The 121,896-nt window shown below is 42.3% G+C and overlaps 1 protein-coding gene across 1 annotated transcript; it reads right to left on the reverse strand.

The window, feature by feature from the left end:
- Positions 1 to 48,485: 48,485 nt before the first annotated feature.
- Positions 48,486 to 120,755, reverse strand: FXYD3 (FXYD domain containing ion transport regulator 3). Its single transcript, XM_033963405.1, has 8 exons — positions 120,607 to 120,755; positions 88,213 to 88,273; positions 82,517 to 82,549; positions 76,241 to 76,264; positions 72,736 to 72,810; positions 61,919 to 61,955; positions 55,643 to 55,692; positions 48,486 to 48,687 (listed from the first exon to the last, which is right to left on the reverse strand). The coding sequence occupies exons 2-8, from the start codon at positions 88,250 to 88,252 to the stop codon at positions 48,668 to 48,670; spliced, it is 279 nt and encodes a 92-aa protein (XP_033819296.1). The 5' UTR covers positions 88,253 to 88,273; positions 120,607 to 120,755; the 3' UTR covers positions 48,486 to 48,667.
- Between the last annotated feature and the right edge of the window lie 1,141 nt (positions 120,756 to 121,896).

Raw genomic sequence — 121,896 nt, forward strand, 5'->3', positions numbered from 1 at the left:
TTTAATGATATGTATCTGTGTTGCAACACACTTTGGATATTTCTTGTTGAAAGAAGAAATAATTCTAAAGGTTAGAATTTTGCCATTAAAAAAGTGCTTGCTTATAAAATCAGATCTACAAACTCAGCAGATAAAGAACATGTAAAAGTTGTCCCAATGAGAATAGCTTAAAAGCTATCTCATAATGCCTGGACAGTTATACTCTGTAATGCCTCACTTCACCACAGGAGGGAAGCACATGTTTTGATTCTGTATTTTACTTACTGGAGAAACTCTGCAAAAACAAGTTTAAAAAAACTCAGTACACACTATTTATCAAAATAATAACTAATGAATTTAAGTAGTTAATTAATTTAAACATACACAATAGAAAAGTTGTTATTGATAGGTACAAACTTTGTAAAGTTTTTGGTGCAGAAATACCCAGGAGTGTAGTAATAATGTACTGTATAATAACTTGGCTTCTGGTGATTTTTATTTTTATTTTTTTGCAATTCAATGGAGTTCAAAAGGAGTTTGGAAATGCAGGCAGTACAGACTTCTTGCAGCTGCCACTATTTACAATAACCCAGCAGTGTTCACAGTTGTTGCTACAAATTTATTTATTGAAGAATATTTCTATTTTGCCCAACCACAAAGGTTGTAGATGGATTGCAGGAATCACTCAAAACACAGATAAGTTAAAAAGCAGTATATGGGGAACACTCAAATGAGATGCCATAAAATATCAGATCAATTTATCAGCAAGATGTAAAATGAGTTACAAAAGGAGCCTTATGAAAAGAAAGCACACAGTTACTTACTGTAACAGGTGTTATCTGGGGACAGCAGGCAGATATTCTCACATATGTGGGTGATGTCATCCACAGAGCCCAGTAAAGACAGTGCAAAAGTGTACTTACTGTCACTTTAAGCTTTAGAAGCTTTAAGACTGCCTGCACTGCGAATGCATGAGTGCCTTCCGCCTAACGCTGGCTCGTGAGGTCATCAGTTCTTTGCCAAGTGAAGAAGCCAACCAGAGGAGGTGGGTGGGATGTGAGAATATCTGCAGGTTGTGTCCAGATAATACCTATTATGGTAAGTAACTGTGCTTTATCCCAGGATAAGCAGACAGCATATTCTCACATGTGGGACTCCCAAGCTTATGAAATGGGATAGAGAGAGTGTTGGAATCTAAATAAAACACCAATAGGTAGGTCTCCGCTCAAAAGGTATTCAAGCAGGTGGAGCAAGGAAAGAAAAAGAAAAGAGAAATAATGAAAGGCATAAAACCCATCCTCTGAAAGAGGAAAGGGTAAGAAGGTAAGAACAGCAGCTTGTAAGGAGGCTCTAAAAAAGGAGACCTCAGAACGGCAGGCAAGTCCGAATATACACAAGGAAGACACCAGAAGGACTCAAGTAGAAAGGGAAATTGAAAAAATGGCACATATAGTAGTGCCAGATGAAAAATTCCCAGAAAGCCATTTGTTTCTCCTTACAAAGACAGGAAATGAGAGGGAAAATCAAAAACTGGAAAAAGAAAAGAAAGGATGGTTCCCGTTGAATAGACTAATGGATTGCTTGGCTATTTAGCATCGAGTTTTACCGATCCTACAACCAACAGGTCTGCCTGTTTTTTTCTGACAGGTCTGCCTGTTGTTGGTTTTTTTCCTTTTTTGTTCCCATGGCACAAATATTGTGCGTGTATTACACATGCAAAATATCTTCCCCCTAAAAAAAATACACCCCAACGCTGCCAATGGCCCTCCCCCATGACCCCAAACAATTTCACACACCCCCATGAGCCACCGTCCCCTCCAAAACCCCTCCAAAATGGCAGGAAGGATGCCCACTCCCTCCTGCCATGAAGGCTCCCACCTGCTTGCCTGCTCCCCTGAAAAAAAATGGCAGGAGGGATGCCCATTCCCCTCCTGCCACAAAGGCTCCCTCCTGCCCACCTGAAAAAAATGGCAGGGGGGATTCCCACTCCCTCCTGCCATGAAGGGTCCCGCCCACTCCACCAAAAAAAATGGCAGGAGGGATGCCCACTCCCCTCCTGCCATGAAGACTCCCGCCCACCTACCTGAAAAAACAGCAGGAGGGATGCCACTCCCTACTGCCACTGCAGTGCCCCCTCACCGCCCCAGTGCCCGTACATTTCTGTTAGGAGCAGAAGGTACTGAAAACACCTCCTGCTCCTCCTCTGGTCGCTATGCTACTGGGTTTTAGGCCTCCCCGGTGCATCATGAGATGCACAGGGAGGGACCTAAGGCCATGACTGGCTCAGATGCCTCGGGCTCCTCCCTTGGGAGGAGCCTGAGGTATCCAAGCTAATCAGGGCCTTCCTTAGAAAGGAGCCTAAGGAAGTCCCTGATTGGTCAAAACAAGTAATGGGTGGTGGGCTGGGCAGACCGGCAGGGGGGTGGAGAGGTGTCCAACAGGAGGGACTGGGCATCCTTCCTGCTGGTAAAGATCACATGGGTTTGGGGGATGTTAGGCAGGAGAGACTGGGCATCTCTCCTGCTACGATGTGTCAGACGGGGTTGCAGCGGGTGGCAGCAGGAGAGATTGAGCATCTCTCCTGCCGCGATCAGCTCAGCAACCCAATCTGGAACTTATACCTGTTTTGACTTCGTCTAAGTTAAAACATATAAGTTCCATCTGGCAACCTGTCAAACTTTTTGATTATGGCTGCCAGACAACTAAATCTAGGTTGGCCCATCTTCCTCCCACCTCCCAACCTATCCACGCCTCCAAAAACGCCCCCATTTGCTTTGGACACACAGAGGTAGTGAAAAGACCTAAGCTGGTTTTAGACACCAGTTTTGATTATCGGTACTTGGATGACCTGTCTTTTTGATCATCCAAGTACTGACTTAGGCTGGTTTTTGGACTTTTAAAAAATATTATTATGAACCCCATAGAGTACAGAGCTCAGACATCAGAGTGCGAATGAAGAGAAATAGGACCTTTTTCCATTCAAAGAACTGATAGGAAAATTGCAATGAAGAGAGCAACCAAGAATGTGGATGCAATCAGAAGAGGAGTAAAGCCAGAAAGAAATGTAATCCAATGGAAGCAAAGTCTGGAGTGACCGTATGGCTGTGAAAATTGTTATGAAGATAATCAGACAGAAAAGGCTTAACTTTTGGGATGAGAAAATGATGTACAGTGGATGCCAGAAGTGACCTGGAACCTGAACCTTGGAGGATGGATCTCCATACCAGAACTGTATGTCTGAGTGAAGTGTTAGACATGGAAAGAGGCACAAGAAACCCTATGTGACTTGTGCATGGTTACAGGGGAAGCTGAGGGTCCGATCTTACAACCTAAGGTGCCGAGGTTGGAGTCCCCAGTAGTGCACTATACTGTCATTACATGCTCATATGTTAGAGATGCTTTGCAAATGGTTGTGTAGAAGCAAGAGAGGAAGTCAAGGCAACCAAAGAATGGAGGTTGCTCTGAAGAATTAGAAAAGTTAGAAAAACCAGGCATACCTAAAGGAAATTTAAATGCTACTATGAGTGGGGTTCAAACCCATGTGAGCACATTTCCATAAATCAAATGCTTAATCCACTTCACCATCCTAATGGCTGTGGTGAAGGGAAAATGTGGGTATACCCAAATGTAAAAGATAGAAATAGTGGTGGTGGAACATGAAGTCTATTAGTGCAGCCGAAAAAAAGGGAACATGAAAAGGAAGTATGTTGTGTGTTTGAAGAATAGAAAACAGTACCACAAAAATTAAAAATCCAACATAACAGTCGTCGGAGATTTGAAAAAGAAGTGCATAAGAATAACTATTTGGGCAGTGAAATGTTAAGTGACTTACCCAGAGTCACATGGATCTGCACCGGGAATTGAATTCAGAACCTCAGGGGGCTGAGGCAGCTGTTCTAAGCACTAGACCTCTCTTCCACTGATTGTATGGCATTTTGTACGCATGAAACATAGAAACATGATGGCAGATAAAATTTGGCCCATCTAGTCTGCCCAGACGCAGTAACCATTATCTCTTTCTCTCTGAGAGATCCCATGTGCCTATTCCAGGCCCTTTTGAATTCATATACAATCTCTGTCTCCACCACCTCTTCTGGGAGACTGTTCCATGCATCTATTTATTTATTTAATTCGATTTCTATCCCGTCCTCCCAGTAGCTCAGAGCGCGTTACAAGCAAACATTCACAGTGGAATACATTTGAACAGTACAAAGACTAAACAGCAACTTAAGTACAGGTCAGGAACGGTGAGGAGGATGCAGAAAGAAGGGGGTCATATAAGGGGGTCAAGGGATAATTGCAGTTGGAATTTCAGTTGAAGAGGAGGGTCTATACCGCTTTCCGGAAGGTCATCTATCACCCTTTCTGTAAAAAAGTATTTCCTTAGATTACTCTTACTATCACCTTTTAACTTCATCCTATGCCTTCTCATTGCAGAGTTTCCTTTCAAATGAAAGAGACTCGACTCATGCGCATTTACATTATGTAGGTATTTAAACGTCTCTATCATATCTCCCCTCTCCCGCCTTTCCTCCAAAGTATACAGATTGAGATCTTTAAATCTGTCCCCATACGCCTTATCACAAAGACCACACACAATTTAGTAGCCTTCCTCTGGGCCGCTGCCATTCTTTTTATATCTTTTTGAAAGTGTGGCCTCCAGAATTGTACACAATATTCTAAATGAGGTCTCACCAGAGTCTTATACACGGACATCAATACCTCCTTTTTCCTACCTGCCATACCTCTTCCTATGTACCCTAGCATCCTTCTAGCTTTCGCCGTCACCTTTTCAACCTGTTTGGCACCTTAAGATCATCACATGCAGTCACATCCAAGTCCTGCTCTTCTGTCATACACAAAAGCTCTCCCCTCCCCCCAAACCAGTGGTCTCAAACGCAAACCCTTTGCAGGGCCACATTTTGGATTTGTAAGTACTTGGAGGGCTGCAGAAAAAATAATTAATGTCTTATTAAAGAAATGACAATTTTGCATGAGGTAAAACTCTTTATAGTTTATAAATCTTCCCCCTCCTCCCCTAAAGGCCTGCATGTTCCTCCCTTCTTTGCAGCATCCTCCAGCTTCCCCTCTGGTCTCCCGGTCTTAGTTTCATCTAATTAACGCAGCCTGCTGAGAGGATCGTCGGTGCTGTAGCATTCCTTGCAGGAGGTTCCCTCTGCCAAGGTCCCGCCCCTCCTCTGATGTCAGGGGCAGGATCGCGGCAGAGGGAACATGCTGCTGAGGACGACGGCAGGCTGCAAGGATCGCTACAACATTGGAAATCCTCTCTACAGGCTGCGGTAATTATCTGAAGTTAAGAGCAGGAGGATATACCTGCCAGCTTCAGACTAAACTCTGCTCCTCTCCAAACAATCCTTTGAGCCACGTAAAAACCATGAACAAACCAAAAAAAAGCAAAACAATAAAGAAATAAAGGGAGCAGATCATGATTCTCTGAAGAAGGAAGAACTGAAGGAGGTAGTAGAGACCGTGGAGGAACGTGAAAGGGAGAAAACCCGCAAAAGAGGCAGTGGGACCGCTGGACGACCAGGGAAGGAAAGGGTACATCAAGGAAGACAAACAAATCGCAGACAGGCTAAATTCATTCTTTGCGTCTGTCTTTACAAAGGAAGATACTGCAACAATTCCAGAAGCAGTGAAAGTGTTCAAAGGAGTAACAGAGGACAGCCTTACCACAGTAGAAGTGGACTTGGACCAGATCTACCGCCAGATCGACAAACTCAAAAGCAGGATCAAGAGGAGTACCGGGCAACTATAGACCTGTGAGTCTCACGTCGGTCCCTGGGAAGATGGTTGAGGCGCTGATCAAGGATAGCATAACCCGGCACCTAGACACACACGACCTGATGAAAGCCAGCCAACATGGATTCAGGAAAGGGAAGTCATGTTTGATGAACCTACTTCAATTTTTTGAGACAGTGAACAGACAAATTGATAATGGAGAACCGGTGGATATTATATACTTGGATTTTCAGAAGGCGTTCATCAAAGTTCCACATGTAAGACTCCTCAGTAAACTGCAGGGCCATGGAATAGAAGGAGATATACTAAGATGGATAGGCAAATGGCAGGAAAACAGAAGGCAGAGAGTGGACATAAATGGGAAGTTCTTGGACTGGGAAAATGTGACTAGCGGTGTGCCCCAGGGCTCGGTACTTGGGCCCATCTTATTTAATATTTTCATGAATGACCTAGAGGATGGAACATCCATGACACAAAGCTATGCCGGACCATCAAATCGCCGAAGGACAGTGAGAAACTCCAGAGTGACATGAGCTGATTGGAGAATTGGGCAGATAAATGGCAGATGAAGTTTAATGTGGAAAAATGCAAAGTGATGCACTTGGGCAGAAAAAATAAGGAACACAAGTATAGTATGTCAGGTGCAACTCTGGGTAAAACTGAACAGGAAAAGGACCTGGGAGTATTAATCGATAGGACATTGAAGCCGTCGCCACAATGCTCGGCGGCAGCGAAGAACACGAATAGAATGCTAGGCATGATAAAGAAGGGAATCACGAGTAGATCGGAGAAAGTTTTAATGCTGCTTTATAGAGTGATGGTCAGACCGCACTTGGAATACTATGTCCATACCTAAAGAAGGATATAAAACTGGTCTCCATACCTAAAGAAGGATATAAAACTGCTAGAGAGGGTGCAGAGACGAGCAACAAAGCTGGTGAAAGGTATGGAGAACCTGGATTACGAGGAAAGACTTACGAGACTGGGGTTGTTCTCCCTTGAGAAAAGGAGACTGTGAGGGGATATGATCGAGACTTTCAAAATACTGAAAGGAATCGACAAAATAGAGCAGGAAAAAACATTATTTACAATGTCCAATGTGGCACAGACAAGAGGACATGGGCTGAAGCTAAGGGGGGACAAGTTCAGGACAAATATCAGGAAGTTCTGCTTCACGCAACAAGTGGTGGACACCTGGAATGCTCTCCCAGAAGAGGTAATTGCGGAATCCACCGTTCTAGGATTTAAGGGTAAGTTAGATGTACATCTCCTTATGAGTGGCATGAAGTGACATGGGTAAGGGTAAGCTAGATGCATTTCTCTTTACGAGAAGCTTAGAGCGATATGGGGACTAAAACTATGCCAGGGTACACCTGGCGGGGCCACCGCATGTGCGGATCGCCGGACTTGATGGACCTAGGGTCTGTTCCGGAGATGGCACTTCTTATGTTCTTATGAAAGACTGTGATTGACATCTTCTACAATATGCTCACAAGCACAAATGAATAACCCTATGGTTCAGCATACCATCCCTATTGCACTGAAATATTCACTTAGCCAGTTAGGTTAGAGTTGGCCAAAATCCCTAAGACATTCAGTGCCAGTTGCCAGAACTGGTCTGGCACTAATTATCTGGGTCAGGCATCAGGCAGATAGCATACTGCCTAGTGCCAACTGAATATTGGAATGTGGCATAGTGGTTAGAGCTACAGCCTCAGCCCCCTGAGGTTGTGGGTTCAAACCCCATTCTGTTTTTTGTGACCGTGGGCAAGCCACTTAAGCCTCCACTGCCCTAGGTATATTAGATAGACTGTGAGCTCACCAGGACAGACAGGTAAAATGATTCAGTACCTGATTTGTAACCCATTCTGAGCTACTTTGGAAGGACAAGCTAAAACATCAAATTTAAAAAAATGTGTTCGCAAACCTTCCATTTCTACTGGTCAGCAAAGTAGACAAAAAAATTCACAATGGAAAATTTTTGGCAATGTTTGGCTCCATACTGCTGCTGGTAGGTAAGTCAGCTGAAGGTACAACTTTACCAGTAGACATGTACCATGAGGTACTTCCAAGATTTGCAATACGAGCCTTTACAGTGAAGTGAAGCTGAAGATATGACCATTCAAAAAATAAGGCTTTATGCATTTATGCAAATTTTCACTGTTTTTCAGATTCAAATATCTCTAATGTGTAATTTTTTTGTTTTTGTTGTTTTTTTTTAAATATCATTTGAAAGTGCATGTTTTTTGCTACAGAAGCTATCCTGTTTCATCTTGGACCCAACCTTTCTTTGGTGAGAATTAAAGTTTCAAAGATAAGCATTAGTTGTATATGCGCACGAATGTTTAATATTGAAAAGAATGAAACGCTAAGCACTAACTGTATCAATTTGAATGAAGAATATTCTCATATAACAGCCAGCTTCAGTAAGATGTTATCTCACTGATTTACCATACTCCATTCTATGTTGGCTTCACTATTTTAAGGTCCTCAGCGGGCCACCACACACTCAAACCATCTCATTGTGTGGGGCTTTATGCTCCCATTCGTCATTGGACCCATCTATATTTCATGTGTGCATGTATCGCAAATATTAATTTTTAAAAAAATTTTTTGTATGAATACATATATGCTAAAAGTACTTAGCTTGTGGATTCGACGCTAATCGGGAGGGTAGAAACATCAATCACCCAACATGTTTCGCCCATACAACTCAAGGGCTTTATCAAGGCTCCCTCTCCCTAAACAGAATAAAAAACACCTAAGTGTCACTATTATCATAAAGCATATATTACTATAATTTAAACTTTTTACAGACAGTAACCCTTACCGTTCATAGTTTTCTCCCACCATCGCGTCTAAAACGAAATGGCGGTCACGCTCTTAATCAGCTGATTTATACGTGACCCAGGCGCCAACGTCCCAGATGATCAGGGACGTCAGAGTCTGATGTCAAAACTTGCAGTAACCAGAATTGACACGTATTCTTTGTTTGTACTTTCCTTATTTAGCGGAAGATAATAACTAAGAACCCCCAGAGCCCGCCTCATATTAGAGAAGCCCACTCCAGCTCATTGTTAAATCCATATGGAGCTACCGTGTTAAGGCGATAAATCCAGCGTTGTTCAATTAAGTTTAGTCTTCCCTCCCAATCCCCTTCTAATTCCCTTTCAGATACATAGTCAATAACCCTCCATTTTATATGTTGAATCCCATGGCCCTTATCCAGCCAATGCTGAACTATGGGGGCTTGTACTGCCCCAGTATTGATGCGGGATTTATGCTCATTCAGGCGTACGTTAATGGCCCTCTTAGTACGGCCCACATACACGAGATTACATGGGCACACTATTATATACACCACCCTCGTTGTCTTACAGGTCGTGTCAGCCCTAGCTCTCACCACGTAACCTGATTGGGGATCAATCCATTGAGGCCCTTCCAACGTGAGGTCACACCATTGACAGTGGTGACATTTAGTGTGTCCAGTACCAGTCTCACTATCATATTGACTATCCGGTTTTTTAAGGGCCTGACCAATAGTTTTGCCTCTACGGTATGAAAAAAGGGGGAGCTCTGAAAAACCCTCATGAAGGTTTAATATATGCTTTAGATGGTAGGGGTGAAAACTATCAAAGTGGAGAAGGGTGTTACGAGCCACCGGCTTCCTATATAGAGTTGTTTCAATTGTCATTTGATCCCTGCTTATCAATATGTCCAAAAACTCAATCTTATCTATACTATAACGGGGGACAAACTGCAAATTGGGATTCTTAGTGTTAATCCACCCAAAAAATTCCTGCAGACCCTCCTCAGTGCCCTCCCAATGGGTACTGAGGGTCCAATGACGAATGGGTCCAATGACGAATGGGAGCATAAAGCCCCACACAATGAGATGGTTTGAGTGTGTGGTGTCCTTAAAATAGTGAAACCAACATAGAATGGAGTATGGTAAATCAGTGAGATAACATCTTACTGAAGCTGGCTGTAATATTGAAAAGAGGCATGTTTATCACAAACTATGTTGTATGCAAATGAACAAGGTACATGTTTCACAGTTAAGTTCAGATTGTTACTGTTTTATGATCCCCTTCCCTGTATCCATGCATTTTCATATACCCACTGCCACTGGTCGTGAAGATCATGACAAGTGTATCATACACTGAGACCACACATTTACCAGTTATTGATCCATTGTCTGAAAGACATTCCCAATAGTCAGATAATATCATATAAATGTCTAAACATTATTAAATGTTGCTTGACTCCAAAAAAACGTTGCCACCAATACTTCAAAAGACCCAAAAACAAGGCGACAGTCTTAAGGGTTCTGAGAGTGAAAACTGCCTATAAAAACACCTGAGCTAAACAATAATAATAACAGAATAACCAATAATAATAATAAATATTAATGAAGTGGGCAACCTCAATGTGGAGGGTCAGCGAAGGGAGAACTTCTCCAGTGCTTCACACTAGAAAGCAAAGGCAACCAAGCCCCTGCCTGCACACCATCATCTGTTCCTGGCATCGGGGCATTGGACTTTTGTTCCCTGTGCCTTTTCAGCAAATATTATGAAGACCTTCTGAAGATAAGTTGGCTGTTTTATTTCTTTTTGTTGAGAGGAGTTGGCTGGGGAGTTCTCAGAGTGATTTCTGCTATTTATTTACACCTGTGTATTATTAGGTTTTCACTATGGTTTAACACAAGCTACCCTATATGTTCCCTCCTTAAAAATCATTGGTACTCGCCGTGACCTGATCTTTTCAGTTACTGCCCCAAATATTTGGAACTCACTCCCTCTATATTTACGGCTCGAGCAAGACTTAAAAAAATTTAAGAATAGTTTAAAGTGTCTTCTTTTTAAAGAAGCCTTTAACTAAAAGTTTAATTTTCCGGTTAATTCCGAATTTCATCTTCCTTTATTAAATTCAGATTATATTCCTCTTCTCTTTATATTTTCCAATCCTCAAATTTCTTTTCTTCACACCTTCCCTATGTACTAACCCAACCTGCTTATTTTTTTTTTTTTTTTTTAATTGTATTTTTTCTTTCTTCCCCCTTTCCTATTGTTTCATGTGGATTGTTTACCCCAGTTTGTTTTTCTTTTATTTCTTTTTTTATTTTAAAGTAGTTAATTTTAATTACAATGTATTTGTGATTTTAGAAATCCAATTTTATTTCTTTGTAAAACGCTTTGTATTCTGAAAAGCGTTTAATCAAATAATATAATAAACTTGAAACTTGAACACTGATTTTGATTTATGCACACATGAGGCAACCGATGATGGTGTGCAGGCAGGGGCTTTGCTGACTTTGCTTTCTAGTATGAAGCGCTGGAGAAGTTCTCCCTTCGCTGACCCTCCACACTGAGGTTGCCCACTTCACTAATATTTATTATTATTGGTTATTCTGTTATTATTATTGTTTAGCTCATGTGTTTTTATAGGCAGTTTTCACTCTCAGAACCCTTAAGACTGTTTATTGCCTTGTTTTAAGCTTTATTAAAGACAAAAAAAGAAAAGTACAAAAACCACACTTATTTAAAGTGCACATACATAGTGACAAAAATCAGGAAATCAAATAAATTCAACTTTTAACTCAGTTTCTTGCATATGCTTTTGAAAGTCTGGTCAATGTTTGCCAAAATTGCTTGTGGATAAGTCTACTGTCTGCCTGATGAAGTGGTCATAGGTGCATTAAGGCCTGCATTAATGTGCTGTTCAGGGATCCAGCATATGTCTCTGACGAGAGGCCAGTGAAATGACCATGCAGGACCTTATGGATGCAAAAAATTAATCAGGATGTTGCATTCTTCCATTGAAATTTCACATACATGACCAATCCACCAAGAATTGTTATATATGCAAGCTAAGTACTGTCCAGGTTGAAAGCTGGATGCTTGAAAGGTAGGGACATGTTTAGGATCAGGATCAGACTCTAATACATTGGCAATGAATGAGCTGGTATCATTTGAAATTTTGCTAATGCAGAGTCTAGAAGTGTCTATGGGCTTAAATTTGTGATTTTCTCTTGTTCCAGCCATTGTGTGGCCCATACTAGACCTTTGCTCCTGAGCAGGTCTTATTGCTTCAATATCTAACTTAGCAATGAAGAAAAATGTAATTCCTGAGAAAGATTTATCGCAGAATTCAAATAGATACCTTGGTGTCAAAATTTGGTTATTGAGATGGCGTTGTAAGCTGACATGGGCAGCTAAACGCATGGCTGTTCCCCCAATCCCATCACATGGAGATTTGCCATGGCTGGTGCCAAAGAAGTTCCACTCAGCAGTAATTTGAAAGTCAGTATCATGGCTGCAGAGATTAAAGAAATTCTTGAAGCTTTTATATTGCGCACCAGAACCATCACTAAAGTAGTGAATATGGCTTAAGACAGGCAAAACTTCCTTTAGATGCAGACTAAGCAAAATGCATGAACAGCAATAGTATCGTGACGCAAGTAGTCACTGATCATGCATATGCATAGGCTTTGGATATCAGGATTGCAGAAGTAGACAACGAAGGGGTGTAATGTTGCGTGGCTATTTTCCCAGTGAAACACCTATACTGCATCCTGAATGATGAAGGAATCATTTTCAGCGAAATCCATCAAAACAATAGCATGTCCCTCCTTTATATTTGCTTTCAGTTCCTTCAGATAAGCACTTTGGTACTTGGAAATAAAATGGTGGCTGGCCAAATTAGAAATTTTTCCAATTAATTTGGAAGTGAAGTCCTCTATGGATAACTGTAGAGTTTCCAGTGTATCCCGATCAGTGTGAATCCACTGCTTAAATTCAATGATATCATCTGGATCATGTTCATCAAAGAACTCGGTAAAATATTCCTCCAGAGGGATCTGCTCAGGACATATTTCACACTGCTGCAATATGCAGTTTTTTGAGTTCATATCACAGACAGTTTTATTCAGAAGCACCTTGTAGTCATTTGGAACTGCAATTGCTGAAAGCATAAGTTTCACATTCTGGTGGATTGTGCAGACACAGACTGAATGAGTCCCTGATGAACTGACTGAGACACACCACTTTCGCCGAAACTCACTAAACTTTGAGAACCCAATTTCAGGCCCATGCTGACTGTGATAGGTGGTGTACAGTTTCTTCAGAGTGCATAATAGCAGTCTTTTCTGCTTTTGCACTTTTTCACCACTGATCCGAACAGACATAATCTTTTTTACCTGGGCATATTCTAGAGATTTCATCGTCTTCAAAAAAATCAAAGACTTTCTATGTAATCTGCTGAGCAAGCACTTTTCCTCTCTTAGTTGCTGGAACAGCAAAAATGACACCCTGCTATTTCAGCTTCCTGGCCTTTTTAACCATTCTTGTTGAAACGCCAAATTCCAAAGCAGTTTTCTCAATAGTCCAGCTGTGTGGAGCAAGAGTGAGAATTTATATTTTCTCCCTATTACTAGATAGTTCCAACTTCAGCTTCAGTTCAGGCAATAGAACACTTTTTAGATTGGCCACTTTCTGGTTCTGCTTTGATATCAGCTGGAGTTAAGTCACTAATAACTGCAATTTGGTCTGCAGAGAGTTTGCGTTTAGCCTAACTTAAGGAATTTTGCTTGCTAATCCATTGAATCTTTAGAGGAGAGATTCCGAGTGGTGAAAAGCTGGCATTGAAATTTTCAGATGCATTGGTAGTCATCACTGTCAGAATCAGACTTAGGGCTACTTAGATCTTGCAGTTTGACATGCAAGTCTTGCCTGTATCTTGGGCAAAGCTTTTGGCCTGGTTTAAACTCGTGCTTTGTGATAGTTTTTAAATGATCAGCTGCAAGAAGATCAATTGGGTGTAGACCTTTGATATTGCTGTGATTCTGTTTTACATTACATTACATTGATGTCTTCTATCCCGCCAATACCTTTCAGTTCTAGGCGATTTACAATAAGAAATTAGCCTGGGCATTCCCAGGGAGATTACAAGGTTGATAGCTATAGTATGTGTTGGGATATGGGAATGGTCGATACGGTTTGGTTAGATCATTTGATAAATTTCTTGAATAGTATAGTTTTCACTTCTTTCCTGAATGTTTTGTAGTTGGGCGTCGTGGTCATCAGATTTGAGAGATGGTGATCTATTTTTACTGCTCTGGTGGCTAGTAGACCGTCATATAATTTTTTGCTTTTCTATCTCCAGAAGGTAGATGGTTTCTGGCACTCAACTATTATAGATTCCAATACTGCAGGGCTCTAACTTATTAGTCTCCATAAGATAAGAGTCACCTAAAAATACAGAATAAAAGTAAGGTGAAAAATATCAGTGTGAGAACACAATGAAAACAGAGCAAAGCAAGTTGTACGTCAGCAAGTGCAGAGTAAGTTTCCAAAATCCACACAGGCATAGCCTAGTTAACTAGGGAAATAACCAGATGCTGTACAGAAAGAATAGATGGAAAGCAACACGCCAAAGGCAAGCTTTGTTAAATAATGAAGTCATATGGAAGTGACGTCATCGAGAAGCATGGCCGCTTAATTTTTGAGCTCCAGAGGGGCTCGACATTGCCAGTTTAATCAAATATCTCTACAGTTCAGTGAGAGTATTGTCGCGGGTGAATTACATTCATGAATGTATGGGGAGCAGGAAAAAGCTGGCGAAATTTCAGTATCCGGGAGCGGTGAGTGTAAAAACGAGGTTGCACGCTCTCGAGTCCCCGACAGCTCCTATTAAGATGGCGCAGCAGCTTGGGCCCAAGCAAGCGGGATCTCAGATGGCCGGTGCTGAATCGGGAGACAAGCAACTGGAAGGGAACCTGGAACGGTGGTTCCGGGAACTTAAGGAGGAAATGGTGGGGCTACGCTCGGATGGTAGGGTGGCCCTGGCTGAGATACGTTCGGAGGTGAGCGAGCTTGGCACTCGGGTGTCGGCGACTGAGGGCCGTTTGAATCAAGTGGAATCCACCATACAAGAACATTCCACGGATCTGCATGTGGCGGTGTCCCAGCTAGAAGAACTGCGGAGTCAAGTGGAAGATTTAGAAAACCGATCGCGGCGCCATAATCTGCGCTTTAAGGGCTTTCCGGATACGGAGCAGTATAAAGATGCACGAACAGTGATAAAGGACTTTTGTACCGCCCTGCTCCTGGAAGAGGACCGGGAGGACAGGAGTCTTATTGTTTTGCAACGAGCTCATCAGAGTCTAGGTCCAGCCCGGGGCACGGGCAACAGAGACATCATAGCTTGCTTTGGGGACATTCCGCTCAAAGAACGGATCCTTCAAGCAGCCTGGCGTCATCCTAATTTTACCTGGCAAGGAGTAGCAATGGGGGTATATCAAGACCTGGCCACCGTGACCCTCCAAAAAACGCCGTGCTTTCAAAGAAGTGACTCAACTCATGCGGGCTGAGGGATATCGTTATTGCTGGCTTTTTCCGTTTGGATTGTTACTCACAGTGAATGGGAAACATCGCAGAGTGGATTCTTTGTCGGATGCCTGGCTTGCCCTGAAGGACTTGGGATGCCGATTGCCAGTGGACTGTCGCGAACCGTGCTCGACAGGGGCGGTTGATGAATCTGGTACCAGGGACTTAGGAGTCTTATCTGAGACTCCTCAGCCATCAACATCTGGCACCTGAACTGCTCTACTTTCCTTGGCATTTAATTTTCCTGTTCTGATTATTTACTACAGTTGGTTCATTTGGAGTTCACATTTGTTGTTTTCACCAGCTTCCTACATATGTGTGTGTTAATCATTGACTAGCTTGGTTAGTTATGAGGTGACTGGGGCAGGTGGCAACCTGCTAATACTTTGACTTCCTTATGAGGGTTTGTTGAACTTTAACTATTTACTTTTTATAGTTTTAGTACTAGGAATGCATGACTATTTGTTGAATGGAGAGTGCTGATGGATGGTTGGGGAAGAGGGATGAGTGGTTTGTATGATTGGGGATAAAAAGCCACCTTTTAGGGTGAGTCTTATCGTTTTGATTTACATTTCCTGTGTTGGCTGCTTCTACATTGGGCAGTCCTCGACCATCCAATTTAGGCGACTGAATTGCTCTCATTTCATTTGTATTGATTTTCTTTGTTATTCCTACCTAAAGCTGAAGGTTCATTTAGAATTCCAGTTTATAGTTTTAACAAGCATCCCACCTGATCTTTTTGATGGGAGTTAGTCATTGGCTAGCCTGTTTAGTACTGAGATGTTTTAATTAGATGGAAACCTGCAAATCATTTTATTTCAGTATGAGGGTTGTTTGAACTTTAAATATTCATTATTATAGTTCTAGTACTGGGATAGTATGCATGTTTGTTGAATGGAGAGTTATGCTGGGAGGGTGGGGGAGTGAGATGAATGGATTGTGTGACTGTAGAGACCATGACAGCAATCAAGATGAGCCTCTTTGATATGACGTACATTTCTCATAATGGCTGATTCCAAATTGGGCAGATCGGCTAATCGGAGGGGGATGGGGGTGGGAGGGGATTGGCTAGAAGGAGGGAGCTAGCTGGGCAGAGAGTAGGGGATGGGGAACCGGAGATTCTCATTGGATCCTGGAATGTCAATGGGCTAAATAGTCCCGGTAAGAGGAGCATGGTGTTTCGAGATTTAAAACGTATGAAATGGGATATTTGTTTGCTACAAGAGACACATTTGAGACCCCGTGATACTGGTCTTCTTCAAAGACCCCAATTTGAATTTATTTGGACACATCAAGGAGAGGGTGCTAATAAAAGGGCGGGAGGGCTGGCCATTCTGATGAGAAAGGGCTTAGGTCTTCAGGTGGATCACATATACAACACATATAACATCTTCCAGCATGAAGATAAAATTGAGGTCCAAAGACTCTCCACATGGTAGAGGCCGCCAACTCTCAGAGAAGTGCATAGACCCCACTCAGGCACGCACAAGTCCTATAGAAAAGCTGTCAGAAAGTAAAGTAAAGGAAGAAGAAGAAAAAAAGGAAAAAGCCAGAGGAGAAGAAATCTAGGAGCCAGGCACTAAGTCATCCCCAGTGACCAAAGCTCCCTGCCCTCCATCACTGTTAAAGGCACCGATAGCTGCACACAAGCGAGTCAAACAGAGACCTGCTTAGTTGGCTCTTCTGTGTGTCTCCCTCAGGGTGCCGGCAACAAACCAGTTTCTCCTGCAGCTGCAGGTGGCAAAGCCTGCTCAAAAGCTTCTAACTCTTTCAGTTTGTCAAAGGATAGTTGCTTCCCTTGATAGTGCAAGCGCACTCGAGCAGGATACTGAAGGACTGCAAGGAGGCCCCGCTGGTACAGCGCTGAACAAAACGGAGCCATCGCTCTCCGCTTAGCCGCCACCACTGAGGAAAAGTCCTGAACAGGAGCACCGGGCAGTTTTCATAAGTGAGCCACTTACCCTCCCAATTCGGGCGTAGAACCCGCTCCTTCTCCACAAAGTTGAGGAGCCTCATAATCACTGGGCAGGGTGTTCTCCCTCCCATCGCTGCCCAATTCAGTTCACTCGCTCCAGACTCAACTTTGGCAGGTCCTCACCCATCTGGAGGGATGTGGGTAACCAGGTTTCCAGCCATGCTCACAGGTCACCCTCTTTTACCGTGTCCAGTATGCCCACTGCTCTTAAATTGTTCCATCGAGATCGGTTTTCGTGGTCTTCCACCCTCTCCTGAAGTTGTTGAGCTGTACGTTCGAGTGCCTGCATGTGGGTAGAGAGCGAGTCCGCGGTGGCCTCATGCTGCACCATGCGTTCCTCTATTTGGAGCACGCAACATGATATGATAGAAACATTCAAATACATCATGGGTCACATCCAAGTGGAGGAGGAATTCTTTTCTCTAAAAGGTCCCACGGCGACAAGAGGGCATCCACTAAAACTTAAGGGAGGAAGATTTCATGGTGACACCAGGAAATACTTCTTCACTGAACGGGTGATTGACCGATGGAATGATCTTCCATGCCAGGTGGTCGAGGCCAGTAGTGTGCTCGACTTCAAGAGTCGATGGGACAAACAGGTGGGAGTACTACAGAGTTATGCTCAAACGATAGATACTCCAGGGAAGAAGGGTTCTTGAGTAGGCAGACTAGTTGGGGGGAGGGTTCTTGAGTGGGCAGACTTGTTGGGCCGTCGGTATTTTTTCATCTTACCCACAACTATGAACTCACTCTCTCTCTGGTACAGGATAGTTAAGGAATTGGTGGAAATGGCTGGCATCTCACATGTGGCTCGCCAATGGGAGGGAGAGCTGGGGGGCACTTTAGATACTGGGCAGCTTCAGGAAATTTTTCAGATGGTATGGGTTTTTTCAAAGCGACTGAATTGAGAGAAACTCATTTTAAACTCCTGCAAAAGGCATTCTTAACTAGGGATCGGGACTGCGACATAGGCTTGTGGGAGACCTCGCAGTGTCTCTGGTGTAAAATCGCAGCGGGAACCTTTGTGCATACCTTTTTAGAATGTCGCAAGTTGACCCTATGGACTGCTGTGATTAACATCATTGAGAAACAGTTGAACCGCTCTGTCTCCTGGGATTATTTGACACTTTTGCTGGGGGATCAATGCTTATTGCTTGATAATCATGTTCCTGATCACAAATTTATTGCTATTGCCTTTTTATTGGTGGTCAAAGTAATTTTGAAATCTTGTCTGGAAGCGGAGAGCCTGCCTGTTGACACTTGGCTCTCCCTGATGAAGCAGACAGCCAGAAGTGAAATCTTGGTGGAAAAAGGGAAGAGACAGACACCCGAAAGGCAGCGGTATATTTGGTTGTGGCAGTAGTGCTTTTCCCTGTGAGGGCTTCAGGGTGAAAGAGTTGAGGCTCGGGGTTTTTTCCTCCTTTCTGGACTCTCGCTGACCAGCTCCCCGCATCTTACCAGTACTCTTAGGGTTAACAAGGGGGGGGGGGGAGTGACTGTGGTGTGCTTTGAGAATGTATGTTACTTACTTCTACAGTTCCACCTCAATGGAAGACTGCCTTTATCACCCCCATTCTTAAAAACTACAAAATTAGTATTGATGATTTATCCAACTACTGTCCGATAGCTAATATACCATTTATAGCAAAATTAACAGAAAAATGGATCTTCAACCAACTCTCTGACTTTATTGAGAACACAAACGCTTTACACCCAAATCAAACCGGTTTCAGAAAATTCCATAACACTGAATATTCATTACTTGGCTTGACATCAAACATACAGTATTTCCTGGATCATCATAAATCTGTAATACTATTTTCTTTAGACTTTTCAGCGGCATTTGATACCATAGATCACGAATTGCTCATTAATAGGCTTGAGGAAAAAGGAATTACTGAGAAAGTTTTAGCATGGTTTAAATCGTATCTTTCAAACCGTACCTCTTCCGTTAGATTTAACAATGAAGTTTCCGCCCCTCACACTTCCACATTTGGTATTCCTCAAGGATCAATTTTGTCTCCCTTACTCTTTAATATTTTTCTCTCACCATTATTAGAAATCAGCCAATCCATAGGCTTTATCCCATTTTCGTACGCTGATGATATCCAATTAATTCATCCTCTTGATCCGGAAAATACCACGGAAATTTCTTCTATTAATCACAAACTAGAACAAATACAAGACTGGCTTACTTCAAATAAACTAGCTTTAAATATTAACAAGACTAAAACTATGCTATTTAATTGGAAAAAAGACATACCATTATCAAAACCGTTTGTTCTTAATAATATTACTCTTAACCTAGTATCCACTGTTAAAATCCTCGGGGTTCTTTTAGATGATAATCTGACTTATCATGAACACATCTCCCATATTGTTAAAAATTGTTTCTTTAAACTACGTCAGATTAGATCAATCACCAAATTTCTAAGTTTACCTTCATTAAAGATCCTAATTCATTCTTTTGTTATATCGAAAATTGACTATTGTAACGCCTTATTTATTAACATCACTCAGAAAGAAAAAAGGAGATTACAGACCATTCAAAATACAGCTATAAAACTAATATATAATGCAAAAAAATATGATCATGTCTCCCCATTACTTAAAGACGCTCATTGGTTACCAATAAGTCATAGGACTTTATTCAAAACAATGCTTCTCATCTCTAAGACTTTATTATCCAACGAACCTCAATTTATCTCAAAATCATTAATCCCTTATATAACCCAACGCTCATTACGATCATCTGAACAAAACCTGCTAACGGTACCGTCTCTGAAAATCATAGGTACACAAAGAGCCGACATGTTTACAGTAATGGGACCACAATGGTGGAATGCACTTCCCCAATATATTAGAACTGAACAGGACACTACAACTTTTAAAAAATTACTAAAAACTTATTTATTTAAAGACGCTTTTAACTCCTGATTGATCAAAGAATACCTTTTAACATTGTCTTAAACCTTACTGTTTTATTCCTTTAAAAAAAAAAAAAAAAAACTTACTTAAAGATCATCTTTAATCTCAAAGTGTTTAATTGCCTTAGAGATAGCCTTATCTTGTGCTTTGTTAAAGTTAAACCTAGCCTTTTGTTTTTCCCTTTTCTCTAACCCAACATTGTAACTTTATTCTATTCCTTACCCCTCATGTATGTTTTGGATGAAATTTATAGTGTAAAATGTCAATATTTGTTATATTTTAGTTTCTTGAATATTTTTACTCTGATTATGTACATCGCTTAGAAATGTTTTAATAGGCGATTCATCAAATATTTAATAAAACTTGAAAACTATGTTGGGGTTTTTTCTACTTCTGTTTTTCTTTTTCGAATAAGGGATTTTGTAGAGGGTTTTTTTTTTTTGCTTGATTGTATTATGTCTACTGTAAAACTGGCCCAGGTGGTTGGCCATGACACGCCGGGCACCTTCTGTTGGGAGCTACTTTGTAGATGGATTGATTGCCTTTTCTTATGTATGTGTCCTATTGCTCTGCTCTGGGTTGATGTCACAGTGTTGTTCTTGGTTGTGTTATGGTTATATTGCTTGCCTTAATAAAGATATTATTAAACATGTTTACGCAAGCAAGCGATGATTTTCTTTAAACCATAAATTCTCATCGAAGAAAGATTGGGTCCAAGATGAAACAGGATAGCTTCTGTAGCAAAAAACATGCTCTTTCAAATGATTTGTTTTTTTAAAACTACAAACTAGACAGTGCAAGGCCAGCCGAAAGGAGACTGTAGGAGCTGTGCCTAGTCCTGAGCACATGGTAGCAGAGTTCTGAGCACATGGCAGAACAGTGAGCGGAGAGTGTGCTAGCAGGAAGAAGCAGAGAGAGGAGCAGAGAAGGCGGTGCTAGCAGGGGAAGAGGCGAGAGCTAACTCCGCCCACCCCTGACATCACCAGACAAACTCCCCCCATAAAAGGGGACGAGCCAACAGCAGAGAGTTCACAGTGCAAGGCCAGCCGAAGGGAGACTGTAGGAGCTGTGCCTAGTCCTGAGCACATGGTAGCAGAGTTCTGAGCACATGGCAGAACAGTGAGCGGAGAGTGTGCTAGCAGGAAGAAGCAGAGAGAGGAGCAGAGAAGGCGGTGCTAGCAGGGGAAGAGGCGAGAGCTCACTCCGCCCACCCCTGACATCACCAGCCAAACTCCCCCCATAAAAGGGGACGAGCCAACGGCGCGCAGCCATTCGGCACGCGGCAAAGGCGCTCGCCTTAGCGAGAGCGCCTTTGCGAAGGGCCTCAAGAAGGGCATCAAGAAAGGGCTATCAACTATAGCCGGACTCCCAACTTATAAGACTAGCTAACTAATCAATTGTCTTCAGTCTTTCTTTAGCATTCTACCAAGTCTTTAACTATCAATCTACAACTTTCTACCAAGTCTTTAACTCTCAATCTTACAACTTTCTATCTCACCAACAAGCTACTAAATCTTTCTCACTAAACAGGCACACTAACAAACAGACGTTTTTAACTGACAATTAACTAACTGTTAACTAACTGCTACTACTAACTAACTAACTAACTACTCCATCCCTCAGACCAAGAACTAACTAACTACCTCTATCCCTCCCTCAACACTTACTGACCAACACCTAACAGCCCCCACCCTAACAAACATCCTAAAAAAAAAAAAAAAAAAATTTTAAATTAAGAAATAATAACAATAAACCTTTGTAATGGCAGGTAGGACTAGAAGCAGCAAGACTTCAATCAAAACAGGCAGTTCAGTCAACGAGAGCACCCAGGGGATGGCTATGGTCCGAGTACAGATGGAAGGAGAACCAGGATGGAGGGCAGAGGTCTCTGTACAGACCGAGGCCATCCCCTCAAAGATGTCTACAGTCTCAACGCAGACAGAAGTAATGGTTCAACTGGACGAAAGCCTTTTGATGGAGCTAAAGAGCCTGAGAGAGGAGGTTCAGCGCTTAAGGAGCATCCGAGACGACGAGACCTTCATCGATGGAGTCATCCAGGAGCTGTCTCAGATTGCTGAACAGGAACCTGACAAGACCACCCTGGGAACACCCATAGCATCCAAAACGGCCACCTTGAGACAAACTACCGGAATGCAGGAAGTGGTTGGAGACGCTGACTCCTGGCAGTTGGTGACTTCCTCCACAAGAAAATGCAGAGGACCTAACTCTGTCTCTTTTTCCCCCATACAGGACAGCTCAACATCGACACCTCATATCGCCCTGAGGAACAGATATCAGCATAAATTCATAAAGCCATATTTTGGGGATGGTCATATCTTCAGCTTCACTTGACTGTAAAAGCTCATATTGCAAATCTTGGAAGCACCTCATGGTACATGTCTGCTGGTAAAGTTGTACCCTCAGCTGACTTACCTACCAGCAGCAGTATGGAGCCACACTTTGCTAAAAATTTTCGTTCATGAATTTTTTTTTGCCTATTTCGCTAACCTGTAGAAATGGAAACATGATCGCAAAAGATTTCAAACTTGGCACAGAAACTTGCCCCAGGGTGTTGTACCAAACTGCAAAATTTCAGACTCCTAGGTAGTTTCCTTCTGCCACAGTGCTTAAGCAAAGTTGGCGTTTTAGGTCACATGAAGCTTAGGAGTGGATCAATTGCTTTTGTTCAACCACCCCTCCTAGCTCCTGACCAAATTGAGATAGATCCAAAAAATTTTGCAGCGTTTTATTTGAGAGCCTAGACAACACCCCTGTAAAATTTGGTTGGATTTCAAGGGGGTCGAGCGTGGGCAGTTTTCAGTATTGGCATACTTGACATGGAATGACCCTTTAGTCTAAAAATGATAAGGAAGATTTTTTTTTTGTTAAGAATGTTTATTTATTCTAATTCTCTGTAAAAAGTCTTATTGTATCCCTCCTTGAGTTACAATAATGGTTAAACTGGTTAAAAATTTGAAAATTAAATTAAACATACATTAGACAAGCTTAACACAAGGAACACAATTATGACATGAAAAATATGCAAAACACCTCATTATTATGTAAGTTGAATAGTGCACCTTGCAGTGAACACTGCAAGTTTCAGTATTCCACGGAAAATAACACCCTATATGCATGCATTACTTTAACTAATACATAGCCCAGTGTTCTCAGATGTCATCTTAAAGGGTCAGCACACACACAAAAAAAGATGCTGCTCCCCTTCCCCATTTTCCCTAAAGAGATCTGAACATCATCCCCAGCTCCTACAGACACAGCCAACCCCTTTCCCCAATCATCCAGAGTTCTGGGCAAGAGCAATCTCCTGTTACTCTTGTTCTTGGCGGTGCTAGGATCAAAATAGCACCAGCAACCACCATCACATACAAATTAAAGATAGCATCTTTTCTAACCTGTAAGACAAACAAAGAGCAGAAAAAGTTGCATCTCCTGTAATACCTTCATCTGTATCTGAAACAGAAAAGTAAATAGGTCTGCATAGTCCTAGAACTCAACCATTTCCTAATAGATAATTTTAAATAAATGTAGTCCTGTGAAACATGACTATTTGAGTGGGTACACTATGGTATGCTTTTGTTGTAAGTGTTTGATTAAAGTTGATTATGTACTTTTAGATTCTAGATATTAACATTAATTAATTAATTAATTATTTTAGTAAATACTCCTCCTGAAGAAGCCATCCCGGTGAAACTCCGGACTACGTTGGGGAGTAGAGAAAATTACCATTTGCACAAGTAGCAGATTGCACATTTTCGAAACAGCAAGTCTGCAGAGCCACAATTTTTGACCATCCATGCCAAACAAGATAAGTGCAATAATATAGTAGTTTAATATAAGAAATAATGCATAAGCACATGCATGATTGTCTTATGTTCTGAGATCAAATACAGTGTGGAATAAGGGACCTTAAGGTGCGATAATGGTCCCAGATTGTTCTCGCTGTGTCTCTCATGCAGGAGATGAGACACTGAGCACTTATTCACTTATTTAAATATTTATTTATTTAATATTAAAATAAGAGATTATAATTAAGTAAAATTTACAATGTTGTATGCATGAATTGAAGAAGCTGGTAACCCATTTGAATTTATGCTTTTGCTGTGTTCATGTTTTTATGCCTTACTCCATGTTCTTTGTTGTAAGTCACTCTGTGCTCTTTAGAATGTAAAACAATTAGGGCTGGATTCTGAAAACTTACCGTGCCCTTAACGATAGTCACTAAACCAGTTCCAGCCGGTTTAGCATGCCAGTATTTTACTAGCCAACTAACAGAACAGCTCACCGTGGTCTTTTCCAAGCTTCCTAGTAAACTCCAACTCTCCCATGCAAATGTAGTACAATGAGGTCATTAATATTAAAATGGTAGTAAAATGGACTTATTAATATTTAAATGAGCACTCCAGGCAATTCTCTATCATTGCAGGGTGATTCTGCTACCTCATTATGCTACATTTGCGGGCAAAATTTTCTGGCAGGGTCTGAACTGTTGTAGCCTTACTTTCCGGTCAGTGCCTGAGCACTGATTGGCTCAGGCACTGACAGGAAAATAATGCTTGACAGCTCAGACCCACGCCCACAAATTTAAAAAAAAGACCCCTGATCCTTCCCACCGATTCCCCCAGGGTCATTTGATGTTGCCTGTTCTGTCACCAGCATCCCCTGCCCCGATACCCCTTGCACCTTTAAATTGAAGGAGGGCTGGAGGGATGTCCACTCTCTCCTGCTGCTGGGGTCCTCTGCCCTCCCTGATAACCTCCCCAATAGCCCGCACCTTTAAGATGAAAGCTGGTACGAGGGATGCCTACTCACTCCTGCTGCTGGGGTCCCCTGTCTTCCCGATAACCCCCCTGACAGCCCCCAATGCCCCATATCTTTAAGACGAAGGCTGGCAGGAGGGATTCCTACTTCCTCTGGCCAGTAGGTCCGCCTCTTCAAAATGGCCTAGAGCCTGCTTTAAAACAGGCCAGACACTTTACAAATTAACACAAAACTCTGCAAAAAGACACTCAAAACCTACATAGAAAGCGCATAGAAAGTTACTTACCTGTAACAGGACAGCAGGCAGATATTCTCACATGTGAGTCACGTCATCCACGGAACCTGGCACGGACAGTGTTACAGTGTACTATCACTTTAAAAAAATATTCAAACGCTCAAGACTACCCATACTGTGCATTCGCCGGAGCCTTCCCACCTGACATCATAACAACATAAGAATAGCCTTACTGGGTCAGACCAATGGTCCATCAAGCCTAGTAGCCCGTTCTCATGGTGGCCAATACAGGTCACTAGTACCTGGTTAAAACTCAAGGAGTAGCAATAATAATAACTTTATTTTTATATACCGCCATACCACAAAGCGGTTTACAAGGAAGAGATTGTATACAAACAACGACATTATAGAGAACTTTTGAAATTACATTGGCATGTTAAGTTTAGTCAGGTTTATCTGGAAGTGTTTTGGAAGTACATCAGGTTGAAGTGGGGTCAGAGAAATTTGTCAAAGAGATAAATTTTTATTGACTTCCTAAACATTTGGTATGAAAATGTGTTTGAGATGAAGTTGGTTAAACATGCTACCAATACAGGGCAAGCAGTGACTTCCCCCGTGTCTTTCTTAATAACAGACTATAGACTTTTCCTCCAGGAACTTGTCCAAACCTTTCTTAAAACCAGCTATCTGCTCTTACCACATTCTCTGGCAATGCGTTCCAGAGCTTAACTATTCTCTGAGTGAAAAAAAATTTCCTCCTATTGGTTTTAAAAGTATTTCCCTGTAACTTCATTGAGGGTCTCCTAGTCTATGTAATTTTTGATGGAGTGAAAAATCGATCCACCTGTACCCATTCTACTTCTCTTAGGATTTTGTAGACTTCAACCATATCTCCCCTCAGCCGTCTCTTTTCCAAGCTGAAGAGTCCTAACTGTTTTAGTCTTTCCTCATACGAGAGGAGTTCCATCCCCTTTACTATCTTGGTCACTCTTCTTTGAACCTTTTCTAACGCTACTATATCTTTCTTGAGATAAGGAGACCAGAACTGAACGCAATTCTCCAGATGAGGTCACACCATGGAGCGATACAGGGGCATTATAACATTCTTAGTCTTGTTAACCATCCCTTTTATTAATAATTGCCAGCATCCTATTTGCTTTTTTGGCCACCACCGCACATTGGGCGGACGTTTTCATCATATTGTCTACAATGATACCCAGATCCTTTTCTTGGGCGCTAACCCCCAAGGTGGACCCTAGCATCCGATAACTGTGATTTGTTATTCTTCCCAATGTGCATCACTTTACATTTGTCCACATTAAATTTCATCTGCTATTTGGATGCCCAGTCTTCCAATTTCCTAAGGTCCGCCTGCAATTTTTCACAATCTGTATGCATTTCAACAACTTTGAACAGTTCAGTGTCATCTGCAAATTTAATCACCTCAGTCGTCATTCCAATTTCTACAGATCATTTATAAATAAGTTAAATAATACCAGTCCAAGTACAGACCCCTGCGGAATTCCACTGTTTACTCTCCTCCATTGAGAAAAATTACCATTTAACCCTACACTCTGTTTTCTATCCTATAACCCAGTGGTTCCCAACCCTGTCCTGGAGGAACACCAGGCCAATTGGGTTTTCAGGCTAGCCCTAATGAATATGCATGAAGCAAATTTGCATGCCTATCACTTCCATCATATGCAAATCTCTCTCATGCATATTCATTAGGGCTAGCCTGAAAACCCGATTGGCCTGGTGTTCCTCCAGGACAGGGTTGGGAATCACTGCAAACCAATTCCTAATCCACAACTGAACTTTGTCACCTAACCCATGACACTTTAATTTTCTCAGCAGCCTCTCATGAAGAACTTTATCAAAAGCTTTCTGAAAATCAAGCTACACTATGTTAAATGGCTCACCTTTATCCACATGTTTATTCACACCTGCAAAGAAGTCAAGAAAATTTGTGAGGCAAGATCTCCCTTGGCTGAACCCATGCTGACTCTGTCTTATTAAATCATGTTTGTCTACGTGTTCCACTATTTTATTTTTTATAATTGTTTCTACCATTTTGCCCAACACCGAAGTGAGGCTTACCGGTCTGTATTTTCCCAGATCTCCCCTGAAGACCTTTTTAAAAATCGGCGTAACATTAGCCACCCTCCAATCTTCAGGTACTACAGACGATTATAGCAACAGGTTACAGATCATTAACAGCAGGTCAGCTTGTGGGACCTTCAGTTCAATAAAAAAAACCCGCGGGCATTGTAAGATACAATTTTTAAGTCTGTCCCCGCCATCCCCACAACACAAAAACAAAGAAATATAGAAGACCAAACCCCCCAATACCACCCACCCACCCAAACCCCATCTCCTACCATCCCCCTCCCCCCCAGGCCAATTAGTGGGAATCCAGTCATATCCCACCCACCAAGAAGGAAGGAATCGTCTCCTAGCACTCATAGCCCCTTCTCAAGATGTCATCATGATTTCCATCCCTATTGCAAGGGAGGTACAGACCAACAATCCCAAAAACAAAACACTACCACACTCTCCCAGCGCACCCACATGGTGTATATTGTCACAAACCCGAATCCAATGCCGGCCTTGTGCCAGTTAAACCCCGGAGAAAACATCCCCTGAAACTGGTCCGGGCTAATCATTGTGTCCCTGATAGGCAGGAACAGGACCAGGAAGCACAGGCTGTGTTCAGACCTGCTGCAGAATACAGCCTGGTGAAAACTGGCAGGGCCCCTTTAAATCCTCCATTTTGTGAGGATTTTGTGGCTAAACAGGGGAGTTCAGCCCTGAAGGAAGTTCAGCCCCTGAGTAGGGCTGGGCGTGGTACAGCAGCTTTGCACCATTTGGAGAGCTGGCTGACCAGGAGAAAGGGAGACAGAGGAGAAGCTCTCAGGTGGAAGGAGCCTCCAAGTCCCCCAGAGCCAAAGGACATTGAAATGCTGGACTCAGGAACAACCCTGGTAAATCCAGAATGTGAAAGCTATAGATTGCAGTACTTTACCAGAGGTGGGACTATTTGAGGAAATGGATATCAATTAGTTTGAAATTGCTTTTTGAGTTAAGTTTTGAATGTTTCCATTTCTGCTGGGCATAAGGATTTTCCTTGAGCCTGCTAGCTAAAGGAATGTATGCTAGCAAAGTGTTTGCTTATATGAGAAGTTTTTTTTTGTTTTGTTTGCCAAGATGGCTGCTGTGAAAAGAACTTCAGCAAGTTCTTTTCATAAGGTGTGAATATCCTGGAAGCTGGGACAGGATTTACCCAGTGGGTTTGCGGGTTACTTTGCTATTGGTAACAAGGAGCCCCTTTGACAAATCTGCCAGCCTTGCTGCCACTACTTTTGAAAGGGCAGCGCTGCACAGTGCAGTGTGACAGTTTATTTGTCAATTAACAAGTAAGACGCTGGGAGAGTCAAGGACTGTCAGAGACTCTGTTATACCTGGGACATTGATAAAAGAACTTTGGGAAAGTTATCCAGAACAGGCTGGTAATTATAATATATTTTGTTTTCATGATTATGACCAGGATCTTTTGAGTACATTTTCTTTTTATGCATTTTTGCTTGGACCTGTTCAGTTGAACAATAAATTTAATTTCTTTATTTCATTACTTACCTGTGTGAGGCCATTCTGTTTTATGCACATAGGATAAGTTTATTCACAACAGGGACTTCCTCCCTCTTGGGGAAGCACGCTGGGGAGAATATTTTAAGCGTGGGCCGGTTACCGCAAGCCTCGAGGGCCGGCCACGCTACAATATCCAATATATCCCCTAACAGGCAAGAACACCCCCTTTCCTCAAATATCCACACTAGCCCCATCTGCATCCCCTACTACTCATCCGTGCACACAGACACTCATCCAGTCTCCAGCTCTCTGCCCCACACTCCGCCATTCCCACCCAATTCAACTCACTCACATCACACATACAGAGAGTCCTCCACCAACACACCTCTCCCCAAATGCATAACTAATATTTCCAATACAACACACAAAAACTCAATGGAGGAGAACAGTGGAGTGGGTCTGTACTGGGACCGCTGCTATTTAACTTATTTATAAATGATCTGAATATTAGAACGACGAGTGAGGTGATTAAATTTGCAGATGACACTAAACTGTTCAAAGTTGTTAAAACGCAGGTGGATTGTGAAAAATTGCAGGTAGACCTTAGGAAACTGGAAGACTGGGCAGATGAAATTTAATGTAAAATAAGTCAAAGTGATGCACATTGAGAAGAATAACCCAAATCACAGTTACCGGCTACTAGGGTCCACCATGGGGGTTAGCGCATAAGTAAAGGATCTGGGTGTCATCGTAGACAATACGATGAAACCTTCTGCCCAATGCATGGCAGCGGCCAAAAAGCAAACAGGATGCTACAAATGATTGAAAAAGGTATGGTTAACAAGACTAATGTTATAATGCCCCTGTATCGCTCCATGGTGCAACCTCAACTGGAGTATTGCATTCAATTCTGGTCTCCTTATCTCAAGAAAGATATAGCGGCACTAGAAAAAGTTCAAACAAAATGACCAAGATGATAAAGGGGATGGAACTCCTCTCGTATGAGGAAAGATTAAAAAGGTTAGGGCTCTTCAGCTTGGAAAAGAGACAGCTGAGGGGAGATATGATTGAAGTTTACAAAATCCTGAGTGGAGTAGAATGGGTACAAATGGATCAATTTTTCACTCCGTCAAAAATTACAAAGACTAGGGGACACTCGATGAAGTTACAGGGAAATACTTTTAAAACCAATGGGAGGAAATTTTTTTTTCACTCAGAGAATAGTTATCTCTGGAACGTGTTACCAGAGGATGTGGTAAGACCGGATAGCGTAGCTGGTTTTAAGAAAGGTTTGGACAAGTTCCTGGAGAAAAAGTCCATAGTCTGTTATTGAGAAAGACATGGGGGAAGCCACTACTTGCCATGGATCGGTAGCATGGAATATTGCTACTCCTTGGGTTTTGGTCAGGTACTGGTGGCCTGGATTGGCCACCGTGAGAATGGGCTACTGGGCTTGATGGACCACTGGTCTGACCCAGTAAGGCTATTCTTACGTTTTTAACTCAATAACGCCCAAAAAGAAGTGTAAACGCCTGAAGAACTGGGACAAATACTTCTTTATTTCAAATGAAAGACTCAACACTGCCAGTGTTTTGGCTCTTGGCCTGCCTCAGGGGCAGTGGCATACCTAGCATATGTGACACCCAAGGCCCATCATTTTTTTACCTCCCCTCCCCCATCTGTATGAAAAACATGATTTTTAGTAACAATCCACACATCGCACAAGAGTGTACCTAGGACAAGGCAGTAAAACATCAATACACCCATTGTAAAACTAAACAAGCCAGACTAGTACAGATCAATTCTGCACAGTCAATCCTAACAGAAAATCATGTCTTTCGAACACAGAAAACACCTTTGCCTAGTATGGAATATGTAATCACAAACTAACTTCTCCCCCTTTAACAAAACTGTGGTGCAGTTTTTTGTCACAGTGGTAACAGCTCAGACGCTCATAGAATTCTGAGCATTGGAGCTGTTACCACCATGGCCGGCATTAAAAATCACTCTATGGTTTTGTAAAAGGGGGGATAAAATATAAATATGTAGACAAAGGTTAAACTGAACCACCAAAAAGCTAGACTCTGCATACAATGTAACACCACAGAAACAGTAACACTTGTCCCCTATAGCAAAAAAATAAATAAATAGAACTTTTTTCTACCTTTGTCTGCTCTGGTTTCTACTTTCCTCATCTTCTTGTCACTCTCTTCCTTTCATCCACTGGCTGCTCCTTCTATATGGCATCTTCTCTCCTTCTATGCCACTTCCAGAAACTGTATGCCTCCCCCTTTCACCTCTCCCTTCACCCCCATTGGTCTGGCATCCCTCTTCTTCCCTTCCCTCCTCCAATGGTCTGGAATCCCTCTCCTCTCCTTCCCTCTCCCACACCCCCATGGTCTTGCATTTCATTCTCTCCTCTCCCTTCCCCCAACATCTATCAGCATCTGCCCCCTTTCTTTCCCTCCAACCCAATTCCATCCAATATCCTTCCCCCTTATGTCTCTTTCCCCTTTCCCTGCACACCAATTCCATCAGCATCTGCCCCCTTTCTCTCCCTCCACCACCCTTCCATACCACCCTGCCCCCTTTCTCTCCTTCCACCATCCTTCCATGCTCCTTTCTTTCTCCCTCCAAACCAATGCTATGCAAGGTCCCGTGATGACTACGTCTCCCGGCTCTGCTGGAAATAAGTGACATCGGAGGGGGGTAGGTCATCGTAGGACCTTGCAGCAACTCTCAGCAACTGCTGGTCCACCCCCTTTCCAGCAGACGTAGTCATCGCAGGACCTTCCTGCACCTCAGCGCAATGCTAGTCTACCCCCTTCTGATGTCGTTTGTTTTGGAGCAGAGCCGCCAGATGCCGTTATTTCGGGACCTTGCTGCATCGAAACAAGTATGTCGGAGAGGATGGACCAGCAGCTGTGCTGAGGTGCAGGTCCCATTGGAGTAGGTCCACACCCCCACCCCACGCTTGGCATGCCACTGCTCAGGGTTTTTTTTAATTATCATGCAATTTTCTTTTATAGAATTGCTCAACCCAATTTCTGATTAAACTGCTTTTAGAAACCCGTGGTGTCAAATATTTCCCGCTGTCTCTATTCATTATTTCTCTAAAGCAATAGAATAGAGATGGCGGGAAATATTTGCTGCCGCGGGTTGCTGAAAGCAGTTTAATCAGAAATTGAGATGAGCAATTCTATAAAAGAAAATTGCACGATAATTTAAAAGATTCCTGAGGCAGACCAAGTGCCAAAACACTGGCAATGTCGAGTCTTTCATTTGAAATAAATATTTGTCCCAGTTCTGCAGGCGTTTACACTTCTTTTTGGATGTAACTATCATTTCTAATATCACATCTCAACAAGTCACTACTATTAGCCCCCCCACTATAGCAGGTGGGTAACATCTAGGTCCAATTCAGGAAGGTCCAGCGGCCTGGCTCGCTGCAGAAGGACCAGCCAGCATGCGGGCTCCTCATTCCACCCTCTGCCACCGAAAGCCCACCAGGCGCTGCTGAACTGTCCGTGTCGGGACGTTGTCCTCTCCTTCCGCTGGGAGCTCAATCCCCTCCTTCTCCAATAACTCCCAGGCCTCTCGGATCGATGACACTCGGGTGTGCACCCAATTAAATGTCACCAATAGGCCAAAGGGGAATGTCCACCTGTAGCACACATTAGATTGGGTCAGAGCCTGGGTCATCGGCTTGAAAATGTGACATTTCTGCAAGGTGGTAGCAGCCAAATCAGGAGAATGTTCCAAGCGATGATCCTCCCTGGTGACAGTACCAAGCTCTGGAGCCCAATGCAGCAAGCGCTCCTTCAGCGGAAAACTTTGGCAGCAGATCACCAAGTCTGGTGGCTGCTCATTGGATCAAGGCCCCAAGGCCCTATGAGCCCTCTCAATCCCTGCTTCCAAACGATCTTCCTGCAGCAGCCAACGAACCAATTCACTACCACCTGGGCATCACGGTAGACCGCAGTATCAGGAACACCTCCCCACCCCCCTCCGGCACTCTGAGATTGTTATTTATTGTACACCACTCAGAAGTCTGATTGAGCGGTATAAAAAATTTTTAATAAACTTGAAACTTACAGTGGGTGTGGTTCTCTATGTCTTCCACCTTGTCGAGCAGGCCTTGGAGCTCCTCTCACACAGCTTCCAAACCCCACTGCGCCCCCACCACAGGCTCCTCATCCGAATCCAATCGAGTCTCTACTGTATCAATCCGGGTCCCCAGCTCAGCCAAGTCAGACTTAAGATCCTGAATGGCCTCTTTCACTTGCTGCCTAACCGCCGCAATATCAGATTTCACCTCCGCCAGCCATTCTTTCGTGTCTGCCTTGGTTACTACACCCCCACCAGACATGCTGTCGGGGTTCATAGACAATGGCGCGAAAGACAAAAGCGCGCGCCGACAATTGAGCGCAGCACGCGCCGCTCTAAATTACAGTTTTTAGAGGCTCCGATGGGGGGTTTTGTTGGGGAACACCCCCAGTTTACTTAATAGACATTGCGGCGGCGTTATGGGGGGTTTGGGGGGGTTGTAACCCTCCACATTTTACTGTAAACTGAACTTTTTCCCTAAAAACAGGGAAAAAGTGAAGTTTTCAGTAAAATGTGGGGAGTTACAACCCCCCACACCCCCCACAATGCGGCGCGATGTCTTAAGTAAAGTGGTGGGTTCCCCCCCACACCCCCCCCCCGTCGGAGCGCTAAAAACAGTAATTTAGAGCGGCGCGGCGGCGCGCACTGCGCTCAATTGTCTGGGCGGCCTTTGTCCCGGCGCGCTTTTGACCCGACACCTGCTGTCGGGGTCCGGGCTCTCCGAGCAAGACATACTCATCTGGGTCCTCCGCTGCTCATTGTCTGCCAGCCCCGTACCGTGTGGCGCACGGCCTGAGTTCTTATCTCTGGCGCACAAGACAGCGCCATCCCCAACCCCTCTCTTTTTGATGGACACCATCCATTTGCCGATTGTATTGCCAGTACAGGAGCAAGTAGGGAGCTTCAACAACACACCTAAAACACTCAGTTTCATGGGATATCAGCGGGCAACGATCGGACTACCGTGTCTAAGCTCCCATCTTAGACCGGTGATGTCCTTCAATACATTATTTTGATTTTTTGGGGGGGGCACAATTCCCTGGTGTGTATACAGTGTGCATAATACCATCTGTAACAGAAGTACTGCAAGAGGCAACTGGTATACAATGAAGGGGTTCTTCTTTTCTGTGAACATCTACTGTCCCTTATTTTTAAGAGTGGTTCTCATACAGGGGGCAAACAGTGTCCTTTTTAAGCTGCACTAAATATCCAGTATCTGAATTTTAGCTATAAACTACATGCAAATAAGTAGGGAAAGTATGTAGAGTATAACTCATGGAATTCTTTCCAATTTCCCTGCGAGAGAGAGAGAGTGTGTGTGATTGGCAGTAAATATTAAAAACTGCATCCAAATACATGCTTAGTGTATCCACGCTATCTGCTGATGCATTTGCAGCGCAGTAAAAGAACAATTCTATTATCTGGGCACAGTGGATTTATAAAGCTGGATTGGCATTAGCCATCTCATGGCAGCTTCACAAAGTTAAAACTACCCTGGTACCTCTGTAGCTTGGTTTAGTGTCTTCTTTTCCTAAACAACTGAACCTTACACTATATATATAGGATGACTAGATGTAGCTGGGCCAGAGCTATACCCCTTTCACCATTTCTGCTTTTAACACACAAGACAGACACCCAGAACAGCTGCAGCATTGTACCTGACCAAAAGAGTAGGCGCTGGATGAGGACGGTGAAGGTTTCCAGGGATTAAAGCAGCTTGGTATGTGGCAAGCTGGGCAGTGAGTGGTTGGGAGAAGTGACAGTTGAAAGAGAACACACTGCAGAATGTCACATTCCAAAACAGATCCAGAGCCTTAAAGCCACAGGCCGCATGAGGGAATCCCACACGGATGAGATGTCACTGTGAGCATATGTCTTCCGTAATTAGCTGGCTGACATTCAGAAACGGTAATAATCCACTATTTTCCTCTGATCACATAAGTTGATATTCCTGTTCCCTTCTACTCAATGAGAGGAAGTGTATTGAAAAAAGCAGATTCAATGTAGCATAAGCAGATCTGAGTCAACTTACCCCTGAGGACCTTCATTCCTTTAACCACAACAGCACCATGCTTCTTATAATGGTAACACCTGTACCCTCATTCTATCATGCTATATCTTAGGGTTAGCATTCTCACCCATCCCCTGATCTGCCATCAGCAGTACCGCACCACTCGGAGGAATAGCCCTCTCCCACCTCCCTCTACCCCAAGCTCCCATCAAAATAGAGTGACTCGGGGAAATTTACTACTTATTTCTAAGATAAGCAGGGTAAAATCTGTTTTACTGCTTGGGATCTAGCTAGGTACTTGGGACTGGGTTGGCCCCTGTTGGAAACAGGATACTGGGCTTGATGGACCTTCGATCTCTCCCAGTATGGCAATTCTTATGTTCTTAACAATGAAAGTAAGTGAGAGTGCTGTCCCTCTGATGCAGTGTGATATATTGGCCTATCCTGATGGAAGCTCGGGGGGGGGGGGGGGGGTTGTGGGGCAACTACTGACCCTCAGATTTTGTGTGAGTTATCGCTCTATCCTGATGGGAACTCTTGGTGGTGGTGATAGGGATTGGCAAGCGTTCCATCCCTCAGATGCAATGTAGGGTATTGCTCTATCCTGATAGGAACTGGAGGGGGGAGGGAGGAGATCACTGACCCTCAGATCAGTGGCATAGTAAGGGGAGTGCGGGGGGGGGGGGGGAGCAGCACTGCTCCTTCTCTCCGCCCCCACGCTCCTCTCCTTGCTGTGCATGCCCCTTGCCTTCCCCTGTACCTTTTTTACTTCTCCGTTGGGAGGTTGCTGCCTATGTCGGCATCAGCGCTCTCTCTGATGTCACTTCCGGGACCCACGCCTAGGAAGTGACATCAAAGGGCAAGCCGACACTGACGTGGGCATGTTGCTCATGCCAGAGAAGTTAAAAAGGTACAGGGGAAAGGGAAGGGGGTCACACGTATGGCAGGGGGGTGAAGGGGTACCACTACCCTAGGCACCGCTCATCCTTACTATGCCACTGCCTCAGATGCAGTGTGAAATACTGTCCATCTTGATAGGAGTTTTGGATTGGGAGGGTCAAAGAGTATGTCCCTCCAATGCAGTGTAGGGTATTGCTCTATCCTGATGGTATAGAAAGAGGATTACTATATAGGTCCTGGACCTGATGGGCCGCCGCATGAGCAGGCTGTTGGGCGTGATGGACCTCTGGTCTGACCCAGCAGAGGCACCGCTTATGTTCTTATGATGGGAGCTAGGGGGAAGAGGAGAGAGAGCACCGTCTTTCAGATGTAATGTGAGGTATTGCTCTATCTATCCTGATGGGAATAGTGGCAGTGAGGGTAGTGGGGAACACTTTCCCTCCAACACAGTAAGAAATATCATTCTATCCTGATAGATGCTTTGGGAGGGTGAGAGTACTGTCATTCAGAAACAGTGAAGGTTATCACTCTATTCTGATGGGAGCTTGGAATAAGGGGATGTGGAAGACAGCTATTCCTCTTAAGTAGTGAGGTATTGCTGATGGCAGATCAGGGGATGGGTGAGAATATCACAATTATTTCATCTTTGAGAATGATTATTAATTGCAAGTAAAAGGGGTGGCGATGGGGGCCACAGTTGCCCCATCCAATGCATGTTTATAATGTCACAGTTTGAAGATAAATATATATACATTGAAAATGAACATATATACAGCATATATATATATATATATGCTGTGGGGGGGGGGGGCGCTGTGGAGCCCCACTAAGATGGTCACCTGAACACTTAGCTCTGGCAGCCCTTACTCTTTTTCTTTATCTTCTGCTGCATTTCACATCGAATCTCTTACTCAACCTAATTCACTCCATAAACAATGGCTACAGCCAAAACTGGCAAAAGACACAAGCCCGAACCTCAATCATTGGCGAAATTGGAGGCATAGGAGAAATCAGATAAGCCTGAAGCTCCCTCCATGCTAGATTTATGGGAAGCCATTAAATCGGTCCAGAATATGCTTACCGATACCAAAGATGCCATGGCAGAAATCAAAGACGAATTGTCCACAATTCATGAGGATTTAACCACGTTTAAAACTAAAGTCGCTGACTTGGAAGTTAAACTAAATTAAACTAAACCTTAAGTTTGAATACTGCATCCTCTTCACAAATGTAGAGCTCGGCACGGTTTACAGGAATTCATATAGAAAGGAACTCCAATGAAAAGTTGAAGGACTTAGTAAAGAGAAAGGACTTAGTACGTCGGAGGGGATGGACCATATCGAAGAGGGACTTAGTATATCGAAGAGGGAGGGGTAATTATATTTTAGAGAAAAGCCAAGTTTTCAGGTGTTTTCGGAAGAGTTGGAGGGAGCTCAGACTCCGATGCGGGACAGCATGGCTATTCCACAGCTCAGTGATCCTGAAGAGGAGGGATGACCCTAGTTTTCCTGCATGGGATATGCCTTTTAATGAGGGGAAGGATAGTTTGAATTTTTTAGTGGATCTGGTGGTGTTGGGATTCGAGGAGTTCCAAGATAGTGGAAAAAGGGGAGGAAGGATGCCGTGTAGAGTCTTGAAGGTTAGACAGGCGCATTTGTAGTGAACCCTAAGGGTTACTGGAAGCCAGTGAAGCTTAGGCAGAAGCGGGGAGACATGGTCAAATTTACTTTTTGCGAAGATTAGTTTAGCCGCGGTATTCTGAATCCGTTGAAGTCTATGAAGGCTCTTCTTTGTTAGGCTTAAGTAGATGAAGTTACTGTAATCCAGTCTGGAAAAAATGATGGATTGTATGAGGACAGCAAAGTGTTGTTGATGAAAGCAGGATCTCACTTTCCTTAACATGTGAAGATTGAAAAAGCATTTTTTTTACTAAGGAGTTGAAGTGGTCTTTGAAGGACAGTGTAGAGTCAATGATGATGCCCAGAACTTTGCTAGAGAGCTCAAGCTGCAGTTTGGTGCCAGAGGACAGTGGGATGAGGGTGGGTAGTGGCCACCATGGAGATCAACATCAAGGCGCTTCAAAGCCACGTGAAACGCACGCTGGTTATTGAACGAGAGCTTGAAGATGCTAGTAATCGCTCTCATAGAAACAACATACGTCTTTTGGGGGTCCCGGAAGGTCAAGAAGGAAATATGATCGCCTTCCTCAAAACTTTCATCCCCACCTTGTTGCACCTTCAATTCAAAGGTGACTTTGAAATCGAGCGAGCACATCGATCGCCATCTTCGCGCCAACCGCGTGATCGGCGCCCAAGACCCATCATACTCAAAGTCCTCCGTTACCCTCAAGTAATAGAAATCATGCAGAAAGTGAGATCTCTTGCACCTCTAACCCATGAGGGACATACGATTCTCTTCCTTCCTGACCTGCACAGAAACACCGTCAAAGCTCGACAACTTCTTGCCTCCCAACCGCAACTCAAGAAAATGGGTGCCCGCTTCGGCATCTTTTACCCGGCACGGATGCGGATCACCTTCCTGAACCAGACTAAAGACTTCACTGATCCTGAGCTTCTCGCCAACTCCAATCGATGCTGTCTGAGCCTTCCCAGCCTAACCTTCACCATCGGCTGCTAAACTGAACTATTCTCCAGTGTGACTTATCTTATTTGCTATCTGAGTACACTTCAATTTGCTTACCATTGAATCGGACTGATATATTCTTATTTTCTTTTTATAGTTTCTTTCTTTTATCTTAATATGCTTACTGATTAGACTAGTCTTTTCTCCTCTCTATACTATCTCACACTGTTTCCTTACAGATTGCTTGTGTACTCATAAATTTGTTCAGCATTTACTAGAGCTTCTTCAATTTGCTCTGTTTATTTGTTTAGTCTGGCAGCCTACCACTTAGCCATTGTTTGTTCACAATGTTCACTTTCGCTTATCGCTTGACCTTTCTGAACTGTTTGCTTGTTAAATTTAATTAGACTTGCAGCAGGGGCTACTTTCTGACAGTCCTCTCTACTTAGGCTGCTGGTGTGCTGTTTGTCTCTCTCGACCGTCTGGTTTGTCACTTTTCAGACACCCATTGCTACTGCCCACTGCTTTTTGCAGTGAGCTACACTCACTGACTCTGTATATATATTATTACTTCTTTATTTTATTTTTACTTTCATGATGTATACAGCCTCCACCTTTCCTTTAACTAATTTGCTTACAGTTGCTTGCATAATTACACGATTGTATATTTTTACAAGTATGCCATTGTAATTCACAGATCAAAACTCGACCTCGGAAATGTCACTCTATAACTTCTCTTAATGTTAAAGGTCTTAACAATGTAATCAAAAAACGCAAAATCCTCTCTTATATAAATGACCTTAAATCCGATATAATCCTCCTACAAGAAACACATCTTAATGATGTGGTCTCAACTAAATTTGTTATGAGAGGATTTTGCGCTCCTGTATTCTCCCCGGCCCTTAATGGGAAAAATGGTGTTCTTATACTTAGACAACACATGGAATTTTGCTACTCCTTGGGTTTTGGCCAGGTACTAGTGACCTGGATTGGCCACCGTGAGAACGGGCTACTGGGCTTGATGGACCATTGGTCTGACCCAGTAAGGCTATTCTTATGTTCTTAATCTTGTTCATATAGCTGTTCATATGTCTGTTTGTAGAGCTTGTGGACATCTTTGTCACAGTTACTCCTAACCCATTTCTGGTCCGAAGCAGTTAGCAGAAGAGGAAGATCTTTACTGCCTTCCAGAAAGTTGTTAGGGAGCCCAGGGATCTGATTTGCATGGGCAGATGATTCCATAGGTTAGGGAGGAAGTTGATGTAGGAGTGTTTACGTGCAATTTCCAGTTGAAGGGCTCTTTCTGAGTCATTTTTGTTTCAGAGCGGAGGGGGCAGTTGGGCATGTAGGGGTGTAATTTGGCAGCTATGTAGTAGGTTGCTTTGTGGTGTAGGTTTTTATGGGCTAATATGAGGCCCTTGAAGGCACAGCGCTTGTTGATAGGTAGCCAGGTTTTTAAAGAGGCTGATCGTCACATTCTGTACTTACTGTAGATGGTTCAGGTTTTTTGCAGTGAGGCCATTGACGTGTGTATTGCAATAATCCATAAGCGAGAGCACATAGGAGTAGAGGAGCTGGGCAAAGTCTTCTTCAGAGAGATAAGGGCGGATATTCCATAATTGGCACAGGTAATGAAATGAGGTAAAGATGACTTGGGAGATTATGGGAAGAGAGAAAGATATGCTATTAACCTCTACATTAGACCGGTCATTGATATAGCCCAGAAATACAACATCAAAATCCTATGCCGATGACATTCAACTCCTCCTCCCACTAGATGAATACCAATCAGCCCAAATTATCAACCTCCAACTTTGCCTTTCCGACATGAAAAACTGGATGACAAATAACAAACTGCAGCTGAACGCCACTAAGACCCAACTCTTATGGATTAGAAAGAAAAACACCAAATATACCTGCCCATCTCTATCACGGGAATCCACCTCCCTCACAGCAGCAGACCAGGTACGTAGCCTCAGAGTAACATTGGATGGCCACCTGTCCCTATCCACCCACATCTCCCAGGTGGTCTCCACTTCCTTCTACTACCTCCGCCAACTGAGAAGGATCAAACCTTATATCTCCAAACTGGACCTAACTCAACTGCTCTACGCCTATGTTCTCTCCAGGATGGATTACTACAAATCCATATTTAATGGAGTAGCCAAAAAGGAACTCAAACACCTCCAGTGAGTCCAAAACGCAGTGATCCGCCTCCTATACAACTTCAACTATCACGACCCCATCTCCCCAGTCCTCCACACAGAACACTGGCTACTAATCAATAAACACTTCAAGGCTCTTGTAATAGCATAAAAGATTCCATGCCACCACCCCAGCCTACATAAGTTCCAAGCTACACCTGTATGCCCCTACCCTCCCCTTCTGCTCTAGAGCAGAGAGACGACTATGCATCTCCCCAGGAAGGTCTCTCCTGATGGAAACTGCTCCTACAGCCATTTCATTCCACAGCTTTGGAACCAACTTTCCCCACAAATCAAATTACAGAACTCATTAATGACCTTCCGAAGAGCTGTGAAAACCTCTCTCTTCAACTAAAGGTCCAGCTGCAAACAATCCCCTCTAAACTCTCTCCCACCAACAACCACTAGTTGGTGGCCCTCTGATCCAATCTACTGTATTACCTCCCAAGGAATTTCCTTTGAATGTCCCCACTCAAGCTGTCCTTAAGTTACTGTACTGTCCAGCCTTGTCATTATGCTACTGTATTGTATGGCATAGTATTGTGGTATATTGTATTGTATTGCCAAACATACTGTCCAATGTAACATACTGTGAATGTTAGCTTGTAACCCGTTCTGAGCTCCCGGGAGGACAGGATAGAAATCAAATTAAATAAATAAATAAATATCACACCAAGGTGCGGACTTGATCTTTGGCTGTTAGAGTAGTTGATTCTCAGTGATGAGTGGGTGAAACTTGAGCTCTGCTTCCTGACCCAGAGCAGCTGTTTTGGCAGTGTTGAGTTGAAATTTGTTCCAAGTCATCCAGTCTTTCATGTCTGTGAGACAGTTGTGTAGCTTGGCGAGTTGGGTGGCCCTATCTCTACCCAGAGGAAGGAGTTGGATATCATCAGCATACGAATGGATCTTGATGTTGTGTTTGTGGGGAATGTCTATGACAGGCTTAATGTATAGGTTGAAAAGGAGTGGGGATAGTAAGGCTCCTTGGGGGACCCCACATTTTGTGGGTTTAGGCTTAGAGATGTCTGAACTAAACAGAACGGATTGTGTTCTCTGTGATAGAAAGGATGAGAAGCATTAGAGTGCTGACCCTGTGATTCCTAGGTTGGTAAGTCTGGTGTGCAGAATCTAGTGGTCGACAGTATCAAAGGCTGAGCTGAGGTCAAGCTGGATCAGTAGGGCATCATTTCCCTTGTCCAGTATAGACCAGCATTCATCTATGATGTCCAAAAGGACAGTTTCTGTGCTATGGTATGCTCTGAAGCCTGATTGGAACTTGGATATGGCTACTTGTTGATCCAGGAAAGTTTGTTGCTGTTGTAGCACTATCTTCTTTAGTAGTTTTGAGACAAAAAGCAGATTAGAGATCGGTCTGTAGTTACTTGGGTCCTTCAGGTCAAAGGTGGGTTTCTTGAGGATGGGTTTGATGAGGGCGGATTTCCAGCTGAGTGGTACATTCCCAGTCACTAAGGAGGCATTAATGAGAGGAAGGAGTGACTCAGTGAAAGCATCTTGAACTGATAGTAGGAGATTGGATGGGCATGGGTCTAGGAGCGAGTTAGTAGACGTAGTTGTTTTATGGTCTCTGCGAGATCTCTGTGGGTGATTGATTGGAATTGGGGAAGAGATCCGCTTGGTGCGTCTATGAATGAGCACGGAGATAGGCCCATGGGTAGCAGAGGTGAGGGTGTTGTGGATCAAGTTTTATTTAAAATTTGATATTCCGCATATCAAACTTCTAAGCAGTATACAATAAAAAGTATAAAAACTAGATTAAGACATACAGACTTACTGGTACAGGGGGAGAACTGGGGAGAACTACATGACAGAATAGGACAGAGATCTATTTATGGATAGTACAATACGAGGGGGACCCGTCTGTAAATTATAGTTGTAAAAAAGTTTAAATTAGTATGCATCACCTTCCCACTGTTCAGTTTATCCACCAGCTTCTGTAGGCCGCTATCACCAGTGCCGGCCAGCCTGATGTCATTGCTGTATGTTGTCGATTTTGGCTTGGAAGTAGTCAGAGAGTATCTCGCTGCTGAGGTCAGCTAGGATGTTGTGCTTGTTCCTGTGGAATGTAGAGAAGAGGCGATTTGTCAGTGTGAATAAGTATCTGGAGCAATTGGGGACTTTTTGAAGGAACTGTGCATAGTAGACTTTTTATGCCTCCAGGAATGCAGATTTATAGTTTGTTGAGAGATTCTTCCAATAGGCTTTATTCTCCTTATGTTGGCATTTAAGCCATCTCCTTTCAGCTTTCCTGAGGTTTCTTTTTTTGGATCTGAGTTCATCAGTGAACCAGAGGGAGCAGAGATTGTGTGTGGTTGGCTATGTCTTTATAGGTTGGGCCAGGCTCTCATAGAATGATTTTATTTCTGTGTGCCAGGTAGAGGCTGTTGAGTTGATAGAGTGGATATCTTGTTCACATTCTTTAGCAAGTTTGTGGATGCCGGCAGAAAGGTCACTTATATGATGGAAGTCTTTGGAGACTGAGGGAGGGGCTGTGCCATGGAGGTGGAAAGTGATGAGGTGGTGGTCTGACCATGGGACAGGTATAATGCTGTGAGCAATGCTTTGGGGATATGTGGTCAGGTCTTTATGAATGAAGATCAAGTTGAGGGTGTTGCCTGCTGAGTGTGTGGCGGATGAGACAATCTGGTGGAATCCTAGGTCGTCTAAGGTTGTCAGGAAGTCAGCCGTTGCACCAGAGGTGCTGGGATAATCAGGGAGGTTGAAGTTTCCTAGGATGGTTATTTGCTTGTAGGAGACATACAATTTGATGATGTTGAGGAGGTCCTCTAGTGTACTTAAGGGGGAGTGAGGAGCCCTGTATATAAGGGCAAAGATGGTTTCACTATTGCTAGCTACGGTGAAGATAAGGCATTTGAGGGCTATGAGGGAGAAGGCATCTATCAGCTTGGGTGAGGTGTCCGGTTTTTTTGTTTTATTTATTTATTTGAGTATAACAGTTTATTATACATACAGTTCTCTAAAGAAATATGAGTCCACATCAAGGAAAATATAGAAAGCATTCTAAAACATATTTAACCATGAAGAAAAAATAAAGAACATTCCTGTAAATAACATATCTTAAGTTTTAGATTTTAGTTTGAACATCCATCTCTCTGTCTAACAGGAATCTTTCCAACTGATCAGGTTCAAAAAAAGCATATGAAATATATATTTTTTAAATTTTATTATTTATTGATTTATTTGTTACATTTATATAACAAAAAACATAAGTATATCCAGTTCAAACATAGCATATAAATGCTCATCAAATAAAGTCAAAGGCAATAGTTTATCAATGATCAAGTCCACATTAAATGGCCGAGAGTGCCAAAGCTTAAAAGCATATGAAATATTTAAATAAGTAACCATACATTTAGCAGGAAATTGTAGGAAAAAAGTAGCTCCCAGTGATAGTACTCGCAATTTATACTGAAGAAATTGTTTCTACCTATATTGTGTAGCTCTACAAACATCCGAAAACATTTGTAGTTTCTGCCCGCAGAACAGGAAATCTTTTTTCAAGAAATAATTTTTCAAAATAATACTTTTTACAAGACTCCGAGGCGAAAGTAACCAGGAGGGTGGCACGTTCAGAAATTTCATCCTGAGTTGTTTCCAGAAATAAAGTTAAATTTTCCAGTGGATCTTTCTTCTGGTTACATCCATCAGGCATACACCCACCTCCTGGTTTACTAACCCTCTCACTGGGAGATAAACATCTATTCAACACAATAGTTTCAGCATTGCTCAATTCTAGAACCTCTTTAAAATATTTTCTAAGTAGTACCGTATCTCGGGCAAGAGCAGTGAACATTTTGGAAAATTCATTATTCTCAGATTAGAAGCTCTCGTATGATTTTCCATAATTTCATATTGCCTATGCAACCAAAGACTATCTTTAATTGCTGAAGTACTAGTTTGCTTTAGCAAGCCTATCTGAACATCTGATTTTTTAACTGCTCCTTCTAATTGATTAATTTTTTCTTCCATACTTTCTATTTTAGACACTACTTGACCTGAGAAAACACAAACTTTTTGATAAAGCTTCAGACCTCTTAACCACAGTCCACACATCTCTTAAAGTTATATTCTGAGCTTTTCCTCAATAGATAAATTCCCACTAGGAAACTGAACTGATTGAATTTCATTTTTATGCATTAAGGGGGATTTCGACTGTGGGTTCTATCCTATAGGGAGACTATCATTAAACAAGAATCCTCTGAAGAGAAACACGAGACAGGTGGACCTGGGAAAATTATTTCCCTAGAACTTAAAGAGGCACCCGATACATTTCTTGCAATTGGAGAGGAAGGGGTAGGTTTAGAAGTTAATACCAAATGTCTTTCAATAGGGCCTGGACGGGCCGGGGTACTAGAAGGTAACAATTTAGACTTTAACCTTCGCTTACCCATAATCACAACAAATCACTTAAATAACAGAAAGTCTCAAACCATGTAATCTATTCCACTAGGGCTCCACCAGGACTCAGAGAGCGGCAAGGTTTTATCTCCTGTTCTGCCCCTCCCACTGATCTCAGCACGGGGCCTTGGGTACAGCTGATGCTTGAAAAAAAAGGTAAAGCAAAGTCACCGGATACCTCCTCCACTCCAAGCAGACCTCCAGTAGCTGCAGAGAGTGGCAAGGTTTTATCTCCAGTTCTGCCCCTCCCACTGTCAGCACAGGGCCACGGGAACAGCTGATGTTTTGAAAAAAAAAAAGGCAAAGCAAAGCCGCCGGAAACCTTCACTCCAGGCAAACAAGCCTCCCCTCTCTCCCGTGAGGTACCCATTTTGATGATTGCTGCCACCCCACCACCTTTCCTTCATTTGCGGGAGCAAGCTAATGCCTGGTAGTTGGGGGGGGGGGGGGGGGGGCTAGGGATTTCCTTCCTCCTAGGGACACTCTTTGTCTTGCAGCCAGGTTTCTGTGATGAGGATATCCCAGTCATTGTCAGTGAAGAGATCATAGATGATGGCATCTCTGTTGCCTGTTGATCTGGCATTGATGATGGCTATTGAGAGGGAGTTGGAGGAAGGTATTGGTAGTGAGGATGGGATGGGGATGAGGCTATTTGTATTTCTTGTGTGGAGGTTCCTGTGGTGTGAACTCAAGTCGCTGTACCTGCCTTGGCCTAAGAGCACTGGAATGGTGAAGCACATTTTGGCAAGGAGTACTAGAGTGGAGGGGGAGCTGGAGCTGGGGGACAGAAGCTGCCATTGGGAGTGGCTGGCTGTGGTAATGGGGTCGAGAAGGAGTGGGACAAGGAGTGCAGGGGTCATTGTGTCGGAGAAAATAAACCCAGGATAGGGCAGCAGAGGGCAAGCAGGGCCTATGGGTGAGCCAAGATGGATGTAGGGCAGAAAATGAAGAAGGAAAGAAAAACAGCAAATGGATAAGAAGGCTTGGAAACAGAGTTAAGAGCACAGACAAAAGGAAGTACAACCAAAGACTGGGAAAAGATGAATAGAAAAATAAAATCACCAGACAAAGGTAGGAAAAGTAATTTTATTTTCAATTTAGTGATTGAAATGTGTCAGATTTCAGAATTTACATCTGTTGTCTATATTTTGCATTGTTCAGTAAGAAACATGTTTCTTTCTATTTCTCTGTATTGTACTGCACACAGAGCTTGGCATTTTAGGGTTTTGTTTATGTATATTAGGACTTTTAGTTTGTGGTTGTGTATTTGCTTAGGGTCTATTGGTGTTCTACATGTGTGACCAAGGCTAGGTGTTCTGGTAAGAATGAATGTCATGAAGCGTTATTGGTGTGATGACCCCAAATAGAAATATATTTGTTGGCAATTTGTCTAGGTTTTGGAAGGCCCCGAGCTCGGGGCCACATCTGGAGGGCTTCTGTGCATGTTGATGTGATGACATCACACATATGCGCGCATGAGTGTGATGTCATTATTCTGAAATCCATGCATTCGCAGAGGCCCTCTAGACACGGCCTGGAGCTCGGGGAAGGAAACTTAAGGTTTGTGTGGGGGCAGGGCTGGGGATGGAACAGGGCAGGGCCAGGGGTAGAACAGGGTGTGTTCTCTGTTTTTTTAAAGAGGAAATCTGGTAACCCTAGGATATGTCAACTGGCATAGCTAGAGCGAAAGGCATATGCTCACACAGACTGATGAAGGCAGGCAGTTGAAGTTGATCCATGCAGCTCAAACAGGAAATGACAGCTGGCAGTAGCCCAGATGAAAGGAAGGGAGAAAGTGAAAGGATTAGAGTTGCAGGGGAGAAAGAGGTTCAAATACTGTTCTGTTTAATGTATGGTTTTAAAAGCAAACAATCAATTTTGCATAATGTAGATTGCTTTTCTGTCTATATATCCTTGGGGTGTAAAACTATTGCTGATTGAGGCCTAGATGTACTAAGAGGATCGGTTAGACCATGTGGGTCTACACCGATCCGATTTTTTGGCTGATTCAGAAAGAGCTATTGATGCACTAAAAAGTTTGCATGCAAATGATTCAAGTGGATGTTAGTTGTAATCCCCGACTCTGCCATTCGATTATCACTGTGAGAGCAACTCTCACACGTGCGCAGAGCCGGCAGAGGAAGCCCAAACAACTGAGATGCAGGGGAAGGGAAAGCAGTTTCCTGCCACTCAACTGTTCAGGGCAGGAAACCTTTTTTTTTTTCTTTAATGGGCACAGATTCTGTGTGTGTTACACACATACAATATCTGTCCCATAAAAAAAAAAGAAAAATAAGCACCCTTCCCACCATTGATGGCTCTCTCTGACAAACCAGCACCACAAACCGTCCCCCCCCCCCCAAGCCAGCAAAAACGGCAAGAGGAATGCCCACTTCCTCCTGCCATACTGACCCACCATGAAAGAAAAATGGCAAGAGGGATACCAACTCCCTCCCCTCTCCCCATGGTAGCAAAACGACATATGCACAATATCTGCCCCATTAGAAAAAAAAGCACCCCTAAGGCCCTGATTGGCTCAGATGCCTGAGGCCCCTTCCCTTAGGCACCTCCCACTGTATCCAGGGATACAGAAAGGAGCCTTAGGGCCTTAGACGCCTCCTTGTTGTATCATGGGATACAGAGGAAGGAGCCTAAGGCCCCTCCTAAGAGGATGCCAATGGGAGGGACCTTAGGCATCTGAGCCAATCAGGGCCTTAGGTCCCTTCCCGTGAATCACATGATGGAGCGGGTAGGGAAAGGCCTGCCATTTTGATTTGGTGGGCCTACAAGCGTAACGGACTGAGCTTTCCTCCTGCTCCAACTTCTCTAAAAAGTTACAGGGGGGCTGGGGGGGGTTCAGGGGACCTCTTATGGCAGGAGGGAGTGGGCATCCCTCCTGCATTTTTTATGGGGGGGAAGGGGAAAGGGATGTTTTGGAAGAGCACCTGATGCGAGAGTGGGCCTTTGGTGACAGGAGGGAATGGGCATCCCTTCTGCCATTTATTCTCGCATGAGGGAGATAGGGTCATCATGGCAGGAGGAAGTGGGCATTCCTCCTGCCATTTTCACTGGCAAGGGGTGGTGTCGGTTCCTGGTGCCAGTTCTTCACGGAGAGCCATCATCGGCAGGGGTGGGTCTTTCTTTTCTAATGGGGCACATATTGTGCATGTATAATATGCACAATATCTGTGCCCATTAAAAAAAAAGGTTAGACATGTAAGCAACTGGTCTTGACCAGTCACTTTTTATGGATCACTAAAAGTGATCACTTTTTTAGTTCATTGGGAAGCCATGTTAGAGCATCAATTGCTCTACTAGTTTGCATGACATATTAATCAGCTTATTTGCATGGTCGGATCGGGGAATGAGCAATTGTGTAGAAAACCAGGCGGTGAGCCGTTTTCTCCACTGGGTCGGCAAACGTGATCATCGTTATAGCTGTTGAAACAGATTTAACGGCGATTGCTGACTTTAGTGCATCTGGGCCCAAGAGGTTTCTTCACAGTTGCATGAAAGGCTATGAGACAGTCACATTGCAGAACTGCTCTCTGGGTAGGGCACATGAGTTAAATATGCAGTTTAAAATTTAAAAAGTGAAAAAGAGAACCAGTGGGATAAAATACACACTCTTTATTGAATTTATACATAGAGAAAATAAAACCAAAGAGGGGTGGAAGAGAGTCCGAAGGTGGCCATGTGCAGCCACAGGGCATACTGGAAGGGGACAATGAAGCTGTTCAAAGGTGTAATTAATGTTTCACCCAGGAAATCCAGGCATCCATAGCAACTTCATCAGCAATTGGTGGCACTCCCTGCAACAAAAGAGAACAGAAGAGATTTAAGCTAGACCTGGAAAGAATCAATTCCTTTTGCATTGTATGGTCAGTCTCTGTTCCCATATACAAAGAGAGATCTCTTCAATATTGGGGGGGAATTTGTTTATTTCTGGGTTTTTACACTATGGCATTCTGACATCCTTTTTCTGTAACAAGGAAAGATGTAGAATAGATGCCATATTCTGCTTCTGTACACTCGTCATATAGGAACTCAGTTCTTGGTCTGCTATAGTGAGGCACTTTGGTGTACCACAGCTATCTCCACCCTTCCCAGTGCACAGGACTTCATGCAGCTTCCCATTCAGACCACCAATAACTAGATATCTTTTGGTGTGAATTTTGTGATGCATGACCAACTTGCCTTTTAGAAGACTCTGTTTTTTGGGGTTTTTTTTTTTTACCAAAATTGTTACAATCTTCATGCCCTCTCCCCACATTTACAATCTCTTGCATCAGAAACTCAGCTCCCAGATTTTAGAGTGATGACCTCAAAGAGCTCCCGTTTCTAGTTAAGCACTCTGAAATAATTCAGGTATTGATTGCTACACATAGGGCAGACACTGGGGCTAAACATTTCTCAAAGATCCCAAAGTTGAAACTTGGGGAGCTACATGAATAGAATGCATTTAATGATGCGCTTTGTAGCTTAAAATTCAAAACAGAGTAGAAGAGAAGGCAATTGAAAAATGTCTATTCTGTACCGCTTGGTAGACTAGTATAGTCCTTATGAATGGGTAATATGCCTCACTGCTACCAGCAGGTGGAGACTGAGATCAAACTTGTATATTAGCATAGCATGCCTCTCTTGCTACTCCAGTTTTCCTCAGTCTCCAGTAGCAGGTGGTAAGGCTTTTCAGCTCCCCTCATAGCACTTTTGGAACTTTGTTTGTGGACTCCTGTTTCCCCTTTTTGTGCTGGATAGAGCTTAGGTGGGTTCTGTTTGGGGATCTGTCCGACCTCAAGGGTGTTAAACCCAGCGGGTCTTGTGCTGGGTCCCTCCCCCAACCTTCCTTCACCTCCCCATATTCTTGTAGTGGGCCTCAGCAGGCGGCCTGGCCCCCTGGTTGGTCAGCCCTCTAGCTTTGAGAGCTGTGGAGTCTGCTCTGACTAAGTAAAAAGAAATAACAAAAAAATCCTGAAGTGTGCCGGTCTAAAGGGCTCATTTCCCTTTATAACTACCTTTTTTTCTGTGTTTTTTCTCAACTAACCGGCACTTTCTTTACAGCTAGGGTGGTTTTCATCACAATGAGCTCTTTTAAAGGGAAAAAGTGCTCCTTGTGCTATTGGCCGGCCTGTGCAGGCCGGAGCGGTGGGGAAGCCTCGTCGGTAACGGATGCCAGCGGCCAGGGTACTTCGCCAAATGTGCCTTGCGGTTCGGCTTCGAATCGTGAGGAAGCCCGGGTTCCCCAGCCACTGACGGTCAGGGAGCACAGGATTTCCTTACTGCTGGTTCGGCTGGGGATTACCTTTTTGCATTGGTCGGTTCCTCAGCCTCAGCGTCAGGAAAGTCCCAGGCTTTTCAGACACAACAGGCCGCAGGAGCTCCGATTTTGGCGGTTTCAGGTCCAATTTCAGTGGGAACCTCCTCATTCATTTCAGTTACCCCAGGTGACCTTCCCCCTGTTCTGGTAATACAGGGGTAAGGTATATCAGGGTGCCCTGCTGGGGCAGGGAGTCCCTTGGGGGCCACCGGAGGGCCTTCCCCCTGAATTTACATTAGCACTTTGTAATGCTTATGTGCTGGCGGCAGGAGGTTCCGTGTCCACTCTGGGAGTCTTGGGAGGGGGGAGGGTTACCCTTGACGTCTTCCCCAGTGCGGCCGCACACAGCGGCAGTTTTGCCCCCTCTACTACTCTCTCATCCAAATGCCCGAGGGTCTCTTGGGTGAGGAATTTTTCCCAGAGGAGCACGAGGTGATTGATGAGGACCTGGACCCTTGGGGAGAATTCCAGGATCAGTCTAAGTCAAAATACACCCTCTAAACTAGTACCTTAAATTTTGAATATATGAAGACAAGCCTCAGAGACCTTAAATTCAGGCAGCGAGCTGCTAGAGATACTGGCAGGTCGGAATCTCAATCATTGGCTCGAACTTCATAAATATTTGTAATTTTTTTTTAATATTTTAAATATAAATAGAAAAAATAAGTAAAAAATAGTGCAAGTTGGAGTCCCTCCTTAAACAGAGTTTTGATGTGACAGCTCTGTGATCCAGGTGGCTATGTGTGGCGGACTGGTGGCTCGGGCGTGTTTTTGTTGGGCTCAGCATGTTCTTGATGATAAATCTGAGAATTGGGACTTGCTAAGGCAAGATTTTGCCAAAATTGAATTGGGTGCTTCTTATCTCTCGGATGCCATGTATGACCTCTTGCAAGCTTCTGCCAAATCTCTGGCCTTAGGAGTGGCAGCACGCCATACCTTGTGGCTTCGTGCTTGGTCGGTGGATTCGGCATCCAAAGCTAAGTTGACAAAGTTTCCTTTTAAAGGATCTTTCTTGTTTGGTGAGGACCTGGACAAGTTGGTTCAGACTTTCACTGATTCTAAAGTGCCTCGTTTGCCTGAGGATAGGCCTAGGCCGCTGGCTCGAGGTGGCGCTGCTCATGGACATGGGCATGATTTCCACTATTTCCACTCTGGTCAAGGATCTGCTTCTTCTGGGCTCTCAAGAGGCAGGTTCTTCCAGCGCATGCAGTCCTTTCATGGGGCTCACCAGGGTGCAGGTAGCACCCCTGCAGGGTCCCCTGCCGCCCATCCTGCACAATGACTCCTTGCCGGCACCCATCTTAGTTCAGATGGGTGCCCAATTGAGAGACTTTTATCCACAGTGGGCAGACATCACGTCCGATCAGTGGGTTCTGGAAGTGATCCGGGATGGCTATGCTCTGGAGTTTGCCCGGTCCTTGCCAGACAGTTTTCTCGCTTCTCCCTCACAGGTGGCATAGAAGCAGCAGGCCTTTCGCCAGACTCTTGAGATTGTTGGATTTTCATGCGGTGGTTCCAGTTCCCCCGCTGGAGTGGGGCACAGGTTGGTACTCGGTTTACTTTGTGGTGCCAAAGAAAGAAGGGACCTTTCTACCCATCCTGGATTTGAAGGAGGTCAACAGGGCTCTTCACGTGCCTTCCTTCCGCATGGAAACTCTGCAGTCTGTGATTCTGGCGGTTCAGCCAGGGGAGTTTCTGACCTCTCTCGATCTGACCGAAGCCTACTTACATATTCCTATTCAGGCTTCCCATGCTTTGCAATCTTGGGGCAACACTATCAGTTTTGAGCACTTCCCTTTGGTCTGGCCATGGCTCCGCAGACGTTCACCACAGTGATGATGGTGGTTGTCGTGGCGGCGTTGCGCAAAGAGGGCATTCTTGTTCATCCTTATCTGGATGACTGATTCGAGCCAAGTTTTTCCAAGAGAGCACTCTTGGGTGGTGGAGTTTCTGCAGTCGCTGGGATGGGTAGTCAATCTTGCAAAGTGCTGGTTGTCTCCATCTCAATGTCTGGAATATCTTGGGGTCCTGTTCGACACCTCCTTGGGGAAAATCTTCCTTCCAGAGGCCCGGATGAGCAAATTGCAATCTCAACCTGGTGTCCTCAGGCGCAGGATTTCCTCCAAGTCTTGGGGTCGATGGTGGCCTCCCTCAATGTAGTGAGGTGGTCGTGGGCCCACATGCGTCCTCTTCAGTATGCTGTTCTTCGGCGATGGTCACCTCAGAGGCACAGTCTAGATCACCCTGTTCTGCTTCTGGGCTTAGCTTGGGGCAGTCTTCGCTGGTGGCTTCAGACCCCCCATCTTATACAAGGGGCAAGTCTGGATCAGGCGCAGTGGACGGTGCTGCTCACGGATGCCAGCCTTCTTGATTGGGGGGCTCAGTGTCTAGGTCACTCAGCTCAGGGCACCTGGTCCATGGAAGAGGCTTCTTGGTCGATCAATGTTTTGGAGACCAGAGCCATCCGTCTGGCGTTGCTAGCCTTCCAGTCCTTTCTGATGGGCAAGTCAGTCAGGGTTCTGTCAGACAATGCCATGGCAGTGGCCTATGTTGATCATCAGGGGGCACCAGGAGCACTTTGGTGGCGCAGGAGGCGACTCTGCTCATGGTCTGGATGGAGTCGCACCTTCCAGAGATCTCAGCATCTTACATAGCTGCAGTGGAGAATGTTCAGATGAACTTCCTAAGTCTTCATGTGCTAAATCCCAGAGAGTGGTGTCTAAGCCTCATGGCCTTTCAATTGATAGTGCAGTCTTGGGGTCAGCCCCTCTTGGACCTGATGGTCACAAGTGTCAACGCCAAAATGCCCTGCTTCTTCAGTTGTCGCAGAGACGGTTAGACCTAGGGCCTGGATGCTCTGGTTCAGCCTTGGCCAACGGAGGGGCTGCTGTATATGTTCCCTCCGTGGCCATTGGTGGGCAGAGTTCTTCTCTGCATAAATCACCATCCGGGCCTCGTGGTTCTGGTGGCTCTGGATTGGCTTCGATGACCGTGGTACACGGATCTGGTGAGGCATCTGGTGGTGGATCCTCTTCCTCTGCCTCTCTTGGACGACCTTCTAACTCAGGGTCCTATTCCCATGTTCGATCCGGGTCCCTTTTGTCTTACGGCATGGCTCTTGAAAGGGTTCGCCTAGGTGATAAGGGGTATTCAGATAAAGTGATCTCAATGTTCTTGGGGTCCCGGAGGTTTTCCACCTCTCGGGCTTATGAGAGGGTTTGGCATCTATTTGAGGAGTGGTGTGATGCGCGTGGAGTGGTCTCTTTTTGCGCTTCCCTGCCTAACATCTTAGAGTTCTTGCAGAATGGCCTGGATAGGGGGACTGGCTTGGTCTCTTCTCCGGGTTCAGCTTACGGCCTTGTCAGCCTTTCAGGGGTTCTTGAAAGGTCAGCATTTGACTGCCATTCCTGATGTGATTCGCTTCTTGCAGGCATCCAAGTTGCTCAGGCCTCCCATACGACCCTCTGTTCCATCTTGGGATCTGAATCTGGTTCTGTCCGTTCTGGTATGCCCTTCTTTTGAACCGTTGGGCGATTGTTCTTTGAAGGACCTTACTCTTAAGGCAGTCTTCTTGGTGGCCATTACTTCAGCTAGACGTGTTTCTCTTGTAGGGCTCCCTTCTTGGAGTTTTCTAGGGAGCGGGTTGTCTTGAGGCCTGTTACTTCCTTTCTGCCAAAAGTAGTTTCTCCTTGGGCTGAGTCATCTCTAGTGCCTCCAGTGGATATTTGCAAGGCTTCAGTTTGGTCTTCTCTGCATTCCTTTGTCAGACATTACCGTGTGGATGTTCACACGCATCGGGATGCAGTATTCAGTAAACGTGTTCTGGTGTTGGCCCTTCGGGGATCCCACCCTTGATGGGTACTGCTTTGGTACATCCCATTCATAAGGACTATACCAGTCTACCAAGCAATGCAGAAGGAGAAATTAGGTTCTTACCTGCTAATTTTCTTTCTGTTGGCTTGTAGACTGGTATAGTCCCCCACCCTGTCTTGTCTTTGTGCTGTTTGCAGGTTTTTGCTCACGTGCAGATTTTGAATTTTCCTGCGGGTTCTAGTATTTTTGTAGGGCCGAGGAGACTTAAGAACAGCGGCGATGGCTCAGCTAGCTTAGCTGGTGAGCTCTGGGGGTATTTTACTTCCAGGATCAAGTTCTATACATGTTCCAACTATTGTTTATCGATGTTTGTTGTTTTCTTACACTCCTGTTTGGAGTGTCATTTACTGTTTTTCAATTTAAAAATTTCCTAGGTTCTGCTTGGCTCTTCGGCAAACTGGAGTAGCAAGAGGGGCATGCTATACTGATATACAAGTTTGATCTCAGTCTCCACCTGCTGGTAGCAGTGAGGCATATTACCTATTCATAAGGACTATACCAGTTTACAAGCTAACAGAAAGAAAATTAGCAGGTAAGAACCTATTTATCCTTTTTAAATCACTTTGTGCAAGGATTTGGTTTAATAGATCCATGTCTTATGTTCTTTGTCAGGGAACATTTTTTATTTTTGTAAGATACGATAGTTTGGTCACTTTCAGAAGGGGGTGATGAATGGCCTTGTCCCCGTACTCAAGGTGACTTTTTTTTTTTTTTTGTCACCATTTCGGCGGGTTACCCGCGGCTAACAACCACCATGTCATTCTCTAGGTGCAGGGAAGCAGACTTAGGAGTAATGTTAGGAAATTATTTTTCATGGAGAGAGTGGTTGATGCCTGGAATGCCCTCCCGAGAGAGGTGGTGGAAAGAAAAAATGGTGATGGAATTCAAAAAAAGCGTTGGATGAACACAGAGGATCTCAAATTAGAAAATGAATGGTATAAAGTGAAGAACTGAGGCCGGTACTGAGCAGACTTACACAGTCTGTATCTTATATATATGGCGATTCAGTGTAGGATTGGCTAGGGAAGGCATCGAGGGGAACTCCAGTAGTTAGAACCTAAGGACAGTACCGGGTGGACTTTATGGTCTATGGCCCAGAAATATCAAAGAAAAAAAAGACAATTTAATTTAATATCTGGACTTTCTGAACATTTTATTCAGGCTGTGATATTGGTTATGTTATATTTTATTTCATTCTTAACTCTGGAATTGTGCTACTGGAGGTCTGCTTTTGTTTTATATGTTTTTATTTTAATTTTATTGTACAATTTTGTTCTTACCTAGAGCTCTTTGTGACTCTTGGCAAGTGACTTAACACTTCATTGCCCCATGTGAATCGCTTTGATGGGTATATCAAGTTCAATCCCCCTTTACCCTTTTTTTGTATTTTATTTGTATATATTTTACATTTATTGTTTGCTTGGATCGTACAACAGGTTATAAATGATGGAAATAAAATTTAAATTTATTCAATGAAAGATTATTCTCACTAGAACAGTATGGGAAGGCTCTTTATGAATGGAGCCTCGACAGCTCTCTGCCTATATTATGGAAGGATGCACACTGGTCACACTCACCTGGCGTGATGAGCTGCTGCTGCACCCCTGCCTCACTTCTCCTCTTGTTTCTGGAAGACAATGGACATTATATTAGCATGTGAAAAGCATCATGGCTTGGAGACAGTTTATATCAATATTGCAAGCTAAGCACCTAGTAGTCTCCCAACAAGTGGTAAAAAAATAACCTTATGTAACAGCCGTAGCCCGATTACCCAAACAAGAGACACACAAATGCTAACAAGCAGTCTGGGGAGGTAGGAGAATAAGGGACTCATAATCAAAAAATGAATGCATCTAAAAACCTGCCAAAATCAGTACTTGGATGTTCAAGTACTGATAATCGACCAGGGTTTTAGAGGCATCTAAAATCAGCGTAAGCCTTTTCCCTGCCTATGTGCGCCCAAAGCGAAAAGGGGCATTTTTGGAAGAGTGGGTAAGGCAGGAGGTGGACCAACCTACACTTAGTCGTCCGGCAGCCATAATCAAAAAGTTTGACAGATTGCCTAGATGGAACTTATACGTTTTGACTTAGACCAAGTCAAAACAGGTATAAGTTCCAGATCAGGCTGCTGAGCTGATCGCAGCTGCTGCGATCAGTTCAGCGGCCCAGGCAACCCATCCCCCTGCTCCCGTAACAATCACAGCAGAAGGGATGCCCAGTCCCTCCTACCTGAAGCCGCCACGACCCCTCCCCCGAATGATCGTCGGCAGAGATGCCCAATGTCTTCTGCCGTGATCCCCCAAACCCTCCCGCAATGTTCACCGGTAGAAGGGATGCCCAATCCCTCTTGCCACGATCCTGCGAAACCCCCGCCAAGTTTCCAAGTTTATTTTATATTTGATATACCGACCATCAGCAAGTATCTGATCAGTTTACAGAGTAAAATTACAATGTAAATTACATTCTTATCAGCTTGGAGAAGAGATGGCTTGGCTATGGTAGATGTCTATAAAAGGGTAGATGTCCATCACTTGTTCACTCTTTCCCAAAATATTAGGACTAGGGGGGGGGCATGCGATGATGCTACTAAGTAGTAAATTTAAAACAAACCGGAGAAAATATTTCTTCACACAACGTGTAATTAAACTCTGGAATTCATTGCCGGAGAATGTGGTGAAATTGGTTAGCTTAGCAGGGTTTTAAAAAGGTTTGGATAATTTCCTAAAAGAGAAGTCCATAGGCCATTATTGAGATGGCTTGGGGAAATCCAGTGCTTATTCCTTGGATAAGCAGCATAAAATCTGTTTTACTACTTAGGATTTAGCTAGGTACTTGGGACTTGGGTTGGCCACTGTTGGAAAGAGGATACTGGGCTTGATGGACCTTCAGTCTGTCCCAGTATGGCAATTCTTATGTTCATGTATACTCACCTTCTCCAATGCTAAAAAATAAATTTTATTTTTTCTAGCTTACAGGTAGCATATGCACATCCCAAAATGGAAATGTTTTTAAAACAGAGAATAGTGATGTTTCCAGAATTCAGCGGATTACAGGTCCCGAGGCAACATGAATTCATTAGAAGCAATTCTTGTCATACAAATATGATTAATTTCTTTGACTGGGTGTCCAGAGTATTGGATAGAGGGAGAGTGCTAGATGTGGTGTATTTAGATTCTAGCAGTCTTTGAGTATTCTACATAGGCGTCCAATAAATAAACTGAGTGCCCTCGGTAAGGGCCCCAAAGTGACAGACTGGTTCAGGAACTGGTTGAGTGATTACGTGATAGAGGGTAGTGGTCAATGGAGATCACTCTGAGGAAAGGATGTTATCAGTGGGGTGTCTCAAGGTTCTATTATTGGGCCTGGTTATTTTAACATTTTTGTAGGTAATATTGCTGAAGGGCTGACTGGTAAGATTTGCCTCTTTGCAGATGATAACCAAAATCGGCAAAATCTGATGGTGTGGAACACATGAGGAAGGACATAGTGAAACTTGAGGAATGGTCTGAAATTTGGCAGCTAAGATTTAATACTAAGAAATGCAAGGTGATGCATTTGGGCTGCAAAAATCTGAGGGAATGATAGAATTTAGGGGTTGAAAAACTTTTGTGCGCAAAAAGGAAGCTGGACTTGGGTGTGATAGTATATCATGATCTTAAGGTGGCCAAAAAGGTTGAAACGGCAACGGCAAAAGCTAGAAGGATGCTTGGGTGCATAGGGAGAGGTATGGCGAGTAGGAAAAAGGAGATACTGATGCTCCTGTGTAAGACTCTGGTGAGACCTCATTTAGAATATTGTGTACAATTCTAGAAATCAGATTTTCAAAAATATAGCAACAGGATGGATTAGGCGCAGAGGAAGGTAACTAAAATGGTTGGTGGTCTACGTTATAAGGAGTACGAGGTCAGATTTAAAGATCTCAATATGTATATGTACTTTGGGTCTGATTTCAAGAAAGCTAGAACAGGCACATGGTATATCTTAGGGAAAGAATGAGATAGTGGATGCTGCAGATTGGCCATTTGGCATTTATTTGTCTGTTTCTATGGGACACTTTACATTGCATTACATTACATTAGGGATTTCTATTCCGCCTGTGCCTTGCGGTTCTAGGCGGATTACAAAATAGAAGATATCTGGGCATTTCCAGTAGAATTACATTACAGAAGAAGAGAAGTTACAGTAACAGTAAAGAATTATGTTACTTCAATATCACAGAAGACATTACATATCAATTGAATCAAGTTACATCAGGTGGAGAATAAAAGAATTACAATACATTCTAGATCACAGAAGGTGTTACTTGAACTGAATCGAGTTTCTTCAGGTGGAGAGTAGCATCATATAACTGTAGGCGAGGTGTATTTATAATGTTGATGAATGTATGATGTTGGTTACTTAATGTTGATGAAATGGACTGTAGAATGTTTAGATTGGGTTGGACAAAGAGATACTATATGTGGGTGTTCCCAAAGGAGTTGATTGAGAACTCATTAGATGGTGGTTAGAGTGATGGGAGATATTTTTTGAACAGTAGTGTTTTTATTTCTTTTCGGAACTCTTATGTCTGTTGTTTTGGTCAGTAGTTTTGAGATGTCAGAGTCAATTTTAGCTGCCTGTGTCCCCAGAAGGTTGTCGTAAAGTTTCTTACGTCGAGTACCGTTGAGAGGTGGGTAGGTGAAAAGGTTTTGTGTTCTCCTTCTTCTGGGTGAGAGGTAGTAGTGAAAACGGTTGTTTAGGTAACTGGGTGCCGTGCCGTGGGTTACTTTGAATAGGAGACAGTAGAATTTGAATTGTGTTCTTGCTTTTATTGGTAGCCAGTGAGATTCTAAGTATGTATTGGTAATGTGGTTGTATTTGTTGAGTGAGTATATGAGTCTGAGGGCTGTGTTCTGGACGGTCTGTAGTTTTTTTATTGTGTTGATTGGGCAAGGTAGGTAAAGGCTGTTGCAGTAGTCTACGATACTTAGCACAAGGGATTGGACAATGATCCTGAATTGGTCTTTATTAAAGAATTTTCTAATTTTTCTTAGATTTCGCATTGTGAAGAATGCTTTTTGGATAATTTTTTGGATTTGCGTTTGCATTGTGCAGCATCTGTCTAATTGTATTCCCAGGATTTTGAGGGAGCTCTGCATTGGGTACTTGATTGAGTTTACTTCCAGTTCTGTAAGGGATGGTTTTTTGTCCTTCTCTAGTAGTAGGAATTTAGTTTTGTCTGTATTCAGCTTCAACTTATGATTTGTCATCCATTTTTCGACTGTTTCCAGTGTAGTTTTCAGGCGTCCTGTGGAGATTGGGTTATGAATGTCGAATGGAAGGAGGATGGTTATGTCGTCCGCATAGCTGAATGAAGTAATGTTTAGGGCATCCAGGGTGGTGCCTAAGGAAGCTATGAATAGGTTGAAAAGTGTGGGAGAGAGGGGAGAGCCTTGTGGCACTCCGCATGGGTTGGACCATGGTTCAGATAGAATGTCTTTTGACTTGACTCTATATGTTCTTGATTTAAGGAAGCCTTGGAACCAGTTGTGAACTTTACCTGAGATTCCTATTGCGTCTAGTATCTGGAGAAGTATGGAGTGGTCCACTAGATCGAATGCAGCTGAGAGATCAAGTTGGATGATTAGCAGTCTGTTTCCTTGGCTGAGGTGTCTTCGAGCTATGTCTAGTAAAGATACCAGAAGAGTTTCTGTACTGTGGTTAGTTCTGAATCTGGATTGGGATGGGTGTAGAATGTTGTGGGCTTCTAGGTACATGGACAGTTGTTGTGCTACTAGACCTTCTATTATTTTGACGTATGTTGGGATAGAAGCGATTGGTCTAATTGGATGGGTTATTTATTAGACCTTTGGGGTCTTTCAGTATAGGAGTAATTATGATTTCACCAAGGTCTGGTGGGAACTGGCCTTCCCTGAGTGTGGTTTGCAGCCACAGCGTGTAGCTAGCTTTGAAATTGGTGGAAGCTGTTGCTAGTAGGTATGGTTGGCAGTTGTTCAGATCACATGAGGATTTGCAGTATGTCCTGCAGTAAGCCAAAGCTTTGTAAAAGGGCCCCATAATACTGACAGCAGGTGACATGACTCCAGGTTCATCCAGTATCTGTCCATTATCCCTCCCTTCATAGGGATCTTCTATTTTTTATTTATTTACATTTATTTTAAAAATGTATTACTCACAACCATCCAATAATTCTGAGCAAGTTACAATCCAACATACATAATTAAAACAATGTCACAAATGACAAAGACATAAAAACAAATCATTTCATAAACTGTAACAATAATATTCTGTGCCTGCCCAGGATTTATCCTTGCTTCCCCACTCTCAGGTTTCCTTGTGTGTGTTATTTTATATCTGTATCAGACAAATTTGTATACAGTGGTGGCAGTATATTTAGATCTCATATGCCTATTCATTATGGAGATCCTGAAAACCCACCTGGCTGGTGTGTCCCAAGGACTGGGTTGAGAACCCCTACTCCAGATGTTTTTTGTGAATTCAAACACAATTTTTTGTTTACACCGAGGCTTCTCAATTCCAGTCCTCAAGGTCTACAGGCAGGCTAGGTTTTCAGGGTATCCACATAAGAACATAAGATTTGCCGCTGCTGGGTCAGACCAGTGATCCATCGTGCCCAGCAGTCCGCTCACGCGGCAGCCCTTAGGTCAAATACCAGTGCCCTATTTGAGTCTAGCCATACCTGTGTATGTTCTGTTCCAGCAGGAACTTATCCAACCTTTTCTTGAATCTCTGAAGGGTGCTTTCCCCTATAACAGCCTCTGGAAGTGCTCCAGATTTCTACCACTCTCTGGGTGAAGAAGAACTTCCTTACGTTTGTACGGAATCTATTCCCTTTTAACTTTAGTGAGTGCCCTCTCATTCTCTTCACTTTGGAGAGGGTGAACAATCTCTCTTTCTCTACTAAGTCAATTCCCTTCAATATCTTGAATGTTTCGACGACTAAGTGTGGGTCAGCCCACATCCTGCCCACCTCCCACCTTACCCACTCCTCCAAAAATGCCCCTTTTTGCTTTGGGCGCACAGAGGCAGGGAAAAGGCCTAAGCTGGGTTTAGATGCATCTAATGACTATGCTTGAGAGAGATCTGCATGCACTGCCTCCTTGATATGTAAATCTCTCTCATGCATATCCATTGTGGTTATCTTGAAAACCTGGCCTGCCAGTGGACCTCGAGGTCCAAAATTGAGTAGCACTTGCCTGCACCAGCTATGTTGGGAGTCCGTTCCATGATCCACCTCCCTTTCTATTCTCTCTTCTTGTTACTACCCTTGCCACCTAATCTGCAAGTATTAAACTTCAGTCTGATATAAGCAGGTGCACAAGTAGGGGGGCAGGATTATATTGAAGGGGCAAGATGTTTCACATTCCCCACTCCACCCTTCTTGTTTTTTATAAGTTCATACCTCTTACCATTAATGTAGTTTTTCCAGAAATGGAACATGGTCAAACTCGCAGCTAACTCCTGCTGCTCACCTGGTTTTGTAGGAGTTTCCTACTCCTAGACCAAAGATTGTCCTGCCAATGTTCCTTCTCTCCCTACCTATCCATCAGATATTAACACAAAAGAATAGACAGAAACACACCCCAAGACTGCTATTCAGACATATGGCTGACACTAATTAGAGCAGGAGTTCTGAACCCAGTCCTCAGGACATACTTAGCCAGTCAGGTTTTCAGGATATCCACAATGAATATTCATGGATAAATCTGTATGCACTACTTCCATTCTGCAAATCTATCTCATGCATATTCATTGTGGATAACCTAATAACTTGACTAGCTAGGTATGTCCCAAAGACTGAGTTGAGAACCCTGAAATAGTGTAAAACCCACCTGTTCTTCTGGTTAAACTTGCAACGACACTTGCCACCTGAAAACAGATAAATAATTAAGCATATAGCAGCAGTGTTTAATCGTATTGCTTATGTATTTATTTTATACTATTTTTTTCAAGGTGGAGTATAATAAAACATTCATAATACTGCATATTTTTTAAAAAATCAACTTATGACTGAAAGATTAGGTTTTTACCTTGCAAATCTTCTTTCAGATAGCAGACATAGGATTCTGTACAGTAGCTGTTGCTTCCCACTAGTCACAAATCTGCAGAAGGGTGTCACTCCAAAACTCTGAACAATTCCTCTTCTATAGTGGAGAACAGCTTTCTCTTCAGTTGGTACCAAAGCAATAATATCCCAGTCAACAGACTGGCCAGTGACTGGCTATATTGCTGCCAATATTCATTGGGCCACTAGCTAGACAGACCAACTTAAAAAGGTCTGTTTTGGATACTGTCAGGCTCATTTTCAAAAAACACCAGAAATAGTTTTCAAGGGTGATAATGAGGAGGAACTGAAAAATCTCGGTGTATCTGAAAGACGTACTAAGCCAAATCGACAAATTAAAAAGTGATAAATCACCTGGATTGGCTGGTATACACCCTAGGGTACTAAACATGAAATGGCAGATCAGCCATTTCATGTTTAGTACCCTAGGGTGTATACCAGCCAATCCAGGTGATTTATCACTTTTTAATTTGTCGATTTGGCTTAGTACGTCTTTCAGATACACCGAGATTTTTCAGTTCCTCCTCATTATCACCCTTGAAAACTATTTCTGGTGTTTTTTGAAAATGAGCCTGACAGTATCCAAAACAGACCTTTTTAAGTTGGTCTGTCTAGCTAGTGGCCCAATGAATATTGGCAGCAATATAGCCAGTCACTTTAGTGAACTATAGCCAGTCATTTTAGTGAACAGACCTGTGGTTAAAATCGTCTGTAATACCTGAAGATTGGAGGGTGGCCAATGTTACGCCAATTTTTAAAAAGGGTTCCAGGGAAGATCTGGGAAATTACAGATCGGTAAGCCTGACTTCAATGTAGGGCAAAATGGTGGAAACAATTATAAAAATTAAAATTGTGGAACACATAGGCAAACATGATTTAACGAGACAGAATCAGCATGGTTTCAGCTGAGGGAGATCTTGCCTCACCAATTTTCTTCACTTCTTTGAAAATGTGAATAAACATGTGGATAAAGGTGAGCCAGTTGATGTAGTGTATCTAGATTTTCAGAAAGCTTTTGACAAAGTTCCTCATGAGAGGCTCCTGAGAAAATTAAAGAGTCATAGGATAGGTGGCAAAGTTCAGTTGTGGATTAGGAATTAGTTATCTGATAGAAAACAGAGGGTAGGGATAAATGGTCATTTTTCTCAATGGAGGAGAGTAAACAGTGGAGTGCTGCAGGGCTCTCTATTGGGACCGGTGCTATTTAACTTATATATAAATTATCTGGAATTAGAACGACAAGTCAGGTAATTAAATTTGCAGATGACACTAAGCTGTTCAAAGTTGCTAAAATGCATGAAGATTGTGAAAAACTTCAGGCGGATCTTAGGAAATTGGAAGACTGGGTGTCCAAGTGGCAGATGAAATTTAATGTGGACAAATGCAAAGTGATGCACATTGGGAATAATAACCCAAATTACAGTTACCACATGCTAGGGTCCACCTTGGGGGTTAGTGCCCAAGAAAAGAATCTGGTTGTCACTGTAGACAATACAATGAAAACTTCAGCCCAATGTGTTGTGGTGGCGGCGGCCAAAAAAGCAAACAAGATGCTAGGAATTATTAAAAAAGGGATGGTTAACAAGACTAAGAATGTTATAATGCCTCTGTCGCTCCATGGTGTGACCTCACCTGAAGTATTTCATTCAGTTCTGGTCTCCTTATCTCAAGAAAGATATAGCGGCACTAGAAAAGGTTCAAATAAGAGCAACCAAGATGATAAAGGGGATGGAACTCCTCTCGTATGAGGAAAGACTAAAAAGGTTAGGGCTCGTCAGCTTGGAAAAGAGACGGCTGTTGGGAAATATGATTGAAGTCTACAAAATCCTGTTTGGAGTAGAACGGGTTCAAGTGAATCAATTTTTCACTCCATCAAAAATAGATGGCTATTTTTTTTAAAAAAATCTTAATATCTCCAATCCCTATATGTTTGCTACCATTTATGGACAAATATCCTTTTAGGCCACTTTACGATTACTTAAAGCCACTGCCATTAGCATTTCTACATTCTATAGAGCTATTAATGAAGAACTATTTGAGAGGAGGCACGTTCCTCTATGGTTCAACAGTTCTACTGATATCCAAATTCCGGCTGAATTCCGAAAAATATGTCAATCAAAAGATATTTTGATTCTCTCACATCTTACCATCAATGGGGGCTAATTTCTATAGGTGAACTTGAACATATTCTAGATTATCACAGTATAGATACCAATTTATGGCAGAGGATCTTGGTTCCACTTAAGTCTTTATTATCTAATAATAAAGACTGGTCTAACTAATTTCTCAAAGACTATAGGCCTTTTATTATCAGGAAACAAAAGAGCATCAAAACTATATAAAATCTTAAGAGTGTGAGGGAGAAAAAGATATTCCCTTTGATAATATGTGGGCAACAGATCTAAATGAAAACCCAAGAGTAATAGATTGGAAATCCTTCTGGGCATTCTCAGCTAGACCTACTATGTCGGCATCTATATGCCAGTCTACATTTTTCATTATGCATAGAGCTTACTGGACCCCTGCTAAAATAGCTCGACTTCAGAGCTCTGTTGGTCATGCCAACAGCAACCTGGGACTCTAATACACCTCTTATATGAATGCCCTAACTTACAAGTTTACTGGTCAGACATTTGGTCCAAAACCTGCTCAATTTTAAACATGAATATTAATGAGTTGCCCATGTCATATAAATCAATCATATTGCATTCCTCTAATCCAGATATAGCAATACCACCGTTATATTAAAAAATATTTGATTACATGATTGCCTTAGCTATCCACCATATTGTTTCCAATTGGAAAAACAATTCTAGGCTTAATTTTTACGAATGGTGGACTCAAGTTTGTGTCATCAGAAAGTATGAGGAAATAATAACATTTAAACAAAATAACATAGCCAGATTCACAAAAATTTGGACCCCTCTTGATGAATATGTAAGGACTCATGTAAATCCTAATTAACTTTACTTTGTATATTAACTATACTATATTTTGCATATTATTATGTATATTTTGGTATCTGCAGCGTGGAGGGGCATAATCGAAAGGTACATCTAAGTCTTTTTTCGTCTAAGTCGCAAGTCATCCAAAGTAAAAAACAGCCTAGGACACATTTTCGAAAAATACGTCCAAGTTTCAAGTTTATTAGTTTTAATATACCGACCATCAAACAAATATCTGGCCGGTTAACAATAAAATTTAAAAGATAGGAAGAATAAAAAATTAGAGAAATAATAATTTGGTATATTAAGTCTATAGTGTGAACATAAATATTATTAAACAAGACAAACTAGAGAGTGGGGGTAGATGGGAGAGGAGGGGAAAAGTTACATATTTAAGAAGAAAAAGGAGATAGTGGGTTGGGATAAAACATACAGGGTTATTAAAGCGGTTGGTTGCTGGAATGAAAAGGAAAGATGATGAGTCTAAACACTAGGAAATGCATCACAGAATAAGAAGGTTTTTAGGCCTGTCTTAAATTTATCTAAACGTTGTTCATCGCAAAGTTGTTGTGGTAGGAGGTTCCATAAGGTTGGAGCTGTTACTGCAAAAATTTTTTTGTTTCAAAAATCCTCTAACTATACGTTCTGCCAATCTGATCATCCAAGTTGCTAAATAGTCCATCTTTATACCACATTTTTGTCCAACTTTTCGTCCAAGTCAGAAACGCCTAGAACAAGCCTTGTTGGACGTGGGAGGGGTCTGCAAAGTGATAGACTGAACACCCAGACATGGCACCTAAATAGTGGGGTACCTTACAGGGCACTGCTGTGAACTTCACAAAAGGGTGCCATGTCTTCTCCTCACTACAGCTCATGACTATAGGTCATGGTGAGCTCCCAAACCACATCCAGAATCCCCTAGACCCACTTATCTACCACCCCAATAGCCCTTATGGCTGCAGGAGCCACTTATATACCAGTACAAAAAGGTTTTGGGGGTGTATAGGGGAGTGCACATGTTTAAGTATCAATGCAGTGATTACAGGGGCTTATGGGCATGGGTCCTCCTCTCCATGGGTCCCTAACCCACCCCCAAGACGGCTTAAGCCACCTCTGTGCTGGACGACATAGAACATGACGGCAGAAAAGGGCCACGGCCCACACTAATGGCCCACCCCCTAACTACCTCCATGAAGAGATCCTACATGCCAATTCCATCTTTTCTTAAAATCTGGCACACTGCTGGCCTCAATTACCTGTTGTGGAAGATTATTCCAGCGATCAACCACCCTTTCGGTGAAGAAATATTTTCTGGTGTCGCCATGAAATTTCCCATCCCTGATTTTCAGCGAATGCCCTCTTGTTGCCGTGAGTCCTTTAAGGAAAAAGAGATCCTCTTCCATCTCGATACGGCCTGTGACATATTTGAACGTCTTGATCATGTCTCCCCTCTCTCTGCGTTCCTCGAGTGAGTACAGCTGCAACTTACCCAGTCAATCCTTGAGACCTGAGACCATCCTGGTGGCTATTCGCTGAACCAACTTAACTCTCTGCACATCTTTTTGATAATGCGGCCTCCAGAATTGTACACAGTATTCCAGATGGGGTCTCACCATGGATCTGTACAACGGCATTATGACCTCGGGCTTACGGCTGATGAAACTTCTACGGATACAGCCCATGATTTGTCTAGCCCTGGATGAAGCTTTCTCCACTTGATTGGCAGTCTTCATGTCTTCGCTAATGATCACTCCCAAGTCACGTTCTGCTACAGTCCTTGCTAGGATCTCACCATTTAGGGTGTAAGTCCTGCATAGATTTTTGCCGCCATGGTGCATGGCCTTGCATTTTTTGGCATTGAAACTTAGTTACCAAGTCTTTGACCAATGCTCCAGCAGGAGTAGGTCCTGCGTCATACTGTCGGGCATTGAGCTTTTGTCGGGCACTGTACTTTCATCTGTTGTGCGGTTGCCTACTATGTTGCATAGTTTGGCGTCATCGGTGAATAATGTAATTTTACCTCGAAGCCCCTCAGCCAAGTCTCTTACGAAGATATTAAATAGGATCGGGCCCAAGACCGAGCCCTGCGGCACTCCGCTGATCACCTCTGTCGTATCAGAGAGGGTACCATTTACCACTACCCTCTGAAGTCTACCTCTAAGCCAGTCCCTAACCCATGCGGTTAATGTTTCACCCAGTCCCATCGAACCCATCTTGCTCAATAACGTGCGATGTGGGACGCTATCAAACGCTTTGCTGAAGTCCAAGTACACGATGTCCAGGGACTCCCCTATATCCAGCTTTCTTGTTACCCAGTCAAAGAAGCTGATCAGATTTGATTGGCAGGACCTTCCCTTCGTAAAACCATGTTGATGGGGATCTCGTAGATTCTCCTCGTTCAGGATCGTATCCAATTGGCGTTTGATTAGTGTTTCCATAAGTTTATTCACTATCGATGTGAGACTCACCGGTCTATAATTCTCAGCCTCCGTCCTGCATCCCTTTTTGTGGAGTGGAATGCCGTTAGCCATTTTCCAATCCAACAGGACTCTTCCTGTACTTAGGCTTTCCTATGCCAGGCTGCCAGGTGATGATGGTCTGAAGGCTGAATTTTAAAGGTGTGATAAATGATTTTTATGGGGTTGGGGGGGGGTCGGTGATCACTGGGGTAGTGTGTGGAGGTCTGTATTATGTGTTTGCAGTGCTTATCTGGTGATTTTATGTGGGTTTTGTGACTTAGACCATGTCAAGCATGTCCAAGCACCAGGACTGAATATCTGGGTCAGTGTTGTCACTGGCTAATAGTCAGACCTGTGGCTGGTTAGTTTGACAGATAAAGCTAAAACAGTCATTTTGATGTCCTAACTTTATGCACTTAATTGGTTAGTGGACTAACTGATCAAGTGCCTGCTTCACTCAAGCTCTTTCCATGGACCACCCCAGGACTAATCAGACAGTGCCACATCGGTTAGAGAAAATAACCAGTCAGTGCCATTGAATATCAATAGCTAGCTCACTGAGTGTGGTATAAGTGGGCAAAAGCCTGTCCTGCTTAAGACATGTCAAATATTGACCCCTTAAGATTCCTTAAAATTATCAAAATGAATAGCTAACCTAAAATTTAGAATCATAATGTTTTGGTGAACTTTCAATGGAAAACTTAGGTCCTAGTTCATCTGAAAACAGGTGTTCAACTAGGTTCCTAAATTTAGGAGCTTGGCTCCCCTCCCTTTACGCTAATATCAGCTTTTCTGCCTTTACAACATCACCAGGAAAAGGAGCAGAACCTAGGAATGGAGCCCAAGACTGCTGCTAAATTACTTTCAGTGAATTCATCTACCTCTCCAGCTGAGCCCACACCATCTTAACAAAAAAACTCTCAACTAGGCCTGTACCAGTACACTGATCTTGACCACTGCTTTCGTGAGAGACAAACCTTAGGGAAGTAAACCAAGTGATTCAACCAGTGTAAAGGACACTTCTTCCCGTCTACTGCTGTCCCTTGCCTGTTCTCTTTTCTCTTTACCATTGCTCTGAAACCAATGTACATATTTTAATTACTAGGTGAAAGACAATTTCCAGTTTAAAAAATTCATCTGCATTGCTCTCCACTTTGTGTTCTTTCAGAAACTACAAAGAAAAGCCAATATCATTTAATGCTGCCCTGATTCATTTATTTGCAAAGCAATACTACACTTAAATCATTCTAGTTTAATACCCTGGATGCATCATTTCAAGTTTATTAAAATTTGATGGAACGCTAATCATAATTCTAAACGTTTTACAATATATAAAGGGGAGGACATTTAACGTACTTAATATTGACTGGGACATATGACATACTTGAAAACGAGGAAAGTGGGAGAAATATAAATTAAAAGAAAATAAAACAAATAAGGGAAAAAAACAGAAGGATGGTGAAGAAAGCCTTGATAGAGAGATGATGTAAAAGGGATCAATTCAGTTATCAGCTAGGATGGACCCTGAGGTCATTTAGCATTCAAATGAATCTTTAAAAAGGAAGCATTTAAGGTTTCCCTTAAATTTATCTAAATTTTGTTCAGCCCTAATGTATAGAGGTAAAGAATTCCAGATAGAAGGGGCTGTGATTGCAAATGAAGTAGCCCTGCAAGTACTAATAATTTTTAAAGATGGTATGTAAAGAAGGTGTTGAGATGCTGATCTTAAGATTCTCGAGGGATGAGGAGCTTATGAATGAAGGCAGGTTCGTTGGTGTATTGGGTTTTAAGAACATAAGAAGCGCCATCTCCGGATCAGACCTTCGGTCCATCAAGTCCGGTGATCCGCACACGCGGAGGCCCTGCCAGGTATACACCTGGCTTACCCTATAGCCAACCATATCTCTATATGCCTCTCTCAAGGAGATATGCATCTAGTTTGCCCTTGAAGCCTAGGACTGTCGATTCTGCAATAATCTCCCCTGGGAGAGTATTCCAGATGTCAACCACTCTCTGTGTGAAGCAGAACTTCCTGATATTAGTCCTGAACTTGCCCCCCCCCTTAGCTTCATTTTATGTCCTCTTGTCAGTGTCAAATTGGACAATGTAAATAATCTTCTCTGCTCTATTTTGTCGATTCCTTTCAGTATTTTGAAGGTCTCGATCATATCCCCACGCAGTCTCCTTTTCTCAAGGGAGAACAATCCCAGTGTTTTAAGTCGATCCTCATATTCCAGTTTCTCCATACCCTTCACTAGTTTAGTTGCTCGCCTCTGCACCCTCTCCAGCAGTTTTATATCCTTCTTTAGGTAGGGAGACCAATGTTGGACGCAGTATTCCAAGTGGGGTCTGACCATTGCCCTATAAAGCGGCATTATAACTTTCTCCGATCTACTCGAGATTCCTTTCTTTATCATGCCCAACATTCTATTTGCCGCTGCCGCGCATTGTGCCGACGGCTTCAGGGTCCTATCTATCAGTACACCCAGATCCCTTTCTTGTTCACTTTTTCCCAGAGTTGCACCTGACATTCTGTACTCATATTCCTTATTTTTACTGCCTAAATGCATTACCTTGCATTTCTCCACATTGAACTTCATCTGCCATTTCTCCGCCCAGTTTTCTAACCGACACAAATCGCTCTGGAGTTCCTCACTGTCCTCCTGCGATCTGATTGCCCGGCAGAGTTTTGTGTCGTCTGCAAACTTGATGATCTCACTGGATGTTCCGTTTTCCAGGTCATTGATATAAATATTAAAAAGGATCGGCCCAAGTACCAAGCCCTGGGGTACACCACTAGTCACTTTCTCCCAGTCGGAGAACTTCCCATTTATGCCCACTCTCTGCTTCCTATTTTCCAGCCATTTTGAAGGAAAGCAGAGCAATTTTATATGTTATTCGATGTGGAATTGAGTAACCAATGCGCATTATTTAACAGGAGGGTAAAGTGATCAAATTTCTTCTTATTCATAATAATTTTTATGGCGGTGTTTTGTATTAATTGGAGACTTCAAATGTTTTTTGACAGATCCCTTTGTACAATGAATTACAGTAATCAAGCTTGCTTATAATAAGAGAATGAATTGGGATGTTAAGGGACTGAGGATCAAGAATGTCTGAAAAATCTATCTCTTGTCTACAATCTCACTCCTTGACATTGTAAATCTCACTGTTTTGGAATGGTTCGCCCTTTGCATTTCTGTTATTTAAGAGACTGCAACTCACACAAAATCATTGATTCCTAGTTACTTTTAAGATGCTGCTTGAATTTTTTGCACTTAACTCATCACGCTCTCCACAGTGTTCTGTCCTATACGTATTGCCAAGCTGCACACCCCCATGACCCCAAGAATACTCTGAGGTATTTCCAAGGAAATTTCCTAACCCTTCCTTCATTTAAAAGTGCATGTTTTCAGATAATGTGCAAAACAGCATTGGTATATGCAGCTCCTTTTTCTATGAAACAAGCTTCTGGGTCAGTTTAGGATGAAGACCTTTCAGCATCTTTCTTTTTTTTTTTTTTTTTTTTTAAGTTCAATAATTTTTATTAAGTATTTTAAAGGATACAAGAATCATTTAAAGTACATAGAAACAAAATAAAGCTTTCTGTATATAAAATATATAAATCTATGTTTAACTGTATAGGAGCAAAGGCTCCAATTATTAAAAATGTATGTAAGGGATATATAAGATAAAGATGAAAGAGAGCAGTAAAGAAAAATGAAAGAGAGGAGAAGAAAAGACCTTTCAATGCAAAAATTTAAGGCAGGCCTGGCTTCTTTTTCAAATATTCCCAAGCTGAGATGCTTCTAACCCTGTTGTGCTTGTGCTGCAGGAATCATCAGTTTAATAACCCTTCTAAACCGTCAATGGACATTAATAACATTTTACAAATGTCTCCCCTTCTATCAAGGCTAGCCCGGGAGAAGGGGGGGGGGGGTAATGAGGTGAGGCAGTGTGTTGCAACAAGAGTGAAATATAAAATCAAAATACATACATACAAAAATAAACATATTTAGGAAAAACATAGTAACATAGTAGATGACGGCAGATAAAGACCCGAATGGTCCATCCAGTCTGCCCAACCTGATTCAATTTAAATTTTTTTTTTTTTTTTCTTCTTAGCTATTTCTGGGCGAGAATCCAAAGCTTTACCCGGTACTGTGCTTGGGTTCCAACTGCCGAAATCTCTGTTAAGACTTACTCCAGCCCATCTACACCCTCCCAGCCATTGAAGCCCTCCCCTGCCCATCCTCCACCAAACGGCCATGCACAGACACAGACCGTACAAGTCTGCCCAGTAACTGGCCTAGTCCAATCTTTAATATTATTTTCTGATTCTAAATCTTCTGTGTTCATCCCACGCTACTTTGAACTCAGTCACAGTTTTACTCTCCACCACCTCTCTCGGGAGCGCATTCCAGGCATCCACTACCCTCTCCGTAAAGTAGAATTTCCTAACATTCTAGGAAAGTTAGAAGTTGGCAGTGCTGGATTGTTTTGGTTGGCTATTCACTTTTGTGTGCTTATTTCTTTTTAGTTCTTTGATAATCCCTTCTTTTTTATCTAGGGTTTAAATTGTCCCCCTCCTTATAATATGCACAATTTGTAGTTTAGTTTTTCTATTGTGTCATATTGTGTCTTTTATCTGCTTTATTCTTTTTCTGTTCTTTTGATTTATGTAAACCACTTAGATACGCGTTGACTTTGCGGTATATTAAACAGAACTGTAACTGTTTTGTTTCAGACATTTGCTATTTGATTTTATGAGCGTGATTTTAATGTAAACTGTTTAGAATAAACTTTGCTGTTGTATAGGTGGTATATAGGTATCATGAAAAAGATAGAAACAGTTTCTCTAGATTTCTATGCAAATAGGAGCCATAAAGAGAAGACGGTGCTGCTTGCTGATGGACTTTGGCACCCTTTTCCAAAGGTTCTGCTCTGGCCCCAGCATTATAAGCACCAGCCCTGCCTTCTCTCAAAATTACATTTGCATCACAAGACAACCGTATCAGCTCAACTTTTCTGTTCTGAATTCCCCACATGATGCCCAAAGGTTCATCTTGTAGCTAAAAAAAAACCTTAGTTTTATAGACCGAGTCATCAACCAAGAGGAGCTCCCACAGCTGAACTGAAACTCATGTCAGTTGTATCACTTGCTCTCCCATGTTACTTACTCAGCAGAACAATGATCCCCAGGACACATAGGATAGCTGCACAGATCAGCCCAACAACTCGCAGGGAATAATAATCTAGAAAGAGGAAATGGCAATCTTTAGTGAGCAAGAGATTGACATAATAAAATAATGAAAGTCTACTACTACTACTACTTATCACTTATATAGCGCTGAAAGGCATACACAGCACTGTACATGTTGACATTTATAGACAGTCCCTGCTCGGAAGACCTTACCATCTAACTTGGACAGACAGACACGACATGGGTTGGAAATGCAGAAACCAAGGTGAAAGGAGTTAGGAGTTGAAAGCACTCTCAAAGAGGCGAGCTTTTAACTGAGCCTTGAATACTGCCAGAGATGGAGCCCATCGTAAGGATTCGGGCAGCTTGTTTCAAGCATATGGCGCAATAAGGCAGAAAGGACGAGCATCTAGAGCTGGCATTTGAAGAGAAGGACACAGATAAGAGGAGCTTACCAGCTGAGCAGAGCTCACTGGGGGGATTATATGAGGAGATAAGTGAAGAGAGAGAGTGAGGGGGAGCCAAAAGTGCAGTTGTAGGTCAGTAAGAGGAGCTTGAATTGTAGTCTGAAATGGATGGGAAGCCAATGAAGTGACTTTAGGAGAGGGGTAACATGAGTATATCGGCTCTCCCAGAATATGAGTTGTGCGGTCGAATTCTGGGTTTATGCCCCAAGGGGGTGCACAGCTGGCCACCCTCCAGTGTTCTCCCTAGGCTGGCAAACTGCGTCTCTTTAGCTACTTGAGTGCCACCGCCGCCATTGGGAACAGGCCGATGCCAAGTTCTCCCTGCTTTTCCCTGTGGGGCCGACCAACTCTTGCCACCCGCGTCAATTCTGACGTCGGAGAGGACGTTCTGGGCCAGCCAATCGCTGCCTGGCTGGCCCAGAACGTCCTCTCCGACGTTAGAATTGACGTCGAGTGGCGACAGTTGGTCGGCCCCGCGGGGAAGAGAAGCGGGGCGAACTCGGCGCCGGCCTGTTCCCGATAGCGGCAGTGGCAGCCTATTCCCCAGTGGCGGTGGCAGCATTTTCCCAATGGTGGTGGCATAGGGGAGGGCAAGGAGAAAGAAAGAAAGGGGGGGCACAGGGAGCCAGGAAAAAAAAAAAGAAAGGGGGCTGGGTGAAACAAAGAAAAATGGGGCACGGAGAGAGAGAGACAGACATACAGAATGAAAAGGGGTATGGAGAGAGAGAAAAAAGAAAGAAGGGGGCAGGGTGAAACAAAGAAAAAGTTTGGGGAGGGAATGAGGTCTGGAGGAGAGGAAGCATACAGGAGGCTGAAAGAAGGGAAGAAATATTGGATGCACAGTCAGAAGAATAAAGTGCAACCAGAGACTGATGAAATTACCAAAGGTAGGAAAATGATTTTATTTTCAATTTAGTGAGCAAAATGTGTCCGTTTTGAGAATTTATATATGCTGTCTATATTTTGCACTATGGCCCCCCCTTTTACTAAACCGCAATAGCGTTTTTTAGCGCAGGGAGCCTATGAGCTTCAAGAGCAGCGTGGGGCATTCAGCACAGGTCCCTGCGCTAAAAACCGCTATCGCGGTTTAGTAAAAAGGGAGGGGGAATATTTGTCTATTTTTGTATAGTTGTTACTGAGGTGACATTGCATAAAGTCATCTGCCTTGACATCTTTGAAAACCCGCGGAATATAAATGATAATTAACATTTTCTCTGCGTACAGCGTGCTTTGTGTTTTTACACACGCAAAATATCTACCCGATTAAAAAAAAATGAACCCCCCCTCCCAACAAGTGCCCCGAACCCACCCAAAAATTTGCCCCGCAGCTGCCATTTTTAATTATGGCAGGAGGGTTCCCACTCCCTCCTGCCTAAGGTCCCACCCAAAAAACTAATGGCAGTCATTTCTTTTCTGATCGGCAAGCCCAATCAGTGTTAAAAAATTGTTTAGTGAATCGCTGCCCTCCAAAATTTGCATGCCATTTCCCTCATTTGCATGCACGGATTGGAATGGAATCCCTACACACGTTAGTGAATCGGGTTGGAGGGAAATCGGATCGCAAAGGGCTCGCAAACCAATCGGTACACGATTGGTTTGCTTTGTGAATCTAGCCCGAAGAGTGAAGAGTCCCTCTGTGGCTGTAAAGGCATGGACTCTGATCCCCAGTCTCTCCAGTCCTTTTCTGACTGTTTTGCTGGCTCCTGATCAGTAACCCTCTCTGGGTAGAGTGCGCTGTGGGGGAGCAAACCCCCTTACACAGCCACAGGCAGGCATTTAGACATTGCAAGAAAATGCAATGGGAGAAGATGTATCCTGCATCCTCCCCAGGCAGAGCTGCCCCAGGGCAACTGGAGAGCTCTTGAGCACTGCAAAGCTTCCAAAATCAGATAAAGAACCCCAAACCTAACCAAACTTTTCAGAGCAGATCAGAAAGATGCCTTCCAGCTCATATGCACAAGGAAAAAACTGAAGAGGCGGAGCTGAAAAAATTCTAGAGGATTCTTTCCACACAGCTTGGGGTTAGGGTAAGTTAACCTACTTGTTAGGACTCGTATGTCCTGTGCACCAGAATGATTTTTGGTGATCTAGGCACATAAAAGAGTAATTGTCAAAGTAACTGAATAACATGCCTTTAAAGTTATGACTACACACTCAGCAGTCCATTTTGATTGCATAACACAGCTGCAAATTCATGTCAAATAACTGGATATGTTTTTGAGCAGCAAGTGTGCCACTGCTTATCAGTCCCTTCCTTTTCCAAAGAGATTAACAATCTGGACATTGAAAAGGATTGAACTTTGGAAAAATAGTCTGGCTCTGCAAATGTAAAATGCAAATATTCGATTAAACAGTGTCATCGTGGAACCTTATCTTCTACCTGCCAGCGATATCCTGACTGGTACGCACAGGATATACAGTATGTAGCTATTCATCTTAGAGACAAAAATGGACCATTAGAAAGGTTTTCTAAACTAAATCAGGTTTCATTGTCTTCAAGCCACAGACAGAGCGACAGGCCTGGGAACTGTCTCTTTCTAAATGGGTCAAAACAAAATTAAGGTTTTACTATATTATCTTATGCTTTTAAACAAAGTACATTTACAGTCATAAATTACACTTAGCCTGAAGGATAAACTGAGGTCAGAGTGAGAAACTTTATATCTCACAATGTCTGATCCTTAGCAAATCAGAGCCCAGAGCTGGGACAAACACTGGCAGGATGCAATAAATGCATGGATAATTTTCAAACCAACGCAGTTAGGCAAAAAGTTTGGGATTGCTTTTCCCTATACACATTGGATCAATTCTGGAAAAGGTAAAATAGACTCATTGCTACCTCCCCAATCTAACTCTGTCTGTGATCCTATCTCCTTTTCCCATGAGTGTTGATCCCTATATACAGGGTAGGTAATTTTCAGACATTCTATTCCCTGGATACATGGCTTTTGAAAGACTGCCCTCACTCATACTCAGAGAAAGAAAGTGTGAGGTAAATAGAAAGCAGGCTCTTACCATAGTAGAATCGGCTATCTTTATCTGAAAAAAGGAGATGGAAAAATAACAGCACAATTACTGGGAGTAAATAATGAAGTGAACTTAAAATAGTAGATGATGGCAGATAAAGAAAGACCTGTATGGTCCATCCAGTCTGCCAAACTCATAGCAAAAAGGTATGATGAGATTGATACCACAAATATATTCTTGGTCTTGATTGGTCCTTGCCATTTCAGGGCACAGACTATAGAAGTCTGTTCAGCACTGGTCTTGTTCTCCAGCTACTGAAGCTGTCATCAAAGCCCCAAATATGTCTTCCATGATCAGGGCAAAGAACGTAGAAGTCTGCCTGGCACTGGCTTTGCTTCCCAATTGCTGCAGTTGCCTTCTAATTACCATAAAGTGTGTTTAGTTCCATTCTTTCCATACAGGATTTTTTTGTGTTTATCCCACATTTTAAAAAATTCCATTGCTGTTTTCATCTCTACCACCTCTCATGGGAGGGCATTGCAGATATCTACTACCCTTCTGTGAAAAAGTACTGCCTGCCTATTCCTGAATCAGCTTAAAGCCATTGCCCCTCCCTTTCTGAGAATCCAGCAGGTAGCCCAGACCATTAACAGCTCTGGACCGTCTACTCCAACAAATCTGACTCCAACCCTTGCAATCTGTTCTACCAGTTTGGTATGCAGGACTCTGCATACAATAAAGGCAAAGTATGCAAATATGTCTCGTGTATTTATCACAGATATTCTAAAATCCAAACTGGCTGTTGGGAACCACTGTTCTAGTGACAATATATGTGCTGGAGTAACTGCAGTCTTTGTAGGCTCTGATCATTTTAAAAAAGAAGGATTATTATTTATTCATAAAATATAAATGTTATCAAATGATCATTTAATATACTATAAATAATAGGTAATGTTGGATATGTTTCAGTTAAACAAAGTCATCAATTAGATAACTTTATAAGGTATTTATAGATACCAACATTCAGAGGACATGCTGTCTAAGTTTAGATACCTATATTCAACTGCATCTAGAAACTTAAATTTTGGACTAAAAGGTATTTAAACTACAGCTGCCTTAATCCGATGGGGCTGTCGAATTTCAAGCGTGCAGCAGTAGAAACCAGTGCTGAGCTCCTAATATTCCCTTGACCTTGTCCTGTCTCTTTTTAAGGCATCTAAAATTAGGCATTCATGACAGATTTTTTTTTTTTTCTTTAAATTCAAAAGTTTAGGTACCTGTCAAAGTGAGGCATGTAAAAAGCAATTCTATAAGAGAGCATCTGTATTTATATGCACACATAAGTGCTAGCAGGACACCGAAGGACTATTCTGTAAAGTTGTTTATATGTAAGATATAGTAACATAGAAGATGATGGCAGGTGAAGACCCACCTGGTCTATGTAGTCTACCCAACAATGAAGAAAAAGCCTCACCTGCCACTCTGTGCAGGTTACATTTCTTCATGATCAAATCACAAATAAGGCAGCAATATGCCACAATACCAACCAATTATATTTGACACAATCATGGAAGAGTGGTTTCATAATTTTGGTTGCAGCATAGTTACATTCATTGTTAATACTTGATTAAACCAGCAATCCAATAATACTACAAACTGACCATTTTACTTGCTATCCTTGCTATTCTTGTGTCACAGATCACAGAAGATTGCCTAGCATTGGTCTTACTTCCCAACAACTGGAACTGCCATCAAAGTCCATTTTGGCATTTCAGATATCTACTACCCTCTCTGTGAAAAAGTACTTTCTGACGGTCCTCTTATGTCTACCATCCTGTAATCTCAATTCATGTCCACTAGTTCTACCACATTTCCATCTCTGCAGGGCCGGTGTTAGGGGCGGGCAAACAAGGCAGCTGCCCTGTGCTCCACTGCTCCAGGGGGCCCCCAAGGTCCGGGCAGGGCAGTTCCTATAATGAGGCCAACTGAGGCAACAGCCTCAAGTGGCACTCTGGTGAGAGTGGCATCTTGCTGCCGGCCAGCATACCTGCTGGTCAGATCTCTCTGCCATATCCCTTCCCCAGCATCTACTCCTTTTATCCCCCCTCTCTCCGCCTGCATCTACTTTAAATTTGCTGTAAAAGTTGCTGGGTGGTGGCAGCGACTCACAGCACTGCACTGTCACCAGCCCCAATGCCTTCTCTCCACTGCGGCCCACCCTCTCTGACAACGTCCTATTTCTGCTGAGGAGGGCTGCAGTGGAGAGAAGGTGCCAGGGCTAGCGGCAGGACAGCACTGTGAGTCGCTGCTGCTGCCTGGCAAATTTTACAACAAATTTATGGTAGGCACATGTGGGGGGGGGAATAAAAGGAGTAGATGCTGGGGAAGGGCAGAGAGAGCCGTTGGCAGCAAGATGCCAGTCCCACCAGATTGCTGCCTAGAAACAATGCCCATCCTGAGAAATGTTGGATTCGGAGGAGGGGAAGAAGGCAGAGAGGGAAAGATATTGGACTTAGGGGAGGGAGTGGAAGGAGGGAGAGATGTTAGACTCAGCGATGAGGTAAGGGAAGGAGGACGGGAAGAGGAGAAGTCAAATTTGAAAGGGAGAAATGGACTTAGGAGAGGGTAGAAAGGGTTAGAAGGAGGACAAGGAGAGGTGGCAGAGTGGGGTAGAATGGGGACAGGGAGAGATGGATTGGAAGAGAATAGACAGAGGAGGAGAGGGAGAGATAGGCATAAAAGGCAGAGAGGATGAAAGGGGTTCAGGGAAAAATGGCAGAAGGGAGAGAAAGGGATGGATGGACTTGGTGTAGGAGCAAAATATGGAGAGGGCAACACTGGGAAAGATTCAAGGGAGGGGGCAGAAGGGGGAGGGAGAGATGAATGACTTGGAAAGCAGAAGAGAGATGAACAGCGAAAGATGGAGGAGAAATGGACTCGGGGCCAGAAGGGGGGAGGGAGGAGAGATATCAGATTTGAGAGGAGGGAGTGGAAAAGCATGAAAGAGAGATTTTGGACTTGTGGGAGGGGTAGAGATAGAAAGGGAAGGAGGAAGGAAATGCTGTGTTATGAGGGTGAAGAAAATGATAAGTAGGGGAGATGCTAGAAATGATGGATCCATGTGGGAAAGTTGCCAAGGAGACGAATGAGTATAGAGATAAAAATGTGATAATGGGAAGCAGATAAAAGGGAATAGGAAGATAAGAAATATGAAAGCTAGAGAATGAGAGAAAGAGATTGTCGATTAGATAAAAAGTAAAAAGAAATAACGATGTTCCCTCTAAGCTCCGCACCCATGCACCTTTTGGTAGCAGGCCACGTAGCCGCTCAATCCCCGAGGAGAGAAAAATAACAGACAGGAAATCCTGGTAAGTGTTACGAGAAAACAAGGAAAACAGAAACCAGAGACTGGGACCACAATTAGAAAAAAAAAAGCAAAGGTACAAAAAAGAATTTTATTTTCTGTTTAGGATAAAAGTAGTGTGGTAGCTGTGTTAATAAATGTTAATAAATAAAAATAGAAATAAGGTGATTTTTTAGTGGACTAATTTTAATATCTTTTTGACTAACTTACAGAGACCAAAACCACCTTTCTCAGGTCAGAACAGGATACCATAACAGCAGTAAGCTGTCCTGACCTGAGGAAGGAGATTTTGGCCTTTGAAAGTTAATTAAAAAATGTATTTAGTCCAATAAAAATGTATTATATTTTCCATTTTTGTTTTATTTGTATTGATTGGAATATATCAGTTTTTGGAATTTGCATTTACTATCTTTATATATTGCAAAGGAACATGCATTACTGTTGCACTGTATGCAGAGTCTGGCTTCTTGAGGGTTCAGTTTAATTTTTATTTCTATTTTAGTTTGTGGCTACTTATTCTATAATGGGTTAGGGTATGTGTTTTACATGTGTGAAAGAAACATGGCTTCTGCATGTGTGAAAGAAACATGGCTTTCAGTTAGAATTGGTGCTGGCATGGTATGTTATGCTTTTGAAGGTCTATTTGCAAGATTTTGTCTTATGTCGCATAATAGTTGGTAGTAGAGAGAGTTTGGGCTCCTTCTACGAAGCACGTTAGCGGGTTTAACGCGCATGACTCTTCATCACGCACTAACCCCCACGCTAGCCAGAAAACTACCGCCTGCTCAAGGACTCAAGGGGAGGCGGTAGCGGCTAGTGCGGCTGGCGGTTTAGCACACAGTATTACGTGCGTTAAACCGCTACCGCGCCTTCGTAAAAGGAGCCCTTTATGTTGCTATCAATGATTTGCCACCAAAATTTGTATGTTGAATTCTAAAGTGAAACAAAGGGCACTGAGCACTTTTTACATTATGGGCTCCTTTTATCAAGCCAGTCCGTTCACGTGGCGGCCCATCAGTTCCAGGACCTGTATAGTAGCCCTCTATCTATACCTTTCTATCCCCTTTTCCTTCAGAAAATTATCCAATTCCTTCTTGAACTCCAATACTGTACTCTACCCTATCACGCCCTCTAGAAGCACGTTCCAGGTGTCCACCATCCGTTGGGTGAAGAACTTCCTAGCATTGGTTCTGAATCTGTCCCCTTTTAATTTTTCCAAATGCCCTCTCGTTCTTGTAGTTGTCGAAAGTTTGAAGAATCTGTCCCTCTCCACTTTCTCTATGCCCTTCGTGATCTTGTAAGTCTCTATAATATCCCCTCTAAGTCTCCGCTTCTCCAGCGAAAAAAGCCCCAGTCTCTCTAATCTTTCAGCATATGAAAGGTTTTCCATACCTTATATCAAACACGTCGCTCTCTTCTGAACCCTCTCGAGTATCGTCATATCCTTCTTTAGGTACAGCGATCAATATTGGACGCAGTACTCCAGATGCGGGCGCACCATCGCCCGATACAATGGTAGGATAACTTCTTTCGTTCTGCTTGTAATACCCCTCTTGATTATTCCTAGCATTCTATTTGTATGTATATTAGTAATTATTAAATATTTAAACAACAGTGTAAAATCTTTCCTATCCCCCCTTTCCTCTAGTCTATAGTATACAAATTTAGGCCCTCAAATCTATTCTCATATTTCTTTTAGTGTAAACCCCAGACCATTTTTGTTGCTTTTCTCTGGACCACTTCAAGTCTTTTGATGTCCTTAGCTAGATATGACCTCCAAAACTGAGCACAATACTTCAAATGGGGCCTCACCAACAACTTGTATAGGGTGAGGGGCATTAACACATCTTTTCTTCTGCTGATTCTACCTCCACTGCCTTGTCATATTGTTTTACTGCCTTAAGATTCTCAGATACTGTGACCCCCAAATTCTCTCTAATGAACTGTACTTATCAGTCTTTCACCCCTATCTTTGAACATCATTTGCATTTCTATACCCCAAATGCATCACACTGCACTTCTTTGCATTTGATTTTAACTACTGACATTTGATCCTTTGTGGGAGGGTTTCCAATCCTGTTTCTTTTATGAACACTTTTTGAGTCCACCCTCACCTCCTTAGTGACAGATGGGTTACACAATCATAAAACTAGGTGCAATCATCAGAAGAGGGACCTATGAACATAAGAATATAAGAATAGCCTTACTGGGTCAGACCAATGGTCCATCAAGCCCAGTAGCGCGTTCTCACGGTGGCCAATCTAGGTCAAAAACTGGCCCAAACCCAAAGAGTAGCAATATTCCATGCTACCAATCCAGGGCAAGCAGTGGCTTCCCCCATGTCTTTCTCAATAACAGACTATGGACTTTACCTCCAGGATCTCCAAAGCTCATATATTTTAATATCTTGTAACACTGATCCTTTAAAAATATTTTCCTCAACCTAAAAAGATTCCACTGAGCCAACATAAGAACTATCAAAAAAATAAGCAGGTATCCTTAGCCTGTGCTCTCTTATACATCAGAGCACTGGAGATACTTGTGATGTGTCTCACAGCACGCAAGTACAGATAAATTTGATAATATGAAAGGGAAAAATGCTTGGCAGCATCCATGCTCAGGTGATGTTAGGGTAATGTTCAGAGCTCCTGGTAATTCAAACAAGGGTAGACATTCAGCCTTGCCCACTGGAACAGAAAGGGAAAATACTTATTGAGTATCTGATTAAGATAGGGCAGTATATCAAATGCCTATAAACATAAACCCTACACAAAACATTACACTTGTGCTTCCTAAAGCTGGCTTTGCAGTATGATCTCATGTTTATTTGTCATGGACATCCTGAAAACTCAACTGGCTGTGGGTATGAAAATCCTGTATTAATCTATGAATCTTACCTTTTATGAAATGATCATATACATATACAGTAGTATAAAAGAAAGGGGGTTAGAGCTACTTACCTTCAGGGTCATTAGCATTCAGGACTGGAAGAACTGAGAAAGAAAATTCAAATTAAAGTTAAATTATGGGATTGAACTAATATAATAAGGACCAATGTTCCACATTTATCTATATCAGATAGTCCAAGTGTCCTGACACTTACTTCTCAATGCCCTGCTAGACTCCTGCCTCAGAGTGCCCAGTAACCTGAGGACAGAGAGGAGAAGCAGCACCTCAGCTTGATAAGAATAACATTTATTTTGGATATCCAGAAACCTTTCTGGCTGGGGTTCTCACAGGTCAGGTTTGGGAATCACTGCCCTACTTATGTATTGTACTGTATGTGCACAAAGATCTAACAAATATAATAGCTTCCTGTTCATGTTCTGGACGTAACATTTAGGGCCGGATTTTACAAACGGCACCAATAGTAGTGTATGCCTAAAAAAACAGCCACTGATCGCATGTCAATCATGCAACAATGCTGTTTGTAGAATCGCAGCTACCTCAAACACATGTGCCAGAAATAAAAGCCAAGGTTTTGAAGACCTATATTTTTGGTGTATATGTTTAATTTGAATTGCATCTACAGAGGCACATAAGAATGCCTAAGGTCGTTTCCGATGTTAACCATGCCTACTTAGACCATAGGTGTTCTAAGGTGTCTCCATAGACATGATAAAGGTGCCGTTTTTGTAGGTGTCTACATTTTTTTTAATGATTTTTTTAAATCATTTTTTAACAGCTTTGCCAATTAAGTTAGGGCTGGTATGGTGCCTACCGGCACCTAACTTAAAGCGCCATTTATAGAATATGTCCTTTACTGTCTCAGTAGTATATTTGTTGTTGGAAGGTTGTTCTTACTCAGTGTAACCTCCTGCCCCCAACAGAAGGCAACAAAAAAAAAAAATTTTCCTTAATCATCTGACAACACAGCATAGTTTTCTAAATCAGTTTTTCACGCTGATTGCAGATCTGTTATTAGTTTTTTTTTTCAGTCATGTAAACTTTTAAAGTTATGACTAATGTTATTTTATAGCGTTTTAGCATATAGGGTTTTAAGAATTACAGCATCAACTTAAAGAAATGTTGCAGTATCTTTGGTCCAAAATCAAATAAGCACACAGCATAGCATAATTACTGGACTGTGTCACTTAGCAACCAATATTTCTTCAAAAATGCTTAGAGTATGATTTCTTTTTGTGAGTTGTGTCTGGATTGTCACGGCACTACATCCAGCAGTAGTCGGCTATCGTACACTCATTCCAGAAACCTTGGTAGCGACGCTCCATTAACTGAATGTCCTGGTGAAACATTCTCCTTGCTCGTTACTCACCATACCAAGAGTTTCCAGAAAAAAGTCAAGATGTGAGTCCAAAAAGAGTATTTTTAATGACATGTGACAGCTAAGTTTATGATATGAATCAAGGAGATTCTGAATTCCTTCCTTGTATGAAGGAGACTTATGGTTGCCCAGAAAGTTTTCCACTAACCACTTGAATGCCTCCCAAGCTTCAAGCTCAGCTGCTGTGAGTAATTGCTTAAAATCTTCATCCTGCATAATGGACTTGATCTGTGGGCCTATAAATATCCCTTCCTTCAATTTTGCAGTGCTGATTTTTAGAAATTTCTTAACAAAATATTGAAAATCTGGCGAATATGCTTTACCCATGGCCTTTACCAGGTTCTTTATCAACCCCAGTTTGATATGAAGAGGTAGAAGAAATATTTAATGAGGATCCAACAATGGCATAAATTTCACACTGCTTGTCCCTGGGTTATATGTATCCCTCCGCTACCAGACACGCTTAACATAATGTTCAGCTGTAGTTCTGCTATCCCACAAGCACAAGAAACAGCAGTATTTAGTGAATCCTCCTTGCATTCCCATTAGTATGCCAATGACCTTCAGATCACCACAGATGTTCCACTGGTATGTTTTATAACTGATTGCTTCTAGTAAATTCTTCATATTCTCATAAGACTCCTTTAGATGAGCAGAATGGGCAATTGGTATACTTGGTTTAGAATTTCTGTTGTGCAGTAACACGTGCAGTAACACTGCCTTCAAGCTTCTCTGTGAAGAATCAATGAAGAGACACCATTCATCTGGACAATGCACTTGTGACAAACTGTTGAAGAGCCCGTTGATGTCATGACAAAAGCACAATGAGCCATTTGCAATGAAGAATGTTGTTAAGTTACGATTCCTTTTTCTGTAATGAGTTATATTAACATCTTTTGCAAGCAAGTGCTTTTGCTTAAGCCTTGAAGCAAAAAGTTCTGCTTTTTCTTTTGAAAGATTTAGATCACAAATAAGATCATTGAGCTCAGCTTGTGTAAAGGTCTCTGGTTCTGAATCTTCATCTTCACATCATCAGGATCAGATAATTCTGGATTGTGACCAGCTGCTGCATCATCTTCACATTCCTCATCATGTTCTACAGAAGCAAGTCCATCTTGTGGAGGTAAAGGGATAGGCAATGAGTCATCTTGAAGAACAGGCCTAATAGCAGAATCCTGAGTAGGATATATATTTTTGTGCTTAATTTTAGCTGAGAATCTACTTGTGTTCACAAGGCAAAAGTAGCAATCTTTAATATGGTCTCGCGGTTACCTCCATATTATTGGGATTGCAAATGACATTGCTGCCTTTCGTCGATTGAGCCAGTCATGAAGTCCATTGGAACAACTGATACAGATGATATGTGGAGCCCAAGACTTATTCTGGTCACCCAATGGACAGCCAAAGTACAATTTGTATACCTTCTTCAGATCTACGGTGATTGGGCAACGTTGTGCTTTCCTCTTGAATGAACCACAGATGTAACAGAAACTATCTGGATAATTAGTATAATGTCCTGGCATGATAAAGACTGATATTAATCACCGTCTGTGGCATAAAAAAACAAAGACAACTGTCGTTAACCCTCCTTATACGTTTATCCTATAAACACATGATATATTGCCCAATTAACATTTATAATGAGCTTCATTACAAAAATATGACGTGCTAGTGAAAAACTAAATACAGATTTGAAATCAGCATGAAAAATACTACAGAACCCACCCAACACTAACTGATGAAAATGATGTGTTGACCTGTGTTATCAGCCTTACCCAGCCAGGGGGTGCAGGTGATTAGGTGGCTCTTACTGTGGAAAAACTCACCTGCAGTTGCAGCAGGGCCGCCATCAGGGCAGTACTACCAGTCCTGCATTCAGGGGCCTGGAGCTGACAGGGGGCCCGGGCTCCTCCAGGGTCCTAGGCAGTGTTCTAAGGCAGGGGTGCCAGTAGCTCGCCAAGGCAAAGTGAGTCAATCACCCAGGACTCACTTTGTCTTGGCGATCTAATCTATCGGGCCGATCAGTCTTCCTCTCCCCGACGTCAATTCTTCAGTCGGAGAGGAAGTTCGGGCCAGCCAATCGCTGCCTGGCTGGGCGGAACTTCCTCTCCAACGGCAGAATTGACGTCGGGGAGAGGAAGACTGATCGGCCCGAAGCAGGGAGAGCATGCGTCGGCGTCGGCTTTGGGGCCTGTTATCCATTGGTGGGTCCTGTTCCCCGATGGCAGTGGCAGTGGCTTGGGGAACGGCAGAGAGAAAGAAAGAAAGGGGGCAGGCAGGGAAACAGAAGGAAAGAAGAGAAACAGAAAAAAAGAAAGAAAGGTCAGGGAGAGAGGAAGAAAAAGTTGGAGGAGGGAATGAGGTGTGGAGGAGAGAAAGCATACAGGCTGATAGAAGGGAAGAAAGATTGGATGCACAGTCAGAAGAAGAAAGTGCAACCAGAAATCACCAGACAAGGTAGGAAAAATGATTTTATTTTAAATTTAGCAAAGTGGAGGCAGTATTACCACAGTTTTCAAAGGAATTTGCCCAAATAACTTAATAGTTAACTGGGTAAATTCCCAGAGATGAAAACTTCCCTTCACTTACTATGCACAGTTCTGAATTTATATCTGCTGTCTATATTTTACAATATGGTCCCCTTTTACTAAACCGCAATAGTGTTTTTTAGCGCAGGGAGCCTATGAGCGTCAAGAGCAGCGCTGGGCATTCAGCGCAGCTCCCTGCGCTAAAAACTGCTATTGTGGTTTAATAAAAAGGATGGAGGGTATATTTGTCTATTTTTGTATGGTTGTTACTGAGGTGACAATGCATAGAGTCATCTGCCTTGACCTCTTTGAAAAAAACCCACAATAGGAATGATAATTAACATTTTCTCAGCGTATAGTGTGCTTTGTGTTTTTTAATTTTATTGTTGGTAGATCATTTTGACTTGGTCATTTTAAAGTAGCTCACAAGCTCAAAAAGTTTGGGCACCTCTGAGCTAGAGCGTTGAAACTGTGTATTTCTATTTTATCCCCCCTTTTACAAAACTGTGGAGCGTTTTTTAGCACCAGCCGTGGTGATAGCAGCTCTGATGCTCAGAATTCTATGAGTGTCAGGGCTGTTACCACTGTGGCTAAAATCCACACTACAGTTTTGTAAAAGAGTGAGGGGTTAGTTTGTGATGACATATTCCATACTAGGCAAAGGTGTTCTGTGTGTTCGAAAGACATGGTTTTCTGTTAGGATTGACGGTGTAGGATTGATCTGTGCTGGTCTGGCTTGTTTAGTTTTACAATGGGTGTATTGATGTACTGCTCACTGCAATATGTAAGATGCTGCCTTTTCCTAGGTACTCATGTGTGGCGTGTGGTTTGTTACTAAAAATCATGTTTTTCTTACAGATGGGGGGGGGGTGCCAAAAAAATGATGGGCCCCGGGTGTTACATATGCTACGTACGCCACTGTATGTAAAGATACCAGAAAGCTGGTGTAGCAAAAACTTTAAGTAAATTGTTATTCTTCTAAGTTTTGAGTATTGAACCCTCCCACAATCTCACGGGCACTCGTTTCAAGTTTATTGAGATTTTGATTTAAACGCAATATCAAATATTTTCAATGCGTATAACAAAAATTAATTTTGGGAAATAAATAAAACCATTTGAACAATAAACATACAAACATATCCATAGATGATTAAAATTACATAAGGAGTACAAGGATAAACTACATTTGTTTAAAAATGCGTTCTCCGCGCCTGCTCATAAATTTGTTGACTGGAAGGATCCAGCAATGTGGCCAGATGCCATTCAGGACAAAGACAGAGAAAGAATTGTGCAATTTGGATTAATGATGGAAGATGATTTAAAGCAAATGGCACAGTCTATGAGTAAAGATCTTGACGGACGTTCTTTTTATGAATATCTCCTCTATGCCAAATCACCCAATGGACGTGAGAAGATTTTACGGGACTGGCTTAGGTGGAGCATTAGCAGAAAAGTATGTGTGTATTCGGCCCATGGAAGAAGGGGGGGTGTCGGGGAGGGGGAAGGGGTGCGTGGGGGGCCCAATAGGATTGCTCAGTAAGGGGCGCCCAGAAATTTCTGATGGCGGCCCTGAGTTGCAGCCTCTCCCAGCAGGAAGAACTCTAGGAGCAGAGGCCATGAGGTGGGGTGGGGAGAGGATTTCCCTATTTTAATTTTGATAGAAATAGGGAAAACTACTGCTGTCCCCGGGATTGGTAGTATAGAATCATGCTATTGTTTGGGATTCTGCCAAGTATTTGTGACCTGGACTGGCCATGGCTGGAAGAAGGATCATCAGTCTTCCCCAGTATGGTTATTCTGACATTCTTATTTGTGGAAGAGAAACAGCTGTTTTTCCTCTTACCTGTTAGAGCTAGAAAAAAGCTTACTGCAACTGTCTGCATGATGTGACTTCTTGTTGGGCCCTGCAAAGAAAGTCAAATTTTAGAGGAGGAAAAAAAAAATCTGTATTTCCTAAAATTTAATCTATTCCTTAATGTAATGAAATGAGACTTATATTGATAGAGGAGCTTCTAAATGATATACATTAGAACCACATGCTGGTTACAACTATGAATCCTGTAAAACCTGCAGGGCAAGATTTTGATATGTAATATTAAAGCTGTGTGTTGGGTGGGGGGGGGGGGGAGAGAGCGGTCTCGGTACTAGAAAATCATATGTAGTGTTGCTATACATCCCCTTTTAAGAGGATATGTCCTTATTTTGGGCTTCTTCAGATATGTCCTCCAGGTTTTTTAACTTTTGGCAAATATTCTTTTTTTACCTTTTATGTGCCTATGACCAACACACCTACCCACTTAATGAAAGAAACCATCTCTGGCATATTAGTTAGTCTGGATTAGTGCTGCCCGATTCACAATTTTGAGTCGATTCACTTTCTAAAAAGTTCAGACTCGCCAATTCAATGTGTCCTGACATACCTCCGGGCCTCCTAAATTAGCAGCAGCAGTGGCAGGGACTGGCTTGGCAGAGGCAGTGCGGTGAACAGGCTTCTCCTGGCCTGCCCCTCTGGGGCCTTCCCTCTGCCATGTCACTGATGACTAAAACGTATCACTGATGATGCTGCAGAGGGAAAACCTGGTGGGCACGCCATGAGAAGCCCGTTCACCACCCTGCCTCTGCGATTACAATATGTCAGATTTGAAATGTGTATCCTGCCAGAGTTGGTGCTAGGCAGCGAGTGTAAGCCAGGACCTAATAGAGAGAAGAAAATTATTTTTTGTTTGTTCAAATAGGAGCTGTTTTTACAAACTCAGAATGATTAGATAGTTAGCAAAGATCTTGGAACCATCATCTTTAAACATATTGATCCATTCTCTTATAATTTATTTACCGGCGTATAAGACGACTGGGCGTATAAGACGACCCCCCAACTTTTACAGTTAAAATATAGAGTTTGTTATATACTCGCCATATAAGACTACCCCTTCTTCCGCACACCTTCTGCACAACAAATAAAACTTAAAAGAACATCAGAATTTATTTCAACAATTTTAATGAATTCACTAAAGCTGAATAGAACAATAAACCCATGGGAGCTGCCATGCTATTTGTTTTCTAAACTGTTAACCAAACTGAAACGGTCAATGATAGAAGGAAGATAACACATAGAGGGAGAGAGCAAGTGCCGGGCAAGTCCCTAGCAAGTTTGCTGGCATGACAGTTTCCCTTTAAAAGCCTTCAAAAGCCTCCTGTTCGCCCCCGCAACTTCCTTAACCCTTTCAGGACCAAGGGACATATTTGTCCCATAACTTTAAAATCCTATAAATTTTGATTGGGATAGTCTACAGTTCTAAATTTGATATGTACGGATTCCATATGATACTGCCTTTATGTAAACAAACTGGTTCCGACATTCATTCATTAGCGTCGTTGCCAGATTGACGAGAAGATTCACTTGCCACACTGTCCATAAGCCAGAAGTTTGATTTTTTTTTAAAAAAAAAAATAATGATATTTCACAAAAAAAATCAATTGTTTGGCATCTGCAAGCCCTTTTTACCATAAAAATGTCGTCAAAACCACAAAAATTGGCCTACGATCCTTATGGTCCTGAAAGGGTTAAGGGCTAGACTCCACACACGGCCGCATGTGCGAGAGACGTAGTAAAGAGAAAAGGGGTGGGGCCAGAGCGCCGCTGCTTCCCGCTGCGCAGGATGAAGGAGCTGGCACCCTTGTCACACTGATGTCCCGCCATGGCCCCGCTGATGTCCCGGCAGGTTTACTAGTACCGTAAGCACCATAAGGAGGTAAGGAAGAAGATGTTAGGGCATGTAAAGTAAGGGCATGTAAACAGTACCCGGCATATAAGACGACCCCCGACTTTGCGGAGGATTTTAAGGTACTGAAAAGTCGTCTTATACGCCGGCAAATACGGTATTTATTTTTTCCATTTTCTATACCGTTCTCTCAAGGGAGCTCAAAACGGTTTATATTAATTTATTAAGGTACTCAAGCATTTTTCCCTGTCTGTCCTGGTGGGCTCACAATCTAGCTAATGTACCTGGGATTATTGTAACTCACTATACAAAGGAATATGTCGGAAAGAAATTAGGCGTCTTCAGTGAATACAAAATACAGCTATTAAAGTAATTACTAATTCAAAGAAATACGATCACGCCACTCCCCTTTTAAAGAAAGCCCATTGGCTACCGATTCAGCACAGAATAACCTATAAAATTGCCATGTTAATATTCAAAACCCTTAAAACTAAGGAAACAGCCTTTATTGATAAACTTCTCATTCCACATGATTCTTTTTTTTTAAATTCCAATCTTTCTATTGAATGAGAACATAAACAAAATTACATTCAAGAATCATCAGCGTTCACAAAAGCCCCAGAACATAACTCTGCAAAGTATAACATACTTAAATAAATAATTGTCATATATACCAAAATGATTACATAGATTGCAAGTATTTGTCAATGGGGGACCAAAGGGTTTTAGTCAATTGTCCCTGTCTATATGGTAATTTTTCAGCTGCATATTGTTCAAAACGCTTATACAAGCATAAAGAGTGCCACCAGAAGGTAAAATTCAGTCTTGAAGCAGATTTCCAATTTTGCAAAACATGTTGAATACCAACTGATATCATAATATCTATCAATTTATCTTCACACTTACTAAATTCAAAACAGGGATGTAAAGAGCGTTTGATAATAATATCAAAAGAGAGATCTGCAGTACAGTTAGTAATGTGACTAATAAGGGACCAAACTTGAGTCCAAAAAGGCTGGATTTGAGGACATGAAAATAGTATGTGTTTAAGCGTTCCTTGTGATTTTAGACAATGCCAGCATGCATCATCAGATGTGAGATTCGCTTTCTTCTTATAGGGAGTCCATATTACTCTCCACATGACAAATAGTAATGACTGAGACATACTAGCAGATAACAGTGGTCTATTGATTTTAGACCATAGATGACACCATTCTTTTTCTGTTAAAGAGGTTTCTAAATCCATAGACCATTTATCCATAACAGTTAAAGAAGGAACATAACAAGAATCCCTTAATATCTTGTAGTAAAATGACATTTCTTTCCCCATTTCTTTAGACAAGACACTCCATTCTAAGATATTTGAAGTGTCATTGAGATGGAGAGTAGATAGGATAGAAGAAAGAATTAACCATTGGTGTTGTTTAGACGACAATGTCGGGTATTTTGCACAAAAAACAGAAAAGAGTAACAATACCGATCCATTAAATAAGGATCTAGCAGTCCATATGCCAGCATCTTTCCATCTTTTCCAATTTAAGCATCTTTTATTAATTTTCAGAGAATTATTATTCCAAAGAGACATATTATTGTGGGCAAAGATGGATTTAAGAGCAACTTTATCCAAAGTATGCAGTGCAGTAAGAGTTGCCGGAAAAAGAGAAAATTGTTTCAGATTTTTAGGGATATGCATAGTAGGGAGAGCATAAATAAGTATTTGGTTACTAATGGAGATTTCTAGATTTAGCCAGGAAGGCATGGTAGAAATATCATCAGATTCACTATAAGTAATCCAATATAACCCATATTTAGCTAACGAAGCTAGGTGATATTTATAAAAATCAGGAAGATTAACTCCTCCATGATTTTTAGTAGCTTTTAATTTATCTAGAGCTATTTTAGGACGTTTATTGTGCCAAATAAAGGAAGATAATTGTCGGTCAATCCATTTATACACTTGTGATTTACATAAGCTAGGCAGCATAATAAGTTTAAATAAAATTTGAGGTGCCAGTCATTTTAAGTGCTGAAATGCGACCCCACCATGTAATACAGAGTGGGGACCAATTCGAGATTGTATGAGTAATTAAATCTTTTAATTTGGTGACATTGAAATTCATAATAATTTCAGGATCTTTATGTACAAATATACCCAAATATTTTACAGGTGAAGTAGTCCATGAAAATGGAAAGTCATGAATGTCTGAGTGTGAAGCGTATTCATTTAGTGGGAAAATAACAGATTTAGTCCAATTAACTTTATACCCTGAAAATGTTGAATATAATTTTGTCAATGAGATAAGGGCCGAAAGCGATTGTTTAGGATTTTTAAGATAGAGCATAATATCATCGGCATATGCTGCAATCTTAAATTCTCGAGAGGTAGTGGGGATTCCTTGTATATTGGGGGATTGTCTAATGGCAGATAAAAAAGGTTCTAAAGAAAGATTAAAGAGAAGAGGTGAAAGGGGACATCCCTGTCTTGTTCCCCTACATAAGTAAATTGGATTTGAAAGAGAATTATTTATTAAAATTCTTGAACATGGTTTCCAATATAATGCACGAATCCAAGCCACAAAATTATCTCCAAAATGATACCATTTCAGAACCTGTAGCAGGAATCTCCATTCTACACGATCAAAAGCCTTTTCGGCATCAATTGCTAATCCCACTACAGATTCATCAACTGTTTTGGCTAAGCTAGAGATATTATGAAAAATTTGAAGATTATCTCCAATATAACGTTGTTTGACAAATTCTACTTGATCAGAAGATATCAGCAGTTGGATTACCTTATTAATTCTATTCGCAAGAATTTTTGCAAGTATCTTATAATCTGTATTTAGCAACGAGATTGGCCGGTAATTACCAACCCTTGTCGAATCTTTATCTGGTTTGGGGAATATAACTATATTAGCTTCTGTGAAATTACGCTGCAAGTCTGGATGGGAATGAACAAAATTATAATATTGTAGTAAATGGGGGCTTAATTGAAGAGACAAAGTTTTATAAAATTCACTGGTAATGCCATCCGGGCCAGGAGATTTATTTGAAGCTAGTGACTGAATCGCATTTTGAATTTCTTGAGTAGTTATTGGAGTCTCTAAATCTGTTTTAAGATTGGAAGGTAGGGTTGGGCGGGAAATAGTCTCTAAATAATTATTTATTTCATCTTGCGATGAGTCTGATTCTGACTGAAATAGTTCAGTATAGAATTGTTCAAATTCAGAACTAATACCAGCCTGATCAGTGATAATTTGATTTTTGGAATTTATAATAGAGGATATATGATGTGCTTCATTTTTCTTTTTCAAATAACGAGCTAAGTTTTTACCCATCTTATTTCCTCCAATATAATGTCCAGATTTCAGAATAAAAATATCCATTATTAGCAAGTGCAGATGCAGTAACATTATACTCATATTTTTTCTTAAGCAGTTGTGTATGTGTGATCATATCTGCGGAATTAAAAAATAATTGTGCTTCAAGTGTTGCTATTTCTGATTCTAAGTTATTTAATTTTGTATTGGATTGTTTACGCTTCCATGCCATCAGACTGATAATTTCTCCTCGTAATGTGGCTTTATAAGATTCCCAAATCGTGGCCAATGTTAGAGAAGGGTCTGAATTAGTGACAAAAAAATTAGTAGTAAAAGAACTCAATTGAGAAATAATGGTGTCATCTAAAAGAATACTATTATTCAATCTCCAAGTTTGTTTATTAGTGGGAGAGAAGGAAATTTCAAGAAAAAGTGAAATAGGTGCATGATCAGAAATTATAATAGAGTGATTAATAGCATTTGAAATGTATGATGATAAAGAGGAGGAAACCAAAAAATAATCTAATCTGGCATAAGTATTGTGAGGAGCTGAAAAATGCGTATATTCACGTTCAGTAGGGTTCAAAGTTCTTCAAGGGTCAATAAGGGCAAAATTTTTCATAAGACCTTTAAGTTCTTCTAGGGTCTTAGATTTAGTCAATCTGCATTTGGACATCCTATCTAATACAAGATCTAAAGGTTGGTTATGATCTCCCCCTATGATAAGTGGAACATTCGGAAATTTTAGTAAAACATTTTGAATGGATCGGTAAAATTCAGGTTTATCTGAAACAGGAGCATATATATTGAGAAATATCATAGGCTTTTTATCAAGAGTAACATATACCAGACACCATCTTCCTTCTAAATCAAATTCTGTAGTAATAACTGAACAGTTAAGGGAAGACTTAAAGTAAGTGGAGACACTGTTCTTTTTTTTTTTTGAGCAGGAGAGAAGTGAGGGGAAGTATATCCAGGAATTAACGTTTTAGCACTATCAGTATGATTAAGGTGCGTTTCCTGAAACATGATAATATCCGGTTTAAGGGAACGCAAATATTTTGTCACCTTTTTTCTTTTAATGAAGTGATTCAAACCATTGACATTAAATGAAAGAATATGCAAAGTAGTCGTATATTATCATACATTACACTTTTTGAAACATAAATAATATACAAATGAGCAGTGATGAAGTATAATATAACCAAGAAACATGAGAAGTACAAGTAGCTTTTGGAACTGATGAACAAATGAAAATGCCATCTCAAAAAAGGCAAACAGTGCCAGAGAGAAGGCATTCAAACAACAACTGTGAATCAGGGTGGATTTGTGGCTTCAGGAGGTCGATCAGTGCACCTCACGAAGCCCTCCAATAACAGCAGGATCCATGCTAAGGAATGTCGAAATATGTGAAAACTGTCTCCATACATTATAAACTGTATCAGGAAAAAGTGATTCAACATATTCAATTCATTGCATCTTGATAGAGTCAATATAGCGCTGCAGCTCAGCCGGATCTAAGTAGGTGATGGTTTTATTTTGATGGGTGACCAGCATTTTGGCTGGATATAAGAGGCCGAACCGGGCACCAATATCTTTCAGATCTTGCCTTTGCTGTAAAAAAGTTTTCCTGCGGTTCGCCGTCGTCTTCGTCAGGTCAGGCACCAAGAGGATTTTTCTTCCTTGCTTTTATGACACGTATTTGATATGTATATGATATTTATATGATTTATATGTATCTATATGATTTGCTGATTGTTCAGTTCTTCTTGATATGAACCACCTAGAACTTATTGGTGTGGCGGTTTACAAAAATAAAGTTTATTATTATTATTATTCATTGTGACCTACTCAGTCAGGGTCTGGCACTCATGGAGCACCCACAGTGCTTTGTTTTTTTGGCATGGCTCTTGAGCACTCAGTCTTGATGAAGCGTGAATATTCTCATGTGATCGTCTCACATTTTTGAAGTCCAAGGAACCCTCTACTATGGCTTCTTATGCCACAGCATGGAAAGCTTTCCAGCAGTGGTGTGTCAAAGACTAGGTTGAGCCAGTGAAGGCTCCTATTCTAGTGATTCTGGCTTTCCTTCAGGCAGGTTTAGATAAGGGTTTGGTGGTGGCCTCCCTTAGGATTCAGGTGGCAGGTATTTCTTGTTTTCTAGCACACAATGATTCTAGTTCACTGATGGCTCATCCATATGGAACCAGATTTCTCAGAGAGCTGCTTCATTTACATCAGACTTTTTCCTATGTGGAATTTTAATATTGTTCTGCAGGGTCTTGTGGAAGCTCTTTTGTGATCTGACAATCAAGACTGTCTAGTAGTGGCCATTGTCTGCATGGTGTATTTCGGAGCTTCAGGCTCGTAAAGAGAGCCGTTTCTGCAGATAACAGTTTCAGGAGTTGTTCTCCGTATTGTTCTTTCCTTTCTGCCCAAAGTAGTTTCAGATTTTTATATCAACCAGGAGGTTTATTTACCTGCTTTTCACTCTATGAGGTTGGCACAAAAGGATAAGATCTTGCGCAGATTGTACATGCAGAGAGAGTCCTCTTCCACATTTGGAGAAAACTAATGATTTTCATCTTTCTGATTATCTCTTTGTCCTTACAGCCCAGTCTCGCTAAGATAGGCTAAGGCTTCTATCACCATTGGATCCATATGGCCTTTTTGTCGACTTACATTACCTGTGGCAAGCAGCTGCCAGTTTCTCTCAAGGTCCTCTCAATAAGAAGAGTTGCTGCCTCATGAGTGCTAGCTTGAGCAATTCCTCCAGGTGACATTTGCAGGGTGGGTAACATAGTAGATGACGGCAGATAAAGACCCGAATGGTCCATCCAGTCTGCCCAACCTGATTCAATTTAATTTTTTTATTTTTTTATTTTTTTTTCTTAGCTGTGGCAGCTCATTCTGATGCTGTTTTTGGGACCTCGGTGTTGAGAGCAGGCTCTTCTGTCCCTCCCTAGATGATGCCATTGCTTTAGTACATCACCTTGCATATAGAATCCAGAATGGACATAGCAGAATGGAAGATTGGGTTCTTACCTTTGATAATCTTTTTTCTGGTAGTCCCTGGAAGATTCTATATGATCTGCCCTTTCAGTATAGACTCAGTTTTCTTTTTTTTCTGAATCACCAGCCTTTTTTCTGCCTTGGTCTTTTCTCCTTACAGGCCAAAGTATCTATCAGCCAGTAGATGTGCACTGTGGGGGACTTCACCCTCATGTGAGTACAATTGTTATCGATGGCAGGTTTCCAGTGGGTGCTCGTTGCACACAGCAGGTTAGTTCTACATTGTTCCTAATTTTTCTCTATGCTGCCTGTTGCCTGTTTATTATATTCTTATTTCTTGCTGAGTAGACCAGACCAGACTTTATTTATGTTTCTGGGGAGGTTCCTCCATGTTCCCTAATTTGTTGTTTCCTTGTTCCAATGTAGTGGCTTGGCTTTTTGACGTAACTGCAGAGTCTCTGTCTCTCTCTCAGTAGTAGCAGAAGCAGATGGTGAGAAAAGTGTGTGGATTTCTGCAAGTCCCAGATTGCGGGAATGGATAGGACATCTTGCATATAGAATCCTCAAGGGACTACCAGAAAGAAGATTATCAAAGGTAAGAACCTAATCTTCCATTTTTTCTTAATGAAGGAGGATGAATAGTAGAGTGCCACAGGGATCTGTTGTGGGACCGGTGCTATTTATCATATTTATAAATGATCTGGAAACTAGAATGACAAGTGAGGTAATTAAATTCTAGATGATACTAATCTATTCAAAGTTGTTAAAATGCTTGCAGACTGTAAAAAATTACAGGAAGACCAGGTATCCAACTGGCAGATGAAATTTAATTTGGACAAATCAAAGTGATGCATATTGGGAAGAATAATATGAAAGAACCGTGTCAGGAACGATCTTCCCACACTCCTGCCCTATGCCGAGCTGCTATCTGAATGGCTGGGAAAAGTTATTGTGGCAACCTCACGAGACTGCGGGAACTCACATGTTGCTGCGAGATCTTACGGCAGCCATTCAGATAGCTTCTCTGCACAGGACAGGAGTGTAGGAAAATTGCTCCTGCCCCAGTTTACTGCTGGACCACCAAGGCTTTAAAGGTAGGGTTTATAAAAGTCTGGGAGATGGGAAGGAGGTGAGATGTGTCAGGGTCAGCCAGAATAGGAGGTGGGTGGGACCCCTCTCATTCCAGCACACCACAGGATCACCAGGGCTTATGGCAGGCCCGAGGGAGGCCTGCAACAGGCCCGGGAGAGGGGCAGGTGGGCGCTGACCCGAAAATAAACCAAGACCCACAATTTTGGGCCATTTTTTTTGCCCCAAAATCTCTGTTTATATTCAAGTATATATGGTAATTTGAAGATTGTTGCACATGAGGTCAGACTGGTGCTTCAAAATTATCTCATCTAGGGTATGAGTAGATAAACATGTCCTGCTATATGTGCAGCCAAGTGTCACTCTTTTTGGGTGTAACTAGCAAGTTAGTTACTACTTTCATTTTACTCATTAATAGTACTTTTGTTTTGCTTTTATTTTTTTATGTACTCCAGTTAAGGCCTTGAACTTTGTCTCCCTCATCCTCCAAATCCTTGACAGTTTTTAGGCCCTGTTTGATATTTTAGTAAATTTCCCTTTATGGTGACAGGTTTCTCTTTTTGAGTATAGCATCTCCCAGGCTACCTTTATCCCCTCAATGAAGGATCAGGTACAGATGCATTTTAGAAATATCACAGTTCTGAACCAATTTGCTAAAGTCTTATCTTGGAAAAGCAATTTATCTTTCAAAAGCCATTTCTGCCTTTGAGTAACTCAAGAGTTGGAGATTTCATCTGTTACTGCTTCCACTAAAAAGGAACAATTCTGGTTATTCTAGTTCTGGAACTTAATAAAAGTTTAATGATGCATGCTCTCTTTCAGAATATGTCCTGTCTTTTCATGGATTCTAAAATTAGATTGTGTCCAGACATATCCGTTTGGCCCAGCTTAAATATAGAACATTATTCATTATTCTCAGATGCTGAAGTCCTTAAATTAGAAGCTATGTTTGCCCTTAAATATTTTGCTAAATGTTGTGGAACTTATGCTGAATGTGTCTTCTAGGAATCAAGCCAATTATCTGATTTTTCAATTTTCTTCATAGGTTCTGAGGTCCATTTGCTTAGAGATATTAGACTTGTCTCTACTGATGAGCCTAATATGTAATAGGTTAGTAACCTTTTATTTAATGACTTATGATGACAGAAACAGAGAGAAATGAAGGCCGATAAAGGCCAGATGGCCTGTCTAGTTTCCCTAACCATGCCATCTGCTATTCTCTCCTCTCACTTATAGATCCAATGTACTTATCCCAAGCTTTCTTGAATGCAGATACACTTTTTGCCTCCACCACCTCCATTGGTTACTTCTGAATCTATCCCCTTTCACCTTCATCCTATTCCTCCGCATTCCAGAGTTTCCTTTCAATTTAAAGAGAGACATGTACATTTATACCACGTAGGTATTTAACTTACCCTTTTACTACACTGCAGTAGAGGTCTCTACCATGGCTTATTAACGTTAGAGCACTGTCGAAGCACTTAGCGCTCCAGGCCGTGGGAGAAACCTCTACCGTGGCTTAGTAAAAGAGGGCCTAAATGTCATATCTCCCCTCTCCAGCCTGTCTTCCAAAGTATACATATTCAGATCTTTAAGTCTGTACCCATACACCTTATGATGAAAATCACAGACCATTTTAGTAGCCATCCTCTGGGCCAACTTCATCCTGTTTATATGTTTTTGAAGGTGCGGTCTCTAGAATTGTACACAATATTCTAAATGACGTCTCACAAACGCTCACAGTTTAAACAACAATGTGCATGATCTGCTGCAGTCCCTGATGTTAGAGACATGATTCAGTGATTCCTATGAATAGGATACTAACATACTGGGATATAATCTTTTTAGGAAGGACAGGGATGGCCAAAAAGGTGGAGGAAGAGGTCTCTATATGAAGAACAATATCCAAATGACTGAAATACCAGGGACCTGGGAAAAGGAGGACGTGATATGAATAGCTTTGAAAAGAACATAACAATTGTCATACTGGGACAGACCGAAGATCCACTAAGCCCAATATCCTATTTTCAACAATGACCAACCCAGGTCCCAAACACCTAGCTAGATCTGCTTATCCTAGGAATAAGCAGTGGATTTCCCCAAGCCATCTCAATAATGGCCTATGGACTTTTCTTTTAGGAAATAAGTCAAACCTTTTTTTAAACCCCGCTAAGCTAATTGATTTCATCATATTCTATGGCAATGAATTCCAGAGTTTAATTACACGTTGTGTGAATAAATATTTTCTCCAGTTTGTTTTAAATCTACTACTTAGCTTCATCGCATGTCCCCTAGTCCTAGTATTTTTGGAAAGAGTGAACAAGTAATTCACATCTATCCTTTCCACTGCACTCATTATTTTATAGACTTCTATAATATCACCCCCGAGTCAGCTCTTCTCCAAGCTGAAGAGCCCTAGCTGCTTTAGCCTTTCCTCATAGGGAAGTTATTCCATCCCTTTTATCATTTTCGTTGACCTTCTCTGTACCTTTTCTAATTCCAAGATATGGTGACCAGAACTGCACACTGTATTCGAGGTGCAGCTGTACCATAGAGTAATACAAGGGCATTATAACATTTTCATCTTTGTTAAGAACATAAGAATAGCATAACTGGGTCATACCAGAACACACGGATGGCCTTTCGGTGGAGACACCCTCAAAATCCCAGCAGTGCCAGACGTATTGTTCGCAGCTCCAGTTGACTGATCGACCATCTGCTCTCCAGCGCAGACCACTGGTCCTGGACTGGTATCACCTGTCCTGTTGTCCCCACATACAGCTTTGGGACGCCGTCTCTGGAAATGGGACATTTTGGTGTCCCAAAGCTGTGCGTGGGAACAACGGGACAGGGAATCTGAAAAAGGGATGGTCCCGTTCAAAATGGGACGTATGGTCACCTTATGTATGGGTCATATTCGGTAGCACTGTCAAAGGCTTGAGCTTATTTGTGAGCAGTATAATGCCATGTTCAAATTATACTCCCCCCCCCCCCCCCTTTTACTAAAGCGCAATAGTGGTTATTAGTGCAGCGAGCTGTACCGAATGCTCTGCACATAGTTCCTATGAGCGTCGGGAGCAGCGTAGAGCATTTAGCATGGCTCCCTGCACTAATAACTGCTATCGTGGTTTAGTAAGAGGGGAGGGGGTGTATACTGGGCTATAAAATCTCATAGGACCCTGGAATTTTTTTGCTGAATCTTCTCTGGAGCTCATTACAGCAAAAAATGTTGAATCCATCAGTGTATGATTGCAGCTCATATAATGTTAGCTTGACCTTAGAAAAGCCCTGAATCTCCTTCTATTCATGCTTGGACATACCATTTACAATATATCTGTATCATTGGCAAGCTTAGGGCAGCCCCGAGCATAGATTTGACCCACTTTTGATATATCCTAAAAAGAGGAACTATTATAAAGCTCATAATCATTACATGGCTCAAAAAGACACAAATATCATCACCGTTCCTTCAGGTATGGTAAGCAGTTCAAGCTTCAGTTTCAGGGTCAAGGGTCCACTCCAAACTAGGGAAACACACCTAACAATTGCTAATTATCACACATACTCTTAACAGTACCAGACACAGGTATCTGAAGGGGGGCCACAGGGGCCATGACCCCCCAAAAGTGGTGAAACCTCCTGGGAATATTGCAGGAACCATGGACCATTCCACAGTAGTGCTACAGGAACGAGAGCCATTCTTGAGGAATTCCCACAGTCAGTCTCTCTCCTCCTCCTTCCCTCCCCCTGCTGCCCCCTTCTCTGGCACACCTGCCTACACCTTATAGGCTAGCACTGCTGGCCAACTGGCCGATTGAGGCCCAGATGCACTAAAGCCAGTGATCATCACTAAACCTGTTTTGACTGCTTTAGTGATGATCGCATTTGCCGACCCAATGCACAAAACAGTTTACTGCATGTTTTTCCCCTCGTTGCCCATTTTCTGATCCAGCCATGCAAATTAGCTAAAACCCCATGCAAACTAGCCAAGTGATTAATGCACTAACATCATTTGGCTATGCAAAAAATAAAAAGCATGTGTTTTAGCGATCTGAAAAAACTGACAGGTCTAAAGACCTGTCGATAACAGCCTGTTTTTTTTTTATAATGGTGCAGATATTTTGCATGCGTTACATAAGCAAAATATATGTCCTATAAAAAAAACGAACACCCCCCCACACACACACATACGGCCAATGATGGCTCTCCCTGATGACCCCCAATGAATGCGGCAGCGGGAATTCCCCCTCCCTCCCACGCTAGCTAGCATAAATCAGCAGGAGAGATGCTTATTCCCTCCTGCTATGCCACCACCCCATGCAAGAAAAAAATGGCAGAAGGAATGCCCACTCCCACCTGCCACCAAAGGCCCCCCATCAGGTGCCCCCAAACATCCCCTCTCCTCCCCCTTCCCCCCAAAAAAAAAGGCAGGAGGGATGCCCACTCCCTCCTTCCAGCAACCCCCCGGACTCCCCCTTTGTACATTTAAAATGAAGGCTGGCCAGAGGGATGCTTATTCCCTCTGGCCGGCAGGCCTCCCTCGTCAGAATGGTGGGCCTTCCCATTCCTGGTGCATTCTGGGATGCACTGGGGAGGGGCCTAAGACCCTGATTGGTCAAGGCATAGGTCTGGGAGTGGCCTAAACTCTGATTGGTCAGATCCTTAAGGCCTCTCCCTCCTGCCACTGGCGGTCCCCTGAACCCTCCACTCCCTGAACCCTGCCAGAATGCACTAGGAAGGAGGCCTAAGACTCTGGTTGGCCCAGGTGACTAAAGCCCCTCCTATGGGATGTTGGGGAGTGCCGGGAGAAGAGAGTGGGTATCCCTCCTGCCATGGACAATGTGGGGGGTTTGTGGGTTCCCTGCCGCTCAGCTGATCATGGCAGGGAGATTCCCTTGCCATTATCAGCTCAGCAGCAACCAGCAACTGTGACATAAATGCTGGTTAGAGAATCGGGGTGGTTAGGCAGACAGACGCAATTCTCAAAAGCTGCTTCGGTGGCTGCTGAGACAAGGAGTCCTATACAGAATCAGGCCCATTATGGTCTCTGGAAAATGCTATAAGTAATTAATTTTGTTGAAAACAAGGATGCATTTTAAAGAGGGACCCTATATAGCATTCAGCCATCCGAACAACTTAGCTAATTTTTTGATGCCCATTTAAGATCAGCAGGCGAACATAAACCATGTGGAGGAGTGTGTGGCGCAGTGGTTGGATCTACAGCCTCAGCATCCTGGGGTTGTGGGTTCAAACCCCACGCTGCTCCTTGTGACCCTGGGCAAGTCACTCAGTCCTCCATAGCCCCAGGTACGTTAGATAGATTGTGAGCCTACCGGGACAGATAGGGAAAATGCTCGAGTACCTGATTGTAAAACCGCTTAGATAACCTTGATAGGCGGTATATAAAATCCTAATAAACTTGAAACTTGAAACTTCATGCATTGTCTGCAGTAACTCTCTGCAATTGTCAATTTGGTGTCATCCTCAAACTCAACATACTTCCGCGCTTAGACATCAGACCAATTTTTTATCCCAATGGGTTATATATATCATCAAGTGTCCATGCAGATTACTGCATATGGGTTGCACTATCAGAACTATTAAAGTTAGATTGATGGAACACAAAAGTAGAATCCATTCTGCCTATTCCTCCACCCCCAACCCCCCGGTGGCCCATTGCCTTGAGTACCACCATGATTTTTACAATCTCACTTGGTTTGTTATTGAACAAATTCCTATTGACTACAGCGATGACAGGTTAGCACATATACAATTCCCTGAACAGTATTGGATTTTTCAGTTAAATACTGTGCAACCTCAGGGTTTAAAATAATGTTTTAATCATATAAATATAAACATGGATATAAATTCCTATTTTTGTTTATCTTTCCAAATTTTTTCCTGTGCATGTCACGAGATTTTGCTTTGGTATCTGTGACATCATTGGTTCTGTTTTTAAGCCTGGCTGTCCGTGTTGGCAGCTCCTCCCTTCACCCTCTTTTTCACTTTGGCTGTCAGCTGTTTTGAAAGTATTGGCTGCAGCCTTTTTGTATAACGTTTGGCGTTGGTTCCTGATGAAAGTGGCTGATTTTGCCTCTGAAATCAGCTCTGGTTGAAAATTACAATGCTAAACTGCCTAAATCAGCTAAGTGTTTCTTGTTAAATGTTTTCATTGATTCAAAGGGGGTTGTTTCAGTTCAGTTTCCTACTACATTGATTTACTAAAATTTACTAAATAGCTCTTTATGAGCCCTACAAAATTTTATATATTTTTGTGCACTTTGAGTTACATTTAATTTAGACACACTTAACGTATCCCATGATAGTGTGCAGCTTTAAGTGAGCTTTAAGTGCTTTTTGAGCTTAAGGGAGCGTTGGAACAGTTGTTGCCGATTCCTTTTGCTTATTTCTTCACACTGAGGATGCGTTTTCACTAATTATAGAAATACGCATCTTATTGTGGACCTTATATGGGCTATTGAGTGGTCAATGCAGGTCTATGGATTGATTATTAAGGTACAGCTGCTATTTTTCATGGCTTTTAAGGACTTTGTGCAGAATTTAGATTTTCTATATAATAATGCATAAGACCAGTCAAAGACTGAGAAAAGCAACTCAAGTTTTGACAAAAAAATTCCAAAAACTATATATAGCAAGCTAGCTACATAATATGAACATAAAAGTTCCCATACTGGTTCAAAGGTCCATCTAGCCCAGTATCCTGTTTTCAGTAGTAGCCAGTTCAAGTTAAAGAGTAATACATAACTTGGACTGATGGTATACACCTCAACATACTGAAAGAACTCAAACATGAAATTGCTGCTCTGCTGTTATGACCTGTCGTTAAAATTGTCCATAGTACCTGAAGATTGGAGGGTGCCAATGTAACACCGACTTTTAAAAAGGGTTGCAGAGTGATCCGGGAAATTACAAACAGGCAAGCCTGTCTTTAGTTCTAGGCAAGATAATAGAAACTATTATAAAGATTAACATTACGGAACACATGATCAGAGTCAGCATGAGTTCAGCCAAGTGAAGCCTTGCCTCATCAACTTGCTTCATTTCTTTGAAGGTGTGAATAAACATTTGGATAAAGGTGAGCTGGTAGACATAGAGGGCCATAATTGAAAGAAACATCTAAGTCCAATTTGGACATAGGGTGCTAGTCGTCCAAAGTTGGCAGTCGCAAAAGGTCCATTCTTGAAAAGTATGTCCAAAAGATTTTTTTTTTTTAAATTGTCTCTCTGTACGTCTAGGTGTTTGATCGTTCAGACCACCAGACCACATTCTCGACCAAATATTCGTCCAAGTCTGAAACGAACAGAACAAGACCTGTTGGACATGGGAGGGGCCAGCAAAGTGATGGACTGGCCACCCAGACATGGTAAGAGAGCAGTGGGGTACCTTACAGGGCACTGCTATGAACTTCACAAAAATGGTACTACATAAACATCTCCCCAGAATTCCCTTATAGGTCATGGTGAGCCCCCAAAATCCACTATACCTACCTGTCTACATGCCCAATAGCCCTTATTGCTGCAGGTGGCACCTATATAGCAGGAGAGTAGGGGTTTGGGAGGGGGTTCACATTTTCCACCATTAATGTAGTGGTTAGAGTGGCTTATGGGCCTGGGTCCTCCTCTCTATGGTTCACTAGCCCACCCCCCAGACTACTTAAGCCACTTCTGTGCAGCTCTACTAGGCTTTCCTATGCCAAGTGCTGATGTTCTGGAAGCAGGTACGTACATTTTTATTCTGATTTTTATTGTGTTCTGAAGGGTCAGTGAACACGGAGGGAGTGTATGTGGGTCTTTACTTTGTCCCTGCAGTTGTTCTCTGGTCACTTTGGATACCTTTTGGGCACTTATATCTGTTTTAAAATCGCCTAAGTCATAATGTATAAGTTCTGTCTAAACAGTCTCGTCAAACTTTTAATTATCCCTGCAGTACGGCTAAGTCTAGGTCAACCCACATCCTGCCCTAACCACTCCTCCAAAAATGCCCCTTTCTGCTCTGGGTGCACAGCAGGATTCAGAAGCCTAAAAAGTCTCTGGATATTTCTAAAACCCTGTTTCGATTATCAGCACTTGGACGACCTCTCTTTTTGATCATCCAAGTGCCAACTTGGGCGGGTTTATAGACATATTTCTGTTTCGATTATGAGCCCTATAGAGGTGGATTTTCAAAGCCCTTAGCCTTACAAAGTTCCATACTGATTTGAAAATGAGCCCCATACTGAAAATGAGCCCCATTCTTGATTTTCAGAAAGCTTTTGACAAAGCTCCTCATGAGAGACTCCTGAAAAAATTAAAGAATCATGAGATAGAAACATAGCAACATGACGGCAGATAAAGGCCAAATGGCCCATCTAATCTGCCCATCCACAGAAACCGTTATCTCTTTCTCTCTCTGAGAGATTCCACGTGCCTCTCCCAGGCCCTCTTGAATTCAGACACAGATAGGAGGTAATGTTCGGTTGTGGATAGGAATTGGTTATGGGGCATAAAACAGAGTATAGGGTCAATGGCCATTTTGCTCAATGGAGAAGAGTGAATAGTGGAATGCTGCAGGGATATGTACTGGGACCAGTGCTATTCTGCCAAAATAGCACATAAGATGCTAGGCATTATTAAGAAAGGGATAGTAAATAACACCATTATAATGCTTCTTTATCACTTTATGGTGCAACTTCACTTTGAGTACTGTGTTCAATTCTGATCTCCGTATCTCAAAAAAAGAGTAGAATTAGAAAAGGTTCAAAGATGAGCAACCAAGATGATAAAGGAGACGTAACTCCTCTCATATGAAGAAAGACTAAAGAGGCTACGGCTCTTTAGCTTGGAAATGAGGGCTGAGGGGTGATATGATTGAAGTCTACAAGTTTGAGAGCTTAATGATTCTTTTCGTGGAAAAATATTTCCTCCTATTTATTTTAAAAGTATTTCCATGTAACTTCATTGAGTGTCCACTGATCTTTATAATATTTGATAGGCAAAAAATGATTCACTTGTACCTGTTCTACACCACTCAGGATTATGTAGACCTCAATCATATCGCCTCTCAGCAACATGTTCCAGAATTTAACTATTCTCTGAATGAAAAAACATTTCCTCCTATTGGTTTTAAAAGTATTTCCTTGTAACTTCATTGAGTGTTCCCTAATCTTTGTAGTTTTTGACGGAGTAAGAAAATAAATGCACTTGTACCCATTCTATACCACTCAGGATTTTGTAAGCTTCAAGCATATCTCCCCTCAGCCGCCTCTTTTCCAAGCGGAAGAACCCTACGCACTTTAGTCTTTCCTCATATGAGAGGAGTTCCATCCCCTTTGAATTATAGGTTAGATTGTTGTCCATCAAATATTATGAAAGTTGCTCCTGTCACTTTTAAAGCTAAGCTGTTTGACTGGATTTCTTTTTTACTATAGAGTGGTACAGTCCCTGAGGTATTAAGTTATATTTTGATTACATCCATTATAAAAAAATCCTAAGGAATCTATCTCTTTGACATCCAATTATCGACCAATTCCTTTGTTTACTAAGCTGATGGAGGGATTGGTTAAGAACATAAGAATTTGCCACTGTTGGGTCAGACCAGTGGTCTATCATACCCAGCAGTCAGCTCCCGCGGTGGCCCCCAGGTCAAAGACCAGCCCTACCTGCTTACGTACTGGTTTAACAGGAACCCGTCCAACTTTGTCTTAAATCCCTGGAAGGTGTTTTCCCCTATAACAGCCTCTGGAAGATCGTTCCAGTTTTCCATCACTCTCTGGGTGAAGAAGAACTTCCTCACGTTTGTATGGAATCTATCCCCTTTCAACTTTAGAGAGTGTCCTCTCGTTCTCTCAACCTTGGAGAGGGTAAACAACTTGTCTTTATCTACAAAGTCTATTCCCTTCAGTATCTTGAATGTTTCTATCATGTCCCCTCTGTCTCCTCTTTTCAAGGGAGAAGAGGCCCAGTTTCTCTAATCTCTCACTCCTCCAGCCCCTTTACCATTTTAGTCACTTTTCTCTGGACCCTTTCAAGTAGTACCGTGTCCTTCTTCATGTACGGTGACCAGTGCTGGACGCAGTACTCCAGGTGAGGGCGCACCATGGCCAGGTACAGCAGCATGACAACCCTCTCCGACCTGTTCGTGATCCCCTTCTTAATCATTCCCAGCATTCTGTTTGCCCTTTTTGCCGCCGCTGCACATTGCACAGATGGCTTCATTGTCTTGTCGACCAGTACTCCCAAGTCTCTTTCCTGGGGGGTCTCTCCAAGTACCGCCCAGGACATACTGTATTCGTGCATAAGATTTTTGTTACCGACATGCATCACCTTACACTTATCCACGTTGAACCTCATCTGCCATGTCATGGCCCATTTCTCGAGCGTGCTTATGTCACGTTGCAGATGTTCGCAATCCTCCTGCGTCTTCACTACTCTGAATAACTTTGTCCGCAAATTTAATCACCTCACTCGTCGTACCAATTTCCAAATCATTTATAAATATGTTGAAGAGCACAGGTCCAAGCACCGAACCCTGTGGCACTCCACTGGTGCCGCTTTTCCAGTCCGAGTATTATCCATTTACTCTCACTCTCTGTTTCCTATCCGCCACCCAATTTTTAATCCACGTATTTCACCCTCGATTCTATGACTTGCAATTTTTCGAAGTAGTCGTTCATGTGGAACCTTGTCAAAAGCTTTCTGAAAATCCAGATATACAATGTCACATTGCACAGACGGCTTCATCAACTTGTCAATCATAACTCCCATGTCATTTTCCTGGGAGGTCTCTCCAAGTACCACCCCGGACATCCTGTATTCGTGCATGAGATTTTTGTTAACTACATGCATCACATTACACTTATCCATGTTGAACCTCATCTGCCATGTTGATACCCATTCCTCGAGCCTGATTATGTCACGTTGCAGATCTTCGCAATCCCTCTGTGTCTTCACTACTCTGACTAACTTCGTATCGTCCGCAAATTTAATTATCTCACTCGTCGTACCAATGTCCAGATCATTTATAAAGATCTTGAAGAGCACTGGTCCAAGCACCGAGCCCTGTGGCACCCCACTGATGACGCTTTTCCATTCTGAGTATTACCCCCACTCTCTGTTTCCTCTGCTCCAGCCAGTTTTTAATCCACGTGAGTATTTAATCCTCGATTCCATGGCTTGAAATTTTCCAAAGTAGTTGTTCATGTGGAACCTTGTCAAATGCCTTCTGAAAATCCAGATATACAATGTCGACCGGGTCGCCCTTGTCTATCTGTCTGTTTACTCCCTCAAAGAAGTGTAGCAAGATCATCAAACACAATCTGCCTTTGCTAAAATCGTGCTGACTGGTCCTCATCAGGCCGTATCCGTCAAGGTGCTCAATGATGCAGTCCTTTATCAGCCACTCTACCATCTTTCCCGGTACTGAGGTCAGACTCACCAGTCTGTAGTTTCCCGGATCACCCCTTGAACCTTTCTTGAATATCGGGGTAACATTCGCCACCTTCCAGTCTTCTGGAACCCTTCCCGATTTGATCGACAGATTGGCTATTAGTTGAAGCAGTTCAGCTATAGTCCCTTTCAGTTCCTTGATGACCGTCAGATGGATGCCATCCGGTCCTGGGGATTTATCATTTCTAAGCCTATCAATCTGCTGGCATACCTCTTCTAGACTGACCGTCAACCCTGTCAGTTTCCCGTCTTCGTTTCCCACATTTAGCTTGTCAGCTTCCGGTATGTTGCGTATATCCTCTTCGGTAAACACAGACAAAAAAAATGTGTTCAGTTTGTTGGCGATGGCTTTGTCTTCCTTTAGCACTCCCTTCATTCCTCGATCATCCAACGGCCTCACCGCTTCCTTCACGGGTCATTTCCCCTTAATATATCGAAAGAACAGCTTGAAGTTTTTCGCCTCATTGGCTATTTTTTCCTCATAGTCTCTTTTGGCCCCTTTTACTGCCTTATGGTACCTGCGTTGATGCTTTGTGCTTATTCCAGTTTTCATCCGTTTTTGACCTTTTCCATTCCTTAAAGAAGTTTTGTTGTCCCTAATCGCTTCCTTCACTGCTACAGTGAACCATGCTGGTTCCTTCTTTTTCCTCTTGGATTCCTTGTTGATATGTAGTATATATAGATTTTGGCGCCTCGGTGACTGTGTCCTTAAAAAGGAACCATGCTTGCTCTAGCGTCTTTACAGTGCTTATCCTCTTCTTGATCTTCTTCCCCACCATGAGTCTCATTCCTTCGTAATACCCTTTTCGGAAGTTCAGCACCGTGGCCGTCGTTCTGGATCGATGTTTCGTCCCCGTGTCCAGGTTGAAGCAGATCATTTTTTGATCCCAGCATCCTCTCTACTTCTACACCTTGCGCCGGTCCTCGTAGTCCACTTAGAATTAAGTCCAAAACTGCGTTTCCTCTTGTATTTTCCTTGACAAATTGTTCCAGGAAGCAATCGCAAGATCTAGTAACATATTTGGAAAAATTTAGTATATTGCAGGACAATCAGTCAGGTTTCCGAACTGGTTTTAGTACTGAAACGGTTATTACCTCGTTGTTAGATTTTTTTCTTGTGCCTATTTAGTCAAGGCACAAGTGCATTGGTTTTGCAACTAGATTTGAGTAGTGCTTTTGACTTAGTTGATCACATAATTTTGATCGATTGTCTGGAATCCATAGGAATTTCTGGTAATGTTTTAAAATGGTTTCAGGGAGTTTTAACAAAAAGATCTTATCAAGTTTATGGTGAAGATAAGTCTTCACGTTGCTGGACAATCCCTTGTGACGCTCCTCGTTGTTTAACGTTATCTTGCTTCACTAGAGAACCTGCTGCATAGTTTAAAAGTAAAATTTTATATGTATGCGGACAATATTACCTTAGTTATTCCCCTTACCAACTTGACACCTGAGATTATAAACCATTTATCTTCCATTCTAAACCATATTGGACAGTGGATGATGAATTTTAAATTAAAACTTAAGGCTCCTTAAACTAAACCGCGTTTGCGTTTCTAGCGCATGCATTTTAGCGTGCACTAAACCCACGCTACATGGCAGCAATTTAGCGTGCGCTATTCCGTGCATTAAAGCCCTAATGTGGCTTAGTAAAAGGAGCCCTTAATCCCGATAAAACTAAGGGCTCCTTTTACTAAGCTGCGCTAGCGGTTTTAGCGCTCGCTACACGCTAACACCTCCATAGAGCTTGCATTATTATTTTTCGTGTAGTGCAGGGGTTAGCATGCGCTAATCTTCAGCATGCTAAAAATGCTAGCACACCTTAGTAAAAGAAGCCCTAAGATTTTTTTGGCAAGTCCCAATGACAAAATTAAGGAAGCATCAATATTCTTGAATGGTCAAGATTTCCCTATAGCCGATACAATAAAAATTTTGGGTGTGATGTTGGATTGACATCTTTAGAAGAACATACTGATCAATTAGTTAAAAAATGTTTTTTGGTTTTATGGAAACTTCAAACTATAAAAAAATATTTTGATGCATTTTCATTCTGTTTCCATACTAAGTATGCTGGACTATTGTAATATTATTTATTTGGGAACTTGCAGGAACTCCCTTAATAGACTTCGAGTTGTTCAAAGCTCAGCAGTTCGACTGATTTTTTATTTGAAAAAATGGGAACATATTAGTCCTTTATTTTAAAAAAATTGCATTGGTTGCCAATTGAGACAAGAGTTTTATTTAAATTTATTTGTATCTGTTTTAAATCACTATTTATTCAGTAATCAGGTCTTAAACGACATTGCTCCTCGGAAACTATGCAAGAAAAAATTCCACACATCTGCCAACTGGTTCGATGCCGACTTACTTACCCTGAAACGAGAAGTACGCAAGCTGGAAAGGACCTGGTGCAAATCAGGCACAAACACTGATAGACACTCCTGGCGAATAAAAGTTTCAGAATACAAAAGAATGATCAAAGAAAAGCGCCACAAATACTACTCCCAAACTATCAACTGCCCATCCCTGAACTGCAATAAACTCTTCAAACTAGTTAATTCCTTATTTGACACTGACCTTCATAAAAGCTCCCCCACAGAACTACCACCCTCCCCAACTAATCTAGCCGACTTACTTCGCAAGTAAAATTCTTAACTTGAAAGCATCCCTCGCAACATCCAACACTTACCCATCTATCCAGCTACCTACCCCAGAAAATGATAGTTCAATGGCCGACATGACCTGGTCTCGCTTCAATAACCCTGATTGGAACCTATTCCTTAAGTTATACTCTAAATATTATAAATCCAACTGCCTATTAGATAACTGCCCTCCACCCATCATGAAAACTGCCCCCCTCCCCTTCAAAGCCGAACTCTTCAACTGGATCACTCTCTGCTTGTCTACTGGTTTCTTCCCGCTGGAACTCGGCCACATCCTCGTGTCTCCGTTAATCAAAAATCCCAAGGAACCATCCTCTGCAGTCGCCAATTACAGACCTATTGCCAATATTCCTCTCTTCCTCAAAATCATGAAAGGTCTTGTCAATTGCAACCTCATAGATTACCTAGAAAAATTGAATATCCTTCACGATTCCCAGTCAGGATTCCGAACCAACTATAGCACGGAAACCGTTCTAGCCTCATTAACCGATCACCTCCTCCAACTATTCTCATTGGGTAACAGCGCACTGCTACTCCAGTTTGACCTCAGCAGTGCATTCGACCTAGTAGACCATGATATACTGCTTAGCTGCCTCGATTCCATTGGCATTTCCGGGCAAGTACTATCTTGGCTTACAGGCTTCCTAAAAAAACGCACCTATCAAGTTCATAACGATAGAACCTTCTCCCATACATGGTGCAACCCCTGTGGAGTTCCCCAAGGCTCCCCCCTATCACCTTCTCTGTTCAACATCTATATGGCATCACTGGGACACATGCTATCGAACCGAAACCTGAAATCCTACATTTATGCAGATGACATCACAATCATCATCCCTATTACCTCACTGTCACAAGAGACAGTACAACACATCTCAACTGTCCTCACCATGGTTGAAAATTGGACCACTCGCTTCAAACTGAAACTAAACCCAGATAAAACCAAATTTTTCCTTGCAAGTCCCAACCACAAACTTACGACCACCACCCTGCAACTCAACGGTCTAACATATCCAATCAATCCCACCATTAAAATTCTCGGAGTCATCCTGGACCGCTGCCTCACCTTTGAAGATCATACCAATGTTCAGGTCAAAAAATGTTTTCCTACCCTTTGGAAACTCCGTTCTATCAAACACTACTTTGATTTCTCCACCTTCAGTTTGCTGGTCCAGTCCTTAATCTTAAGCACCTTGGATTATTGCAACAACATATATTTGGGTTCCTACAAGAAAACCATTAAACGTCTTAGACTTATTCAGAACACCGCCGTCCGCCTCATCTATGGCCTCAAAAAGTCTGACCATGTTAGCCCCTTCTACAGAAAACTTCATTGGCTTCCAATTGAAGCAAGGGTCATCTTCAAATTCGCCTGCCTCTGCTTTAAAACCTTGACTGGATCATCCCCGATATACCTGTCATGTCACTTTGTGTTCCCAGGCTCTAACTGAACACGCAATGCCCACCTGTTTGCCTTCCCCTCGCCAAAGGGATGTATTTACAAAAGATTCCTGGACAAAACCCTCTCTTTTCAAGCTGGCAAATGGAATGGTTGCCTTACCACCCTCATCTCTCTTGCCCCATCCTACCTATCCTTCAGAAAATCTCTCAAAGCTTACCTCTTTGATAAATTTCTCTAACCCCATCCTTCCTTCCTTTCCTCTCCTTCCTCACCTATATACCTCTTCTTCCCCGGATCTTACTATCCTCATCCTGCACTCCCTTGTAACTGTATATATTCCTTTCTCTCCTCTCTTCATCCTTCCAAAGTATTTTAGATCAATGTAATCTTGTTAGAATGTTTATTTCTTATTTTTCCCCTATCTCTATTTTTCACTTCTTTGTTATTCTCCAGGTACTTTAGTTAGATTGTGAGCCTTCGGGACAGTAAGGGAATTTCTAAGTACCTATCTTACTTTTTAATTTTAATTGTTATTTTTACTGGTTACTTTACCCTGGTTAATCTGACTCTGCATCTTCACTGTAAATGTACAGTCTCTTCTCCTGTAAACCGCTCTGAACTGTTTTGTGGTATTGCGGTATACAAAAATAAAGTTATTATTATTATTTGGTATGGCACCTGCCTACCTGGTTTCGCATTTTTCCTTGGACTGTTCTAACAGATCCACACATCGAATTCATTTGTTCACTTTTCCAACAGTAAAAGCTTGTAGGTATAAAAGACTTTTTGATAGAACCCTTGCTTTTCAAGCTGTCAGAATGAATGACTGGTTGGGTAATATCTTTATGCATGTGCCTTCTTATCTCACTTTTAGAAAATTAGTAAAAACCCAGCTGTTTGATCGATTTTTGAATCGAATTTAAAGGCTTATTGTTAACTTTTTAACTCATTTTTATTCTTATTTTAATACTGTATTTCAGATGATATGTATCTTTCTACTGCTTGTCCAGTATTTCTTGTTGTAAACCGCCTCGAACTATTATGGCTTAGGCAGTATATAAGAATAAAATTATTATTATTATTTTTCCTGATGTCTCTAGGGAGACTCAGAAAAGAAGGAAAGAATTTTTAATTCTAAAACCTGGAGTGACTCAAATAGGGGGTATTTTCTTTCTGAGATATCCGTGTAAATGTGTAGTGAGATATTTATCATTGAAGTATATATTCACAGAGCCATCTCAACTGATTAGTTTTCTCTCAATGAAACGTCTAGAAAAAGGAATAACAACATAAAACGTCTATGGAAAGTTAGTTCCCTGCACTTTAGTCAGATAAGGATTTTTCTTATTTAATTAATTTGAATTATATAAGTTCTACTCTCAATGATGGATCCAATAATATTGAGGACTAGTGTGAGATCAGCTAGATTAAGTATTTCCTTGTAGTAATATTAATTATGGAATTTTAGTTTAATATGTTGTTTGGTCTCACTTTGCTGTGCAAGATGTATATGCTTGGAAATATTGTAAAATTTTATAAATAAATAATAATAAAAAAAAAAAAAAATTATTATTATTTGAGGACATGTGTTACTGTTTCTTTAGTGTTGCATTATATGCGGAGTCTGGCATCTTGGATGTTTAACTTTTGTCTACATATTTCTATCTGTAGTTTGTAATTACTTATTTCATACTGGGCGAGGATATATCTTTGTTCTGTGTGTATGAAAAGGACATGGTTTTCTGTTAGCTTTGACTGTGCAGGATCGATCTGTATTAATCTGGCTTGTTTAATTTTACAATAAATATTGATTCAGCTTTTAAACTTAAAAAGCTGTGTCATTGAAAGTGAATCGAATCAAAAAATCGATTCAATAGGCTAAATTGAATCAAATCGAAAAGTTTCCCTGAACTGAATAGGAAGAGACAAAGGCCACTCACCCTACAGGCTACAAGTCCCCCCTTTCCTTCCCAGATAATGGGCAAAGTCTTATGAAAGAGGACCTAGTAGCCACTTGCAAATTATAGTATCTGCCAGATTTTAAAAGCATTTCTATACCAAGACAGGGAGTCAACCCTGAAGTAACTGAAATGATAGGGTTACCAGACGTCCGGGAAAATCCGGACGTCCTCTTTTTAGAGGACTGTCTGGGCTCCCGGACTGACTTTCTAAATCCTGGCATTTGTCTGGGTTTTGGAAAGCCCCTACAAGCTCCAGTTACATCTGGAGGGCCTCTGAGCATGTGCAGAGGACGTCACACATATCTGCGCATGCACCAATCCTTCCAGACGTGGCCGGAGCTCCTTGCAAAGAGAGGAGTCTTTCTGGGGGTGGGGCTGAAGGGTCAAATGGGGAGGGGGTAGAGGCAGAACTGGACAGGGCTGGATGCAGAACGGGGCAGGGTCATGTGTCCGGGGGTTTCTTTTTTAAAATATGGTAACCCTATGAAATAGCAACTGTAAAAGTTCATTTCTAAAGTGTCTAATGAAACTCCTAGGCCAATGATGACCTACTTGAACATGGAACTATGTATTTGTAAGTATGATCTAACTGTATTAATAACTGTACTGATCTACCTATACTAGCAACTCTATTGAATGTCCATGTCAAACTGTCCATTATAACTTACTGGGTAACTGACTCAACCTCTTATACTGTAATCTAACCTTGAACTGAATAGGTAAAGGCAGAATAGAAGACCTGATTAACATAAGATATATTCTGCCTGAAAAGATCCTTATGTTTGAAGTCCTTCGCTGGGGTTTTGGAAAGCCCCTACATGCTCCAGTCTGGGGGTTCGGGGAGGGGGAAGAGATGGAGCGCTTTGTCGGGTGGGGGGGAGGCTTTTTTTTTATTGGCCTGATATTTTCCATGTGTAATACACACAAATATCTGGTCCATAAAAAAAAAAAAAATCCAGCAGAAGCCCTGACAGCAGTGACAAGAGGCTGCTTCTCCTGAGCAATCGAGTCGGGGAGTTTACAGGCAAATCGCTGTTTCAAAATTGGCTAGAGAATCAGCCAACAGCGATTGAATTGCTATCTTTAGTGAATCTAGCCCTTTGTTTTAAACAGAGAGTTTGAGCTCTGCTCCTAACTTTAAATCTGTTTCAATTTAGGTTCTACCTCTGGTAAAAACTTCACTTTTTAAAACTATTGGAAAGGGTTGTATATTCTTATTATTAATTAGTTCTAAAATGTGCTTTTATTTTTTAATGGAGACTAAGCCAGAACCTGCTCTGCCTGCCAGAAACACTCGTATCTCTAGCAGAAGGTTCAAGTTTACAAAACTCATACATTTTTACCATGCTTTGTCAACTTTGTTTTACCATCTTTGTCAGACTTGCCTCAGGTACATGAGCCCGCCGGCAAAGATAGGAAAAAATGCTTGAGTCCCTGAATAAATTCATGGAAGCCATTCTGAGCTCCCCTGGGAGAACAGTATAGAAAAGTGAATAAATTAATTATACAAATCATTCCACACTAGCTAGCTTCAGAGAGGATCCCCCACCCTACTCCTGCCTGCATCCTGGCTACTTTATGTTATAATGGCTCTGGCTCTCACACTGAAGATTTTTTGCCGCAATGTCCCATTTGGAAAATACTACAGATAATCGGTATGCTTGGTTACAACTAGAGAATGACAAGGAGACAAATTTTTCCCTGTCCCGTCCCGGTGAATTTTCCTATCCCTGCCACATTCCTGCAAGCTCTGTCCTCATATGCACAAGCATCAAACACTTTAAAATTGTAAGTGTTCGAGATTTGTGCGGTTAAGGCCAAACTTACAGGAATGGGGCAGTGACAGCGAAAAACTTGCAGAGATGGGATGGGGAAATTGAATTCCTGCAGGGATGAAAAAAAAGTTGTCCCCTTGTCATGCTCTAGTTACAACCATTTTGATTCTATATAGGGTGTAGATATGGCGCTGAAATGTGTCCACAAATCAAAGATGTGCACACATTAATTGGCAAACAAGCCACAAACTAGCAGTAAATTTATGTCATCAATTATTGTAGTTAATTGGTAGTACCATAATTGGATTTTGTTCGTGCATCTGCAACATCTTCAGTGCTGAAATAAAAAGGGGGAGCTATAGAGCTAAAGGTGGTATGAGCAAAATCATGAAAGATTTTCTACATCTGTTTAGCTGAATGTTTCTTGTTTTTATGCATCCAACCTGCCTTAAAAATGCAGAGAAAATCTGAGTTTGGATGAAAAAAGCAACAAGGGCCTTATTACCTAAGAGACTGGCACACTTGCCCCAGCAGCCTGTCCCTGGGATCTGGCCTCACCAATCAGAGGCAGGGATGGAACCCAGCCTGGTGGAATAAGTCCTGAGTCACCACAGCAACAATGCAGGCTCTGTGGAGGCCTGAAAGAAAAAGGCAGGCCCAGAGCCCCAGGGGAGGAAGCCGCAAATACATGCCCTGGATAATATTTCTTGTACTAACAGACTGTTAGTGTACCAGCCCTGGAGAGGAGAGATCACCACAGTACAAGATTCAGAGAACCTCGATTTAGGCTATTTGTACAACTTTTAAGGCAGTTAAAACATTGTTTATGGACACATGCATATGCTCACACACACAAAATTAATCCAGGCGAATCAGCTGTCAATGGATTTGAGCAGGAGGAAGGCAACAGGATAGAACTGTCCTGCATAAGGAGGACAGACTCATTTTGACTTCTCTTTGCAGCTGTTACTGCAAATTAAAATCATAGCAAATCATTTCGTTTGTCCTATGCACACAGTTCCAAATATGTTAGAATTCTCTTGGAGTGGCGGTGCATAGGAAAGCCCCAGGCAACAGAAGTGCACAGACTAAGTGGCAGCACAGCACTTTTCCCACAGATAGAGTAGGAACTAGCTGTGACTGGTACAGCATGGAAACTATCGTACCGCGCCCAGCAGTGGCAGGATCTAGCCCGTTCCTTCTTGGCACCGCCTCCAAGGAGAGAGAACAAAGGAGGGAGATAAAAGACAGCAGCATTCAGACCAAGATCATCAGTCCTAAAAGCTGGGGAAAGCCTCAGAATAAGAGCTCTAAATAACTTCTGTCATCAACTATTTTATTTCATTAAAAATATGAATATAGATGTGTCAAAATGATAATTAAAAGCCTCAACAGAATGTCATTAGCTTGGTAATTGGTAATGTTCCCTCCCCCCCAAAAAAAAGAAACACAGTTGAAAGATAGGGAAATGATATAATCATTTCAATGTGTACTAAAGAAAAAAAGAACAGCTCACCCCTCACACTGGAAAACCTGAATATAAAATTCAGATCCTTGGAGAATAAGGGTCATGTTTACTAAAAACTTAGCGAATGCTAGTAGACAGTAGTGCCTTATAGCCCATAGGAATAATACGGACGCGGTGATGGTTAGCATACATTACTGCTTAGTAAACAAGCTCTTTAAAAAGTTTTAGCCTGGATCAGCCTGATTCTTGCCAACAGGGAGTGCACTAAACTAGCCTTGGTTTTGCTCTCGCACATTCTGATAGACTAGAGGTTTCGTTAAAAAAATGTAGACCTATGGGATTCTGCACAAAATATTTAAAGTTTACAGAAATGTGCAAAAATGTTATAATTTGACAAAATAATAGAAATCACAGCCCTCCAATATCTAATTTAGTTTAAAAGATGCCGAGTTTGCAAGGCTTACATGTAGAATTCCTCCAGAAGTGCACTGTTAGAGTGGGTTTTGGTCCACCGCTCCGACCTAAAGTTTCACTGTTTCCTTCAGACCAACTCCCTCTTCCCCCCTCCCCCCACATCCCAATTAGGGGTCTGACTTCTTCCACTCTCTCAGCTGCCCAGACGCCCTCAATTTTCTTCAGCTGCTTCAGGCTCTAACCTCCGTTTTACTTCCCCAAACCCCATCTCCTCTTCTCTCCCTGCCCCAGCATATGACCTCCTCCACATTTTTTTCCTCCTTAGGGACATGCTTCTCTCATCCCCACCCTCCTCTCCTGGGGTTCGATATCCTCAGCTTTCTCCCTTCCTTCAAGACTTGACCAGCTGATGTTAACATTCCAGCCCCTTTCTGAGCCATCACGGCTGCTGCTGATGCCAACCTGCCTCCTTCCAGAATACAGTAAAACCTTGGATTGCAAGTAACTTGTTTTGCAAGTGTTTTGCAAGACAAGCAAAACATTTTATTAAATTTTAACTTGATATACAAGCAATGTCTTGCAATACAAGTACATACAGTATACACACATCACAACTAAGCCGATGGTTCTCTCTCTGACTGTAGTGACTGTTCTAAACAAGCAAAGTCTTGCAATACGAGTACATATGGTATACACGGGTCACATTATCACAACTGAGCCGATGGTTCTTCTCTCTCTGACGCTGCAGAGTGTAGTGACTGTTCTAAATCAGCGAGGTCTTGCAATACAAGTACGTATAGTATTTTGTATTAAAGTTTTTGGATTGTGGAATGAATCATCTGAGTTTCCATTATTTCCCATGGGGGAAATTCGCTTTGATATACGAGTGCTTTGGATTACAAGCATGCTTCTGGAACAAATTATGCTCTCAAACCAAGGTTTTACTGTATATGGATAGACTGGTGGAGGTCTTTCACTCATTGACCTGCCTCTAAATCCTGTGCAAATTAATGCACGGTGAATTACACTAGGAGTACAATTATTAAAACGAAAAGTTTGCGGATGTGTTGGGACAAAAATTGAAGTCTGTATCGGGCTTTGCGAAGGATCTAGGGCCACCTGATAAATCTACAAGAAGTGGATTACCCGATAAAAAAATAAGTATAGGATTTTTTTTTTTTTTTAAATTCAATTTCCTATACCGTTCTCCCAGGGGAGTTCAGAACAGTTTTACAAGCATTTTTCCCTGAGAAAGAGAAAATTCCTTTGGACCAATAAAAAGTTTAAGAAACGTCTAGTCTGTGAACATTTCCTTTTCAAGTGATCTCGACCGAGCTCTGCGCATGCGGAGATGGTGCGGTATACAAACCTAATGGTTTAGTTTAGTTTAAAAGTTGAATTTTTTTTTTAGGCACTAACATTTTTGATTAGGTCAGGGCACTCCAAGAAAAGTATCTTCACTGCCTCATTTTCAGGCTCTTGCAATGGGATTCTGCAAGCCATGCAGGCTTACCAACTTCTGCAAAGCACACATCTACTGACAGATTTCTACAGACTCCTCAACTGTTTTCTTGCTGACACACTTTTAACATTACCCATACACAATTTAGCACCTCTCTCGGAAACCAATATAAAAAGGTTTCCAAACCCAGAAAGCCGGTGTATAACCCAACAGTAAAAAGTACAGTAATAAGAAACTGCAAATTATCTGTGCACAGAGGACTGGTGCCCGCTAGGATATGTAAGTTTATTAAACAACTTATGCAAAGCACAAGCTTCTCAGTTATTCGCAAGTCCTGAGAGCTTCATTAGAAGGCTGCAAAAACAGCAGTATCTGATGTAAAGTTTTCCAGAGCCAGAAGCTGTAGAAATCACCTCCCAAGAGAGGAATTGGTGTTTTCTTGCAAGATGTTTTGGATCAGCTACGGAGAAAACATATCAAAATTTACTTTAAAAAAAAACAGACTTACCCCAAGAAGAGAGAAAATCGTAGCATACAACAAAGAAACAGTGGGTACTTGCAGGCAGCAAGAACAGGCTGAGACACACCCAATGCAAACAGACGAGGTGAGAGAACAGGTCTGACTTGTCCCTGAGCCTTCATCTCCCCCAGAAGGAAATTACAAGACCAGAACTGCCTCCCTCTTTCTCTTAAAGACACATCCCTGGTAAGCTCTGCATTCTGGAGAAAAGGCTTCCATTCATGTTGTGTATAGTGCCTGTCACATTTTTCATCTTGAATAAAACTGCCATCTCATTCCATGTCAACTGAATAGGCGGATCCTATCCTAGTTTTGCCTGAATGCAGGCATGGATATGCAATTCTGATTTTCTTAGGTAAATTAATAGAATCCTGGATCCCGTGGAATCAGGCTAATAGCGATAATAAAAGGGAATTAGACATTTCTCAAAGCATGGTACACTATCAGAAGGGTTATGAGTTTCATATATACAGTAGACTCTCAGTTAACCAGCACCCATGGGGATTGATAGATGCTGGATAAGTGCATAGTTTCTGTTTGCTTGAGAGTTACTATTAAAAATAGGCCTAACTAATATTATACCCCATTCTATGCGAGGCGGACTTGTGGAATTTGGTGGAAAAGTGGCTGCCAACACAGGTGGGTATGGACATAGCGGGGAATTGAGCAGTGGTGGAGGGGGTTCACCTGATTGGAAGCCTTTGCCAGGGAGAGACCAGGCCATGTCCCATGATTGCCTCCTTTCTGAATGCGGCAACCAAAGATCACATTTTGGCCCTCTACAGGAAGGCTGGCTCGGTGGAGTACGAGGGAACACGGCTGCTTCTCTTTATTGACTATTCACTGGTGGTGGCTGCGATTTGCCACACCCTAGCACCCTACTGTGCCAAATTGTGGAACCACGGGGTCCACTTCACTGTGCTGTTTCCTGCCCGGGTCCGCATTCAGGAGGTGTCTGGGCCTCACTTCTGTGACACCCTGGCGGACCTTAAGACCTATACAGAGGGATTGAAGGGAGCGGCGACTCCGTGACTTTTGTATTCTAATCTGAGGTAGCATCTGCTCTCTTTCTATGCCTCTTCCAGAAATTGTCTGCCTCTCCCTTCCATCTCTCCCTCCCCCCCACCCATTGGTGTGGCATCCATCTTCTTCCTTTCCCTCCTCCAATGGTCTAGCATCTCTCTCCTCTCCTTCCCTTCCCTCTCCCACAACCCCATGGTCTGGCATTTCACTCTCTCCTCTCCCTTCTCCCCACTTCCATCTGCATCGCCCCCCCTT

Source organism: Geotrypetes seraphini, chromosome 11 (genome assembly GCF_902459505.1).
Source record: "Geotrypetes seraphini chromosome 11, aGeoSer1.1, whole genome shotgun sequence".
Taxonomy (NCBI): domain Eukaryota; kingdom Metazoa; phylum Chordata; class Amphibia; order Gymnophiona; family Dermophiidae; genus Geotrypetes; species Geotrypetes seraphini.

What these genes read in the sequence shown, in the direction of transcription:
- FXYD3 (XM_033963405.1), bottom strand. Translation starts at nt 88,252, where the DNA reads ATGCAGACAGTTGCAGTAAGCTTTTTTCTAGCTCTAACAG. An exon ending in CTTTTTTCTAGCTCTAACAG is followed by an intron (nt 82,550 to 88,212) that starts GTAAGAGGAAAA and finishes TTTCTTTCTCAG; the next exon opens with TTCTTCCAGTCCTGAATGCT. An exon ending in GGGGATCATTGTTCTGCTGA is followed by an intron (nt 61,956 to 72,735) that starts GTAAGTAACATG and finishes ATCTGTTTTCAG; the next exon opens with GTGGCAAGTGTCGTTGCAAG.